We start from the raw sequence: 144,179 nt of genomic DNA, 5'->3' as shown, positions 1-144,179 counted from the left end.
CTTTCCTATGCATTTCACAGTCCCAAAGTTATGTATTATCAATATTGTACGTAAGCACAAATGTCTTCCACAAGTAACCAATTCCTCAAGTAACAAATTCCTCAATATTGTACTTAATTCCTCAATATTGTACGTAAGCACAAATGTCTTCCACAAGTAACAAATTCCTCAAGTAACAAATTCCTCAATATTGTACTTAATTCCTCAATATTGTACGTAAGCACAAATGTCTTCCACAAGTAACAAATTCCTCAATATTGTACTTAATTCCTCAATATTGTACTTAAGCACAAATGTCTTCCTCCACAAATTAAATTTGTGGAGTGAGTTGTCCAAATTTGTGGAAATTTGTGGAGTGAGTTGTCCTCTGCTGTCAATATTGTACGTAAGCACAAATGTCTTCCACAAGTAACAAATTCCTCAATATTGTACTTAATTCCTCAATATTGTACTTAAACACAAATGTCTTCCTCTACAAATTAAATTTGTGGAGTGAGTTGTCCAAATTTGTGGAAATTTGTGGAGTGAGTTGTCCTGGTATCAAGAAGACTCACCTCAAAACCAACTCACCCCAGAGGTAGGAATACTCACCCCGGAAGACTCACCCCAGAGGTAGGAAAACTCACCCCCAAGATTTTCGGGGGTAGGAACACTCACCCCATGACCTGAGAAAACTCACCTCGGAAGACTCACCCCAACTTTGTGGAAAACTCACCCCAATGTTTAAAAAAAGGTAGATCTACTGGCTTGTGAGCTTTCCATTTTCACAGAATGCTTTCATAATGTGAGCTTTCCATTTTCACAGAATGCTTTAAATACAAGGTAGATTTCATCAGAAAAGTGAACAAGGAATGCAAATAGCATGGTCATTTGCTATGTGTCAACTTGTAGCTTATGTGTAAACCTGATATTTAGAGCAGTGTTTCTACAAGTTTTGGGCTTTTCTGCTGAAATCAATATAATCTTGCCTCCTGTCTACATGGACAATGATGACAATATTTTAAACACAAAAATATCATTGAACAACATAATTTGGTAATTCTATACCTTCAAAGACAGAATTTAATCCAGTATGGATTAAACGTGTCTCATTATGAAAGCATTCTGTGAAAAAGGAAAGCTCACAAGCCGGTAGATGTGCCTTTTTTAAACATACAGACTTGGTGTAGAGGGGAAAGGTTAAACCCACCCACAAAACAAAAACTCACTGTACTTTACACCATTGAGTTTTTCTGGGGTGAGTTTTCCTACCCCTGGGGTGAGTTTTCCTACCCCCGGGGTGAGTGTTCCGGGGTGAGTTTTCTCAGGTCCTGGGGTGAGTTTACCCACCCCCCGGGGTGAGTGTTCCTACCCCCGGGGTGAGTATTCCTTTTTCAGTTGAGGTGAGTTTGTCTTGGGGTGAGTCTTCTTGTATTCAGTTGTCCTCTGCTGTGGAGGGAGTTGGCCAAGTGTGTGGAGTGAGTTGGGCTCTGCTGTGGAGGGAGATGTCTGGAGTGAGTTGGGCTCGATTTGGAGTGAGTTGGTTTTGGAGTGAGTTGGGCTGTTACCCTCACATCTATTCCGGTACTTCCAAATTAGACAAAATTTGTTAAAGCCCAAAGCCCAACCTTTCCTAATTTAGATCCAGACCTGAAATTTGATATTTTGTTACAGACCCCTGCTCAACTTCAAGGTCTCATATCAAACATCTACAGCTCTATATCCTCTTTTAATGACGCCTCACTTTACAAGATTAAGGGGGACTGGGAGGGGGAACTTGGTGTAGTGATACCGGAAGACACATGGGACCGGGCTATGAGCGCAGTGAATGGGATTACTTCCTGTGCCCGTCTTAATCTGATACAGTTTAAAGTTCTCCACTGTGCCCATTTTAGCAAAGCCAGACTAAGCAGAATATATCCCGACCTGGATGGGAGCTGTGAGAGATGTCAACATGACCCAGCCACAACTTGACTCACATGTTCTGGTCCTGCCCCAGTTTATTAGTTTTTTGGACAGATGTATTTAAAATTCTCTCAGATGCCTTTGAGGTGAATATTCAACCTAGCTTTGAAGTTGCTATTTTTGGGGTGGCCGGCGTCCAATTTCCACCTTGGAAAAAAATTAAGAATGCTATTTCCTTTGCGTCCTTGTTAGCCCATAGGAGAATTTTACTAGAATGGAAATCAGCCATCCCACCTAAAATATCACTTTGGTTACAGGACCTCATGTTCTTTTTAAAATTGGAAAAAATAAAGTACTCGATCAGAGGTTCAGCTCAAATGTTTTACTCCATCTGGGGCCCCTTCCTCTTATAGGCCTACTTTCAAAACCAAAACGCTGTCCCTCCAGACTAAAAGTGAGGTTGAGGGTAAAATTGATCAGTGTTTTAAGAAAATTGAAAATCCTTTTGGTGTCTTAAATTCTGAAACTAAGAGAAGGAAATATTTTAAAGAGAAGTGGGGAAGGGTAGACCCAGTTGAATATGTTCTTGGTACAAGATTTGATACCCTGCACAATCGGACTACTGGAACCTATGATCCGGCTGTTGTTACTGATAAATTTGTTTATATCCCAATTTTGAAAACATTAGATTGTATTTACAAACACCCTAATATAAAAGAGATGCTGCAGAGTGATTCCTGTTCAAGAGAAGATCTTAATGACTTTTGTGATGGTGAGCTTTTCAAAAGTCATCCTCTATTTATTTTCCGTGCAAGATTTTTTTTCCCCGTGCACTCCTAAATTGGCTGAATTTACTTAAAATTTAGAATATCATTTTGGATAATAACAGTAATAATAGTAATAATAATTATTATAACATCAATAATATATCTGTCAATAATAAACTGTTTACAGGCATTGTAATAGTTACCATAATATATAATTGTATAATTATCACTAATAACTATAATTAACCTATATATAGAATCATAAAATATAACCATACTATTATTACATATATAATCACAATAACAACAACTATAATAACAATAATTGATAGGACATTATACCAAATATATTGATGGTGTTGCTTACAGTAAAGGTACCAATAATACAATTGTGTTAATAAATACTTTAAACTATATCTGCTCTGCTTTGTCTCTACTTATTATTCTTTTTACCCTGTGTTTGAAAAGTGAATCTATATGTTTGGTAATGTATTTAGTCACATGTATTTAACATTTACAATGAATACAGATGTGTGTTTTTTTTGGGAATTACTATTCACGATCAGAAGGGTTCTTCACTACTAAAGCTGAACAAAAAGTGAAACTTTGGAATGTAACCTCTCATTAATGCCTAAGCCCATACACATATGAACATAATACACAAAAGTTGTTTGTTTAACTGACAATCATTTTTGCCTTCTACAATCTGGTGTTTTAATTTACTTGACCAACTCATACACTTAACGGTTTGATCCATGCAAGAGTCAAAGCTTGTAATTGAAATTGCTGTCAGACTATAATCTCTGCCTGCTGGACAAAATGGACTTCAATCCCTCTACTGTGTGTAAAATTGTGAAGCAGTTTCACCAGACTGGACCTGGCCATGTTTACTCTTCCACCGAGTGTAGCATCATCCATCACATACAACAAGCTGACTTTGCTTCATCAAATTCCACCAGGTGAGATCTTCGACTGTATGTACCTGAGTTAAAAGTGATGTATCACTATGCTGTTATGTTCACATGTTATTAGCAGTGGTTATGTTTTTCCCATTGCATTTCTAAAATCAACAAAACTTTTTCTGTGTATACTTAGGCTGCATTATCTACAGTGGAGAGGTAGGTACCTGAAATGATATTCACATTTTAAAGTCTAATTGACTAAATGTCACCAAATTAAAAACATTTCACTCTTTCTTTCTTTCCCAAGTGCAATGTTACTTCAGCAAATGGTAAGTGTATAGTAGTTTTGATTCATTGTTATGAATTTTAATGTGATTTATTTTCATAATGAATGAATGAATTAATGTTTTCACAGAAACAGACATTTGAGTTGGAATTAACAGGTGAGTGTTCGGAGGAAATGCTTACAATATCTCAAATATATTTAATGAACAAACTTTTCGTTTTGCAACTCAAGAAACATTTGATATGTTTTCCTTTTCGGCTACCAAAGCACTGCACTACAGCTCCTCCTCAACAACGGACAGATGAATGGACGTTTTTGTGACTTTGGCATTGAAGAATACACGTGTGCTTCAGTAAGCCACTTAAGTCTCTCACATTGAACGCAACAGTTATCATTTTCCAATTTTTACTTCATTAAAGGTTTCCTGTTTTTTCTGTTCTGCTTTGTCCATTATCTCCACCCAGGTGTCCATGTTGACAGCACAGGATCTGGCAGCAGTGATGAAGTGTAACCAGTCCCCCAGCTCCACTGGTTCCAGACCGGTCTGGAAGCTGTTCCTCTCTAAGACCTCTGGGGTGTTGGATGCAGCTCTGGATCTTCTTGCCAACACGGTACAAAAAGTAGCTCTAACCAGACACTGAAAACAACTTTTATGGTGAAGACAGAATGAACAATCTCTAAAACGAATTAAAAGTAACACATCTGAATTCTGAAATTATTTAAATTTAAAGCTCATGTTTTTAATAATCTTAAAAAGATTTGCTAATGAAAAAACATGCTAATAAAAATTCCCTATTCACTGTCAGGCAAACAGTCTATCAAGATTTGAAAGAATATCTCTATTATAGAGCCAGAATCTTTATCTACTATTCCATACATTAAATATCCTCACGTAATATTAATGCAAATTTAATAATATTAAATATTGACCCATGTAATCCTTCCCCTAGTCCATGACCATGACTGGTCCATCAGCGTCTGTGGTTCTGGATGTGATTGGAGAGATGAGAGTGGCAATTCTGACTGCTGGATTTCCATAGACTTTTCTGTGCACCTTCATTCTTCCTGGGGGATGATTTTGATTTTGATGACTCCGTTGCCTTTTCTCTAGCTTCACCAATAAGCTAAGAAATAAGTATTTCTCATTCTGTGTTTGATTCGCCAGTTTGAAGGAGTTTAGCCATCAGTTTGACAACATGACCTCACAGCAGCAGCATTTGGGCCTGAAGGAACTAATCCTCCCTTTCCTCTCCCGACCACAGCCAGGTACTGACTAACTGCAATATCTCAATAACAGTTTGGCTCTCATTTTCAAATGTATTTGCTAAATAAATATATTCTATTCTCAATTAGAATGGGATATCTTTACTGGAAAATGTTTTGACTGGTATTTGCAGCCATTTTTCTGTTTGAATGCCTTAATACTTTGTTCTGATCTGTCCCCTACAACAGCAGTGCTTACTGGCTGCAGAACAACTTTGGGCCATTCTCAGCCCTTGTGTCTGTCAGAGAATTCCTGAATCTCAACCCAGGCTTCTCCCCTGTAAGACTTCATCGCTGCCACATAAAAAAACTCTAAAGAATGATTTATCAAATAGTTACCTTATTATTATCAAATAAAATCCAGTGGTGGTGATAATCTTTTCTTGACTGTCTTTCTGTCCAGCTGGAGGCTGTAAGGCTCCTGTCTCCAAAGCAGAGTGCAGAACTTGTGGTGTTGCCTCTTCCTGCTGAGAAAGACGTTGTCATCAACGCAGTGTTTGACTCCCTGACTGCATCTCCAACTGGATTGGCTGAGTTTGTGTCCCACCTTGTTATGTTCTCTGGAACGGTAAAAAACATAAAGTAAAGATAATAGAAAATGTAACCATGCACATTAAGGTTTGAAATGACAACATATTTTTGCCACTTTTCAGGGAAACATTTCCTGCTCATCATACCAAATAATGTAAGTAGATCCATCAATATATAGTATTATGGTTTTTGAAGACAGGTAGATGTGATTTCATTTGTTATTATTGGCTGATGTTAACCCCTGACTTGTTGGGTCTCAGTTTCACCAGACTGGACCAGGCCATGCCTACTCTTCCTCAGAGTGTGGCATCATCCATCGCATACGTGAAGCTAACTTTAGCTCATCACGTTCCACCAGGTGAGATCTTCTATCTACATGACGTAAACATTGCCGTTACATTTACATTTTATTTGTATTGGTTATTTTGCTTTTCCATGGTGTTTTAGAAATGAACAAAATCCTAATATCTGCACTTTTCTTTTCTTAGGCTGCATCATATACAGTGGAGAGGTAGTTTTCAAATAATTGTAGTGGAGTAACAGTACAATATTTGCCTCTGAGATGTAAGTAAAAGTATAGACAATTGGAAATACTCCAGTAAAGTAAAAGTACCTTCTAATTGTACTTAAGTACAGTACTTTAGTAAATGTACTTAGTTACTTTACACCACTGGATATTTCATACCAGTGTATTGAAGGATATTTCTTTCTCTTCCACAGGGAAGTCATGTGGCTCTGCTGGGGAAATCTCCAACGGTCAGTTTGTGTACACCGGATCAAAGTTTGGAGACTCTGCTACAGGTGTCTGTGATGAAGGGTAAGAACATTATAAATATATATAATAAGAACTAGGGCTGGGACTCGATTAAAAACATTTATCAAATTAATTAGAGGCTTTGTAATGAATTAATCACAATTAATCACATTTTAATCGCATATCAATATTTTACTTGAGAACAGGGAAAGGCAATTTTTTCATACGTCTTTTAAGTACATGTAAAAAAATAAAAGGCTTAAAAATACTAAAAAAAAGGAAAAACGTTGCGACGCTGAGGAGCGTGTACAGAAGCAGCCTTCCCCCTCCATTGGCGCTCCCATATGATGGGAATTCAATACCCATATAACAATGAATTCAATACCCATATAACAATGAATTCAATACCCATATAACAATGAATTCAATACCCATATAACAGTGAATTCAATACCCATACTTCTAGCTTCACATGTGTACTTTTTATAGAATGTCATATCAGAAGACCGAGCATCGCAGTGTAAAGAATAGTTCTACCCTTCCATTCAGAGCTCTGTCTTGAAGGAGCAATGTCTGTCCCGGATAGCGCAAGCTCTGAAGCTCATATCCACCTCTGACTGAAAGGAGCCTTGCCTTTAGGGACAGTGTGTCAATAGGATTAATCTGTTGATTGGTTCTATCTTTAATCGAGTGTTGATTCCAAGTTCCTTGGAATCTATAAGCGAATAATACTTCCCCTCCCTACCGGCGTCTATAAGGTTTATGTGGCATCACTGACTGTACTCTTGCCTTGAAGACGGTCCGTGTCCGCCGGGATATGGCTCTTGTCTGGAAGGGTATAACTATTCTCTATTCTCTACGCTGCAAGGGTCTGTCTTCTGATGTGACAATTCTATAAAAAGCGCAAATGTGACGCTAGACTTCTGGTCATTAAATTTGTGCAATTATAATGCTCGGAGGAGGTTGGCCCCCAGACGTGCGGCACGCAAGCCTACCGAACTACTGGTGCCCACGAACCAGCCCCCAACTATGGGACAAATAGTACCACTGCCTAGTCTCGGAGGAGGTTGGCCCCCGGACGTGCGGCACGCAAGCCTACCGAACTACTGGTGCCCACGAACCAGCCCCCAACTATGGGTTAAATAGTACCACTGCCTAGTCTCGGAGGAGGTTGGCCCCCAGACGTGCGGCACGCAAGCCTACCGAACTACTGGTGCCCACGAACCAGCCCCCAACTATGGGTTAAATAGTACCACTGCCTAGTCTCGGAGGAGGTTGGCCCCCGGACGTGCGGCACGCAAGCCTACCGAACTACTGGTGCCCACGAACCAGCCCCCAACTATGGGACAAATAGTACCACTGCCTAGTCTCGGAGGAGGTTGGCCCCCGGACGTGCGGCACGCAAGCCTACCGAACTACTGGTGCCCACGAACCAGCCCCCAACTATGGGTTAAATAGTACCACTGCCTAGTCTCGGAGGATGTTGGCCCCCGGACGTGCGGCACGCAAGCCTACCGAACTACTGGTGCCCCAGCTGCACTGGTTCCAGACCAGTCTGGAAGCTGTTCCTCTCCAAGGCCTCTGGGGTGTTGGATGCAGCTCTTGATCTTCTAGCCAACACGGTACAAAAACTAGATCTAACCAGACACTGAAATAAACTGAAACTAAACTGCTAAGTGTTATGGCAAAGATAGAATGACCAATCACTGAAACTAATTAAAATGAACAATGATGACTGAGTTAGTACATCTCAGACCTACACATAATTACAGTCTATGTTTATAATTAGTAATTATAAAATGCACCAATGCAAAATAAAAATAAAGAATCAATTATTTCTGCCCAGAAGCTGTTATTTGTCCACATAAAGTCCACCCAGGTTTGGAATGAAAGTTCTCTATTGTAGAGCAATAAAAAAAGCCCTGTCCACTATTCTTTACACCAAATGAGCTCACACGTAATGCACATTTAAATGAAATATTGACCCATGTAATCCTTCCCCTAGTCCATGACGATGACTGGTCCATCGGCGTCTGCGGTTCTGGATGTGATTGGAGAGCTGAGAGTGTTGATTCTGACTGATGAACAGTTGAGGGACAGTGATGTCATTGGGAAGTGGTTCTCTGGACGTTTGAGAGGGTTCCTGTCATCTGCATCAGGAGAGTTTCTATACTGCCTCAGCAGCAGGAACCTCAGCTGTAACACATACCAGCAAGTGTAAGTATTGAGCTGGAGACTTCGGTCATCTGTATACCCTTTGACTGAATTTTCCCACCTGGGGCTATCATCTTTATGTGGATGTATTTCACATTTCATCTCCCATAATGGGGTGTTTGGGTGAAAAGCATAGTTAAGTCACAATGTTTTGAATTTCTTTTCTTTTTTCTCGTGAGTAAAAAGTCATATAGTGAAGTTGAATTGAGTCCAAAGTAATGGGTAGTGTGGAAGAGAGCTGAAGAAGCGATAGGTAGGGTGGAACTGATGGAGTCAGGGGTGATTTGTGAGAGAAGGGTTCCAGCTAGAGTGAGAGGGAAGATGTGTACGGCTTGGAAATGGTGGCACTGATGAAAAGACAGGAGGCGGAACTAGAGGTGGCAAAATTGAGGATGCCAATGATTACATTGGAGGATTAGCCCAGGTTAGAAGGTTTTGGGATAAAGCAAGAGAGGCGAGGTTTGGATGTTTGTTTGGATATATACGGAGGAGGGATGAGAGGTATATTGGGAGAAGGATGCTGAAGATGGAGCTGCCAGGCAAGAGGAGAAGAGGTAGACCAAAGATGAAGTTTATGAATGAGGAGGGAGACGACATGCAGGTGGCTAGAGTGACCAAGGAAGATGCCGAAAACAGAAGCAGATGGAAACAGATGATGTGGCGCACCCTGATGGGAATTGGCCGAAAAAAAAGAAAGAAGTGAAAACAAGTATTTACGGGGCCAGAGCTCAGCTCTGGACCTGTTTTGTTATTGGCAGTATTCTGTCACTTCTTCTTCTTCTGCCACTTTTCGCAGTTCTGGCTGAACCGTGCAGTCGCTTTTTACGAAACTCGGCCATATGGTAGATGGTCATGAAAAACTATCAAGAAATAATTCTCACAATCTTTCGTCCAAAGGTGGCGCTATAGCACTCAATTGAAAATGGCAACTTTGAACAGGTACAACTCATGCCCTGTTTGACCTACAGCCATGAAACTTGGATACACATATGCGTCTCCTCATGCTGAACAACTTTCACCCTCTGACTTTTGACCTCTGACCTTTAGATCTCCCACCATTTTGAATTATATGAAAAACAGTCATTGGCTCCTAACTTCTGCATGTTTTCACTTATGGAAAATCCGTTGGAAATTTTTGTATGCAGAGGTCCAAAGTTGAAGTGTTAAACGTTTCGTGCAGATTGCTCAAAAATCCCAGGAGTAGATAGATTTTAACTATTACAGTTTTATGAAAATTATTCATCTGCACCTAAAACATACATGCAGACTCACATTTCTTTGAAACTTTGCAGAAATGTACAGGGTCATTCCAAATATCACTGAAACCAATCTTACTCCAATTGGCCAAAGGGGGGCGCTATAGCAATTCTTTGAAAATGCAAACTTTAAACAGGCATAAGCAGTGTTGGGATAGTTACTAAAACATAGTAATATATTACTTATTACATATTACTTGTTTAAAAAGTAATGTAGTTACTTTACTTATTACTCCCTGCCAAAAGTACTTAGTTACTTATTACTTTAGTTACTTTTTTTCCTCGCCCCCAGTAATTGCATCCTTTCTCCCCAAAAGTCAGACTTTGTATTTTCAACATTAGTAGTTTTTTTTCTTTTCTGCAGCCTACATTGTAAAATCCTCATTGTACACTCATTTGAATTATATTAACACTAAGACTTTTACTGTGTATGAATTCATACCTTACAGACTAAATTAAAACCATTTGACGACTATGAATTGAATACTAAGGACCTCAATGGAAACAAGTATTTTAAATGTATTTAAAGGGCAAGACCATTTTAGTAGAGGTTTGGGTTGTGTATTTACCTTGCCATGGTGTAACTCCAAAGGTGGACAACAAATCAAAAATAATTGCTCCATCGATTAGAAATTGATAATTCAAAATATGCTCCTCATTGACTTACATTGTACGGTGAAACAGCTCTCAAAGTCACTCTTTTAGCACATAAACAAACACAAACAAAGCTGATTCAGACAATATAGAACATCACCAAACCCACTACTGATTTTTTTTTTTATATAAAAATGTCAACTTCCTGTTGATTTTACTATTTGAAGAACTGGATCCGGATCCACAGATCCAGTCCGTGTTTTCTTCTAAATAAAAATAGCAAAATCAACAGGAAGTTAACATTTTTTATTAAAAAAAAACAGTACTGGGTTTGGTGATGTTCTATATTGTCTGAATCAACTTTGTTTGCGTCCGTTTACATGCTAAAAGAGTGACTTTGAGAGCTGTTTCAGCGTACAATGTGAGTCAATGAGGAGCATATTTTGAATGTTCAATTTCTAATCAATGGAGCAATTATTTTTGATTTCTTGTCCACCTTTGGAGTTACATCATGGCAAGGCACAACCCACACCTCTAACAAAGTGGTCTTGCCCTTTAATGTATTTTAAAAACACCTGGGCTCAAACAGATAATGACTCATCATGAGACACAGGCCAACGTGACCTATATATATATATATATATATATATATATATATATATATATATATATATATATATATATATATATATATATATATATATATATATATATATATATTGTGTGTGTGTGTGTGTGTGTGTGTGTGTGTGTGTGTGTGTGTGTGTGTGTGTGTGTGTGTGTGTGTGTGTGTGTGTGTGTGTGTGTGTGTGTGTGTGTGTGTATATTTACATGCCACAGTCAGTGACCCATATTATATATATATATATAGAAAATAGCCGACCTACAAGCTTACGGCGCGTCTTCATCGGTTAACAAGTCGCTTATAATAAGCAGACATGGCAACACTGTTTGATCCGGTTTAAGGGCGGCCCGCCCTTCCGCAGCTGATAACTCACACAGACAAGTGCGCAACGTTTCCGTATCCGCTCTAGACCGGATCAGCAAGCAGCCTGCATAGCAACTCGATCCCAACCAGTCTACCATGATATCAATGGACCAAAAACAACACAGGATCAAATAAACACATTCAAACCCAGAGTACCACCGAGGCTCGTGAAAAAAAGTAATAAGTTACTTTTTGAAAAAAAGTAAAGGTAATATTATTACTCAAAATGTGAAAGTAATTAGTTACGTTACTAGTTACTGGGAAAAGGTAATAATATTACTTTAAGTTACATATTACTTTAGTTACTTCCCAACACTGGGCATAAGTCATGCCTCGTTTGGCCGAAAGTCGTGAAACTTGCTTACACTTGTGCCTTGACTCATGAGGAACACATGTATCGCTTTGACCAGTAAGCTCCGCCCTTAGATTGTTCGCAATTTTGAGCAGTTTGAAAAACACTTAAACCCAGGATTTTTCAGCTATTTGCGTGAAACTGTATCATCTGTGTGGTCTCCTTTTTCACAGTTCTTTGTCTGTTGGTCCAATGGCGTCTCCCTTAAATGAGTGCCTCACAATCTCAAGGTTGCCAGTTCAAGCCTCACTTGATGCAGACTTCATTTAAGTTGAATTGCAAACAACATGACTGTATCAATGAATACATGTGCAAATGGTAAAGATAACCTGAAATGCTTATTTGAGAGTACGCTTTTTCAATGTATGACATACTTCATTCTGAAAATAGCCGATCTACAATCTCAAAACTTTTCAGATAGCAACGTGTTTCTGAGCTTGTAGATCAGCTGCTTTCACTGTTTTCGGTTGCGAGGAGACATACAATTTCTCTATTGGTAAATGGTTTGTGAACGAGTGATCTTAGTGTTGGCTTGGTTCATGACAGAAGGCAAGAGTTTATGATCTTCAACAGACAACATCAGCCTGGACAAAGCTATAGCACTATAGGTAATGTTGAACCCTATTAGTCCGAAGGTTGAGAATTCGATTCCTGTCAATGGCAATAGGTTGAGATGTCCAATCAATCCATTCTGTTTCCATCTCTCTCTCTCTCTCATCAATCTATTCCGTTTCCATGTCTCTTTTCAATCTATTCCGTTTCCATGTCTCTCTCTCTCTCTCTCTCTCTCTCTCTCTCTCTCTCTCTCTCTCTCTCTCTCTCTCTCTCTCTCTCTCTCTCTCTCTCTCCAGTTTCCCTCTCTCTCTCTCTCTCTCTCTCTCTCTCTCTCTCTCTCTCTCTCCAGTTTCCCTCCCCCTCTCTCTCTCTCTCTCTCTCTCTCTCTCTCTCTCTCTCTCTCTCTCTCTCTCTCTCTCTCTCTCTCTCTCTCTCTCTTTCCCTCCCTCTCTCTCCAGTTTCCATCTCTCTCTCTCTCTCTCTCTCTCTTCTCTCTCTCTCTCTCTCTCTCTCTCTCTCTCTCTCTCTCTTTCCCTCCCTCTCTCTCCAGTTTCCATGTCTCTCTCTCTCTCTCTCTCTCTCTCTCTCTCTCTCTCTCTCTTCTCTCTCTCTCTCTCTCTCTCAGTTTCCATTACTCTCTCTCTCTCCAGTTTCCATGTCTGTCTGTCTCTCTCTCACTGGCCCTTCAGAGGATTGTCTGTTGGTCCAATAGCGTCCCGCTTAAGTGTATGTCTCACAACCTCAAGGTCACAGGTTCAAGCCTCACTTGGTGCAGACTTCATCTAAGTTGCATTTCACACAACATGACTATCAATGAATACATTTGCAATTGTTAAAGATAACATGAAATACTTAATTGAGTGTTTTTTACATACTTCATTGTGAAAATAGCTGATCTACAATCACACAACTTTTCAGATAGCAATGAGAGTATGTTTTTTCAATGTATAACATACTTCATTGTGAAAATAGCCGATGTACAATCTGACAACTTTTAATGGTTTGTGAGCTTGTAGATCGGCTACTTTCACTAGTTTTGGTTCTGAGGAGATGTACAACTTCTTCATTGGTAAATGGTTTGTGAACGAGTGATCTTTGTGTTAGTGAAACAGGGGCTTGGGTCATGACAGAAGGCAAGAGTTTGTGATCCTCAACAGACAATAACAGTCTGGACAAAGCTATAGCACTATAGGTAGTGTTGCAGCTACCTAAGAGTGCCTCACGATCGCAAGGTTGCCGGTTCAAGCCTCACTTGATGCAGACTCATTTAAGTTGAATTGCAAAAAACATGACTCAATCTATTCCGTTTCCATGGCTCTCTCTCTCTCTTCAATCTATTCCGTTTCTATCTTCAATCTATTCCGTTTCCATGTCTGTCTCTCTCTCTGTCTCTTCAATCTATTCCGTTTCTATCTTCAATCTATTCCGTTTCCATGTCTCTCTCTCTTCAATTCTCTCTCTCTCTCTCTCTCTTCAATTCTCTCTCTCTCTCTCTCTCTCTCTCTCTCTCTCTCTCTCTCTCTCTCTCTCTCTCTCTCTCTCTCTCTCTCTCTCTCTCTCTCTCTCTCTCTCTCTCTCTCTCTCTCTCTCTCTCTCTCTCTCTCTCTTTCTCTGGGTCGGCCATAGCTGAGTGGTTAGTGAGCCCGCCTAGGGAGCCAGAGGCTCTGGTTGACCCAGGTACGATGCCAGGCCAGGTCAGCAAATGTGTCCATGAAATGAAATTTGTCCCTGAGCAAGACTCTTAACCCCTAATTGCTCACAGGCCCTCATTGGAAACAAGACCGCAAGGACTTTCATGAACTGACCTGTTAAAGGAATCATCATTTCTCTTTCTCTCTCCTGGCCCCGTATTATCGCTGCTTGCAGCTATATTCATACTTTATTTTACAAATCACAATAATTTACAGATAGTGCATCAAAATGTATGTATTTGTCCCATTTCACAAGTGTTCAAAATCTTTTGAAAATAACAGATCTACAAGCTCACAACGCATAGCGTTGTTTGTTCATGTTTATTCATGTTTTGTAATAATAATAAAAATCTACAAAGTGTAACTAAAGTTTTAAAATAACTGCAGTGGAGTAAAAAGTACAATATTTGCCTCTGAGATGTAGTGGAGTAGAAGTACAAGTATTGGAAATTCTAAATAATCCAGTAAAGTAAAATAAATCCTCAAATTTATACTTAAGTACAGTACTGGAGTACATCTACTTACTTACTTTCCACCACTGGGATTCATTAATATGATGAATTGTTGTAGTCAGACAGTGCATTTTAAGAGAGTACGAAATGTAGAGTACGAAATGATCACGCGGAACCATAGCCCTGAAACATGACTGTCATACCATGACAGTCATGGTGCCGAGTCCCCCTGGTTTATAGCGGTGTTCGATGTTTTTAGTTTTACATTGCCAACTCTCACATGTACATAAACGTTCAGGTTTCAAATATAAAGTGCTTACCCCTGAGCCACGGATGTTACAAGGCGACCCGGACCGCGATAAGTACCCGTATCTCCCGTATTGTTCAATAAAAAGCATTTTAATCCGATCGCAAGCCATTTTCACCAAATGTTCTTCGATACTTTCAACCATGCGACACTAAAGGTTGGAAGGTGTATTGCACTCTGATACATTACAACTAGGAAAAAAAAGGGAAAAAATGGCTGGCGATGGGATTAAATGCTTTTTATTGAACAATACGAGAGATACGGGTACTTATCGCGGTCCGGATCGCCTTGTAACATCCGTGGCTCGGGGGTGAGCACTTTATATTTGAAATCTGAACGTTTATGTACATGTGAGAGTTGGCAATGTAAAGAAAATCGAACACCGCTATAAACCAGGGGGACTCGGCACCGTGACCCATGGCTAGCGGAACCTTAGTTGTGAGCACGAGTTTCCACAAGCGGCGGGGTCACATTTAAAAGTGATACCTCAAAGCGTCAGCGTTTCCGGCCAGCTCAGCGCGTCAGGACTGTGGTGTTGTCATCATCCTTAACACACAGCCTGTCAAACATTACATTACATTACACTGCTGCCTAGTGTAGCTGCTGCTGTTCAAGACACACAGACACAACAACAATAATAATATTGTTTTAAAATGGTGTTGCTGACTATGATCGCCAGGTTGGCCGACGGCCTCCCCCTGGCCGCCTCCATGCAAGAAGACGAGCAGGTTATTTGACAGTCTTTATTGTGGCTTTTTTATTATTTTTGGTACACTGTGTTGTAGTTTGGATGTTTGACCTGAAGACCACTGACGTTACGGGTTACTACGTGGCTTTATTATGTGTTATCTGATCGTTAAGACAATGGATGTGTGCCTTTGTGTTGTTCTGCGACATCCTCTTGGAGATGTCATACTTGCGAGTTATTGGCTAAAAATGATTGATCAAACTCAATTTCCCCAAAAATGAGTTCTCTCCTTTATAGCCTCGTTGTCTCTTTGATATAAACCAAACACACCTTAGGTGTGTTTGGTTTATATCAAAGAGACAATGAGGACCCTGGCCATCCATTAATGACACTTGAGTTGATCTGACATTCATTATGGAGAAGGTTAATTTGGGTGACAACATGCATACATACAGAGACAAGGGTGGCTTTAAATCTAAGTACAGCAAGCAAGTGACTCTTGATTCTTATTTGCTCTTTAAGTTATTTGTTGCTTCTAATAAGCAAAGGGGTTTATTTTTGGGGAGTTTGTGTTGAGCTGCAGTATCATCATGTATGAGGCTGACTTGCTGACAGGACTCTAACATGTTTCCCTTGCTCTCTTGTTTGCTGTCGCAAAGGGAAGCGAAAAGGTTTGTTCTGCTCTGTGTTACTGTGTGTGTGTGTGTGTGTGTGTGTGTGTGTGTGTGTGTGTGTGTGTGTGTGTGTGTGCGTGTGCGTGTGCGTGCTTCAACATCATACATGTGTCTCTGTGATGTACCGGTGATGATACAGTGATGCTTTCACGCAAGACTCAGTCATGTGCCTGTACAAAGTTTAGTGTGTTGTGTAGCCCCCCTTTAACTCAAAGAGGGGTGGGTGCAAGTCGGAACACCCACCGAATAGTCATAAACATTCCTTGGATAGCTATTACAACTGTGATGATGGCAGAACACTAACCAGGAAGAAATATCTAGTCTTTTTGTTGCATTTCAACAAAATCCGACACCCACATCATAATAGTTGTTCACAGATCCATGTATGTTATTTAGAAAGATAACTTGTCCTAAAGTGCAGATGTTATTTTGGGAGTAGTTTACTCCTAGTTACTTTGTTGCACTTGTTGTCTTTACCTGACTACTTACCTGGGTTCATGCAGCTTATTCTGGATAAGGGCGTCTGCAAAATGGCTAAATTGTGAAGAAGGGTGCTGTACCAAAATATAACCTAATAAGTTAGAACTGTATAAGCTCTAAAAAGAAAGAAAAATTGCCGCAAACAAATAGCTCCTGTTGGAAGAACTTATTATAGCACCAGTAGTGACATTTCAAGCAAAAGCTTGTCAACGCATGGCTGAATCTGTCTTCATTTTGTCATAATCACTGTCAAGTTAACCTTTATTGCCTACAATACAGTGCAGGGCAAGAAATTGGCACCACCCAACTACCGTACCAAGTACTGGTCAATACTGTGTATTTTGTACTGTAACTGACCATGATTTATGTAGGTCAGTAATCATTCATTGGAAACAGACAAAACCCCAGGCTGATGATGCATAACCGTTAGACTTTTCATGCCCTAACTAACACTGCTGTGTGTTTTCTCTCTGCGGTTTGAATAAACTTTCTAACCTGTTTTTGTGTTGTGTGTTTAGTTAGGGCGGGACCTCCAGCAGTACCAGAGTCAAGCTAAACAACTATTCAGGAAACTCAATGAGCAGAGTCCCACACGCTGCACTTTAGAAGCTGGTGCCATGGCCTTTCAGTGAGTACAGTACAATTCACCATGCCAAAAGTGAACAGGTTAACATGTACAGTACATGGATGATGCATCTGACCAACTAAGAGGCTGCAAAACTAGTATGATTGGTAACACCCTTATAAACCATCTCATGCATGCAGAGGATCTGGCTATTCTGTCTCCTAGCAGTTCTGGGATTAAGCCAGCGGTTGCATTATGCTCTAATTATGGGGTCAAACAGGGTGTGCAATACATTGCTAAATAAGAGTGTTGTCATATGTAGAACAAAAGGGGTTAAAGGCCTTAACTTTCCAGATTTCTATCTGCCAGGGAAAGTGCTGGTTTTGTGATGAAACAAAATATCTGGCCACTTCATTACAGATCAAATGTCTGATGATGACATGTGCCGCGGAATTCTGGATCAATCAGTAATTGATGAGGCAATATGAGTCGAGACAACATTCTAGGTGGTGATGGTTATGCTTTAATTTACATGATGTCATGGGGAGAAGTATGTTAGACACAGATCGTGGTAAGGTAGTTCTGCCAACGAGCACAGGGCTCAGACCATAGTTATACTAGCTGCTACAAGGAGACGCTGAACCATAACAGACAGGCTGTAACAAAAACAATAGCTACAGTATCAGGCCTAGCGGAGACTTCTTGGCTCCTACAGGCTACCAAATATCATGGCATATCATAATGTATTATGTAAGTGTACTATAAGTGAAGGTCAAATATAAAGGTTAGATATAAACAACCATAATAACAATATAGTATAACGTGAAATTGTTCAATTGTTGTTGAGTTTGAGGCCCATGATTAAAATTAGGAAAAAAAGTGTCGCACACTCAGTGTCGCTCTATATGAAGTTTTATTAATTGACGTTTTGGCCTGCTGGCCTTACTAAGAATGAACCAAATCTTGTTTTTAATTCTGAGGAAGGCCAGCAGGCTGAAACTTCTTTCCTCTTTTTAAGTTAGTCTCCAGTAGTCATCACCTCACCAGTGTTGATTTCGTCGACTAAAACTATGACGAAAAATGTTCGTCGACTACCTTTTTTCACTGACGAAAACTAAATAATAACTAAATAAAAACTAGTATAGGCTATGATGACTAAAACTATGACTAAATATATTGACAATTTGTGCTTGGGTGTTGAGCTCTGAAAATAGCGAGCTTGTAGATCGGCTATTTTCAGCATGCAACCAAGTGTAAAATCAGCCATTATGACGCCATCACGGCCATTTTAGTCGACTAAATCAACTGTAGATTTAGTCGACTAATCCTATCATATTTAGTTGACTAAAACTAGACAAAATTAAAACATTTCAAGTGACCAAAATATGACTAAAACGAAATGGAATTTTATTCAAAAGACTATGACTAAAACGAAATCAAAATTTGCTGTCAAAATCAACACTGCACCTCACCACAGCCCTTGGTGTGTGCGTTACCTTTCCTGCTACATGAAGGAAGCCATGATGATGACACAGACTTTGTAACCCTGTTTATGCCACAGTGATTCTTAATCATCACACATTCTCTTTCCAGCTACGTTATAGAGAAAGGAGTGGTCTACCTTGTCCTGTGTGAAGCAGGCTTTCCCAAAAAACTGGCCTTTGCTTACCTTGAAGACCTACAAGCTGAGTTTCATGAGCAGCATGGAAAGAAAGTCCCCACAGTGTCCCGGCCCTATTCCTTCATTGAATTTGGTAAGAGTCAAGAGAGCATCTGGGTTGTTGGTTTGGGTCATGGTTAAGGAGCAGTGAAATAGTCAGTGTTTTTTTTTTTTGTACGCCTAATCAGAGTTAAATCAAAACTGAGGATTTTTGGGGAAGTGGTTAAGTCCCTGCCCACCACCACGGAGGTTGTGGGTTTGAATCCACCGTGGTGCATCCGGCTTTGGCGGGCGTCTATGCGTACACAATTGGGGAAGCCAGGCAGGGAGGGTGATATTGGTCATTGCACGTACTCCTACGGGCTGGGGCGGCGCCTGTCATCAGGGAGTGTTGGGCAGGAAGAGTAGGACGAAAGTCCTACGTCCTCCCGGTGGGGGCTCCTCACTGGTAGCCTGGCGTTGGCCAGACCGATAACGTAGATTCACTCTCACGTTCCTCCCCGGTATCAGTCTGGACTTCGGCCCATAGGGAGCGAGTATGAGAAATCAGAAAAGGATTTCACTGTTGTACGGACAGCAGTAAAAACCCAGTCACTGATTGGCCCAATAACATTTTTTTTAACTCATTCAGTGCCAGACTTATTTCTGGCTGTGTTTGCCCAGTGCCAGAGATTTTTTCGATTTTCTTACCTTTTCAAGTAGTCACAGAATATTTATCTCCAGTATGATCGATCCCCTGATGGTTGCTAATCACGGAGGGTTTCACTGTGCTTCCGTGAAGAAAATGTCATCACGACCTCCCGTTCGCGTGTTATACACTGTTGAAAATAACATGTCTCGCCGAAAATACATAGTAAAACACAGGAGACGAGATACAGAATAATTCCCAAATACTTTAACCAGGAAGTCAATGGAGCAGTAAATCTTCGGATCACGTTATCTCCTGTTTCTGTGTAAAAAAAACTAAAAGAAAAACGTCAATGGCACTGAATGAGTTGATGTCTAAATAAGAAAAAGAAAACAGAGGATTTTACTATGGTAGTAGCCGTGGCGGGGACACTTGTGATTTGTCACACATAATTATTAGGTACATTCCCACTCCACCATCGGTTAACTTTTCATTGTCTGCTCTGCTGTCCATGTCTCTTCCTTATCAGACACATACATCCAGAAGACCAAGAAGTCGTACATTGACAGTCGAGCACGAAGGAATCTGGGCAGCATCAACACAGAACTCCAGGATGTGCAGAGGATCATGGTGGCTAACATCGAGGAAGTGCTGCAGAGAGGCGAGGCCTTGTCTGGTAAGATAATCATATCAGGTTTCCTGTTAAAGCTGCAATCGATACGTTTTATGTCCTCCCCTGGCGGGAGAGAGTTACGTGAAACTGTTACACCTGAGATTCCAACCCGGGCCTCCCACGCGGGAGACCAAACATTAGCGCCCCGGCAAGAGAGAATTCACGTGTGAGTTCCAGGCAGGACTACTTGTCCACCAGTAGGCGTCCTAACCAACGGCAGGGTCTAAAGTTCTCAGTGGAAGAGTATAGGGAGACCACCTGCAACCACTGGAGATGTACTAGTTATTTTGTATCATTGTAACATTCCCTGGGTCAAAAAAAGTCCTTTTACACACCTTCTTGATGGGATCGGTGTGTAAGAGTAGACGGGAGCGCATGAAAAGACAAAAAGGGATATCTGATGAAGGTCAGTGCGACCGAAACATATTTTCTGAAGACGGTGTGCAGGATTCCTTTTTGTCTTTTCATGTATTCATATTCCCTAGCATACAGATTGGTTGGTTAAAATAATGTTTTATTCATTAAGAAAAGTTCCGGATTGCAGCCTTAAAGCAGCTTGAAGCGCTTGACATCGAGGTCAAGCACAGTGCATCTGCGTGCATGTCTCTTCACTGACTAATGAACGGCAGAGGGCTCATCTCCGTTTCAGATTGTCAGTCTTTCTCTCGGTGACAAGACAAGACAGAAGAGGATGCGCTGTGCCCGTTTCACTTTGTAGTCTTTGTACCCCATCGTCTCATTCACCCCCCTACTCTGTCTTATCTTTCAGCGCTGGACTCCAAGGCCAGCAACTTGTCCAGCCTGTCTAAGAAGTACAGGAGTGATGCCAAGTACCTGAACACCCGCTCCACCTATGCCAAGCTGGCAGCGGGTGGTGTCTTCTTCATAATGCTCATTGTCTATGTGCGCTTCTGGTGGCTCTGAGAGAGGAATTACAGGAAGAGGAAGAGGAAAAAATATAGAAGTACACAAAGTCTGCAGGCTCCTTTAAGAAATAGTTCCTCTCTCACCTTCGGCTAAAAGCAGCTCTTAACAAAAGACTTGAGTTCAGACACATACAGTACTACCGCCCATTTTGTTTGCGTCTGTAGTTTTGTCATCTAATGATGATCAAGGATGTTCAGTGGAATCCAGTTTAATTATTAATAATTACACAGTAGTTCTGTAGTATTTACCGCAGAGTTGGGGCGAGAGGAAACGCGCGTGTGTGTGCGTGTGTATGCGTGAGGGAGAGAGAAAGATAGAGTGAATGAGTGCGTGAGAGTGTGTGTGTGGGTGGTTTGCTTTGTTTGAATGGGAGCACATGTGAATAAGAGAAAGAAAGTGCATGTTTTCTGTGTGTGTGTGTGTGTGTGTGTGTGTGTGTGTGTGTGTGTGTGTGTGTGTGTGTGTGTGTGTGTGTGTGTGTGTGTGTGTGTGTGTGTGTGTGTGTGTGTGTGTGTGTGTGTGTGTGTGTGTGTGTGTGTGTGTGTGTGTGTGTTACCAAATTTTTAAGTAACAGCTTTACTTCTGCTGATTTAATCATATACTGTATAGCAATACAGAGAAGTTAGAACATAATTTTATTTACCCTACGGACATCAAAAGAGCTTTGACGTTTATTAACACTACATTCATAACGTCATGCCAGCTTGTCAGGCTTGGAGAAAAAAAAGGATGTGGTCACAATTTAAATATTTGGAAAGAAATCAGGAAAGTGTGTGACGTCAAACTGAATCATGTAGTGTCCCCAGTATAAGCAAATTGATTTGTGCAGAACACGACTGAACACGATTTTTCAAATATCTCGGCAGAAACGTGGTATTTATCCCTGATATGAATTTTTGTATTATTATTTCTGGGATGGTCTAGGCCTATTACATGACCTCAATAGAATATGGCTGTTTACTCCCTTTATTTCCTACTCCCTGACTGAGTGGACCAGAATACATGTTAACGAATGCACACCAGTTGATGCTGAATGGGCTCCTTTCCTTTTATTTTGTAAAAAGTTGATTTAAGTGGAGACTCGAATCGATGTCATAACTGGTTAAGGCTGAGAATGAGATTCATAGATATTGCTATAGATAACCTGACCTTGGTTATCTGTGGAAGGCAAGCTGCAATTTATCTGTACTCTCTGCTATCTATGAATAAAATGATTTGCACAATGAAGTTTTGGTTTCTGTCAGATGGCCTTGATTCTAACTGAATGCTAGTGATGCTTAACCCATTAAGACCTGGAACGCATCTGTGTCACTTTAGATTTCTTTGTGCCGCGCTACGAGCTTGCATATCTGCTATTTTTGAAAAATCGTATTTTTTTATTTTATTTTTTAACTGTTAGTATTTAGAAAACATTTTTAAGAATCGCCTCAGGTCTATGTTCTCTTCCCGCTTGGGCCAGTGGTTCCCAGGGAGGTCCCCAAATTATTTTTGGCGGGTCAGATGATTACCTTAATGTGTAACATTGTTTTCTCACTCAACAGTAAACAAACCAACATACAGTATAAGTGTATACAGGGTATCTGCTCATGTCTAAAGTTGCAATTTAATAACCTTTAAGACCTTTTTAATATGTAATTGGCCAAATTGTCAAATATTATGTAAGAAAGAGGCAAACATTGTGAAAATAGCCGATCTACAGGCTCACTGCGAAGCATGGTGAGCTTGTAGTTTGGCTATTTTCACAATATTTATCTGTGTCAAACTAAATGTAATGCCTACAATTGTGCTTGTCAGGGTGGGGGGTCCCCAGTTCAAAAATGATTATTTTGGGGGGTCGTGGCCTGAAAAGTTTGGGAACCCTTGGCTTAAGCCATCTTTGCAGTATGCCCCACACAGTTCTGTGTCTGCTTTGGATAAAGGTTCTTGATCCTTACTTCAAGTGCTTAGCTACTGTACACAAACACGTACATTACACATGGTCATAATCCTACTACTGTTGGACTTTAGACAAACAGACATACCAGTGTTTATTCTGGGCACATATTCAGGGTCTGGCTTGAGTACATTTGGCTTATTTGAAAAGATAGACTGTGAGGAAAAAAAAGAAACGTTCTCCAACTTCAACACCTTATTAGCACATTAGTTTCCTCTAGTCTACTGTGTTGCTAAATACTTTTATGGCATAACGTGAGGAGGGCTGCCTAATTAAATAAATTAAAAATCATTGTCAAGAATAGACCTGTAACTATCGATTAATTTCTTAGCAATTATTCTATTGATTACTTTTTCAATTAAGTAAATTGTCTTGAAGCGTATTTGTTGACATCCTATGATGATTCCCTTCACACGAAAGAACCTCTTTGTTGAGTATTGGACAGATACCAGTGCACAATAAACAATAATAGCCCCTGGGGGGATGGTTTCCACAAAATATCCTGTTAAAAATAAAGAAATACAATTATGCTGACTCAAAAGTCAGGTCTACATTAGATGCCAGGTGGTTGACGTCCGAATTTATTTCCAGATCAAAACTTCAAGGGAAATAACGGCCCTCTGGGACGCAAGACTCTTAAGTTTAACTTCTGATGCTTTTTCTTTATCTCTAATTACTTATACAGTGTATCTTTCTCATTCAATACAATACTGCCATGTGCTATTCATCTGATCTAAATGTACCACTTTTATCCAGCAGGTGGGGCTCTTTGAATATGTTTAACAATGCAGTTGAAAAGTGACACTTGCCAGCCCCCCTTCAGTCAGTCAACTTCAGCCAGTGTTGCTGACTGTGCCCTCCAAATCATAGGTTCGGTTTGGGGTTTTTTAAAGAGAAAAATATAGGTTATAGCTTCAATGGGGGGGATACGGGGGAAAAAATAAGATGAAAAAAACATTCTTATGTAGGATTCTGGCACACACCCATGAATGCAGGAAGTTCGAACTTTAATACTACCCTACAGTTTAGTTTCAATAAGGCATGACACAAATGGACCAAGACAAATACAGTCAGCCATTTTTTATTTCCAACTAAACTAAAATGTTTAAACAAAGTCAAGACAGACGTGCCCAAAACACACAACAAACAACAAGCAGAGAGAGAGTGAGAAAGAGCAAGCCCATGAGTCTCTTTATAGGCCTGTCCACAGGTATTTCCTTTTAGCAATCACCTCCCTTCTCTGGCAGTGGTGGAAAGTAACTAAGTACATTTACTCAAGTACCGCACTTTTTTTTTACTGTACTGGAACATTTCCAATTTTCAATACTTTTACCTTTACTCCACTACATCTCAGAGGCGAATATTGTACTTTTACTGCACTACTAATTATTTGAAAACCCTAGTGACTAGTTACTTAGTAGATTTAGATTATTATTACAGAACATGAACAACTTCAGCCTTATATATACTTCAGCATGTGATGCAAGATTGTAGATCTGCTATTTTCGAAAGATTTCTATACATTTTATGCATTTGAAAAAATGGGAATTGGGACATTCTGCGCAATAAGTACTTTAACTTGTGGTACTTTAAGGATGCCAATACTTTTGTACTGTAACTCAATTACATTTTGAAAGCATTACATATACTTTTTGAGCACTTCCATTACTGTTCTCTGGGCCCATCTGCAAAATAGAATCAGAACACATAGATAGAGGGCAGCAGGGAGAGAGAGAGATAGGACTGAGAATAGGCAAGATAACACAAAAGTAGAGTATGATTTTGCTAGTTAAGTAGAACAGGAAATGGAAGAACAGATATGAGATACAGCAGAGGGAACTGGCAGTGGCATGCCAACAACCAACCACAGGGCACAGACTAACCTTTTCACCTCTCAAGGGAAGTACGTTTATACTACAGTATGTGTTTCTTAAGCCGTTATGAAGACATTCTTTGCAGATTCTCTTTTTAACTATAGCAACTCTATGTCCTAGCCTTTCATTAGCTGAAGGATCTTTTATTTCTCTGAAACGTCGGTCATCGTCACATTGTGCATCGTCACATTGCCACATCATCAGGAGCACGCAGAGTCCCTGCACCCTTTTTGTGTGGTTTCTGGTGTCTAGACAAGTGTTCTCTATCATCATTCGTCTCCAAAGACAGTACGGATATTTCTCCATTTTGATTAGCTTGTATTTCGTCTTTTGGAATAGCTACTTTTGTTTCCATTTAAAATGTTTCTGCAGGCCTATATGTTCCCATTAGTAAGAATGGAGAAAGACAACCTGTAAAAAAGAAATCAAGGATTCTGTAATACAATGACTAGGCTACTTATGTGCTGTGCCTCTTGAAGGTATGAGGGAGACTGTCACTAAAGTAGGAGCTCTTACGTTTCCTGTTTTGGGTAATTCAATGTTGGTTGTAACTAATGATTTTTATCAGGTCACTCTCTCAGTCTTCTCCTCCAATCTTCAGTTGTCATCACTTTCTTCCTTTACAGGCCTCACGCTGTTGTCATTTCGTAAAAATACGGAGGTCTGTCAAGATAGTGGCCCCATCCTTAACATTGACATATCTTTGTAAATTCTACGACAGACAGGAATTACAAAGTATAGCTATTCCACTCAGCTGAGCAGGAGAAGGGAGAAAAGAACAGTTCCCACACCACATGGTAATGGATACTGTACATACACTGCACTGCTGTGTGTGTGTGTGTGTGTGTGTGTGTGTGTGTGTGTGTGTGTGTGTGTGTGTGTGTGTGTGTGTGTGTGTGTGTGTGTGTGTGTGTGTGTGTGTGTGTGTGTGTGTGTGTGTGTGTGTGTGTTGTGTGTGTGTGTGTGTGTGTGTGTGTGTGTGTGTGTGTGTTTGCGTATGTGCGTGCGTGCGTTTGCGTGCGTGTGCGTGTGTTTGCGTGCGTGTGCGTGTGTGTGTGTGTGTGTGTGTAAATGTCAGAGTGATAAAAGAAAGCGGCAGCACAGAAAGAACTATGTACCACTCTATTCCTCCTGTCCTCTCTCCCTCCTCTGCATGTTACCATGGCAGCAGAGAGTGCGTGACAGTCATGTGAAAAGCTGATTGGATTAAAATACTTTGTGTGATCAGGGGTCAGGAATACTGCACACGCACTAAACACACTATAAACTATAAATGTATTATTACACACACAAAACAAACAGTCTGGAAAAGGATGCCATACCATAACACGATGATGTATACAACGGTCACTTTGCATACTAGCTTCCGCTTATCTTGATTCAATTCACTGTAAACGACTGAAACATAGATAGACAGGCACAGTTTAACTTCACCCTACACCCCTAACTTGTGCAACAAGACATCTAGACAGTTTGAACTTGAACTGGCCTCTCTGAGCCACACTGATTGCAAAGCCACCACAATGTCTTAGACAAGAGATTCGATGCCCTTTACAATACAGCCTCAGCAGATCAGTGGTTCCCCTTTTCTGGATCAGGGCCTACTTGAAAATCCTGAAAGTGTTCGCGGCCCACCCATCTGACCACCATCACGTTGATATGTTCCACAAGGAAAAAAGTCACTTTGAAATAGAAATACCATGACAATTATTATTATGTTTGTACTTTTCTTTATATTAAGGCGGCACAATGTAACTTTTTTTAATCAATAAAAATCTAATTTTGTCCAATCTGTATGGTAGAGTATGTTAATACAACATAGTAGCTTATACAATTGGGATGGTTCTATTTAGTCTCCCTGCTCTTCTATTGAGACATTTAGATCGTCTCAAAGGTCATGTCTCACCTAGACACAGGATCTGACACAAACCTTGACCAGATATTTCAGCACTTGCGCAGGAAACCGGGTTCAAATCCGTGGTAGAAGAGGAAAGTTACATAGTGCAGCTTTAACGTTATATTATCAATACAATCTTCGTGTTTTGTCAATTATTTGGGGGCCCACTTGCAACATCCCCACGGCCCACCAGTGGTCCCCAGGCCCACAGATAGGCTCTATTTACAGCAGCCATATTATGAAGACATTCACAGGTGTTACCAATGATACTAATGAAGGCTCTGTTCCATTCTGGTCAAACAGAGTCAGGGTGCTGATATTGTGCATATCTACAGTTGGGGTCCAGGGACCCTCATGGGCTTCTAAATGGCCCCTTACAGGTGTGTAACTCTGAGAGTGTACAAATGGAACCAAATGGACCCGTTCCATTTGTACACTCTCAGAGTTATGGGGGTCGTGGAAACCACTGTGCTAGACTAAATGGAACAGAGCCTTCATTAGTATCATTGGTAACACCTGTGAAGGAAGTGATAATATGGCTGCTGTGCATAGAGCCTATTAAAGAAGCATTCTTTCTAGTGGTCAGAGGGAGATCTTTGGAATATTGGCATCATCAAGAGAGCATATTCTCAAATAATCTCTGATAAGTGCAGATATAGAAATTGCGTTCCGAACCGATCGTTTCCTCCCTTGAGCTCTTGCCCGCTATTTTTAAACAGATTTCATTACATTTACACAAGGGCACATTGTCTGTGTGTGTGTGTGTGTGTGTGTGTGTGTGTGTGTGTGTGTGTGTGTGTGTGTGTGTGTGTGTGTGTGTGTGTGTGTGTGTGTGTGTGTGTGTGTGTGTGTGTGTTAAGAACCCTTTTGTCTGTGTGTGTGTTAAGAACCCCACACAGTGTCACCACCATCTTTGTGAATTGTTCAGTACAAAAACCTCTCTCTCTAGACAGGATGTGGTGCGTAAAGCCTTGAAACCATTTTTTAACCAACGCTTTGAACCTTTTGTATTTACTACAACACTAAATCTATAAGCTAGGCAGCTGAATGTTGGATTCACATGCAGTTTCATATTTAAATCATTTACTCCGTAGCTGCTTGTCCACTGTATAGTGATTGTTGCAGTAGGTCACTGCAAAGATGTCAATCTTGGCGTTGTCAGTCAGTCTCTATCTCCAGGTCCCCAGCGAGGTTAAGACTTGGACAGGGGCCATTTTCGAATTGCAGCCTCCTGAAGGTGTATCTTTAGGGCAGTTTTGAAAGTGAGTAGGGTTTTACACACCTTTACTCCTTTTGGTAGGGCATTCCACATTTTTGATGAATAGTTCATTCCCTTTGTTGAGCCAAATCTGGGTTGAACATGATTCGTGCAACTGCCTCTGGTGTTATGATCGTGGACTTCATTAACGTTTTGGAAGTATTTTGACAAATACAGGGGGATCCCAATGTTGTGGTGTATCTTGAAGACCGGGCCTATAGCAAGTTGCTGTACTCTGTCCTCAACCCTAAGCCATCCAATCCTAGCTAAATGAGCAGGGGTTAGATGTTTTGTGATTGAGGGCCAAGAAGTAGCCTTACTAGTTTGTTTTGGGATGTTTGGAGCCTTGTTTTTAACGCCTTGGAGGTGTTGTGATACCATGACGTGCATGCATAATCGTAATAACCTTGTATGAGGGCCCCTGCAAGAATATTCAGAGTATTCTTACTGACTAGACGTCCAATCCTATACGAAAAGCGTATTCTTTGGTTGACCTTTTTGATCACTCTTTTGGCGTTTTTGTTACTGGAGAGGTTTGCCTCCAAGATGGAACCCAGGTAGGTAATTTCCTCCTTTCTACACTGAGCTACCGTGAGCAGCCTATCAGCCACAGCTTCCCACCTCATCCTGGCTGCCCTGCCCAGGCTCTCCCCTGTCTCTTCCCGTTCACACTGCTCCAATCGAATTGAGCGAGAGGCTGCGGAGACAGCAGCTGTATGGCAGAGGAGAAGAGGATCATAAAAGGCAGCAGAGGGCCGAAAGAGGAAGTCATGGGGACTCGGTGAGTTATTGCCCCCCAACGTACACACACACTGGGTCCTGGGAACCGGGAGCTTCTCACAGGGGGGGTCGCTCTGCCGTGGAGCAGGGCTGTTCTGTGTGCGCCCAGGCCGGCTGTACAAGCTGCGTGTGTTTTTATCACTTCCAGCAAATAGCTAATTACACAATGATCACCGAAAACCCTCCCCCCGATACCTAGCCTTCATAATGATACATACGAGACAAAAGATGTGTCTCTGTAATAAAAGCAAAGTAATAAAACATCTCTTTCCCAGCGCCACATATTTACCCACATCACATGCTATACGTGATAGAATTGCCTCGCCTCAAGGTGTGTGCGGCGCCTGATGTGAAAGAGAGAACCAGGAGATATTCACACATAGGCACACATGCAAGGAAAAAAAAGCTTGACATGAGGTCACTGGTCTAAGATGTGACCGAAATAGAACTTTGGTACATTAGGATCTGGTGGAGAATATTTGACACTATAGCCCCCCCTGTGTGAGAGTGAACTGTGAACTGCGGACTGAAACCATATATATAGGCGGCATCTTGAATGTTCGTCGCTTTGTTTATTGTAGGCCATAGCTATTCCATAGACCAGGGGTCTTCAACAGGGGGTCCTCAGGGTTACTACAGGGGGTCCGCCAAATCTTTGTGCGATATGTTTTTTTTTTTACCTTAACCACTTGAACCCTAGCATCCCTTTTCTGAGGATAACTTTAGCCAAAAATAGCAGATTTACAAGCTCACAACGCCTCGCGCTGCGAGGCGTTGTGAGCTTGTAGATCGGCTATTTTTGGCAAAGAGGTTTAGGTGTAGAGGGAAAAAATAGCAGACCACGTAAACACAAGTTGAATCTGAAACACAATTTTATACAATATAGAGGGGGTCCCTGCTTCATCTCTCTCTCAGCTAGGGGGTCCTTGGGCTGAAAACTTTGAAGACCCCTCATATAGGCGGCATCTTGAATGTTCGTCGCTTTGTTTATTGTGGGCCATAGCTATTCCATAGACAACACTCATTTCTGCACATTAGGAAAAGCCTTCCACATTTTTTTCTACCACCAAGAAATAGTAGTTGCTGGTTTATTAATAGTGTCCTGTCTGACACATGAGAGTAGCCTATACACAACACACACAATGCTGCACTGTGCCCGCTGTGAGAGAGGGGTGAGGTGTGAATACCAGTCATGCCCGTCAACCGGCAGCTCGTGAATTTATGATACAATTAACCCTAGAGATATGCCAGGCACACTCACTTTACACGCTCTCTGACTCTCAGCATCTAACAGTCAGACACACACATGATGCACTCACAGAGGATTATGAATGGACAGTTACTGTATATGCCATCGGTTCCCAAACTTTCTCAAGTCAAGGACCCCCAAAATAATCAACATTATTCAAAATGTTTGATGAAAGGTAGCAGATGTACAAGCTCAATTATTGTACAATCATTGTGGCGCTATATTAACTAATTTAGCTGGGGACCCCCAGGTACCCCCCAAGGATCCCAAGGGGTCCCCAGACCCCACTTTGAGAACCACTGCTGTATGCGTCAACAGGCTCAAGGGGAAACCTTAGACACACGCATCTCGCATTCCAGAAATAATGTGATAAACACTAAATTCAGCGATGCTGTACCAAATCACACCTTTCATACAGTATGTGTGCACTAGCCAATGTGATTTGATAACGTGAGTCCATTTTGATCATGCTTAATTTTTCCAGCCTCTTACATTTGTTTTCTCACTCAGTTGTAATGTTCTAAAGCTTGGACTATATCGCAAATATGTTTGACCCTGCCCACCCACAGGCCACTGAGACTGGGAAAAGGGGATCTGTGTGTGTGTGTGTGTGTGTGTGTGTGTGTGTGTGTGTGTGTGTGTGTGTGTGTGTGTGTGTGTGTGTGTGTGTGTGTGTGTGTGTGTGTGTGTGTGTGTGTGTGTGTGTGTGTGTGTGTGTGTGTGTGTGTGTGTGTGTGCTCGTGCTCATGTGTGCATATACTTGTCAGCACATATATCCGTGTTAATGTATGAGAGGGAAATTCGCATGACCCAGGGTGGGACTGGGGACAGCTGAACCTGCCCTCGCCGAGACCTTCCACAAATCCAAATAACCTCACAGCGACACTCACATGCATTTGTTATGGTGTATTACTTGCAGGGGTCATGGTCGTGACCTTAGACCTTCTACTATTACTCCCTTTTCCTGATACAGCCCGGTTCCAGCAGCGCTCACACTCCAAACAGACCTTGACCCTTGTGGTATTTAACCAGAAACACCATCATGACTGGCTGGTCTAAGTGGTCTCTCTGAACTATAAAGAACGTTTTCAACATCAATAGGCAAATAGGCAGGTCTCAGTTAAATTAAATGTATTGTTTTGTCTTCTTGGCGGTCTATATCTCACATAACATGAACTGTGAGTCCTTGTCAGTCCATCAGTTTTGCAACACATGGACCCTGGGCTCCAAAGCTCATAGTCCATGACCATGTGTTGCAAAATTATTCCTCTGGAAAAAATCATGTATACAGTATGTGTCTGATTCCAGTTTGCTGTTTCTCACAACATACAGTATAGATAGAGACATATGTTTCTGGCTGTATCTTATCATTGACATGCACTAGTGAGTGAGGGAATACAAAGCAGAAAACACAGCTACAGAATGTCAGTCAGCTACACAGGGGCATCTGGGGGGGCATAAAGTAGACCCTCCAGAAAATCGCGGGCAAAAATCCTTGATTATGCAGGCTATAATCCTTGATTTTGCGATGAAATATGTGTTTTTTTTTTGCAATTTTATGTTGTGAAATATGCGGCAATATGCAAATTATGCGGAATATGTGAAAAGTTGCGAAATATGTATGCGATGCGTAGCGCGTATTATGCAATGCGATGCGCATATTATGCGATGCAATGCACATATTATGCGATGCGATGCACATATTATGCGATGCGATGCACATATTATGCGATGCGGCCATTTTGAAAATACGTTACCCCTGCATAATTATGCACCATTTTGCTGATTATGCGGTAAATTCTGCGATCGCATAATCGCATTTTTCTGGAGGGTCTAATAAAGGGAAAAAACGTGCCCACCACTATGGAGATGCCAGCGGTGCCACCGGCTTGGCTAGATGCGCCAACAAACACAATTGGTAGTGATAGACCATATTCACACGGCGGCCATGTTGCCATTAAGTCAATGAAGTGCCACCCCGGTTGCCACGGCAACGGGGTGGCACTTTCAATGTTGAATTCCAAAATGGCCGCCGTGTGAATATGGTCTATTGCAGGTGGGAAGGGGATTGTGTCCTTGTTGCTGCACTAAAGAGTCCTACTGCTTGGTCTGGGTGCCGGTTTAGTAAGGAGAGAACTGGGCATGAACCTCCGCCTCCCAGGAGGCCAGGAGGTGGAGATTATGTTTTCGCACCTGTGTGTGTGCGTGTGTGTGTGTGTATGTATGTGTTGTTGTTGTTGATGTTTTTGTTAGTTTTTTGGGGGGCGAGGGGGGTGTATAAACCCTACATAACCTGGATCACACACTGCTCAAGCCGTTCTTTTCCCACAGTGCAATATAAATAGACTGGCAGTGTGGGGTGACGCCGGGCAGTGAGGGGTGCTCAGGGGAGGATCCTGTCCACATACAACAGCACATTCCTGCCTACCTGGCCCTGCCAGACCCCTAGGTCCCCTTACAGGATGTATGCACTGTATGCACGCATATGGTGTGCAATCGCACAAAACCTGCCCGCACGTAACACACACACACACACACACACACACACACACACACACACACACACACACACACACACACACACACACACACACACACACACACACACACACACACACACACACACTACAATCCTGCATGCCCACATACTCACTTGTAAACACACACAAACCAACACATACACATCCTCCTCAGCTCCAGCAACCTCTCACCTTCTCCTCATCCCCAGCCCCTCACGCCTCGTGCCAACCAACCCCCTTCTTTCTCGAAACATCTCTACCTCTATACAGGGACGTCTTGGGCGAAGGCATCTAACCCACCTCGTGCTCGTGGTGGTCGCATCGGGCCCTCGCACGTCACCCCTGACCGATACGGAACGCCGTGACGCACGTTCACATCAGAGTCCTGAGTGTTCATTTAACTCAGAGAGAGTGGAGGTGGAGCCTTATGGATCCATTTTATACCCGGGCAGTTAAATGAACACACAGGATTTAGCTGTGTAGAGACACATACAGTACATGCATACTCTCACGCACAGATAACACGTGCACACACACACACTCACACACACACAGATAACACGTGTACACACACACACGCGTGGACACACACACACACACACACACACACACGTGTGCGCACAGGCACACCACACACCACGCACACACACACACACACACACACACACACACGCGCGCACGCGCGCACACACGGTACGGTGTCATAAGTGTATTTGCCGATCACAGTAAACATACTGTACTGAATGCAGCGTACAGCATACATTTCAGTACAGTGTGTCGAGTGTGAACCTGCAGTACTGTATATAATGACGTCTAGGCCAGACAGTATCCTATTACATGACTACTGCTGCTTTGCAACATTGCAAGTGCTCTACTATACCTACATATTGCACATGAGATACAGTCACAGTATATTATGAGTATTTGGCTGCTGCTAATGACATGTATACAAGTCCTGTATTGACACTAACAGACCTGTTAACTGTTTAATGTTGAGTTGTTATAATTCAAATGTTCTTATCCTTTGTATCTTCATGTGGAAGTGGAAAGGGAAGGTCGAGAAAAGCTGTTTTGGTTATATTCATTAATATCCGAACTTGTCCTACTGTATGTCTGGCAAAATCATTGTTTAATTATACCGCGCTGTCATGTGCTGGGCTGTCTCTCTTAGCGATCTACGTGTAATTATTCTCTTTCCTAATGTTGACATTTGGCTCATGTGATCTGACGTTCACAGTCACACAGGAATAATGATTTACTGTGAAGGTAATTGAAAACCATTCTATCAGCTAATGCAGCCCCTTGTGAGATATCCTGTGGCTCCTCCACTTGACGGCCGCATGCACATGCAGTTAACCACTTAAACCCTACAGTATATAGTTCACCGGAGTCCCCCAGGGCTCTATACTAGGCCCCCTCCTGTTTTCGCACTAAATATCTTCGCTGAAAAATAGCCGCTCTGCAAGCTTGCAATGTGTTGTGCCTTGTGGGCTTCCTTCCACGTGATTGCTTGCATCAAGAAGACAGCGGATCAAGCCAATCAGGAATGACCTTTTAGCCTGGTTATGTATGATTCATAATCGCACCATTAAAGGCTGAGGCCAACCTCCCACCACCCACGATCTCATGCCTGTAGCAGCTTTTCACAACATCTCAGCAACACGCCCAGATATGTCTATACCCACCCTAGTGCAAAAGGTGCTATACATAATCATACATGTAACACTGGCTGTGGTTATGTTTCTTACGGAAGTTAAGTCAGTGTTAAAGAAGGAGGAAATAATCCACCCTAAATATACTACACACTTCCTGTCCCCCTGATCTCCTTACACAGTAAAGAGGGCATTAGATAGGTGATGATTCCAGACTGGTATGTGTGTGGAGGGCGGCACAGTACAGGGGGCCCCGATGTTCCAGGTTCATGCAGAAATACACCAGAGAGAGAGAGCCTATACGTGCAGATCCCATTGGTTACTGTACGTTGATTATGAATAGCTTGAAGAACTCAACGTCTGCGTACAAGTAATGGTGCTTTTTGTGGTCTGCGACACTGAAATGTATACTGAAGCACGCTATATTAAGTGTCCTGCTGAAGTACACAGAGGCATGCATAAACTAATGTTGGCCCAGTGCCTTGATGCACGGTTACAAGTTTCTGTGGCCACAAATCAGCTGCCACAGCAGAGTAATGAAGAGTGATTCAGTCCCGGCCATCGCTAATTATAGACGGGCATCACATAAACTTGCTTCCCTCTCCTGCTACTTGCCATCTAAGAACCTAAAGCCTGAGTGATGTCCTTATTGAATGGGAGACGCTGATTCGGTTTCCCATGGCTAATAGTGGAGGTAGGGGAGGGTTGTGCATGTGAGAGGTCAACAGAGACGCACGACATTTACTGTAGAGGCCCCAAATATATGTCCCCCCCCCCCCAGCACGCACGCACGCACGCACGCACGCACGCACGCACGCACGCACGCACGCACGCACGCACGCACGCACGCACGCACGCACGCACGCACGCACGCACACACACACACACACACACACACACACACACACACACACACACACACACACACACACACACACACACACACACACACACACACACACACACACACACACACTAACCTCCCACCACACACATACGGCCACATACTCCCAGCAACAAGCTGGGACACATTCACAGCAACAAGCGTAAACTGACCACACACACACGCGCGCACACACACACACACACACACACACACACACACACACACACACACACACACACACACACACACACACACACACACACACACACACACACACACACACACACACACACACACACACAAAGGTAATCAGTCTTTACTATCTGCCTGCCCCCCCTGACAGCTGTGTTCAGTGGTATAAATCTGCAGGCTGGCAGACTGAAGTCAGACTGATTGATGAGCTCCACATCAGATAGAGAGGAGCACCAACAACACAGATGAAAGCAGAAGTTCTCTCACTGCAGTCACTGATACAGGTTTATTACTACTCTGTAGTACATTAAAGATCACAGGGGTCCTCAAACTTTTTCATGTCAAGGACCCCCCAAACTGAATTTGGCCACGGACCCCCATCTGAAAAGATGTTGTGCCATGCGTTCCTGCAAGAAAAGAAAAGAAGATTTATGCAAAAAGAACAAAAATAGCAGATGCTTGTAGATCTGCTATTTTTGAATAGCCAACATATAAATGGATAAAGTGGTTCATCATTGTTTGGCAGATTTTCTTTTCTTTTAATATTTCGATTTGTATTAACGTGAGAACAATGGCTTCCATTACAGCATGATAACTTTCCAGGAATTCTGAACTGTCTACAGCACTCCTCTGAGACACAGACCGAGTAGCCTAGACAAAAATGTTACCATATAAATGAGCATAAGAGGACCAATTATAGTCAATTATAGTTGTTCTTGAAGGACAACATCGCATTTGGCCAGTTCCAGTGGCAGTGGCGTATACTTGTGAGCAAGCATATGGAATCCTGTATTCTTATTATTCAAACTTCGCGGCCCTCACATCTAGGCCCGATCCGAGGTTGGTCCAGACAGAGTCCAAGACTCATCAAACATTTCCTCCTTCTAAATAGTCAAATTCCTCCTCATGCTTTAGCGGTGTGTGTAACAGATTCACATCCTCATCGTTCCTAAACATTTCGACTGTTATCCCTTCTAAATAGTCAATTTCCTCTGTAAGAGATATTTCTGAACCATGGCGGCGACCTGGCCTAATTATAGCTCTGCACACACGTCATGCGAAGGCCGGCCTCTCGGGCCTCTCCTCTCCTCCCCGCTTTGCATTGCGGCCCTAACCTCTAGTCCCATCCTCCCAACCTCGGTCATGTGATAATCATGAAAGTATCTGGTTGCTATGGCAACCTGCCAGATCAGGCTGAGGGTCTGATAGGCAAATCAGAGAATCAATCAAACCGAGAGTCCGATCACTGATCGAGGTGGGGTAAGATGCCTAAAACATAGCCATAGCTCTGATCAACAGTCTGTGGCAAGTTTCGGGGCAAATGGAGTGATCCTGTGCTTGCTTACCCCGTAAGAACTTTCGGAGCTTTTGTCAATTATATAGTAGTAAGTTAGTAAGATAGTAAGATAAGATAAGATAGTAAGATAGTAAGATAAGATAGTCAGATAGTAAGATAAGATAAGATAGTAAGATGTTTGCATTGATTTGTATTTGGTGTAATACCAACAATACATACATAACACAGAATCATGTTTTCTTGACAGGAGTTTTAAGACTGAGGTGGTCAAAGGATTTAATATATATATATATACATGTTGTTTGGGTAATATAACTGCAGTCGTTCCCTAGCATATTGCTTTATCTATATAGTATATTTAGTAATCTGTGCTTTACTATTTTGTAACATCATCACTTCTCTGTGTGTTGTCTTTCTGTCTACGGCCCCATGCACCCACATGAGCTGTAACCACATTTATACCACCTGTGAATGTGGTTACTATGTTTGCCGTGATTAAGGCCTGCATTGGCAAAAACATGTTGGTTTTCACTATTACACAATGAACTAGCCAAGTAATAAAGGCCTTTTTTTTGTGTGGGTGTGTTTCTCCTTATTTGTATTATGTTTAGATTATCAGCACTTGACTTTGTTATTGTTTTAAACTATTAGTTTTCTTTAACTGTGTCTGGCTTCTGAGGAAGAACCCTTTCATCTGGGGAACAGCACAGAGGAACTGGGTCTGTTCTGCTCATGAGGCTATAGGCCCACACCCTGTCTTACCCATTGAGAAGAAGTCCACATCTGGAGTGACATCATTAGGAAAACAGCGCTGCAGACAGAGTGAACGTCTCAACTAAATTCATTTTGGATTATTGATCACATGACTAGTGACCAGTGGTGGAAAAAGTACTCAAATGTTTTACTTAAGTAAAAGTATCAATACTGCAATGTAGAAATACTCTGTTACAAGTGAAAGTCCGGAATTCTAAATTTACTTGAGTAAAAGTACAAAAGTATTGGTATCAAAATGTACTTTAAAGGTAAAAGTACTAGAAGGTTTGAAAATAGCAGATCTACAAGCTCACAACGCGTCGCATTGTGAGCTTGTAGATCGGCTATTTTCAAATAGCCTATGTATAAAATAGGGCTAAAGTGGTTAATGTATGTTTTATAGTGCAATAATGTATATCTGCAAAGTAACTATAAACTAAAGTTTTCAAATAATTGTAGTGGAGTAAAAGTGCAATATTTGCCTCTGAGATGTAGTGGAGTAGAAGGAAAAGTATAGACAATTGGAAATACTCCAGAAAAGTAAAAGTATCTCAACATTGTACTTAAGTACAGTATTGAGTACATGTACTTAGTTACTTTACACCACTGCTAATGACTCCCCAATCACATAACTGCATGTAAGTGTTGTATCAATGTAAAGTAGACTATGTACAGTATGCATCTTAGAGGCAGTTTGCTACTTTGCTGATGTTGAACCCTATTGTGTTTGATGAATAAGTTGTTGTTATAAGTTGTTGTGTTAACTTGCAGGCACCTTGATGCTGAATCATGTCAGATAACAATAGGTCAATAGTTTTTTGCATGGATAAAAGTGGTGTAATATAATCATGCCATGTCGTTCTCTGGGCCCGTTGCTTAACCCACGTGTTTGATCAGTCACAAAAGCTCTCAGGACCACAATAGAGGTTTAATTAATTCTCAATTTGAAGTGTGCATACCTTCATTCCTTTGATTCATGCTAACATAGTAGGGCCAAGTAGCACAACAAAACAACATTAACTGTTCATCACACTTGTTCAGCAGAAACTAAATCCCAGAGGTCTATTCTTTAACAGACAGAGAGATGCTGTTTATCAACAAAGGAAAGCATCTGACCTTAATGCCTGTGCTGTGCTTGTTGTTCTCCCGTCACCTGACATCCAACCTGCATGGAGGAGAGCCAGAGTTGACATTGACCTCAGCAACAAAAGCATTGTGAGCGTGGACCCCCTGAGGAGATCATTTTGCTCCCCCTGGTTCCAGGCCTTTTCATCAGGGTTGAATGGAGGACAGAGGGCCAGTCCCAGCGGCAGGAGGCACGGCAATGTTTTTCTAAGTGGGTGTGAAGACAAACAAATCACTGGGATGAGATGTGGCCCCTATGTTGTGATGAGCCAGCGAATTACACCTGGATCACTCTGACTGATAAGGATTCACTGGTGTTATACTGATGGCCTAATCACTTTATGAAGCTTGACTTAAATATGTGTGTGTGTGTGTGTGTGTGTGTGTGTGTGTGTGTGTGTGTGTGTGTGTGTGTGTGTGTGTGTGTGTGTGTGTGTGCGCGCGTGTGCGTGCGTGCGTGCGTGCGTGTGTGTGTAGGCGTATTAGTTAGTGGTGTATACATGATTTAACTGCGGGGAAGTCTGATTAATGTGTAACCCTAAACCATTTTTTTGACAAATGACTAATACTAAATCAGAGGTCTAGCGTCATCTATTGCACAATTAATTAAATGGGGCATAGAGTAAAAACAGCAGACAGACATTGTCCTAATGTGTTGCATAATAGGCTAAATATTAATTTCCAAACAAAAATCTACCAAATGTGCACATCAATCATTAGCAGTTTGACATGCAAACAACAAAACGTGGCGTTAGAGGCTATAATTGTAATTTATTCGTTACTGTCTACTTATTTATTTTATGATTTTCTTTTTGGATAATCATGTATTTTTCTATTTGCTTCTGCAAAAACAAGGTCGTCTATTATTTCCAAACTAGGACTTCATTTACCTGAGAAGTTAAATTTTTTAGCTTTTATTTGTTTAACCTGAACTGTCATTTCTGTGGCTATATGCATAATTAGCGTTTATTTGTTACACCTGTGCAACTGCAGGCAACTGTGTCTCACAAGAATCTGTGATGAAAATAAGTAGAGTTAAAGTAAAGCGTGGGTGTAAAAAAAAGCATAACGGAAAACATGCACGAGGGAGACAGAAAAAAAAAATCATTGAACGGGTTAATTTTGAGTCATACGAGCTTTGAGAAGTTAGAAAATGAGTGAAAATTCCTCCGCCGTGGCGACGGGGAGAGAGAGGACGAAAATGTTCATTTCTTACTTCTTTCAACAACAACAAAATCTTTAAACAAAAAACGTATTCATGTATATAAACAAATAATAACACGCCAACATTATAAGGATTTTATATTTACAAAGTGGCGTCTTTATTTATCTTCATAACCCCAAGATAGATCCATGCTGACTATTGACTAAACCCTGGTTATACTTCGTCGTACGACGGCACTGCGGGCAAAAAATACCTGCTCTACAAGCTCACGATGTATCACTTCGGAACGCGTGGTGTGCTTGTAGATCCGGTATTTTCGGAAGGATTATGCGGAAGGATATCCGTGTGTGCCTGTGTGTTTTTTTTCCTCTCTTGACTTCAGTGAACTGCTGAGCGGAGAGTGGCGAAGAAACTTTAAAGTGCCGTCTTTCTTTCCGAGGGAAAAAAGACTCATGTTTTTTTCAGTACGATTTTTTTAAAAGCCAAACGGCACATGGCTTCGTATCCAAACGGAATTGAAATGTTCTAATTTTCTAAATCAACGTAGGTGGGATTTTTTTCTCTCCCTTCATTATATGTGAGCCACCCCATTAAGCGCAGGGTTTTTTTGGAGAACCAACTTGAACCGGAGGAGGAGAGACAGCAGCTCAGCCCGGCGCTCAGTGTCGCGACCCTATGTGGATTTTACTGAAAAAATGGGCCAAATACCCGGTTTCTCTTCGGGCAAACTAATAGTATTCGTCCTCTGCTGCGTCGAACTGTCATTTGGTAAGTTTGTAGACGTTTAAAATACACATTTCTGCCATTTGTAAAAAAGTTTCGTGGCATCTGTGCATCTGCGGGTTAGTAGTGCTGCACCGTCCGCATCGCTGCACACGCTCTCTGGTGCAGTAAGAATGTCTAAGGTGATTTTGTACACTTTCTGCTGTGTTTACAATCAAAACACAGTCTTAAAGCTTTACGTTAGAATGCTTTACATTGATTTAAACTTGTCTGGTCGTGTTTGGTTTCGTCGGTCAGTGTGTGTTTTGGAAGAAAGGTGAAGGTGAAGTGTGTCAGGCGACTGATAAACCACTGCATTTCTTTGGTTTTGATTTGAACAGTCATGTTGTTAACACATGAATCGAATGACGCCTTGATCTACAGTGAAATTCAGTGCGTGGTTTAGGTTTCAGTTGATAGTAAAAAGTCCTTCTCCACGCTGTTTGGTGTGAGTATGAGTCGCTAAAAGGGGGCTGCACCTCTGCCCAGATGTTGAGCAGCAGTTCGCCCATTACAAGAGAGAATTCAAAATGGACACTTAGCTGCCTAATGTTTTTTTTAGTGTTGAAAGGTTGTTATAATTAAGAGAGGAGCTGTGTGTGGTTGAAAGACACCTGCCATGTCAAGTTATGTTCCACTTAAATTTGGGCAGTTTTTAGCCCAGAGTTGCTTTTTTTGTCCTCTTTCCTATTCTCAGATATGGACACCAAAATGAATCTTCATTTTCTTCTTTGAATCTTATAAAAGCACCCTTGAGGCCTAACTTAATCTTTGAGTGTGCCACTATGTCTGTATGTGTTTAGGTTTGACTTTAGTTTCTCTGAGTTAAAGGATAACTAGTAGCACTGTTGCAATTAAGAATCTGAGATTTTATATAACCTGCACATTTTCATAAATAGGTTATTGGGTTACTGGCCTTGGTATTACTACTTAACTAAATCATCACGTTTACAGGCTCCTGAAAAGGCTTGAATGGCCATATATTGGAAAAGCATGGTCAATAACAAAGTCTGTAGGCCTAGTGAGCCTCGCTGGGCTTGGGGCTAAGGGTGCCAAGGTAACAAAGATGATTTCATCTGACATCCTTTATTTGCCCAGAGATACATGTGGCAAGCCTACCCTTTCTCACGTTTTTTTATATGGACTGGCTGACTTCTGAACAGAGGAGTCCTACAAAAGAATAGAAGACAATGTAAAAGTGCTGCAGGCAGTGCAAGGAGAAGCGGATGGAATGTAGCTGTTGGTGTTTCACATTCCTCCCTTCCTTTCTCTTCATGATCTCTCTCTCTCTCTCTCTCTCTCTCTCTCTCTCTCTCTCTCTGCCTTCTTTTTTTCTGCCCCTCTCATGCACTCTCTCACACCCTCTCTCTTTCTACCTGTTCTTTATGTGACAGACACACTGTGCTGCTACACTCAGCACAAGTTTTTCTGCTGTCTCTTATTGTGCTTTTGCTTTATTGAATGTTGCTGCTATAAAGCACTGTTAACTTTTTACCTCACATTGTTGTGCATTCCAAAAGTACAAAAACTATATACAGAGTACAAACAGGGCACCACATAATTTATTATCTGTATATCTGTGCATATATGCAATTAAAGTCCAAGGCACTGTAGCCCAGCAAATTGAATTGATGTCACTGTTAATTAAAGTGCTACTAATCAACATTTCACTCTTTAGTTAAAACAACATACTGAGGCCTATACTTAGGCCCATGCAGAGTAAGTAATTGTTATGTATAAACAAATAAAAACATAGCTAAGATCTTATATTACTGTGGTTTTTGGAATGGTTCGTTATTTGCCCCCTGAGTAACTTGAACTGTCATTTCTGTGGCACACGACATTGTGTTGCCCCGCAGTAGCGTGGGCATGTGGATAGATGCATAATATTTCCCGACAGACAGCAGGCAGCTGGTGTGCGTGTGTGTATCTATTTGCGTGTGTACATATTTCGTTCGTGGATGCACATTGCCGATGGCCAGCGATTGTATACCGCCCATGGCTTTCCTTGTCCTCTGCCCCAAACTGGAGCCTGGTGTGAAATGTGATTTATCTGTTCCATGCTTCATGGCCCTCAGCTCTGAACACAAAGCTGTTTATTGAGCTACCCACAACACTGCGTTATTTACTGAGTGCCGGTCCGACCCACTGGCTTGTGCTGGAGTTATTAATGTGGCCCAGAGTGTCCTCCTCCCTGTGACTTCTCTATTCTCCCCTCCCGTTCCTCTCTTGTTTCATACAGAAAATTCCAAGATAAGTCATGCGTCATCAGGTTATATTCAGTGCAGTTGTAGAAGAACACTAGTTTTAAAAAAAAACACGTAGCAAGGAATCTGCATGTTCCGCCATTCTTATATTGTGCACCTTTCCCCCATTTCTCCCTAATTTAGTTGTTATGCTAATTGATTCCTCCCCACACACTTCATCATTTTAATAAATACATATATATTTTACTTAAGGAACTTCCTGCCTGGTATTATATTTAGGATTAGTAATGGTACTAGTAAATCTGTCCACCACGTGTGTTTCGATGCTCTGTTTGTTGGTTGTAGTGAGAGAGAGAGAGAGAGAGAGAGAGAGAGAGAGCAGTAAATAATGACACATCAAGCTACAGCAGCAGAGTGTAGAACTGTATGAGGTCAAACCATGTGGTCCTGTGGGATTGGGGTCCAGATGTGTGTGCTTCGCAGGTGTTTACACATGCTGTGTGTGTGTGTGTGTGTGTGTGTGTGTGTGTGTGTGTGTGTGTGTGTGTGTGTGTGTGTGTGTGTGTGTGTGTGTGTGTGTGTGTGTGTGTGTGTGTGTTTAATGGACAGAGGGCTTTGTGTGGACTGGAGCATACGATAGGTCTAACAGACCAGTGATTCTCAAAGTGGGGTCCAGGGACCCTCAAAGTTCCTTGAAGGGGGGTTCCAAATGGATCCTTACAGGTCTGTAACTCCGAGAGTGTACACTACACATGGAACCAAATGGACCCGGGGGTCTTTGAAATGAAAAGGTTTGAAAAACACTTTAATAGACGACCACGATACATTAGGTCTATAAGTTAGGCCTGATGTGAGGGTCTTCATATTACTTAGCTTGGAACACACAGTGGACATGGCCCCACATTAATCTAATGCTGGGGCAGAGCCAAAACCCACGTCCACTCGACCATTCCATTCTTTGAGCCTTTTACCCTTGAGACATAAAAAAAAAATACCATTCAAGATGTGTATGAAGCTGGGTTAGGGTACGTGCACTACTTGTACATTTACCACCAGGGGGTTTGTGTGGCGGTGAAGGTAGACGGATTACAGAGCGTTGTGTCTGCACTGTTGAACAGGTTAGCAAATTAACAGGGAATTACTATGGCCTGCATTCCTTGTCCAGCACAGCCCAGTAATCCTGGAGACAGGGCAGGCAGGCAGGGCTAGATGCCGGTGGTAGTGTGTGAGCCAGGAAGCGTATATCAGCAGGCAAGGTGGAGGAGAAAGACGGAGAGTTTCTCCTAAGAATTTTTATTGGAGCGGGTTGGCAGTGGTGAATTGGTTCTGTTCCCAGTTCCAGTTCTAGTGCTTGTTATGGTTCAACATGTCTCTTGTTTAGGTAGCAGTTATATAATGAATCAGACCGACTCTGCTGTAAATGCCTGCCATGTTAAGTTATAGTGGAATTTTAGAAGTGATGTAGTCTTAACTCTGGTGAATGAATTGCGGGGAAACGATGCACTGGTTAAGGTAGAGTAGAGGAATGTTAGAAGGGCAACAGGTAGACAGATGTGGAGATACAGACAGAGACAAGATGCACTTCGGGATGGTTTTAATGACTGTGTATGTGTATTGGCTGTTTCCAAAGAGAACTAGAAAAAGTGCTCCTCAGAGCACAAGTCTCCGCCAGCAGACTTGTGTTGGGAATGTTGGGAATGTTCTAATTCTTATGTTCTAATTCTTACAAAAAATAGAACATGTTACTGTGTCATAGTAACATGACACAAGTGTCCTATCCGTCTGTATAACTGTCCTATCCGTCCTGTCTGTATAAGTGTCCTATCCGTCCTGTCTGTATAAGTGTCCTATCCGTCCTGTCTGTATAAGTGTCCTATCCGTCCTGTCTATGTAAGTGTCCTATCCGTCCTGTCTGTGTAAGTGTCCTATCTGTCCTGTCTGTGTAAGTGTCCTATCTGTCCTGTCTGTGTAAGTGTCCTATCCAATTGTTACAGTATCCGCCATTACTCAGCCATTTCGTGATTATTCCTGTCTTACCTCACTTTGAAAGAGGCTAAGACTTTTTCAAAGTGACACATGTATTTATAGGCCGCTATACATCACTAGCCAATCAGATCACACTATTTCACCGTATTGTCACGTGTCACGTGAGGCTTGACCAATGTTAGCTTGGCCGAGGGGGGGGGGGACGGAAAGTGAAAACAATGTCTCCTGGCGGAGACAATCAGTAGAACACTAAACACTATTTCAGGAGTTGCATTGATCATTGTCGTGTGTGGGGGGGTCTTGTGCCTCGTTCCATAATGAATTCCTTTTTTGCAGAACATGAATGCAAAAAATGTTCAGGCTTACAAACTAAAATAATCAACATAGTGTAATATCAATATCAAACATGTTTTGTAAAGCACTAAACATGTTTATAAAAATCACACCCTGTGTGAAGGTAGCGGCGCCTTTGAATACATTATGTCATCGATATGTGTTTATAATGTGTTTATAGCCATGTGTCATGTGAAGCTTGACCAATCACTTTGTTGACGGGTCTGACCAATCAGAGCGTCGACGACAGATAAAGTTAAATTGAGGATCTAACTTTAAATAACTTACCTAGAAGGAGACTTTAGCCAAATAAAAATATATACAAAAAAAAACATGAGGAAATAAAAAATAAACCTTGACATCATAGTGATGTCATGAATAGTCCCCTTGCCTGACAAATCACAACCTTGACGGGCCTGACCAATCAGAACCTTGACGGGCCTGACCAATCAGAACCTTGACGGGCCTGACCAATCAGAACCTTAACGGACTCTTGGATTCTCGATCGTCTCTATCAAACCATTCTGTCATAACGGATGACTGGGTCCCGAACTCAGACTTTCTATACATTCACCCTTCATCTGTTCTTGTATCTTTCTCTTTCTATTCGTCATATTAACTTTAAATAACTTACCTAGACGGAGACTTTAGCCAAATGAATAATAAGATGAAGTCATTGTCATCGTTTATATAGACATCGAATTCTATATTCATGACATCATAGTGATGTCATGAATAGTGACCAATCACAACTTTGGCGCACCTGACCAATCAGAACGTTGACGCACCTGACCAATCAGAACGTTGACGCACCTGACCAATCAGAACGTTGGCGCACCTGACCAATCAGAACGTTGACGCAAAAGCCAGGCATAGAGGGCTAATATCCGCTCTATACCTAAAGGTATAGAGCGGCTAGCGCCGCTAAAAAACAGGATATAATAAACCGGTGAGAATAAGGGTCCTTATGTGGTCTCATATCAACCCTTGTGTGGACTGAAGTTTGGCTTAAAAAATAGAAAGCTGCAAGGTATTAATGTGATTATTTAATCAGTAACTCATTGCGATACTGTATGAGAGACCCTGACATACAAGTATGAGTCAGAGTTGGCCTACTTCATCATTAGCATTCATTGATATATATATGGCCATAAAAATAGTATGTGTTCCTCTTGATTGCTTTCCACTGAATTACTCTAACTACCAGCATGCCTTACGCACATCCCTTCCAAAGCAGCTCCTAGCCGGGTGTGAGAACATACCCCTCACTAAGGTGAAAACAGACACATAATATGCATTTAGTGAATAGTTTGACCAAACAGGGCTAATGTTTTGTTTCGGTGAATCCTACTCATCACTCTCTCTTTGAGATCTACTTCTGGGAGGCGTGTACATGGCACACACAAGAATGCAGACACACTGCCCCCTTAGCTCATGTCAATCACCTTGTTAAGACTGTCAATTACCTTGTTACGCACGGTACCCACCCAAAAAAGCATCCGCAGTCCGCACACGCTTTCACATTCTGTGGGTTTCATGCGTTAGGCTGTACCAAGTGGTCAGGGAAGAGAGAGGGGTGTTGTTGGAGGGTTCTTTGTGTATTATTTGGCTTTTGTTTGGTATTTCGTTAGTTCATTATCCATTTGTTTCAAACCTGTATTAGGTAAATAGTTATTTTGAATTGTGTCTGCAAATATATTAGTGTTGTTAAATGGTGTTTACATATCTTCTAAAGTCATTGTGGGAGTGTCGTGGGGCCCTTCACTGTGGAGGTGCTGGTAGAGGCTGAACTAAATCTTGTGTAGTCCGTCTTAGAAACACCCTCAGGGCCGGGCATGGGGCCGGTTCGACTGGAACTACAGGAAGCATGGACTTAAGTCCACTGTAGTTCAGGAAGAACTTAGATTTTCACTGTGATGACGTCACATAGGAAGCATTCCAAGCTAAAAATAAAAAACACAGAACCCCCCACAAAAGCCATTGCCACATCATGCTTATTACAGTATGTCCTCAACTTAAAAACATCAGGATTTGGCTTCAAATTCGGCGAAGTGGTCCTTTAAATGACAAGCAATGCCAGTACAACGAGAGGACAAAGCATGCCATACATACAATACATTCATATAGCCCACTGAATGGCATACGGGCATACGTTGTCTGTGTAGGCAGTCAGAGGGGCAGACAGCTACTGTAGGGCGCAAAAAGAAGGCAGAACAAACTAGCCTAAATGAAGGAAGTAGACAAGAAGCAAAGGAGTTTGACTAAGTCTGCTCTCGAATTTTGCAGCCATGTTATATTAATACAAATTTGGACTTTCTCAGCCACCATGTCATGAGGCAAAGACTGCCGGTTGGTCTTCCCCAAGTGCCTGGAGGGTTTGGGTTTAGCTGTATACAGCCATGTCAATTGAATTTACTGATGTCTAATCTGATAAAAGCTGCTTCGTTCTGTTAGTGTTTGTGCTGCTAGGCTGTACATTTTCATAAAAAAAATAGACTTAACATCCTTTGACATTAAATCTGTACAATGGCCTAAAGTCACAAGAGACAAACTAGCCTAAATGGAGGAAGTAGACAATCTGTAACAATAATTTATAACATGGCTGCAGAATTCAAGAGCTTTTACTGGAACCCCTTGTTTTACACAATAAAACCGATGTTAATTCACGAATTAATCCGAGAATTTTAACTAAATGGAATGGCCCTTTAAGGGTCCATTTGGTTCCATTTGTATACTCAGATTTAATTCAGCTCAGGATTTTACAGTGTAGTAAAGAGAAAAGAAAAGTCCTCGAATCAGCCTGCTTTTTTTTGCCTGCTTCTCCCTCTTACTCAGTCTGTACACCTCAACACGCACGCTCGCATTATACGTATATATATATATAAAACAGCCAGCCAGGCTGACAGTGCAGTGTGAATCCTGCTGTACCAACACAGCACAGCCCTCCTCTCTGTGTACTCAGCTTTAGATGAGGCCCGCAAACTCCTCCACGTAATTACAAGAGCCGGGCCAGCTTCTCAGTTGCTTCAGGCAGTCAGTCAGCTAGGTTAGCTTAGGCGTATTCGCCCTGTCTCACTGTTGCCATTGGCATCGGTCAGCTTGGTTCAGCGCGTCTCCTCCCTCGCTCTCAACTTGACCCGCAGAGAGCCAGGGCCCCGTGAACCCCGGCTTGATGCTTCTGCCGCTCATCTGTGTGGGCCCAGTAAAGTTTAAGCTCTACCCTCTGGGCAATGTTGTTTGGTTTTAACACCCCCCACTCCACACACACACACGCTGAGCTAAGGGTATTTTATTGCAAGTTACCACGGCAACCCTCTGCCCCGCTAGGATAGAGAGGGCTTGTACAGCAATTCCAGGAAATGGGGTTACTTCCACACTCGGTGCGAACAACTTCCTGCCCTCTCCCTGTATGGACGTGCGCCAGGCCTCGGTGGACGCCCATTCGTGTGCTGTGTCTTTGTCAGTAGTTTCATAATTACTTCCCCATCTCAATCCTCAGCCATTAGCTCAAAGCTTGCTCGCTCATGCCCCCCCCCTCCACCCCCCTTCTCTGTCCCTCTCTCTCTGACACAATTTGTCTCTCTGTCTCTCTCTCTCTGTCGCTTTCTCTCTCTCCCCCTGTAAGTCATTCTTTTTTATGCTCATGACATAGCCAGGTCTCCCGAGGGGCTGGCTGTGGTTTCAGTGACAAAGCACTGGCGAGCGCTGAGGGAGGAACCAGCCTCATGCCGGCGCTGTGCACAAAACACCCAGCGGTCCTCCCAGTCTCCTCTGACTAGACAGAAAACAAGCCTCTGATTGTCATCTGCTTCTCTGCTCCAGGCCCTAATGGAGCCAGGATGGTTCCGCTTGGAGGCCCATATATATGGATGCTTTCAATTCAACGTGAATAACTGTTACTCTCCTCCGTTTGGAACTTGATTTGAGGAAAGCGGCACGTCGCATGACACTTTGTCGCAGAAGCTGAACCCATTAAGACCTTAATGCGTTCAGCAGTTTTTGGAAAAAAATCAAAACATTTTTTTTTCAAGATCTTTCAAAAATAGCAGATCTACAAGCTCATAGCGCGACACTCGGTGCCGCGCTATGAGCTTGTATATCTGCTATTTTTGAATAGCCAAAGAAATCTAAAGTGACACAGATGCGTTCCAGGTCTTAATGGGATAAATTAGGCTTTAGTGGCAGTCACCTATTCCTATCCCTGTATTGTGTGTGTGTGTGTGTGTGTGTGTGTGTGTGTGTGTGTGTGTGTGTGTGTGTGTGTGTGTGGGGGGGGGGGGGGGGTGAGAAATCTGTGGTCGTGAACCAATTTCATGAACATAATGAGAATTTCTCTTATCTTTGGGACAGTATTTTCCATCCATCATCCTGTCTACTGACTGACTTCATTCATGCTAGGATCAGCATTTATTTCTGTATCAATTGGCAGTGTAATTAATGCTTCACAGATTTATCAGTAGCTAATCATTTATCATATCTGTCTATATACTGTATCTGTGTATAGGACTCAATGCACGTAGTGTGGGCAGAAAGAAAGAAACATTCTTGTCCAGTTGTCCCATTGTAAGACAGGGGGGGGGGAGGGGATGGTCTTGTTGGGTCTGTATCTCTGCTCTCAAACGGTCATGTTGTTCTGATCTTGTGTTGCCATAAAACACATGGCATCCAGCATCAACAGTTACGAGTATTGTAGCCTCCCTCCTGCCTCCCGGGTTGCCAGATCATGTGCGCATATCCCCCCACGGATGCGTCGACCGGGTTGGACTAGTAAGGAATAATTCTCGATTATTCGATGAACCTACATGAGCAAGATTAAGTCGGTTACTGGTTCTTTGATATCGGTTTCGATATATGTTGGGCTAATTGCCCCGGCCATACCTGGAATGACCGTCTGGCGTCTGGTACCACGCACTCACTATTCACCATGCATGGTGATCTCTAGCGTTCTGCACGCCTCTTTCATCTGAGAAAAGAGCATGAGCTAAATGCGCTAAACGTAAGCCTCGGTGAAAATAACACTGAATGTTTATGCACAGTGAGTGTATTGGAATGGCCTCTTGGTCGGTCAATCATTTGCCCCTAATGGAATTTTTGCTGAAAGGAAGGGTCAGGCGTACTAAAATAACCTGCCTGAATGCATTTCACAGATTGGTGCACAACAGGCTATGTAAACCTGAACCAAGTTGCACACAGTCCCACAGTTGATGACCAATGGATCGGAAACTTTACAGAATTGTAAATCGTTCCGTTATCATGCTAACATACTTAACCCCTTAAAAAGAAGACAGCGGATAAAGCAGGTCTAATCATATTGACAGTCTAAATGTCTTTGTATGCATAAACCTACACTTGGACATAAACCACGTTCAATGACATGCCCAAAATAGTGACGTAAGACTGACGCCCCTAATTTGTAAAATAGTAAAAAATAGCCGATTTACAAGTTCACAACATGCCGCACCGCAACACTTTGTGAGCTTGCAGATCAGCTATTTACGCTTGTTGCTACAACAAAGTATATAGAAGTGGTTAACCACTTAAACCCCAGCATCCGTATTGTTGTGGGGAAAGCTTTCGCAGAAAAAATAGCTGATCGACAAGCTCACACAACGGCGCACCTCGTTGCGACGGGTTGTGAGCTTGTCGATCGGCTATTTTCAGCGAAAAATAACAGCAATAACAGAAAACTGAAAAGACACTAACTGGTATAGTGTCAGTGCATTCGTGTGCATTCGTGTGTCCTTGGGGGGGGGGGGGGGGGTTCCAGACAGGGGGTCCCCAGCAGACACAGATGAAAGTAGACATACCAGTGAAGGGTCTTTCACTTTCACTTCGGGGTCCATCTCAAACGGAAACGTATTTATGAAAGATGTTTAACAGGATTATGTTATGTTATGTTACTTATTTAATTGGTTCTCAAAGTGTGCAGCCCCCTCAAGGACCCCCAGGAGTCCTTGAGGGGGTTGCAGGGGGTCCCCAGCAAAAGCAATTTTATACAGCATCACAATCATTTGAACCACTTTATCCATTTATACGTTGGCTATTCAAAAAGTGCCACGAAGTGCCACGCTGCGAGCTTGTACATCTGCTATCTTAGATTTTGTATTGAAAAACCTCGAAAATTATTATTTCGGATTTTTTCACAAAAAAATCTTCTCTTCTGGGTGTCGTCGTCCATGGTGGCCAAATATATATCAATTTGGGAGTCACTGCCATGAAGAAGTTTGAGAACCCTATGCAGTCTCTGTCTGCTTCACATTAAGCGTCTCCTCATAGCTTCACGCTCCCATCAGCGGGGATCACAGGCCGCTCTCCTCCCAGTCCCACCACACCACAGACACCGTAAATCTCCTCCTCTCTCCTCCTGCCTTTCTTCTCATCATGCACTCCTCCCCTCTTTCGCTCTTTTTCATTTGCCTCCTTTTTTTTTCTTCTTTTTTTATTTTCTTCACCATCTCTCCAATGCCTCATCCAGAGAGCTCATATGAAAACAGATGGAAGGAAGATGAGATGAGGGAGAAAAAAAGAAGTGGAACGTGGATTTTTTTTGGCGCGGTGGTGGAGGTTATAATACCTCTCTAAGCATTAGATCAATTACCTGCTGTGTTTTTCTTTCTCTCTTGCCTTCAGCCCTGGGTCGGCTCATTGTTGACTCTGTCGATAGAGTCTTATCATGGCTCTGATCCCTGGGAATTCCACACGACCGCAGCTCATTGATAGGAGGTGTGAGAACCGCCATTAGATAGAGCCGATGGAATGTTGGTATATCGATAGGACGCCCGCATTTACAATGCAACCAGTCTGGAGTGTTTTTGTTTTTATACCAGGAGAGATTGTGTGTGTGTGTGTGTGTGTGTGTGTGTGTGTGTGTGTGTGTGTGTGTGTGTGTGTGTGTGTGTGTGTGTGTGAGTGTGAGTGTGAGTGAGTGAGTGAGTGAGTGAGTGAGTGCGTGCGTGCTTGCGTGCGTGCGTGTTAATGTGTCAATCTTCATCTGTTGTAACTTGTTTGTTTACTTGCTTGTATGTTAGCTGTTACACTGCAAGAGCAGTTATTTGTCTCCCTGCCCTCTTAAAATCTAGCTGGCTTGCAGTGCCTGGGAAGTGTTTGTGTGTGTGTGACGTGTGTGTGTGTGTGTGTGTGTGTGTCTCTCTCCATTCGTTCCCCCCTTAGGCTTGTTTCTCATTTAAACTCTCTTCTTTTGTCTTCCCCTTCAACATTGTTTCTTTTTGTTGCTTTTGGTCACCTGTGTGTGTCCTATACATTGACTAAAGCTTTCACACCAACACCTGTCCATCCATGCCCACGTATACATTTACAACATTTTAGATATTTTTCAAACATTTTCAAAAACAGCAGATGTACAAGCTTGCAGCTGTGACGCGCCGTGAGCTTGTAGATCTGCTATTTTTGAATAGCCCAACATATAAATGGATAAAGTGGTTAGGAGTGATTGTGATGCTGCTATATTAAATTACTTTTGCTGGGGACCCCCTGCAACCCCCTCAAGGACCCCTGGGGGTCCCCGGACCCCACTTTGAGAACCATTGAAATAATTAACATAGCATAACCCCCGTTAACATCCTTCACAACTACGTTTCCACTTGAGATGGACCCCGAAGTGAAAGGGAAAGACCCTTCACTGATATGTCTAGGATGGACATCCTTTTTGTGTGTTTCGGTCAGTAGGGGAATGGTACAAAAATAGACTTATTGGTTTTCGCGGTCAGACATAATTGTGACGTCGTGAAACTGTGTGTGACATCAGTTTAAGCTTAAAAGCTGTGTGTGTCTGTGTGTATGTATGGGCATGTGTGCGTGGGTGTGTGTTGGGATTACGGATTTCACGCTGGTTTATGTACTTGTATCTCCATGTCTAATGGCTTATGCCGGTCGGCCCGACTCCAGGACAGTCTTCCTTCTGTCTCTGTCCAGCAGAACTCGTACTCCGGGCCCTGAGTGTTTTAAGACTTGAAACCGACCCAAGGCCTGCTGTGTCGTGACTCGTGGGGCCTTGATCCTACAGGACAACTGGGGTTTACTGGGTCTATAGAGAGCACTGGTTCGCAAACATTTTGGCTCAAGACCCTAAAGAGAAATTGGACGTCTCCCCGGCCACTCAAACTAGTGAAAATAGCTGATCTACAAGCTCACAACGTGAACTTGCGATGCAACGCGTTGTGAGCTCGTAGATCTGCTATTTTCAATACTTTTTTTAAGCATATAAAATGTTTGGAATTTCTTAGATTCTTTGGGGAAAATGTTGACTTTTTTTTTCTTCTGAAGCATTTAGATTTAGATGTTTTTGTTTTGTTTGGGGAAGTCTTTTAAAATAATAACTTACAAAAATGTTGGAAACGAAAAAGGATATTTACCCATGACCCATAAAAATGGGCCTGTGACCCACAATTGGGAAACAGTGGTGTAGAGGTTAAGATCCCAAACCCACGCAGACCGACTCAGAAGGTTCTCCTCCTATCTCACTTATTCTTACACATTATTTAACCACTTTAAACCCTACAATATATACTTACTGTAGTCGTCCGGAATCCCCCCAGAGGTCTATACTAGGGCCCCTTCCCCGTCTAGACTAAGTATCTTCACTGGAAAAAATGGCTGTTCTGCACGCTCACAACGTGGTTCGATGCGAAGCGTTGTGAGCTTGTACTATTTTCGCAGAGCGTTCGTTCGCCCCAGAATGGGGACACTTAGGGTTATTGTGGTTAAGAGGTTCATGCATCATAAAAGCCTGCATGGAAAGTGTTGCTGGCAAAATGTGTAAGCAGCTATCAGGCGTATGATCACTTAAGTACAAATTTGACCGACCCACCCCCCCAATCATAAAAGCATGATTGTCATCCGATCGTACAGCTGGCCCTGTCCTCATATCGATGAGGACCCCGTGACGTGACCTTAGATGACACAGTAGCATCTAGCACAGGAAGCACACTTCTTCCTGTGGTGTGATGACTGTCTTGTGAACCCTGGGCTGGCTTTGCTTTGAAATCAGCTGACCTGACACTGACAGTACTCTTTACAGGAAGGAGCCCTGTGTGCACTCTCTATCTCTTTTAGAGATATGATCCTAAAAGCCTTTAACCACTTAAGCCATTAAGACCTGAGGCTGATTCTACAAATGCCTTCTAAATCAGTAGTTGTTCTCACACTTTCACGAGTTTTAAAAAATGTTCAAAAATTGCAGATGTACAAGTGACGCGCTGTGAGCCAGCGCAAAAATCTAAAATGACACACATGCTTTCCCGGTTTCATGGTAAGCACTGTACTTCACTGATTGACTAACAGTGAAAATAGACGATCAACAAGCCCACATCACAACGAGTCGCAATGTGACGCATTGTGAGTTTGTAGATGTGATATTTTCTTAATTTGTAAAAAAAAGTGACACTTTTGAACCCACGGCATAAATGACTGGGACATGGCCTATAATTGTGAGGCCAGCTTTAAGGTGCGGTGTGTGTGTGTGTGTGTGTGTGTGTGTGTGTGTGTGTGTGTGTGTGTGTGTGTGTGTGTGTGTGTGTGTGTGTGTGTGATGTAATGTGGTTAAAAAGCTGTGAAACTAAATGGCCTGACTGGATCATTCACAACAAAAGGTTTCCTCTGCCTTACTCCTCTGACAAATGGAACCCGGGAGCAACACCCTTCTGTTTGGTATGTTGTGCCAGCGATGGTGTGCGTGAAGACCACTTGAGCCCCATGTCTCTGGTGGCCTCGGAACCGCACAATGGAGGATGTGTCTGGCCTCGAGTGTCTCACTGGCGTGGAGATAGTCGGGCTTTGTTGTCTCTATCAAGGCTCACTTCTGTCTGCCTGCCTGCCTTCCTGCCTGCCTGCCTGCCTGCCTGCCTGCCTGCCTGTCCGGCTGCCCCCATGGCCACTGGCTGACTTCGGCCTGGCTTTGCACGGCTAGTTAGGTAGGTGGTTTAGCCCATACAGATGTTGGCAGGGTCGGAGATGGAGAGGCGAAAGGAGAAGAAGGTTTGCAGGCCGTGCTCGTCGAGAGCCAAGTCGTCGGTTCTGCTTTTTGTCATAGTACATTTCAGAACAGAGCCAAAACCATTGCACTGCTGCAGAGGTTTGGAACAGCGGCAGCGCCAACACACAGCAGAACAATCAGTTATAGGCCTAATGGTGTGGGTAAGCTTGGAATTCAGTGGAATGACAAAAAAACATTGTGAATGCATCCTTCAGCCATTCTGTGGGGGGACATTTATATATTAAGTCGATTATAATTTAAGCGTAGCTCTATTTACTGTAGCTCTAAAAACCTTTATGTTGGCTATCAGCTTAACCACTCAAAAACCCTCTACAAGCGCACGGCATGCCGCGGGGCCGCTTCGCGCCGCTTTGCGGCTTGTAGATCGGCTATTTCTGTCGGAACGTTCACCCCAGAATAGGGACACTTTAGGTTTCATGTGGTTAATTTGGTCTCCCGCGCTTTGTCCATGTATCCTCCTAACTCATTTCCTTGTCTTGCAGGGCTGCAGTGTGTCGATGGTGTGAAGCCGTGTGTTAACAATGCTACGTGTCAGACCTTCAGCAACGGCACTGGATACTGCAGGTGAGGCAAACTTTTCTATGTCCGAGATCAGGATAGCAGATATTAAAGTCCAGAGAACACACTAGGCCGAATTGATTGAACCAATACGCACAGCAGTTCTACTGATCAACATCACAATAAGAAAATGGCGTCGGTTGATACTTCAAAGGCCACAAGAGTCCCTTTTTTTTTTATCAGTCCCAGCCTGTCTGTGAGACATGAGGTTTTGCTCAGGCACAGAAGAGGGAATAAAGGACTCCTCTGTCTGACAAAGTACACCAGTACTGGGAACAGTCCCAATAAACACACTTCCACCTCCAACATAGCTTTTTGTGGGACATTTCGGGAATTTCCTTACTTTGGCTCTCGTTGCCATAGAACCAACGGCTCTCTAAGGTACTATCAGTACTGCTGTGTCCTGTGTGTGTGTGTGTGTGTGTGTGTGTGTGTGTGTGTGTGTGTGTGTGTGTGTGTGTGTGTGTGTGTGTGTGTGTGTGTGTGTGTGTGTGTGTGTGTGTGTGTGTGCGTGCGTGCGTGCGTGCGTGCGTGCGTGCGTGCGTGCGTGCGTGCGTGTGTGTGGGCCTATGGTGACAATGAGGGGTGCTTGGTATTCATCAGCTGATAACTTATTCAATATGCAACAAATGAACAAACTCAATCTGCTCATTCTGCTGACATGCATACAGCTTGATTGAATCAAACGTTTTGAATCAGGTAACCCATCCATTGTTACCGCAGATAGACATTTCAACGGCCAACTGAAGTATGTGGTGACATGTCAAAGCTATATAATCCAGTGACAAGTACATACAGGTAAAAGGAAATAATGTATGTATATTCAGTGAAAAAAAAGAGTGCTTTACTGTACACAGTAAAAATCCTCAGTGGTAATTTCCCTCTGAGAGTCAAGTGGAACCAAATAGACCCTTACGGCTATGTAAATGGTTCGATTTCTAACACTTTAGGAGTTAAATCAACACTCGGGATTTGACAGTGTTAGGTTGACGCAGTGACTTCATAATCTACGTCTGCCACTTTTTGACAGCTTGCCCTACTTTGTAATTATGTTCCAGCTATCTGTATAATTGTGTTGCCCCTCCCAAGCCGTGATCACCAATGCGAACACACCATCATCCGCGCGGTTCATGAACCTATCATATTTCATTTAATGTGATGTGAAACACACTGTGTGTCTGTTCCCAGAGTTTGTGTTTTTTTGGGTGGGAATTTCAACATTCTGATACTCCCGTTATAAGAGAAAGGGAAAGGCACATTCCTTAATCTGTGTTTCACATTCCTGCGTCTCGCTAATTGAAGGTCAGACAGAATGTTGTCTCGCAGGTGTAAGGAGGCTTTGTGTGTGTGTGTGTGTGTGTGTGTGTGTGTGTGTGTGTGTTTGTGTGTGTGTGTGTGTGTGTGTGTGTGTGTGTGGGGGTCTGTGGGTGTGTGGGTGTGTGTGTTGTATTTGTTAGAAACATCTACACACCATGACGTGGAGTTAGAATAGTAATCCAAACCCAAGTGGCTGATGTTCATGCATTGTCATCTGTTTTCATAAATGAGGTCCTAGATGTGGGAGTGAACTCCATCCAAAACAACAGTGAGATACACACTCGCACGCACGTGCAAACGCATGCACACACACACACACACACACACACACACACACACACACACACACACACACACACACACACACACACACACACACACACACACACACACACACACACACACACACACACACACACACACACACACACTGTAGTACGGTGCATGCACATGTGCAGTGCACATGCAGGCGTGTGCTGGATGCTTCAAATGGGATGCTGTTGTCAGCATGCCTTTTGAAGTATTTGCCATGTGCCATGTATATATTACATCATTGCTGTCGACTCAGGTGGAAAGTAACCTCTTATCTCCATATTTGAACTTTTGGTGTTTTCTTGTAAATGAATGCCCTACTTGATCATACTACAGTGTCACACAAAAGCATCAAGTAGGCTGATTACCATAGTTGTATTTAAGAGTCATCTGTGATAGTCCTTTTTACTCTCCTCGAATTGTGGCCCCACACTAGAGGATAACCGGGATGATTTTGCGTGACAATTGCGGGGGCGATCCCACCGATTTGAGTCTGATCTCAGCTCAGATTATCTGCCCAAATATAGCGTGAGGGGTTCACAGACATACTGTAAATATTAATGTCACCGAGTCCGACTGGATCGGAGTCTCCCAAGATATTTCCTGTCTATTATTGTTGTTGTTTAAACAGCGGCGTTGTTTATTTTATCATCGTCTGCTAAAGTGACTCCATTTGATTCAATTGTTTTTAATTAAATGTGTTTCACATGTGTTTTGAATGCATACAAAAGAAACATTTCAAGAGCTACTATTAAATACGGTAGTAAGAGATCATAATAGGCCTGTCTAGAATGAAAGGCAGACAGTGGAATCAGATGCCCTTTTTTAGGGTACAGAGATTACTATATTAACCCATTAAGACCTGGAACGCATTTGTCACTTTTTGATTTGAGCTAAAAAGCATTATTTTACACTTTGGCTATTCAAAAATAGCAGATCTACAAGCTCATAGCGCGGCACCGAGTGCCGCGCTATGAGCTTGTAGATCTGCTATTTTTGAGGGAAAAAAAACGAGAACATTTGTGAAAATCTTTGAATATATATATTTTTAAAGCGAACATTTGTAACTTAAATCTTCGCTTCTGGGGGTCCCTGGAACTAAATATTTTGAGATGGGGGGTCCGTGGCCAAATAAATATAATTTTGGGGGTCCTTGAAATGAAAAAGTTTGGGTTAATGGGTTCATTATGGCTTATGATAATCTTTGAGAGAGGAAAAGATATGGGTCGATGGATATCGGCCTATCGGTCTTCCTGTTCTCGGAAATATCGGTATTGCTGTCGGCCTTAAAAACACCATATCAGATGACCTTTAAAACGAACGATGATATCATTGATAAGGACAACAGCAGAGAGAGAGAGGGGGAGAGGGGGGGGGGGCTAGCCCTGAAGAAACACAGAGAGAGAGAGAGGAGTCATTCATTGGGTCTTTTCATTTTAGACCAGTCAGCTGACAGAGCGCAGGCCTACTGTTAGACTGATTAACTGGCCCATTTGAATACCGTCTGCATACACTCTCTCTCACACATGCACACACACACACACTCTCACACACACACGCACGCACGCACGCACGCACGCACGCACGCACGCACGCACGCACGCACGCACGCACGCACGCACGCACACACACACATGCCCTTATTCGGGGGGCTGTGCCACTGGTGAAAAGGGCCATTGTGTGAAAATCCCATTATGTGTTTATTAGGCTTCCCAGCATATTAAAGGCGGCTGGTTGTAAGTAAACAGTCAGTGGCCTCTTGGCTGAGATCAGTCTAATTATGTCCCATGCAGCTGGCTGAGGGGGTCAGGCTGGAAATACTGTCATAATTATGATGGTTTTTAAGAGATAGCTGACTGCCAGTCTTGCTTATCCAGCTAATCGGCAATATCTGTTGCACTGCGTGTCGTCACCCATATGTCCATGTATTGTGTCTTGTGTGTGTGTGTCACCCCTTGTTAATTTAATTTAACTGTTTACTGTTTTATGCCAAGTGTCTCTGCTAAAACAAATTCCTTTTTGTTTTTGACCTTGTTTCTGAGTTCTGAATATATTGTGCCTGTCGGGTGGAAACCTCGGAAACCTTTTTACTTTTCAGGATTCAAATTCACAAGTAGCAGATCTACAAGCTCGAAACGCGGCACTTCGTGCCGCGTTTCGAGCTTGTGGATCTGTTACTTTTGATCAAGTAAGGCATTAACCCATTGAGACCTGTGTCATTTTTTGATTTGAGCTAAAAAGCATTATTTTACACTTTGGCTATTCAAAAATAGCAGATCTACAAGTTCATAGCGCGGCACCGAGTGCCGCGCTATGAACTTGTAGATCTGCTATTTTTGAAAAATCTAGAAAATGTGTGCAAATTAATATATTTATATTCTTTTCAAGCAAACATTTGTAACTCAATTCTTTGCTTCTGGGGGTCCCTGGAACAAAATATTTTGAGATGGGGGTCAGCGGCCAAATACATATCATTTTGGGGGTCCTTGATATGAAAAAGTTTGAAAACCACTGACATAGAAACACAACTTTTTTCAAAAAACTGTTATGATTTAGAAGACATTTTGTAGAATCGGCTTCAGGTCTTAATGGGTTAATTTATGAAAAAACACAAAAAGTTAGAATATGGAGAAGGTTTCTGCCTGACAGCGACGATATGCAGTAATGACTCATTTCTATTCTTTATTTTAATCAAATCTAATAATGATCATAATAATCATAATAATCATAATATAGTGCCTCTGTCCTACTCCTCCCATTCAACCTCCCCCCCTCACTGCCAGGCGCTGTGCCAGCCTGTAGTGTAGGAGCTGCTAGCGTAGCGCAGGTGGCTCTCCCTGTCCGGCTTCTCTTCTCCCTGAACACAGCCGGTTGTGTTTGTAATGCACTGCAGTGAGAGCCGTGACGTCTGCGGTGGTGGACAGGTGCTTTACCCCTGCGCCACCTCCAGCGTCTCAATTATTATGTTATTTTGTGAATGACTTGTTGCACAATAGACAGCATGTGCTCCTGTGTCACACAATGCAGCCATGTAATCAGAGCGGTGCAGTGCGTTTCTCACTGGAATGTGAAAGGAATTAGCTCGTCCTCCTAAAAGCTGAACTTGACGTTCCTCGTCAATGTCACTGTGCTGCTGCTGCTGCTAGAGAGCCTTATTTGGCCCAGAAAGCCACGTTGTCTCATCTGGAAGGGAGTGATGAGAGAGAGATAGAAGAAGGAGTGTGGGAGAGGTTTTGGATGGCAGGGAAGGGCAGGGCAGGGCACCGCAAAGCTGTCTAACCGGTGAGACTGCAAGCCATCAGCCGGGGGGTGTGTGAGAGAGAGAGAGAGAGAGAGAGAGGGAGGTGTGTGTGTCACCTGTGAGTGTGCAACCATGTGTTAGTGACTGTCACTGTCTGTTGTGCTCCTTATTTGTGTGAATACCAGCACCTTTACCATTACAGTGTAACAAACAGATATGTACCAATACCATTTTTTCCTTCCTGACACCGATTCCAATAACTTGCGTATCCGTCGATACCGAGTACTGTGTACCGATACCAGTGTGTTATAAAAAATAAAATACAAATCTAGGACAGTGGTTCTCAAAGTCCCGCTGCAGAAGCATCCAAAATATTACTGTAAATGAAATATCATCACGTGAAAAATGACGTGGTATCGGAATTGCATAGACTGACATCCTTGCCGATACCGATACCAGCATTTTAGGCAGTATCAGCAGCTTTTACGACACTGGTATTGGAACAACTCTAGGAACAAACAGCAGCACACTCACGGCTGATGGTGAATCATTCGTGATGAGGTTGTATTTAGTTTTTCCCACACACCAGTCCAAGAGGGTTTCTGACACTAAGATGGAGTCTGATAGAGTGACTAGAGTACTACCTGCTACGCTGAGGCCAGATTCACTCACTGTCATTTAAAACCCTCTTTCTCTAGAACAAAATCCCTTTGTCTCATGCCTTGCTGGGTTATGGTGTTAACTGCTTAACTCTCTCTCTGTCTGTCTGTCTGTCTGTCTGTCTGTGTGTCTGTGTGTCTGTGTGTGTGTGTGTGTCTCTCTCTCTCTCTCTCTCTCTCTCTCTCTCTCTCTCTCTCTCTCTCTCTCTCTCTCTCTCTCTCTCTCTCTCTCTCTCTCTCTCTCTCTCTCTCTCTCTCTCTCTCTTTCTCTCTTTCTTTACTTTCCAGGGTAGTGGGGGTAGATTAGTTAAGAGTGTATTGTAGGCCCAGTGCCTGTTTGATCTGACAGGTAGAATTTGCCCGCAGGGCAAAGACAGAGGAAGGAGAGCGAGAGAGAGAGAGAGAGAGAGAGCTAAAAGAAAAGAGGATGTCTCTTTTCAGGTAACCGGAGAGGGAGTATCTCACTGCACAACTCCTTAATGATGAGAGAGGAGTGAAGGGGGTGGGGTGGTGCGGTGCGGGGGGGTCGGGGGCGTTAGAGCAAGTAGAGGAGTGGAGAAAGGAGAGAAATTACCCCCGTCTCTCTCTATCCGTCCTTCACCAATCTGTCACTCATCTGTCCCGTCCCTCTGTTGTCCCTCCCACTGCTCCAGGGGTTAGATTAGATGCCTCTGGAATCCTCTGGACACACCTCACCTGGCTCCTTAATCCTCCCCCCCCTCTCAATTTATCCCTCTGTTGTCTGTTATCTTTGTCTTTCCTGTTTAACCCATTAAGACCTGGAACTGTGTCATTTTTAGATTTGAGCTAAAAAGCATTATTTTACACTTGGCTATTCAAAAATAGCAGATATACAAGCTCATAGCGCGGCACCGAGTGCCGCGCTATGAGCTTGTAGATCTGCTATTTTTGAAAATTCGTGAAAATGTGTGCAAATCTTTGAATATATATATTTTCAAAGCGAACATTTTTAACTCAAATCTTTGCTTCTGGGGGTCCCTGGAACAAAATATTTTGATGTAATTTTTTGATATACTTTTGGGGGTCCTTCACATGAAAAAGATTGTCCACCACTGATATAGAAACATGCGTTTTTCAGAAAACTGTTGGGATTTAGGAGACATGTAGAATCGGCTTCAGGTCTCAATGGGTTAACCCCTGACCTTCTTGCCTGTGGCCGTACTACTAGCTCTACTGCTAGGCCGGTTTTCATTGGCCTATTGTCATCGTCGTTGGTTGGCCTAGTAGTTTCTATGCCTGTGGTGTCTTGTCTGTTTCCACATGCGTGCATATCTGTCTGATTGTGTCTAGATGTGTTTGTCTGTTTGTCTCACATTTGATCCATATCTATTTGCTCTTAGCTAGCTTACCTGCTTGATCCCTTCCTTTACCTGTTCTTCTGCCAACCTGACTACCTGTCTGCCTCGGCTGGCTTCCTGCCTTTTTATGTATGAGCATGTCTATGCCTTTTTTTTCTTCTCCATGGGTCTTTTTTCCCCCCCTCTCCCCGTCAGTCTGGCCGTCTGCCTGCCTGACTGCCTGACTGACGTTCTTTCTACCTGTTAACCCATTAAGACCTGGAACTGTGTCATTTTTAGATTTGAGCTAAAAAGCATTATTTTACACTTTAGGCTATTCAAAAATAGCAGATATACAAGCTCGTAGCGCGGCACCGAGTGCCGCGCTACGAGCTTGTAGATCTGCTATTTTTGAAAAATCGTGAAAATGTGTGCAAATCTTTGAAATATATATATTTTTAAAGCAAACTGTTTTTAACTCAAATCTTTGTTTCTGGGGGTCCCTGGAACAAAATATTTTGATGGGGGTCCGCGGCCAAATACATATCATTTTGGGGGTCCTTGACATGAAAAAGATGGAGCACCACTGATATAGAAACATACGTTTTTCAGAATACTGTTGAGATTTAGGAGACATGCAGAATCGGCTTCAGGTCTCAATGGGTTAATCTCTCTCTGTTTTGTGTGTCTCTCTCTCTCTCCGTCGGCGTCTGTCTGTCATTCAGCCCTGAGTCATCTTTCATCTCCTCGTTTACCCCTAGCAGAAACAAACCCATGATGTGATTTCCTCTCCACATCTCCTGTCCAAGTCTCATGTCCTCGGGTCAGAACGGGGAGAAGCAAGAACATAGCAGCCAGGCTGTGGAGGAAGGGAGGGAGGGAGGGAGGGAGGGAGGAAAGGGGAGGGAGATAAAGAATTAGAACAGAGCCCAGAGTAGAGCTGATGTGCTTCAGGCCCCATCACTCTGTTCCACCACACCCCTACACCCAGGGTTGCCAGATCTGCTTATTATAATTTCCCCGCAAGATTTTATTTGAAAATAGCAGATCTACAAGCTCACAACGTGTCACGATGCGACGCGTTGTGAGCTTGTAGATCGGCTATTTTCAAATAGCTGATGTATGTGTTAAAGTGCTCATGTGGCCCATAGTCGCTTCTTTTGCACTGGTTTTCCTAGACCTGGTTGCTTGTTTCTCTCACAGAATCTGGCAACACTGCCTACACCTTCACCTCCGATCATGTGCACACGTGTGCACGCACGCACGCACGCACTCGCGCACACACACACACACGCACGCGCACGCGCACACGCACACGCACACGCACACGCACACACACACACACTCAGATAATGACTCGACTAAGTACATAAATTCAAACCAAAGTCAACAGACCCTAAAGTATGAGATTTGGAAACCAAGGCAGTGATTTCTCTCTCTCCTGTGGTCTCCAAAGTACTTAACATCATCTCTCCTATCTGCCCCAGCCCAGCAGGATGTGATGAGAGAGTGTGTGTGTGTGTGTGTGTGTGTGTGTGTGTGTGTGTGTGTGTGTGTGTGTGTGTGTGTGTGTGTGTGTGTGTGTGTGCGTGCGTGTGTGTGCGCGTGCGCGCCGTGTGCCTGAGCCATAGTGATATGATTGTTTGTTTGTGTGTGATTGTGTGCAGAGCCTGAATTTTCGGCGGGATTGCGCGTATAGCCCTCCCCCTCTCTCTACGATGAGCCCCAAGGCTGTAGCCTTAGCTGTAGCGCGCTCTGCTCTCACTGCGTGATAACTTTCACACAGTTTGGTGCAGCAGGCCGCCAGGTTTCAATGTGAACTTTTAAAGTGTTGAAAACATGGCTGGCTGAAAAGTAAATGGACATAATCTAAAGGGGAAACCTCTCCGATAAAACCACGGGACCCCGAAAAGCGTTGGTAAACGACAGCACCAGTTATGTCAATAATAACTTTGTTAAAACCCCCCTTCCTGATTCCCGTTGCTACTGAGCATCAGTATTGGAAAAAGTACTCAAATGTTTTATTTAAGTAAAAGTATCAATACTGCTATGTAGAAGTTACAAGTAAAAGTCTGGAATTCAAAATTGACTTGAGTAAAAGTACAAAAGTATTGGTATCAAAATGTACTTAAAGTATCACAAGTAAAAGTACTAAAATGTTTGAAAATAGGCTATGTATAAGATAGGGCTAAAGTGGTTAATGTATGTTTTATAATGTAATCATTTATATCTGCAAAGTAACTAGTTACTAAAGTTTTCAAATAATTGTAGTGGAGTAAAAGTACAATATTTACCTCTGAGATGTAGTGGAGTAGAAGTAAAAGTACTGATAATTGGAAATACTCCAGCAAAGTAAAAGTTCCTCAGAATTGTACTTAAGGTACAGTACTTGCGTAAATGTACTTAGTTACTTTACACCACTGCTGAGCATAAATGAGGCTTTAGACAAAATGACAGTAAGAGTGCTAATCGTCTGCATCCTAAGCATATGACAGTAACGTTACTGAGGTGAAGCAGCAGCCAGGAGCCTAACTGGGTCAGAATTATATCCATGGAAGCACGCAAAGAGTGATGTCATGTGAGCAGTTAATTTATTTTATTTTATTTCATTTTATATATAACATTAAGTGGGAGGACATGAAGCGGAGTGGAGGAGACAGTGGGTACAAGAATAGCACGGAGAGCCACCACAAGAAAGGCTAAAAACACTGATGTATTGTACTGTAAGTTCAAAAGAAATTATAGAAATTAAAATACCAAGTGAACAAAGAGTAAAGACTGATGTCATGTGAGTAGTTTGATTATCCCTATTTTCTATAATAAATGTTGATGGGAGCATTATCCAATGTGCAATGGACTAGTTTTATGCTTTTTCTGTTAACAAAGTTGTTAATCGGATAGACATGACGCAGAGGAGACAGAGTACAAGAATAGAACAGAACAAGATTTTCACATTTTTTTCCCACAATTTTTCAAAAATAGCAGATCTACAAGCTCATAGCGCGGCACTCGGTGCCGCGCTATGAGCTTGTATATCTGCTATTTTTGAATAGCCAAAGTAATCGTAAAATGACACACAGATGCGCTCCCGGCGTATTGGTTAAGAAAGACTTAAGGACAGAGTAGAAGGAAAAAGAGACAGAAAAGTACAGAATAGTCGGAGAAGAGCAACAGAATGCAATCTGAGGCAAGAATAAGACCATAAGCTCACAACTAGTATCTCTCTCACTCCCTCCAAAGGGTATAAATATGCTTATGTGAAGTACGCTTTATGAGGGGGAATTCCCCCCACCCATTTTTGAAAAATAAGCGTCAGACCTTGCTCTGTGTGTATGTGTGGAATGCTGTGTGACTGAACTTTGTGATATGGTTGTGTGTGTGTGTGTGTGTGTGTGTGTGTGTGTGTGTGTGTGTGTGTGTGTGTGTGTTTGTGTGTGTGTGTGTGTGTGTGTGTGTGTGTGTGTGTGTGTGTGTGTGTGTGTGAGTGAGAGAATTCCAGGGGCACCTTGAGTCCAGGGTGTGTTCCCAGACTGGCATACAAAGAACTGAATTGCAGCTGGCATAAGATAGAGGGCAAGATTTGCCATTGGGGGGGTGCATGTGTGTGTGTGTGTGTGTGTGTGTGTGTGTGTGTGTGTGTGTGTGTGTGTGTGTGTGTGTGTGTGTGTGTGTGTGTGTGTGTGTGTGTGTGTGTGTGTGTGTGTGTGTGTGTGTGTGTGTGATGAGACAACTACTACACTGCTCATCATTGCCAACTCACCTGATAGGCGCTTGTCAACATGGGCTGCTGTTGGTGGCCAACAGGAACTGCTGCTCTCTGTCTCACACACACACACACACGCATGCACACAGACACACACACACACACACACACACACACACACACACACACACACACACACACACACACACTCCATCCAATAAAGCAAATAAACACACACACACACACACACACACACACACACACACACACACACACACACACACACACACACACACACACACACACACACACACACACACACATGCGCGCGTGTGTGTGCGTTGTGCACCTGCAGATTGAACAGGCCTGACAGATTAGTGGGGAATGTAGTGACCAGACCTTAAACCCACAGGACAGTGAAGTGACAAGTGGCTCCCTGTCACACAGCCAGCTCCTGGCATAGTGACATCTGTTGGCCCCAATGTGACACTCTGTCACCACAGGTCAGAGGTTACCTCTCTAACAGGTCAAACGCCTTATTCTTTTAATGACTTAATCGCTTAACCCATTAAGGCCTGAAAACCCTATTTCATACTTTGTCATACGATGGTGTTGCACGAAAATAGCTAAAAATAGCCGATTCAATGTTTTTCCGCTAGAATGACATGCCCAAAATAGGGCCGCCAGGTTGAAAGTGGTTAAACTTTAATACACAGATCTGAACACAACACAAATGTCAAAACACACCATAATAACAGACCAGTGAGACCACAGCACATTTTTATAATGATATTTTCATGGCAGTGACTAGCCCAGTCAGTCACAACCTTTTCGGGCACATGATCACTTAATCGTTTTACAGGAGGGCGTGATCACCCAGTGCCAGGCAATTTTACAACAAAGAACGAGTCAATCATTTTTAAAGCCTTTTTTTGTTTTTGCCATTTTCAAGCTTTGCTCAGATAGAGAGACAGGATACAAGGAGTGAGAGATACAGCATAGTGCCTCCTCAGGTCAGATTTGAAACCTGGGCGGCCTAAGCAAGGACTGAGGCTTAATGGTATGCACTCCACCAGGTGAGCCACTAGGGCACCCTGTGAGTCAATTATTTAATATGAATAATAGAGGTAAGTAATAAATTATGACTATTTGGGTAGAAAGGTGTTATGCACATTAAACAGTAATGTTTTTTAATGATGGTTGTTTTTGATCAGCTCAATTGATCACCTCAATATCCCAATCTGATCTCTGGTGTAGGTAGATCAAAAAATAACCATTTTTGGTTCAGTTTAGAGGTTTATAGCGTTTTACCTAGCGCTATGTAACAAATATAGCACATAACATAGCACATAAGTGACAAATACATACAGGACAGGTATTACGGAATATGTAGACAAGAATATCAGTTGCTTTTTTATGATTATTCAGTAAGTTCTGAAAGGTGATTATACAGTTAGCAGAATGGATGAACTGCGGGGTAATGACATCACAAGTGGAGGAAGATCCGATTGATTGACATTTTTATCGAACCGGGGACAATGCAATTATGTGGTCCACACACTCCACGGTCAACTAACAGGACACGCCCAGAATGAAGGGCGCCTCGGAGCCTCCTCTACTGGTGTATAACTGCAGCCTCTACAGTTAACACACTAGACACCAAATGAACCCAAAGTCCAGGATATACCGTACTACCCTGCGGTTCATCAACGTCCTTAAAGACTAGGACGAGCCCCCATTTGTTAGTTTTTTTCCCTGTAGAGTCTAGCCCTTTGTCCATTTGTTGTGAATTAATAAGCAATTCCTCCATGCGTATGGTTGAACTTTTTTACAGGCCCATAAGCCTATTGTCGACGACTCCACTTTGCGCCGCGGCCACAGGAACAGCATAATGACAGAACAAGCTAGGCAGGCAGGCAGGCGGAGGGAAGGTTCAGAGACAAAATGGGCTCTGTGCTCTCACGTACCGCAGTCTGTCAGATCAGCCTTTTTGAACGTGTTCCTAAATACAGTCTGAGATTTCACCACATGGCCTTCCTCTTGGACTCCACCCTCCTTCATACTTCTTTATACTCTCTCTCTGCTGTGCTCCTTCCTCTCACTCTCTTTCTCTCTCTCTCCGCTAAAGGTCTGCTTTCTCTTTCTGTGCTGCTCTGTCGTTCTTCTCTCTCTATTCAGCCCTCTCTGTATTTCCCCCCTCTCTCTCTCTGTCCATCTCCTGTCTCTCCCTCTCTCTCTCTCTCTCTCTCTCCTACCTCACCCTCGTTCACTCTTCCACTCGAACCACAAATCCTCCCTTGTCTTCTTCTCTCTATTAATTTCTCGTCACTCGCACTCCTCCTCCTGTCCCCACCCCCACTTCTCATGTTATTTTTGCTGCCTCGTTTCCCATATGAAAGGGAGAAGGAAAGACTGCGGAGAGAGAGGGAGTGTGCTGAGGAGAGAGAGAGAAAGAGAGAGAGAGAGTGGTGTTTCCAAAAATACGGCTCTGGCACTTGAAAGGAATCAAAATATGGTTGTCCTCAAAAGAGGCATTACAGTAAGTTTGTGTCCCGCCGTAGTTTATTGCTGTTATAGTACACACATACAGGGCAGTAGCTCCAAAGAAAAGAGTCTACTTAACTAGTCAAACGTCGACAAGACTTTGTAGACCTGCTCTGGACTTTGTTTTGCGGGCACAACACAACAGGGAATTACAAAGAAAATGTCTGTTTGAATTGAAACTAGCTTGAGGAGAAAAGTGTAAAGTGCGAAAGTCATTTTGCTCTTATATAATGCAAAATCAGCACAGGCAGTGGTGGAAAGTAACTAAGTACATTTACTTAAGCACTGTACTTCAGTACAATTTTGAGGTATTTGTACTTTACTTGAGTGTTTCCAATTTCCAATACTTTTACTTCTACTCCACTACATCTCAGAGGCAAATATTGTACTTTTACTCCACTACAATTATTTGAAAACTTTAGTTACTAGTTACTTTGCAGATATAGACTATGATATAATGAAACATACATTAACCACTTTAGCCCTATTTTATACATAGGCTATTTGAAAGCAGATCTACAAGCTCATTTGAAAGCTCATTTGAAAGCTCACAACACGTCGCGATGCGACGCGTTGTGAGCTTGTAGATCTGCTATTTTCAAATATTTAGTACTTTTACTTTTGGTACTTTAAGTACATTTTGATGCCAATACTTTTGTACTTTTACTCGAGTACATTTTTAATTCTGGACTTTTACTTGTAACAGAGTATTTTTTATATTGCAGTATTGGTACTTTGACTTAAGTAAAGAATTTCAGTACTTTTTCCACCACTACACACCACTACAGGTAAAAAAAAAAGAACACCTACAAAATGTACACGTAGGTGTGTTTTCACACTCTCAGAGTTAAATGATCCAAAATGGACCCTTTTAGGGATGGCCAAATGGAGACATTTTATTAACCGTTTACCGTTAGGCCTTACCGATTAATTAATCGATAACCGTTGTGTGTATTTTGGACCTTTTTTAAGGTCCAAAATACATTTTATTTTGAAGGGCCAAGTCTACACAGTTTGTTTTGTGTCTCCAGCAGAGTTTCTTGTGTCTCTATCTCTCTCTGGAAGAGGTTGCACATGAACTCTGCAGCCGCACTGAGGCGCTCCAACACAAACAATACCAATACAAAGACGAGGAAGAAGAAGAATAAAGTGGAAGTCACGCGTGGTTGCAGGTGTAGACATGGCTTTGAAAAACATTTTGGCCCTTAAAAAAAAAAAAAAAACGATTTCTTAACGGTTAACGGTTATCGGTTATCGGTTGGCCATCCCTAGACCCTTTGCAGGTGATATTTACACCCTCTGGGCTAAACTCACTCTGGGGATTTTTACTGGGGAATGGTAGAGACCGCATTGACTTGTGCACTTGATGTGCATGATGATCCATGCATGCATATACAGGACCACAGCACAGCGAGCAGACCACCTACATACCAGCCCAAACCACAGAGGGATCCAGAGGGCTTGAAATGTGAGCAGGAGGGGCCTGTTTATACAGCTCTCTCTCTCTCTCTCTGTGTCTCCCTTTCTGTGTGTCTCTCTCTCTCTCTCTCTCTCTCTCTCTCTCTCTCTCTCTCTCTCTCTCTCTCTCTCGCTCTATCTCTCTACCACTCTCTCTCTTTTTCTCTGATGGCCTCAGGGTAGAGAGAGAGAGAGAGCATGATGGAGTTATTAAGCATCACATGGGGGAGAGGTGACTGGGTGGGGGCGGGGGGGGGGGGGGGGGTGGAAAGGTAGAAGGAGGAGAGGAGTAACGAGGAAAGAGGAAGGGAGGGAACGCACGAGGAAGGAGAGAGAGAGAGAGAGAGAGAGAGAGAGAGAGCAGACATAACGAAGTGGGAGTGCGAGGGAGGGCGAGATATTATACAAGTGAGTGAGAAAGACGCCCTCCCTCCTCCTCCTCCTCATCTTCCCACTCTGCTGCCCACTCCACACACACACTCCCCACGGCCCACAGCCAGGACAGAGAGAGGTCAGCACGCCTTCCTACGGAGGGAGGGGGGGGGGGGGGGGGGGGGGAGGAGGAAAAAGGAGTGCAGAGCGGAGAGAAGGAGAGAGGCAGATTGAAAGAGAGAGAGGGGTGCAGGAGACGAGGGCGCTAATGTGAACCAGCTGTAGAAATCTGACACCCCGAGAGTGAGAGAGAGAGAGAGAGAGAGAGAGAGAGAGGGGGAGAGAGAGAGGGAGAGAGAGAGGAGGAGGGGAGGTAGAAAAGCGAGACAGGGAGGGAGAAAAAAAAGGTAGAAGAGGGAGAGAGAGACAGGCTACAGAAAACTACACACAGAGAGAGAGAGAGAGAGAGAGAGAGAGAGAGAGAGAGAGAGAGAGAGAGAGAGAGAGAGAGAGAGAGAGAGAGAGAGAGAGAGAGAGAGAGAGAGAGAGTCCCGCATGGAGCGTAACAAAGAATCCTATAGATAAGTTTGGCAGCAGAAACCTCTTTCTGCTGACTTCTTCCTGAAAGTAGAGCTGACTTTAGTCTGCTCATTTGTGTGTATGTGTGTGTGTGTGTATGTGTGTGTGTGTGTGTGTGTGTGTGTGTGTGTGTGTGTGTGTGCGCGTGTGCGTGTGTGCGTGCGTGTGCACGTGGGTGTGTGTGTGTGTGTGTGTGTGCGTGTGTGTGCGTGCCCGTGCATGCGTGCGTGCCCGTGCATATGTGTGTGAGTGCCTTACTTTGTGTGCATAGTACATAGCTGTACATATATGTTCACGTACCGTATCATGCATGCCCGTGTGTACGTGTGAGTGCATTTCTTAGTGCGTATACAGTACATAGCAGTACATGTACTGTATGCATGCATTGCATACTAATGTCCTGAGTTAGTTCATATAAAAGAAGTCTAGACTAGTCTAAAAATGACTATAGCAGAACATTCCCCCTGCGCTGTGTTTCACCATTGTTTTAGTGTTTGTCGCCGAGGGGTGAGTCACATGCAGCTCGGTGTCTCGGCGTTTTCTCACACACACACACACACACACACACACACACACACACACACACACACACACACACACACACACACACACACACACACACACATAAAGTACTCATCGAATGCCTAAAGTGAATCATGCACAGCCTTGTCTGTTTGCTGCAGGCCACTGTGATGTAGCCACAGGCCAGTAATGAATAACCTAACTTACACACACACACACACACACACACACACACACACACACACACACACGGTGGAACCTGAAGGACGGGGGTGTTATCCACCAGCCGCCTGACGCCATGACATTTGGCTTTGTCAACAGCAGCCCTGATAACACTGATTGAATTTAATTGACTTTTATCTGGCATCTTCTCTCCATCGGCACATTTGAATTTTCGCCTTTGATTTTTTCCTTTTTTTTCCCTAAGCAGAGGGTGTGTGTGTGTCAAAATAAAGTCAAGTTGCACGTTCACTTTGTTTTATTTGCTCTATACTTTTACTTACTTTATTTGCTCTACTATATTTGAGTATGTTTATAATAGTCTGCTTACTACATACACGGTTTTCTGAAAAAACATATGTTTCTATATCACTGGTTTTCAAACTTTTTCATGTCAAGGACCCCCAAAATATGAATTTGGCCGCGGACCCCCATCTCAAAATATTTTGTTCCAGGAACCCCCAGAAGCAAAGATTTGAGTTAAAATGTTCTAAAAGGTCTTAATGGGTTAGTATGTCGTCTCTGTCGGGTGGAAACCTCATATTATGTCCAAAAGGATTCAAATTCAAAATTAGCATAAGTAGCAGCAGATCTACAAGGTTTCGAGCCGTGTTTCGAGCTTGTAGATCTGCTACTTTTGATACTTTCGTGTGACGCTTGTAGTATGATCTTGTAGGGCGTTAATTTACGAAAAAAACACTTATACAACAATTATGGAATTATATTATATATATCTTGAAATATATTTGGCCTTAACCGGGCCAGCAGTGGCTGCTTGGGAATCTGAAGTTTCCCGGTTCGATCCCCGGCTCCCCCTTGGTTAATTTGGAAATGTCCCCCCGACACTAAAACCCTCACTGCTCCCGATGAGCAAGTTGTTTGGTGCCTAGCGTGGCAATGTTGCATGGCTGGTGGTGAATTCAATCCAGGAAAGCATCTGTGTCATTTTAGATTCTTTTGGCTATTCAAAAATAGCAGATATACAAGCTCATAGCACAGCACCGAGTGCTAATCTAAAATGACACAGTTGCGTTCCCGGACTGAACGGGTTAACTAACCTAAGCCCTATTTTATACTTTGTTTTAGGACGGTGGCGTGCAAAAACAGCTAACTGCAAGCTCACAACTTAATGCACTGAGACTCAAAGCATTTCAATATTTGCACCTTATAATGACTTGCCCAAAACAGGGACGCCGTGTTGAAAGTGGTTTAGCAGTAAGCATGTCATTGGCCGCAGTGGAAGCTCCGCCCTGCTGTGTTGTTGCTGTGCATTTGATCAGTGATGCATGTTGATGTGATGTGACGTCCGTCCACTTGAGAAGCAGGAGGTAGCAAACTGTGAGGACATAATCGCCTTCCATCAGGCAGAGCTGCCGTGTTGTGTCTCAACAAGACATAAAACTAGTAGTTCTTAAACTTTTTTCATGTCAAGGACCCCCAAATTGATATGTGTATGGCCACGGACCCCCCAAAATGTATTGTGCCAAGGATCCCCAGAAGAGAAGATTTATGTTAACTCATTTCCTGCCAATCGCGCATAAAGTCGTTCTATTAAATAGCGCACTTGTCCGCCAAATCGCATAAAGTCGTTCTATTAAAAAAATTAGGCAAGCTGTTTTAGGCACCGTAACACAGCTCTGGGATTATCCATCGTCAATGATAGAAGAAGTATGTGGATGTGAGATCATTCCAAAAAACGTCACTTCCGCCCGCCCTGACTATGGGATTTTCAGAAAAACGGCTGTAACTCAGTTGCTGTTTTTTGCATTGAAAACCACTGTTTTCAGCGAGCCCCAGCCCCAAAATGGCGGATTGCGGTTGGAACGTTGTGGTCCGTCTGAATACACAGATCCCTCCTCTTACCCCTTTTTTGGAATACAATGTCGCCTCCACGGCGTTTGAAATGTCATCGGATGAAGGTAATTACGCTGGCAAGGGGATAACAAACGATGTTTAATACCTTGGCGGGTGATGTGATGAAGAAAATTCAAAATTATTCAAAAGTTTCCTTGATCTAAGTTTTTGATATAGTAGCAGATGTAGAAGATGAAAGTGGTTAATATGATTGTGATGCTGTATTAACTGCTTTTTCTGGGGACCCCCTGGAACCCCCCAAGGACCCCTGGGGGTCCCCGGACCATAGCATAAAACTACAACATCTTACGAAGGCCTTCAGTGTCCAATCTTACACACACACACACACACACACACACACACACACACACACACACACACACACACACACACACACACACACACACACACGCACACGCACGCACACACACGTACGTCATATTTAATGTGAAGTGGCTCATAGTGGGGCTTACGTTTGCAACAAAGCTCTGGCGTCCAGTTCCCTCCCTTCCATTCACGGTGTAAAAGAGCTCTACCTTTACTTTGAACATGTGTCTCATGTTTCTCAAAGATTTTAAACAGTGAAAATGTGCAAACCATACCAGCCCATCCCCCCCCTGCCCGCCCTCCCCGTGAAATGTAAACCTGGTATTAACCTGGACATGCTGGTCTTTGTGTGACAGCGTGCTAATGTGATGTATGTGTCACAGGGCATAGGGCCATGTTGTTACTCTGAGAGAGAGAGACAGAGAGAGAGAGAGAGAGAGAGAGAGAGGGGCTGAGAGCTTGTCAGGGGGAGAGGAGAGCAGTCCTAATTCCCAGGGTGACTGCCTTGTTGTGATACCCTGACCAAGCTGTGTTTGTGTTTAGAGTAGGGAGGCTGAGTAGTCTGATGAGGGGAGGGACATCGCTGACACAGTGCACGCTCGCGCATGTGTGTGTGTGTGTGTGTGTGTGTGTGTGTGTGTTTGTGCGTGCGCATGTGTGTGTGGTGGGATCACTGTGTCTGGTTGTGTGTGCGACTGTGCGTGCACATGTGTGTGAGGTGGGAACGCTCTTTGAGTAAAATGTCCGTGTGTGTGTGTGTGTGTGTGTGTGTGTGTGTGTGTGTGTGTGTGTGTGTGTGTGTGTGTGTGTGTGTGTGTGTGTGTGTGTGTGTGTGTGTGTGTGTGTGTGTGTGTGTGTGTGTGTGTGTGTGTGTGTGTGGTAGTGGGTCGGGGTTGGGGGGTTGCAGCCTCAGACATGCTGATAGAGGAATGGAGACAGGCCAGAGGTGTCTATTGTAGCATGTCTAATCTGAGAGGGTCCTGCAGTCACCTTTACTTTGAAGATCTGGTGTCTCTCTGTCCGCCCCCCTCTCCCCTCTCATCTCTGTTTATCTGTTTACCAACTCCCCGGGTATGACAGTTAATATATACGTATATAAATTATAAATCCTGTCCCTATTTTGGGGCATGTCATAGGTGAACATTCAACGAAAATAGCAGATCTACAAGCTCACAACAGCACATCTCGTGGCGACGCCTTGTGAGCTCGTACATCGGCTAATTTCGTGAAAGAGATTTGGTGTAGAGGGGGGAAAAGTAGCAGGCCAAGGAAGGATATAGACCCCTGGGGGACCCCGGTTAATGAAGTATGTATGGTTAAAGTGATTAAAAGAGCATTGATATGAGGGAGGTGTGTTTTATCGCTTAAAAGTGAGGCTGGAAATTTTGGCACCAATGTTGCCTGGCGGCTCGTCGCGGGTTCGAGTCCCGATCCTGACGGCCTTTGCTGCGCGTCACTCCCCATCTCTCTCTCCCCGTTTCATGTCTAACTTCACTTCACTATCTACTATCTAACTAAAATAGAATCCAAAAAAGAAAAAATGGAGGCTGGAAGTTCTATCCTTTCTTGTGTTGAGTTTTGGGTAATAAGCATGTACATTTCATATGCAAGCTTGCATTTAGTCAAGCGTGTTGTGCGGGAGTGTTTGTTTACTTTGAAGATACGCCACTTTTTAGTTCTTTGGGTGGCGACGACGCATGCACACTCGCACACACACATGCACACTGTATCTGATTGATCTCGGAGAAGACGTCTCCCTGGCATGATTCACGGCCGTTCGTGTTCCCATGTGCAGACAACCTAATATCTTCAAGCTGCTTTCGGGTGGAGTGCATGATTAGCCAGTAACAAATATAGCTTCAGTACGTGTGAGAGCTGGATTTCAAATGATTCCCATCTCCGTTTCACTCGGCCTCCCAAGTCCCAACATCGATCTCAGCTCTGTTTGGGGGTTTATGCTTATTCTGTGTTTCGCTGCAGTTCATTTGTGAATACAAATGTAGCGATTCCAAATAGTTATCGACAAGGATACTGTACGTGTGTGTCTGTGTGTGCGTGTGTGTGCGTGTGTGCGCGCACAAAGTTTTGATATGTGTGCGCATGAGCACACCAATGAGTGAGTGTGTGTTACTGTGTTTTTTTTGTGTCTCTGCTTGTCTATTAGGTTACCTGAGCCCCTCTAGGGAGCTAGGTGTGGAGGCCTGCATCTGAGAGGCGGCAACCTTCTACCAAAGCCCATAGTCCCCAGACAGCATGTCCGCCATGTGCCGTACACACACACACGCACACGCACACGCACACACACACACACACGGACACACGGACACACGGACACGGACACACGGACACACGGACAAACACACCGGTAGACCGTGCGGCTGAATGAATGCTGACTTACTGTAGAGATGTACAGTAAAAGTGTAAAACTACCTGACTTAAAGGGACTACACCATGAATTTTAGCTTTTCCTTCTTTTTGGTGTGTTTTTAGTCTCCCCTACCTCTCTTCTATCCCAAAAAAGACCCCAGTTTGAACACTCAGGCTTTCACAGCATATCTGGGGTTTTCTGTAAATTGGTCTAAAACAGACCAAACTGATTTTCACCCGAACGTGACGTCACGTTCGGTACAATCCCTCCTGTTTTTTCAGTTCCAACTTCTGTTTTTTAGTTAGTTGGAATGAGTATATCTGAGGCTTGATTTAGGCTCAAACCTTTTGAAAAACCTATTTTTTATTCATGGTGTAGATCCTTTAATGCTCACATTTCTGTTAGGGAACAAGAGCGATACCGAAGGCATGAAGGTCTCTGTTGTCTCACTTTAGGGAGTTTAGAGAGAGAAGTGGCAAGTGAAAGTAGGAGGTAAAGTCAGAGGTAGATAGAGGAATAGAAAGCATTAAGCAAGTTAAGAGGTAGTGCATGAACCCTATTCGTGCTGTTGTGTAATGTACAGATGTGCCATTTCAAAACTTCAAATGTCCTGCCATCGGCAAGACAGTACATTTTCAGGGGATTCCCAGGGCAATAAGAGGGACAAAGAAGGGCATTTAAAATGCTGAATTATTTTGATGATCACTGCTTTTATGATGCTAATTAATTTGAGCAACTGGTCAAGGACCTCTTCAAATCACCTTTCGCCTCATAATGAGTCTGACACCTTCTTCAACACACATTCTTTTGTTCTCATGTATATGGATGTCTGTTGAAGGGAAAAACGGGGGTGTGTAGTGACAACTTCTTTTCAGGGGTGCATTTTTAAGGTCAGAACAGGGAGGAAAAAATGCATTTTCAGGGCACTTTCAGGGAAAGAACAGTAACGTGTGAAGTTTTGAAGTGGCACATCTGTAATAATTGCCTCCTCTTACGCTTCTTGTCATGTTGTAGAATCACTTTACAAAACAAGAACAAGATAAGATAGAGAGAGGAGGAGAAGGAAAGGACAACATAAAACAAATTAACCCATAAGGGTCCATTTTTACACAACGTGAGGATCCGGTGTGACTGTTTGTCTTCTTAACACTGAAAAACCCAAAGACCTTGTCGTTCAGTAAGGTTAGGAAACACACATTTTGTTAATGCATTTTAGTATATTGTGTACACCCATCCTCCATGACTGTTTCAGAATGTAATACTATTAACCCATTAAGACCTGGAACGCATCTGTGTCACATTTTGATTTGAGCTAAAAAAGCATTATTTTACACCTTGGCTATTCAAAAATAGCAGATCTACAAGCTCATAGCGCGGCACCGAGTGCCGCGCTATGAGCTTGTAGATTGGCTATTTTTGAAAAATCGTGAAAATGTGTGCACATCTTTGAATATATATTGTTTAAATCGAACATTTTTAACTCTATTCTTTGCTTCTGGGCGTCCCTGGGAAAAAATATTTTGAGATGGGGGTCCGCGGCCAAAATATATATAATGTTGGGGGTCCTTGACATGAAAAAGTTTGAGAACCACTGATATAGAAACATATGTTTTTTTCAGAAAACTGTTGGGATTTAGAAGGCGCTTTTAGAATCGGCTTCAGGTCTAAAAGGGTAAAACTACTAATATTTAGTGACTAGCAGTTGTGAAAGGGCGAGTACATAACATTTTACAATGCTGCCGAGACTCGAGACTCCCATTTCTTATTAACCCCAGCTCTACGGAACACACTGTGGCCTGAGGCAGCGATACAGCTTTCTGGTCAACGCTGATGATGGGTAACAGTGCCTGAGACGTGGCCTCAGTATTGTTGCTTTAATCACAAAGAAACATCTCGTTACCGGGAGGGAACATTTGATATAGATAAATCGCTTTCGACCCAGTTTCTGCTGGACTGGCCTGTTGGCTGTGGTTATGAGTAGCCCTGCTACATTAACCAGGGGAAAAAACCTTAAAAAAAAACAGTATCTATCAAGATCAAGTGTTTGTCACTGCTAATGTTTCTGCCAAGTTTCAGTCAGCTACTTCCAGATACGTAGATAGCTATCTACTAACGTCACGCTCTTCTGCTTTTAGACTTCTTGTTTTGTCGCCTGTGCCCTCTGTTTAACCCAGTGGTTTCAGATGTTTGTGGCCAAGAGGCACACCGAACAAATATTTAACCACTTAAGGCCTCATTTCATACTTTATTATTTTACACTTTGGCTATTCAAAAATAGCAGATATACAAGCTCGTAGCGCGGCACCGAGTGCCGCGCTACGAGCTTGTAGATCTGCTATTTTAAATTGTGAAAATGTGTGCAAATCTTTGAATATATATATTCTTTTAAAGCGAACATTTTTAACTCAAATCTTTGCTTCTGGGGGGTCCCTGGAACAAAATATTTTGAGATGGGGGTCGGCGGCCAAATACATATATTTTTGGGGGTCCTTGACATGAAAAAGATTGAGCTGATGTAGAAACATACGTTTTTCAGAATACTGTTGGGATTTAGAAGACTCGGGATTTGTAGATTCGGCTTCAGGTCTTAATGGGTTAAGAGACGAGAAAGACAAACCTCTCTAGTAATTTGGTCATGCAATAGACTCCTGTTTGCCTGCTTTGATGTGCTGTGTGAATACTGTGTGTGTGTGTGTGTACTGTACACCCAAGCACTCTTGTGATGCTGATGCTGCCCTAAGAGGCTCTCTCTGATGTGGTTACAAGTTCCTGGCTGAAATGTACTCTTTTGTTTTGCTCTGTTTGCCTCTCTGTCAGGCGCGCATGTGTGGTCATTTATCACTGTATTCTTCCTTGTTTGTAGAGGATATCTGTCCTAAATCCCTGTGTGTGTGTGTGTGTGTGTGTGTGTCTCCAGGTGCGCCACAGGTTACCTGGGCGAGTACTGCCATCACAAGGACCCCTGCCACCCCACGTACTGCGTCAACGGAGGAAACTGCTCGGTGACCCTGTCGGCCGGCGTGCCCGTACCGGGCAGCACGGCGTGCGCCTGCCCCCTCGGCTACACCGGGCAACACTGCCAGACCCCGCAGAACTCCACCTGCTACCCCAACAACCCCTGCGCCAACCGGGGCAACTGCACCCTCCTCTCCCTCGACAAGTACAAATGCCAGTGTGCCAGAGGATGGACAGGTGAGATATTAATACATACTGTATGCCGGTCTATTGAATGTAGGCCTGTCACAATTATTTCATAATAATTTAATCGCAATTATTTGAGGTAATCGCAGTTGTTTCGCATAATCGTCATAATCGTTTCCAGGTTGAAAAAATGTTCATATATTTTCCAAGAATAGCGGAAATACCCCACCCCACCTTATCTTCAAGCTTATAGTGTGTCACGAAGTGGCGCGTTATAAGCTTGTAGATCTGTAGATAAGCTATTTCCGCTACGCTAAATGTGTCAGTAAATTCTTTGTACATTTAATTTCTTTGTCATATATCTGACCCGTAAAATATTTGATTATGATGCCTAAAAGACAAACAGAAATGAAATTTTTATTCATATGTTCCACTGTTCAACGCCAAAAACACAATGAAATCATGAATCGCCCTAATTAAATGCACTGTGAGCGCGTAGGGCTAATTGTCTAGTCTGTTGGATGTGGGAGGGATTTCATCCCCCGTTTGATCTTTAGAAACTCCATACATGTTTTTGGTAAACAGGTGCCGCGGTACGAATGGAACTGGAGAGAACAATACTGTAATTTAAAACACAATGCAGCCTGACCATTTTCCTCCATACCGCTGTTATAATCCAGGGTTTGAACCGCAGCCAGTCAGCCAGCAGGGCCAGCCAGAGTTCAGACCGGTTGAAAGATTGGGTATTGTTGGATGGGATGTTAGAAACAGAGACAGATTCATCAGTCGCTGTGTTATTAAATGTAATCCCACCTCATTTGTAATCCTCCCTGCCTCCCTCCCTCCCTCCCTCCATCCTCCTCCTCCTCCTCATCGTCCTTCTTCTTCTCCTCTCTACCTCCCCCTCCCCCTCCCTCCAGGTGTGAGGTGTGAGCTGTCAGACAGCTGTCTGTCCGGTCCCTGTGCTAACGGAGGTTCCTGCAGCTCTCTCGCCGGCGGTCGCTACGCGTGCTCCTGCCCGTCCGGCTACCACGGCCCGCGTTGCCTCAACGACACGGACGAGTGCGTGGTCAGCCCCGCCGTGTGCCAGAATGAAGGCGTGTGCGTCAACACCCCCGGATCCTACAGGTCAGAGCAGGGGTCTTCAATAAGGGGGTCCGCCCAAATCTTTGTGTGACACGATTTTATTTTCTACTATTAACCACTTGAACCCTAGCGTCCCTTTTCTGAGGAGAACTTTAGCCAAAAATAGATCGGCTGTTTTTGGCAAAGAGGTATAGGTGTAGAGGGAAAAAAAGAGCAGACCAAGTAAACAAAAAAAGTATAATCTGAAACACAATTTTATACAATGTAGAGGGGGTCCCTGATTCATCTCTCTCTCAGCTGGGGGGTTCCCTGGGTTAGAGGGAACAGACAAATGACTATGTTGTTTGCTTAGAGAGTTTTTTCTTTTATAGTATTCTCAATTACATTCGTGAGTCGGACGCAACGTCATTCTGTTCTGCTGTGCACTTGGGTACAGTTTGAATGACAAAGTTAACCTTGAACCTTGGTCCTTGACGGAAAGACATTACAGTAGATACTAGAGTGCCTCAGTTAATTTATCCATTTGGAACTCTGAAAGTGTACAAATGCAACCACATGGACCGGATCCCTCTGGATTTTACAGTGTGGACATATAATTTAATGTATTTTCATTGATTTATTTTATTGTCTAATTTGATGCACTTTGCAAGCAATGTTTTTAAAGTCATGTAACAATAAAGTTGTTATTTTGTTATTATTATTATTGTCTCCGCCAGGAGACATTGTTTTCACTTTCCGTGAAACAAGCTAACATTGGTCAAGCCTCACGTGACACGTGACAATACGGTGAAATAGTGTGATCTGATTGGCTAGTGACGTATAGCGGCCTATAAATACATGTGTCACTTTGAAAGAGTCTGTGCCTCTTTCAAAGTGAGGTAAGACAGGAATAATCACGAAATGGCTGAGAAATGGCGGATACTGTAACAATTGGATAGGACACTTACACAGACAGGACACTTACACAGACAGGACAGATAGGACACTTAAACAGACAGGACGGATAGGACACTTACATAGACAGGACGGATAGGACACTTATACAGACAGGACGGATAGGACACTTATACAGACAGGACGGATAGGACACTTATACAGACAGGACGGATAGGACACTTATACAGACAGGACGGATAGGACACTTATACAGACAGGACGGATAGGACAGTTATACAGACGGATAGGACACTTGTGTCATGTTACTATGACACAGTAACATGTTCTATTTTTTGTAAGAATTAGAACATAAGAATTAGAACATTCCCAACATTCCCAACACAAGTCTGCTGGCGGAGACTTGTGCTCCGAGGAGCACTTTTTCTAGTTATTATTATTATTACTAGTAGTAGTAGTAGTAGTTGTAGAAATAGTTGTACAAATTATTATTACATTCCTTGCTGTGGTAGAATGTCTTGGATTCAAATTGACACGGTCCTGTCTCTTGTGGCTTCAGGTGTAACTGTGCCCCTGGGTATACGGGTCGCCACTGTGAGACCCCGTATGTCCCCTGCTTGCCCTCACCGTGCCAGAACGGAGGCACCTGCCGCCAGACCTCTGAGACAAGCTACCACTGCCACTGCCTTCCGGGTAAGACATTCCGAAATGCCTTGAATCACATAACCTGCTAACAAATGTAACAATGTAAACAATGAAAAAAAACACCTGTAAGCCTAATTCATATGACATCCATATGATAAACTTAGGACAGACTTAAATATTGACTCCCCAGACCCATTCACCATCAATCAAGCGTTATTTATAAAGCTAGTTTTGTACATTAAAATCAGTACGATGCACTTCTTTACATTAAGTTAAAGTGCAGAGATGAAAATAGGCAATGATAAAGACAAAACCAACACATACTGTAGGAAATGAAATATGGAGAATAAAAAGGAAATCAATGTTTAGCCACTTTATTCCATAATATAGTACTGTGTGGTGTGGTTAGTGGCTGATTTAAGCAATCACACCTGGTCTGAGTCTAAATAACTAATTTGACTCGGAGCTAGGTGGGATGACACACGTGATGCACGCAGGATCAATCAGCTATCCCTATACTCACACTGAGGGAGAGCGTCTGTCCGGGCAGTACATTACATCTGCTCTCCCTTGTTTTGTGTAGTGATACAGTTTCTATTGTTGTCAGTTCATACCAAGGTATGGCAAGCAGCAGGACTGTATGATTCATTGTCACAAGTACAGTACATGAGATTGATCCATTACCGTAATATTTCATCCGACGCCTCCCGCTCTCTCACACACGTACGCACGCACGCACGCCCGCCCGCACACACACACACACACACACACACACACACACACACAGGAGTAATTGAGCTTTGTGTGCGGGCACCTGTGTGAGAGATGGAACCTGGAAGTGAGATGAGGGGGAGAAATGTGAATTGAAAGACAGACAGAGAGACAGAGAGCAGAGGAGAAGTCGTAAATATAGTTGTAGGCTTCTGCATTGTTACAGTCATGTATTTGAGATACAAACAGAAGGATCCTGCTGGTTGGGTTACATCACCAGACATAATCTTCCCTCAACGCTGTCAGTCTGCTTCAGCTACAAGGGCTTTATGCATAGTAGTGTATATCTGTCTGTTTTTTAGTGTCACCATGATTTGTGTGCGTGGGAATCTCATTTGAAACAAGCCATTGGCTTTTATGGGCGATCCATTTGAGTTGACCTTGTAATATTGTAAACTGTACTTCCATGTGCTTTTTTACTTGTCTTCTAAATAAAGTATTCAATCAATCAATCAATCAATCAAAACACAGGCACAGCACGTGCCTGCCCATATACGACCTGCACATACCAATCTACATGGTTATAGTACTACAAGAATCCTACAGTTCACTGACAGTGCAACAACAATTTAATAGAAAAAGCATATAAGAAAACAAAATGATAATTAATCAATCAATAAAAAAGCAATCATAGTTATAGTAATGAATACCATAATGTAATGGCCCTAAAGATAAAAGATTGACTTCCCATATCAGTTTTTATTTTTGGTAACACAGTAATCTTTGATCTTAATGTTGACCTGGTGTTTATCAACAAACATACATAGCCACTGTTGCGGTTTCCATGAAGGTCATGGTGTTTGTTTACAATAAGGTCTGTGGTTCTAATACTTACAGTATTTCATTATGGGTTGTACAGGCATAAAGTAGAAAACAAACCTGCTTAAAGGAAAAAGTAATGCAATTAAACAACTGAATGATTTTCTGTTGTACACAGTGACATTCTCAGTGTCAAAATGTACACAAATTGACCCTTCCATTGGGGTCAGTATACAATTCTCTGTGTTAAAATAACACAGAGGACTTGACCGGCTATATTGGATTCTTCATGGTCGGGTGACTTGATTTGTGGGAAAGCTCGTATTTAATATTCATGTCACGGTGCCTGACTGTGTTTCAGGATTCAACGGGACCAACTGTGAGAACAACATTGATGACTGTCCTGGACACCAGTGTGCCAACGGAGGGACCTGCATGGATGGAGTCAACACCTACAACTGTCAGTGCCCACCGGAATGGACTGGTAAGGCAATGGCCTCTTCTCTCTGTGTGTGTGTGTGTGTGTGTGTGTGTGTGTGTGTGTGTGTGTGTGTGTGTGTGTGTGTGTGTGTGTGTGTGTGTGTGTGTGTGTGTGTGTGTGTGCTTTGGGTACAGATGTAGACTCTGCATACTCATATTATGAAGCCTGGGCCATGAAAATGGCCTGAAAATCTGGCCTGAAAATCGCTGGCAAGACAAAGAGCAAAGCCCAACAACTAGCTAAATATTGCTCTGCTTCAGCTGTTATATATAGGCAGTTTGTCTTGAGTGGAGGAGAAGGTGCTATATCACATGAACTGTCTAACCATGTTACATTTGTTTCCCCGTAAATGAATAATAATGTGTAGATTCAAATAAAGAATTGAAATTATCAAATGTTTTTGAAAATGTTTGGATATACATGTTTTTGTCTAACATTACGTGAAATATGTAACATGTTAGAAGGTAGTGCTGCGCTGCACGAGCTGACCTAATGTATACAGGACATCACGTGACAAAAACACTAGCTAACAACACATTGCACTGTGATACGTGGTTAGCTTATTTTTTCACCTGACACCTTCGCTCGAGTCTGTCTTGGTGCATTGATAGCACTGGTGTAAGAGCCTCATTATTGCACTGTATGATTGCTGTGCGCCAGGATATGGGATAAAAAAGTGATGGAAACGTTTTGAAAATTCATTGTTAAAAATGTGTGGGAACCCTGAGCTGGTTATAATACAATATATGCACTAACTTTCTCCGTTCCTCTATTGCTTAACTTATCAAAACAGTCGATCTTCAAGCTCATAGATATTTTACCGTACGACGAAACATGAATTGGGCTCAATACGACTCCTCCGACTCCCTGACCCACAGGTCAGCACTGCACGGAGGACGTGGACGAGTGCACGCTGCAGCCCAACACGTGCCAGAACGGCGGCACCTGCAGCAACCTCATCGGCAGCTACGTCTGCGTGTGCGTCAACGGCTGGAGCGGCCCCGACTGCTCGGAGAACATCGACGACTGCGCCACCGCCGCCTGCAGCCCGGGCTCCACCTGCATCGACCGCGTGGCCTCCTTTGTCTGCTTCTGCCCCTACGGGAAAACAGGTGGGCCATCAGCCAGGGATCAAACATCACTGTTTGTATTCTCTTGTAGAAACGTATGGTTAAATCCATGACCCCAGTTCTTACTGATAATATGGGTTACCGAAACAAGTATTTTAAGAGAATATAAGTTTTATCTGCATTCCCAATGCAGTTTACATTAGCCTGAGTCCAGACCAGTGGTTCTCAAACACAGAGTCACTGAGAAGACCGTTTCTCTGGTCTGGCATTGTTTTTTTTTATCCAATGAGCGCTAGGGGGGCTGGGGGGTGGGTCTAACGATAAGCCAATCAGCAGCGCCACAGACCGCTGACAGCTGAGTTGACTGGTAAGGAGTAATAATAACATAGTTGTGCGAATTATCGTTCTTTTTTTCAATGCACCGAATCATTCAGTTGTACGGTTCACTAAAAGGTTTCGTTCAAATCAATGATTCGTTCAGTGCTTGGCTGGAGCTCCGCCTCCGTTCGGTTGCCACTCACTGAACTGAAACACAGGCAGACAAGTCGTTCACTGATCAACACAGACGTATGTTCCCACAGGCAATGGGATCATCTAAACTGAAGGCACTCACGTTGTGTCGATGTGTCGCGTACCCGACATATGCCTCATGTTTCAATAAAGTAAACATGTTTCTTTAATTGACAAACAAAGTTTCACTGCGAGTAAATTTCATGCATGTGTCTCGTCTCTGTCGGGTGGAAACTGTTACTTTTCAGGATTAAAATTCAAAAGTAGCAAATCTACAAGCTCAAAACGCATCGCTTCGTGCCGCGTTACGATCTTGTGGATCTGCTACTTTTGTGTGACGCTGTAGTATGATCAAGTAGGGTATTAATTTACTAAAAAACTGAGGTTTCTGCCCGACAGCGACAATGTATTTTCTTATTGTCCTATTATTTTAACTGCACCGGTAGAGGGTTCATAGTTTACGGGGGGGGATTGCACAAGTTCTCCATATTGAAGGGATTAGCGTTCATAACACAAGAACAAATAAAGAGGTTTTTCACATGCTTCAGAGGGGGTATTGACTAGGCCTGTAGACTTCGGAACAACACGTCTATCCAGAATCGATGTTTCCCTGGGGAACGGATGACTTCACCGTACGCATGAAAGCTCTCGTTGCCTCGCCTCCAGTCCCTGGAGGGGAGACATGTTGAAATGAATCTGATCCAGATAATTAAAGGAGGTTAAGATATACTTAGTGCTCCCTCCGTTCCCTGCAGGTTGGCACAGGTCGTAAATCACTTAAAATACTAATGGGATCCTAATGAAGCTTTGCATAAAACAAAATGTCTCATGCAGTAGCAATTCTCCATTGAGTTTTGAGTTTGACGGCTTAATCCATGTCTCGAAAACTGTAAAACAATTTTACAACATTAAATAAGTGGCCCCTTGTTTGCTCCTCTGTAGTTTAACACACATTAACATTTACTAAGGAATGTGAAAATGGAGGCTATCTTTGCAGAGTGTTTCTGCATTTGAACTCGGGCAATGTGGCAGCATCTTCTCTTCGTCTTCATCATGATATTGTTGTCATGGGACTGGTCTTCAAAATTGTAAATGCAGATTTGCCCGAAATGCCCCCTATACCCGCATATCTGTATAAATACCTCGAAAAAGTTAGTGACACCCACAGTCACGAAACTAGAGGGAGCGTAAACAACAATCTGGTACCACCCACCCATAAAACAAACATGGGCAAATTCTCCTTCTACAGCACAGCCACCAAGGTATGGAATAGTCTAACCCCATCCCTCAAAAAAATGCAGTTCGCTGGACTCATTCAAAACAGCCCTAAAAACCTTCTGGAGATCTACAAGCTTGTAGTGCGGCACTCGGTTCCGCGCTATGAGCTTGTAGATCTTCTATTTTTGAATAGCCAAAGTGTAAAATAATGCTTTTTTAGCTCAAATCAAAAAATGACACAGATGCTTTTTTTTTACATTTTAATCTCTTGAAATATATATATATATATATATATATTTTAATTTCATTTGAAAAAAAGGGGATATTACTCATGACCCATAAACATTTTGGTAAACAGTGCTTTACCTGACTCTTCTCCATGTCCCCCCCTCCCCAACAGGTCTGCTGTGCCACATAGACGACGCGTGCATCAGCAACCCCTGCAGAGAGGGCTCCCAGTGTGACACCAACCCCATCAACGGCATGTTCAACTGTAACTGTCCGGCCGGCTACGTAGGCAGCACCTGCAACATCGACAGAGACGAATGTAGCATCGGTGAGAAAAGATGATGAAATACTTAGCTGTAGTTTTAAACCTTTCAAGTACCTTTTTATTCCATACGCTGTTCCTCTGCCTGGCCTCTGTTCTGACTTGTTACCAGTAACCTCGCGTCACCAGTCTTTCCACCTCGGAGGAAAGCCTGGTATGCGTTATTAAAGACCCATATGATCCGGTCTAGGCCACGCCTACTGAAAAACAAAAATAATAATAATTCTCTTTCCGGATTTTGCCCATCCGGTTTTGCGGTGCCGCTTTGTTTTGGTTCCCCAATCCCTATTTAAATGGAATAGAATTTCCCCGTGGGATAATACAGACGCTAAATAGTCTCCGGAAAGTGCACTCACATTTATATTTAAAACATAAGCTAAACTACGCCGCCTCAAGGATTTTATTAGGACGGACCTATTTTGGGGTTACAGTACGTCTTTCCGGATCTGCCCATCCGGCCACCTGATGACGCGGATGACGCGCCTGGTGACGTAGAGTTGCTTCCGCTCCCGACCGGATCATACACCCGAAAAGATATGCTGCCCAGGCTAGTTATAAAATGTCATCAACAAATACAAACACTATGTACAAAGGAGATTACATTACATTTACCTCCCCTTGTGGTCTCCTGATAGATGTATTTTGTTAATTTTACACATCGTTTAATGGATGGCGCCATTTTGGTGGTAACGTTACGTTACGATATGTTACGTTACTGTACGCTCTCAAGCTGTGGAATAAACTCCCCATTGCAGACAGAACTGCAGACTCACCTCTTCAGACTCCACCTCGCCCTCTAGCACTTCACTATCCCATAGTTTGCAATGTGCAGAATGTGATGTACATGTTGTTTAGACAGTTGCTACAGTAGGTTCTTTGTTTACCTGGTGTCCTAGTTTCCTGAGGCACAGCACTGTTCTCGTTGTAGTCTATGTACAGTATTATGATTGATTTATTTACCTTGTTTATTGTTAAGCGTAAATTGTTACGTTATGGTACGCTTACCATCACATAAAGTAGCAGTTATATTTCATTCCATTATGTTTTACATAATGTTATGACAGTCACCTTCATGAGTTTAGAAGAAATCAGTCATCAATCATTTCTGTCATTTTCATTCCATAGAGGCCAGCATGTCTTCTAGCACCCCGCGCACCGAAAATAGCAGATCTACAAGCTCACAACACGTTGCGCTGCGACATGCTGTGAGCTTGTAAATCGGTTATTTTGGGTTAATAGTTATAAAAAAATGTAAGAGTATTCAAAGTGGTCAAACTAGCAATAACTACATGTTCAGAAGCATTTGTCATAAACATGAAGGGTCTCAGAAATTTCATAAAAGCAAAGGTTAGAGCCTCAATCTATGATTTCCTCAACTGGTTGGTTGGCTGTATGTAGCACAGCAGCAACATAGGTTTAACGATAATAATAACCTAAACATCATCATTACATTTTCAGTCACAAGATTTTATTTCGCTTCATTCCATGCACCCTCTATGCCAGTGGTTCTCAAACTTTTTCATGTCAAGGGCCCCCAAATTGACACTTATTAGCCCGCGGACCCCCATTTGAAAAAATATGCCAGGGACCCCCATAAGAGAAGATTTTTTTACGGCTCTAGCAGTGATTCTCAACCATTTTAATTTCAAGGACCCCCAGTTTAACATGCATTAGGCTACGGACCCCCATTTAATGGCATTTATACCTCTGGGACCCCAATTCATATCGTAAAATCAATGTTAATTTAACTCTGAGAGTGTACAAATGGAACCAAATGGACCCGTCAGGGTCCATTTGGTTCCATTTGTACACTCTCAGAGTTACAGACCCATAAGGGTCCATTTGGTTCCTGTCCATCATTTTGCTGGGGACCCCCTGGAACCCCCTCAAGTACCCCTGGGGGTCCCCGGACCCCACTTTGAGAACCAATGCTCTATGCCTCCGTCATGTAGGTACCAATCCATGTGAACACGGAGGCCAGTGTGTGAACACAGACGGCTCGTTCACCTGTAACTGTGTGAGGGGCTACGCCGGGCCGCGCTGCGAACAAGACGTCAACGAGTGTGCCTCCAGCCCCTGTCAGAACGACGGCACCTGTCTGGACCGCATCGGAGACTACACCTGCATCTGCATGCCAGGTACAGTACACAGGACAAGGTGGAGGGATTTGGCAATTGCAAGAAAATAATCCATAATCTGCAAATTTTGATACAGTTTTAGTCATAGTCTTTTGAATCAAATTCCATTTAGTTTTAGTCATATTTTAGTCATCTGAAATGTTTTACTGTTTAGTCTAGTTTTAGTTGACTAAATATCATAAGATTATAGTCGACTAAATCTACAGTTGATTTAGTCGACTGAAATGTATGTTGGCGGTGCCTTGATGGCGTCGTAATGGCTGATTTTACACTCGGTTGCATGCTGAAAATAGCCGATCTACAAGCTCACAATGTGTTTGTAGATCTGCTATTTTCAGAGCGCACCAAGCGTAAAATGACTTGTCTTTTAGTTCTACTGGATCTCTTCTCCACTAGTTCCTCCACTAACATTTTAGTCTAGTTTTTATTTGTTGACGAAATTGTCATTATATATTTAATCTTAGTTTTAGTCATTTAGTTTTTATTTAGTTTTCGTCAGTGAAAAAAGGCAGTCGAGGAACATTTTTCGTCATAGTTTTAGTCGACTAAATCAACACTGGGTGGAGGTATTTGGCATTTGCAAAAAAAAAACATAATCGGAATTAAGCGTCCTCGTAAATGAAGAAGTGCGATGTAATGACATGATAATAAAATGCTCATATCTTCTCTCTTCTGCCGTCACGTCCAGGATTTGAGGGGACCCACTGTGAGATCGAGGTAGATGAGTGTCTGAGCTCCCCCTGCCTGAACCAGGGAACATGTCTGGACCAGGTCAGCCGCTTTGTCTGCGAATGCCCAGCAGGTTGGTACATACATTTTATTAACACATTGTGTGCCAGAGGTTTATTGAAATAGGGTACATCTAGAGCCAGCATATCTTCCATCCACTTACGTTGATATGTTTCGTGCTGTAGAAGCCCCGACGCGGAAGTGCATGTAAACAAAGCCTGCGTGCGAGACGGCGGAGGGTCCCGACTAACGACTGGAACAATAATATTTCTAACGCAATCCTCCATTGCAGAGTGATCGCCGATCGAAAACGGCTCACTTCCACCACGTTAAAAAGAGATGGAGATATTAAGCTTTTAGCTCAAGGAGTTAACATTGGAGCGGCCGACCAGAAGCATTTTTGACATGGATCCACATCCGGCCTCTCCTTCTTAGAGACTCCAAAGTTTCGTTAGAGCGCCCCACGTGGGAAAAATATATTTAAAAAAAAATGGGTCAAAAACTGTCCGGACCGTTTATGGCACATAACGCACAGCTTCTCAAAAACGGTCCGGACCGTTTATGGCACTCAATGTGTTAAAGACGTTTTGGTTTACCGTGGATTTTACAACAGCTAAGGGGCGTCGTTAACCCTGATGCTCTGTGGAGGTCCTAAAACCCTGTAGCTGTTCTAAAATCACTGTAAATCAAGGCCTCACATGGCTTATTGCTTTTCTAAAACAGCAGCTTTGCACAGCGTACTTGAGTTGGACAAATTGATGAATCGATAATGATTGAACCCAGTGCTTACACATGCATGCCTGTGGTGCTTGTTCATTGTTTCAGGCTTCAGTGGAGAGATGTGCCAGATTGACATTGACGAATGCTCCAGCACACCTTGTCTAAACGGGGCCAAATGCATCGATCGACCCAATGGATATGAGTGTGAATGTGCAGAAGGTATGAAAACCTTAAACGTTTTTATTGCTGGGTAAACATATCAAGCAATTTCAAGATGTCTGTCTTCATTACCTTGTTTTACCATCTTTATGGTCTAAATTAATTGCATTGATTTTAATTAATACAATAATCCCCAAAAAAGTCAACACATCAATCGCTCCTATTCTCCACAAGTTGGCTTAAATTGGTGTTTTATCTATAATAATATGACACAATTTCTATCTCCGTAAAGCTTTGCATTCATGGAGAAGTTTTGTCCCCATTACCTGCATTTACTCTGAAACCATTTGAAACACTTAAAACAGTCTCATGCACAATGGACACACATGCCTGGGTGAACACGTACGTGTGAACTCAGCTGTGTTGACCCAGGCCCAGGTGTGTTCCTCATTATCCCACAAGACAGATTACACTGGAACTTGTGAAAAAAAAAAACGTTTCAGCGTAAATGCAGTATTTATGAGGAGGAGACGGACTGGATACAACACACTTGGATTATCATTATAGCTGTGTTGGGAGTTTATAAACAGAGTTTTTATTATAGTTTGGCTGTTGTTGCCATTTAGACCTGAGGCCGATTCTAAAAAGGCCTTCTAAATCCTGACCTAAGTTTTTTGAAAAAATTCAAATATTTATTCAAAAATTACCAAAAAATGATGTTGCTATATACTGTACATAGCAACAGGAACCCCAAAAGCGGTTCCCGTCCTGAAAAGTATAGTTACAAATAAAGGTTCCTGCCCAAAATGGGTTAATCCTGGACCCCTATTTTCTTCAACAAAACCAACATTCTCTGTTAATTCAAGGCTTCACACAGTGAGTAATAAATTAAGTAAGTCATTTAGGGAGAGGAGTATTCCTTTAATGGTTATTGATCCTGAGAGAAATACAGTTGTCATAGCAGCATATACGCTCTGTGCATGACTGTAGTTCCCTTTTCCAGAAGGTGGCATTCCCATCTCCTGTTCCAGTCAGTCTCTTATAACTTCATTTGATTGGCTCAGCAGAAGATTTGAACTGGAAACATACAACACCCTCATATGGGTTGCCGGTTCAAATCTGCTGCTGAGCCAATCAAATGAAGCTATGAGAAACATACCAGGAACAGAACAGGAAAGGGGAATGCCTCCCTCTGGAAATGGGAACTACAGTCATGCACAGAGGCTATTGCTGTGAGCAATGAAACACAGGTACACAGATAGGAGTAGAATGATACAGAAATAGTAAGGTAACACTAATTCAAAATTAGAAACTTAATAAAAGAAAGACTTAAAGTCTGGTCTGGCCATCTGCACTTGGACTGGATGTATGAACCACATTAATAATTAGTCATAATTAATTAGCTTTTTAGATTTTCAGAATCAGACACAATAAAGTTCATTCTGATTCTTATTCTGAGAAATCAGAATTAGTTATAATTCAATTAGTTATAATTAACCCATTAAGACCTGGAACGCATCTGTGTCACTTTAGATTTCTTTGGCTTTTCAAAAATAGCAGATATACAAGCTCATAGCGCGGCACCGAGTGCCGTGCTATGAGCTTGTAGATCTGCTATTTTTCTTTAACAATTTTTTGGGGGGATTTTTTTTAGAAAACATTTTTAAGAATCACCTCAGGTCTAAATGGGTTAATTAGCTTTTTAGATTCTCCTTCCTTTAAGAGTGCCTGGACTGCCTTGTCGCTTAGCACTGTATCTTATTTGACCCTGATGATGTGAGGAATCCATCTGAGATACATTGAGAAACACAAGACAGTCTTCATCTTTCATCCTTTCTGTAAGGGCGGATTCACACTGCGGCCTTGAACCAGCCTTGAGGCTGGTTGGAAGGAATACCTGGGAAGGAATTGGTAAAGCTAGCATCTATTATAAGTGTACTTTGTGAGAAGTTTTAGATTTTTGGAATGGTATTAGGTAAGGGTATAGCTTTTTAAAAAACATTGCAAACAAGTTAGGCTCGCCCCCTATTGAAAACCTTATAAAACTTCTCACAAAGTGCACACGCTTTACCAATTCCTTCCCAGGTATTCCTTCCTACCAGCCTCAAGGCTGGTTCCAAGGCTGCAGTGTGAATCCGCCCTAAATCTCATTCATCATGTGTCATTCATTTACGATCCCCAAACTCCGCCCTCCAGGTTTCAGTGGCCCGCTGTGCGAGGAGAACGTGAACGACTGCGTCCCGGAGCCCTGCCACCACGGAGTGTGTAAAGACGGCATCGCCACCTTCTCCTGCATGTGCCACCCCGGGTACACGGGCTCCATCTGCCACATCCAGATCCAGGAATGCCACAGCAACCCGTGTCAGAACCGAGGCCGCTGCATCGACCTGGTCAATGCCTACCAGTGCAACTGTCTGCAGGGAACTACTGGTGAGTCAGCATTACTATGACATACCATCTCCGCTTTTCAGGTTGGAGTCTATTTTTTCTAATGGAAGAGTGAACGTGAACACGGCTTCTGAACGATTCTGTAGCCCCATGGTCACTGAACTAAATATTGGACCCGATCATCACAAGCCACACAATCTTCCCAAGATTTTCATACCAAAAAGGCTTTTTTTTCAGAGAGACAAATCAGGAGAAAATCTACTTTAGTGTCGACCTTTCTCTGTCCCAACAACACACTCTCGCGGAATCCAGCATCAGTAAACAGACGATAGTGAGATCATACGGAACGGAACGCACTTAGGAGACTTTTGTAGGAATTGTGCACCATTTTGCCTCTAGTGGCTCCAATTGGGATGGCGTATCTTTAATATTTTTATAGCTTTGGTAGTAGTAGTAGTAGTAGTAGTAGTAGAATATACCACACAAACATCCACTCAGCATGACGGGTAACACATTATACCTTAATGTGTTGAGAGCTGTGAGTCATTCTAGCCTGTCTCTCTCTCTTCCTTGCCAGGCACCGGCTGGTTAATGGCCAAAACCTTGTTTTCATGTGCTCTCTGGGTTTTTTCTGTGATTCATTCTCAGGGTCCCTGAAGGTATTGCGTTGGAGGGAACAGCTTTAATGGAAAGCGCGACTCAGGCTTCCTGCATAGTTGTCAGCTTAAAATTTGAGGAGCTGTGTGTGCGTGTGTGTGTGTGTGTGTGTGTGTGTGCGCGTGTGCGTGTCTGCGGCAGTCATAAGGCTGGACCAGCACGTTGTTCTGGGGATTAGTCGCTCCTGTGCCTCAAGTGCTGCAGTCTGTAATGTACTGTACCCAGTACACGCTCACTGAAGTCAGCTAAGGTCACTCTGTCAGGCCTCCCACATTCACTGACTCCTATTCACTACACTTTGTGGTCTCTTTGAGTCGTACCTTTCTTTTTCTCGTTTTGCGTCTGCATGTGTGTGTGCGTGTGTGCGTGTGTGACTGTGTGTGTGTGTGTGTGTGTGTGTGTGTGTGTGTGTGTGTGTGACTGTGTGTGTGTGTGTGTGTGTGTGTGTGTGTGTGTGTGTGTGTGTGTGTGTGTGTGTGTGTGTCTCGCTCTGTGTCTCACTTTAACACTTACCCTAATTATAGTGACTCAGCTGTTGACTGCAATATCTCTGTTTTCGTCTTCCAGCTCTGTGTCGTCCCTCCCCTTCGTTTCTAATCGTATTCTGAGCAGAGCACTACCGTATTTAGTTTCTGTCTCTGCTGCTTTTCTCTTCACAGGTTGTCACTCCTAGGGCCCCTTGTTTTATTAAAGTTGGTGTGCCACTCCCTCTAGTGGACAGGATTGTAACTGATTGGATGAATTACCCATAAGTTATAAAGGTGTGGGGTGGGGATTTTGGAAGGTCACATTTTTGTCTCTCTTTCGTTAAATATAATAAGTTATTAGTTAGCCCTATTTCATACATAGGCTATTTGAAAATAGCCGATCTACTTATTATATTTAACGAACATTTTAATAGTTTTATATATTTTTTTAAACCAGGAATTGACGCAGAAAGTATAGCTTAATTATGGCAAGATATTAACATGGATGGACTGGTAAAACATTGCCCCCTACACTACACTGTATTGTGATAATCATAAAAATAATCACGTTATTATGATTCAACATTTGTACAGTATATTCTGATATTCCATATTTCCAGTTTAGTGAAACCACAATGGAGATATGCTCTTGGCTTTTTTTGTGTCATCCATTTGGCATGTTTTTAAACTTGTACTGCCTGTACCTTTAAAAAAGCATCACTAAAGCATTCAATCAATCATTCAGCACATTTCAGCAAACCAACCAACCAACCAGGGTGCGATGACTTGAGACGTCTTATTTTTAAACCTCATTAAGAGTTTAATGATCATCGATCACATAAAGGGTAAATGTACAAAGGGATAATCGTCCCCTGCCCAGTAATTACGTTGTCTGAGTTGGTATTTTCATGTCTCTCTCTCTCCAGGGACCAACTGTGAGATCAATGAGGATGACTGTGGCAGTAACCCCTGTGAGTACGGGGAATGTCAGGATGGCATCAACGAGTACAAGTGTGTGTGTGCTCCGGGATACACAGGTAGGCTGAAGCCATGATTTATATACTTTCTCGTACGACGCTATTACAATGCCAAAAATAACAGATCTACAAGCTCACAACCAGCGCCGCATGGCAAGCTTGTAGATCTGCTATTTTCGGTGAGCAACAGCATAACCTGGAGCAAAGCATTCACAGGTAGAGACTAAATGTTCAGAAAGCGATCTTTGATGTCATATCAAATCAGAGAAAGACACTGTCCGAAACGTTGACTTAAAGGTAGGGTAAGTGATTTACTTTGGTTAAAATAAGTGTTAAATAGCTCTATTTTCTGATAGTACTTATTGCTATAGAGTGTTTGTTCAGTAAAAGGAGTCTCCCATGTCTCTCCAGCTCTTTATTAAACAGAAAATGCATTTTCAGTGCTCTCTCCTGATTGGCTTACATTTTGTCACCTACTGTACCTGAAAATGTACTATATTCTGCTTACTAAAGAGCTGGAGAGACCCCTGTGACCGAACAAACGCTCTGTAGCAATGATTACTATCAGAATATAGTACTTTAACCTTTTTAACAAAAAAACTAAAGAATACCAAAAAATATCACTTACCCTACCTTTAATAAAGAGAATCTTTTTTGCAAGTTCCAGACAGAATGCGGGACCTTTCTTTGATTTGATCAAAGATCAAAGATCAAAGATCGCTTTCTGAAAATGTGGACCTACACACCTGTCACTTACTGTACCTTTGAGGTGTGCATCGGCCTTCTTTTAACAGTTAGAGACTAGAAGTCAGTATATAGCTTATAGCTTATAAAGTCACATAATTCATAGCGGAGTAATGTGATAGTAAGGGTCATGACGTCAGAACATTTGTGTCTCAGTTGGAAAAACACACTGAACGAGGACTAATAGCCACATATGATTTTGAACATACTGTAGATTTGAAAACGTGCGTGAACAAAAGTCAACCAGGTTCCTCTCTCTGAATCAATTCCCTTTCAGGAATCAAATGCAACGTGGAGATAAACGAATGCGACTCCAACCCGTGTATGAGTGGGGGCACCTGCATGGACAAGGTGAACAGTTTCAGCTGCTTGTGCCCCCCGGGCACACATGGTCTTCTCTGCCACTCTGGTACGGACCACTGCGCCTCCCAGCCATGTGTGCATGGAGACTGTGTTGAACAGCAAAATGGGTAAGCTTTCCTTTTTATTATGTATTTGTGTAGAATATTCCCTGAATGCCTTTTTTTGCAGACATCTATGTGTTGATCTATATCCCTAACCATTTCAGGTAAATCGTCATTTATAGAGCAATGTTTTTGTCTTGTTTTTGTCACCTTTATTTATACAGATGAAGTTCTATTGGGATACAAGATCTCTTTTACGGCCATGTAGGTTCATAGTATTTGTGGGAAGTATTATATAGCAGATGTAAAAGATGAAACAGGTCGATATATTTCAATAGACCAGGAAGATAAGGTGGATGGTGTTGGCGGTGGTCTTGTCAAATTGCGATCTTGTACGATTACTGAAAAGTAATATTTAACCCATTAAGACCTGGAACGCATCTGTGTCAGTTTTAGATTTGAGCTACAAAGCATTATTTTACACTTTGGCTATTAAAAAATTGCAGATCTACAAGCTCATAGCTTGTAGATCTGCTATTATTGAAAAATCGTGAAAATGTGTGCAAATCTTTGAATATATACATTATTTTTAAGCGAACATTTCTTTGCTTCTGGGGGTCCCTGGAACAAAATATTTTGAGATGGGGGTCGGCGGCCAATTGCATATCATTTTGGGGGTCCTTGACATGAAAAAGTTTGAGCACCACTGATATAGAAACATATTTTTCAGAAAACTGTTGGGATTTCGAAGACATTTCTAGAATCGGCTTCAGGTCTTAATGGGTTAACCAGCAATAGTGACGTCACCCGTTACTAGGGAACCCGGAAACGGGGTTATTTGGGGACATGGAAACTTGAGGAGTCAGACATGAGATTATGGTTGTGGTCTGGTTCAAACCTTAATCTTCTTCCTAACGCTGTTTGGCCAGCGTGGGGTTGTGTAGTTCCTGATGCCGGAATCCACTCATAGGTCATTTTGCCCACAACACTGACTCAACACCAACAATAAGCAGATTTACAGATACCGTGGGGCCGTCCTGGTGGCTCAACCAGCTAACCACATAAATACATAATTGCAGCCTGAGTTGGATGTCATCCATCCTGTGTAGTGTAGTGTAGTGTACCCTCTCTCTCTCTCCTCGCTCTCTCTGTCCACTGTATTATCAAGTGAAGCAGACCTGGCCTTAGAGCTGTAATGCACAGTAAAATCTGTGTTAATTCATCCATTTGTAACTCTGAGAGTGCGTTCAATATGCACACTTGCAGAGTTAAATTACGGCGTAGTCAGGGTCAAATGTAGAGGGCAAATTCCCCCACAAGGATCAATAAAGTATAACTTATGTTTTTGTGCCTTGATCATCTTTAAAACAACAACTATCCCTCAAATGGTCGGGGAATGCCCTCCCCGACCATTTGAGAGCCCCGCAGTCTACCGATGCTTTTAGGAATGGACTAAAAACTTTACCTTTTTAACAAAGCGTTTGCTTAGACTATTTTTTTCCTTAGGTCTTTTACTCTATGCCTTAATTTGTTTTTAATCAACTTTTCACCCCAGCCGATGTTTTTTGTTTTGCCTTTTTTTATGCCATTGTTTTTAAACCCTGTAGCTCTTTTGAGTTTTGCAAAAAATGTAAAGTGCGTTATAAATAAAATGTATTATCGTTATTCTCTCTCTTTCTCCAGGTATTACTGTCACTGTGTCTCAGGCTGGGTCGGGCAGCACTGTGAACTGGAGCAGGACGAGTGCCAGTCCAGTCCATGTCAGAACAGCGGCCTCTGCTTGGACCGTCACAACGGCTACACCTGCCAGTGTCGGGCCGGATTCACAGGTAATAATACAGCTATAATATACCTCCACACTATTTTCAAACATTACCACTTTTTAACACATTCGGTGCCAGAGTTTTATTAAAGAAGTGACGTTGAGTGCCAGAGATCTCACCGTTTGTAACGCTACGCTGTTTACAGCTGTAGACTCCACGACGAGCACCCGATTGTAAACAATATATGCGTGCACTATGGTGGAAATGAAACGAAAGTGGGGAAAATGACTAGTTTTCCCCACTGTAAAAAGTTAAGGAAATATGGAGTTTTTTTGCAAGGAGATGGAATGGGAGCGGACGGGAGCCAGGTTTTTTGGCACGGTGATCCATCTGTCCCTTCCTTCTCAGAGTCACCGTGGGTGATTCCAGAGCTGCGCTAGCCCCCCCCCCCCCCCCCCCTTGTGGGAAAAAAAAACAAAAAACTAAAAGATTGACTTCACGGAGATTCCCGGTTTTGGCACTCAACGTCACTTTTTGCAAAACCTGGAATTCCCGGTTTTGGCACCCAATGTGTTAACTATTATTTCAAGGTAATATACAAACAAATAATAAATAAATAGGAAAAAAAGGGTGAACTGGATGAAGAGAAGAGGTAAAATACATGATATGGATTTTCCCAACAGGTGGGAATTGTGAGAGGAATGTAGATGAATGTGCCTCAGGACCCTGTCAGAACCAAGCCACCTGTATAGATGAAGTCAACAGTTACACATGTCAGTGCAGTCCACCCTTCACAGGTCAGTACTTAGTGTACACGTCATGCTGTCGGACAGAAACCTTTCCATGTTTGATCTTTTTTTATCGTTGCTGTCGTGCAGAAACCTCTGATCTCCGTATTCTAACTTTTGGTGTTTTTTTCTAAAATGAACGCCCTACTTAAAGCGTCAAATGTAGCAGATCTGCAAGCTCGAAACGACGCGCTTTGAGCTTTTCGATCAGCAAAATAGCCGATCTACAAACATTATCCTAGGCATGTGAACATCCTTATGCCGCATTTTTTGTCTGTTGTATTGCTTGGTGGGTTGAGTAGGTATTGATTGTTGTTGTGTGTAATGCAGGTAAGCACTGTGAGGAGGAGTTGGTTCCCTGTGCGTCGCAGCCATGTGAGAGGAGAGGGGTCTGTCATCCTACTCCTGACTACACGTCATACACCTGTACATGTCCCAGTGGCTGGCAAGGTGTGTGTGCGTGTGTGTGTACATTTATATGTAACTTTATGCGTGACTGTGTGGGCAACACGCCAATTGTGCATTGGTTAGGGTGTATTTGTTAAAGGGACACTATCAAGATTTTCGATATACTGTATTTCTTGTATTTACAGACTGAAACACAGTAGTAGTGTTGTAGTCATTTTTCTCCAGTGACGTCACTGGAGTAATCCGTGAATGTGAAAACTAGAGCTGGGCCATTAATCGAATTTCGACCACAGCGTTACAATCTGTATAATACGATAAATGGAAAATTAGATTTTCAAGCGCTTCCCGTTTATAAGTGTTGCTTTCGTTTAGCATCTTGGGAATTGTAGCCCTGTGGGTTTCAAGCATCAGATGACAATCAGCAATTCATTGAAATTGCACATAAAAAGTGTAATACACAGTACAATCCCTCTGCACTTCTTCACTCAGAGTTAATGAACACTCATGAGTATCAGTGAAGGAGGAAAACGATATTTATATTGATAACGGTATATTTGTGACTCACATGCAGGCCTTCGCTGTAATGAGGATGTGGATGAATGCAAGAAGAGCCCCTGTCTGAACAGAGCCCACTGCATCAACAGTCAAGGCAGCTACAAGTGCAAATGTGAGCCTGGATACAGCGGATACAACTGTCAGACCAACATTGATGACTGCTTGCCCAGTGAGTTAACGTATTACACATCAGTGTTGATTTTGACAACAAATTTTGATTTAGTCTAGTCATACTCTTTTGAATAAAATTCCATTTAGTTTTAGTCATATTTTAGTCACCTGAAATGTTATATTTTCGTCTAGTTTTAGTCGACTAAATATCATAAGATTATAGTCGACTAAATCTACAGTTGATTTAGTTGACTAAAATGTATTTTGGCGGGGCCTTGATGGCGTTGTAATGGCTGATTTTACACTTGGTTGCATGCTGAAAATAGCCGATCTATTTAGCCGAACACCTGAGCGCAACCAGACATAAAATTACTTGTCTTTTAGTTCTACTGGATCTTTTCTCCACTCGTCCCTCACTAACATTTTAGTCTAGTTTTTATTTGTTGACGAAATTGTCAATATATTTAGTTTTAGTCATGATAGCTTAGTTTTCACTAACATTTTTCGTCATAGTTTTAGTCGACGAAATCAGTCAAAATGCTAATCTTAAGAAACACATGTTGATACACACAGAGGAAAGCCTTTAGCGGTACACTTTGTGGCAAAAGCTTTAGTCAAAATGCTAAAGATTACTTTTTGTTGCTCTCCCCTCATGGAGCTACTTGCGGATTATACCAGGGTCAGTCCACCCTTAGGTGAACACGCACTGACCCTCTGCACCTTAATGTATAACGCACAAACCTTTTTTTTTATTTATTTTTTATCATTATTGCGCTATTTTTTCTCTCTAAGCACCTTAGCGTCTATACTGTAAGTATATCATGCACAGTATACATACATTTCTGCTATGCTCAGGCACCTTAGTTTGTCTCTTATCTCAGGTACTTTGTAAATATGTAGATAACTTGTTTTTTTGGCCTTCTATTGTTCTCTTGTTGATCTCCTTGCCACTTGCCCCCTACCCCTCTTCTTCTTCTCTCTCCCCACTCTTCTTTCTACGGAATCTAACGTTGCGATGGGAGTGATGTACAAAAACAAATTTCACCCACTTTTTTACCTTGTAAACCTGTGATGTGACAATAAAACTGATTCTGATTCTGATTCTGATCAACAATGTTACACATCTTATTTTATTTGTTCATTTAGATGGGACAATGGACAGTTCAATAACTGTCCCAACATTAGCTACAGAGCTCAATTTAATCGGTATTCCCGGGACAGGAGCTAGTGTACGTACTACTGTACAGTACAGCAGTCAACCAAGTTTACAGCCATTTTATGAAGTACATTTCCAATACAATACAAAACATTCATCTAAAATGATAAACCTGACCCTAAACAAAATTTGAAAAATATATATTTAAAATAGAATAAAACTGAGTCTGACACACCATTTATTGATCACATGACTGGTTTGATTTTAGCCATGATTTAAAGCTGGTAAAAGTAGAACATTGTCTTATACTGCTGGATGTTATGGTCATCCAACCGAATCACAATCAACCGATTTGCTGATAAATAAAAACAAGAATCTGTTGGACATTCTTCTTGTACTCTCTCTCTACCCCAGACCCGTGTCTGAACGGGGGTTCTTGTTTGGACGACGTGGGCCGTTTCTCCTGTGACTGCCGTCCCGGGTTCGCCGGGGACCGCTGTGAGAGCGAGGTGGACGAGTGCACGAGCCAGCCCTGTTTGAATGGAGCCATGTGCCGGGACTACGTCAACAGCTTCGTGTGCGAGTGTCGACCGGGCTTCGACGGGATCTTGTGTGAACACAACATCCCCGAATGCACTGAGAGGTATAGGCTGCTCGTTCAAGGCCACTTTGACTTAACCCTTTAAGACCTGAAGCCGATTCTACATGTCTCCTAAATCTCAACAGTATTCTGAAAAACCTATGTTTCTATATCAGTGGTGCTCAATCTTTTTCATGTCAAGGACCCCCAAAATTATACGTATTTGGCCGCCGACCCCCATCAAAATGTTTTGTTCCAGGGACCCCCAGAAGCAAAGATTTGAGTTAAAAATGTTCGCTTTAAAAATATATATATTCAAAGGTTTGCACACATTTTCACACATTTTCAAAAATAGCAGATCTACAAGCTCGTAGCGCGGCACTCGGTGCCGCGCTATGAGCTTGTATATCTGCTATTTTTGAATAGCCCAAAGTGTAAAATAATGCTTTTTAGCTCAAATCAAAAAATGACACAGTTCCAGGTCTTAATGGGTTAAGCCCATTGGCTTGACCTGTAATACCGAATAAATGATCACCAGCCGCGTGTGAGGACTCGGTTGGCCCCGGTTGCTGAAATCATTTGCGTGTGCATGCATACCGCACAATTGCGACGTGCTTAGCTTTAGTTCAGTTATGATTTTAAAACAGAGTACATAACTAAATTGTTGCTGTCCGGCAGAAACCTCTTATTTCCATATTTTAACTTTTTGTGTTTTTCCGTAAATTAAAGCCCTACTTCAGGGGTTCCCAAAGTTGGGGTGGCAAAATTATTTTGGGTCTAAAAAATAAAATAATAATAAATTCAACGGAGTGAATGAAATACAATCTAAAAATGATTCAAATAGTACATTTTACCATTTTAATACATTACAAATGCGCACCGAACGTGCACGTTTATGTGCATAAATTACCTCCAGGGTTAGGTGGGGGCTGCAAGTCAATGGCCGCTTTATTTTGGGGTCGTGGGGCTGAAACGTTTGGGAACCCATGCCCTACTTGATCATACGACAGCGTCACTCAAAAAAAGATCCACAAGTGATGCGTTTCGAGCTTGCAGATCTGCTACTTTTGATGCTTTTGAATTTGAATCCTGAAAAGTAACAGTTTTGAACATACGAGGTTTCCACCCGATATTTTTCCTGTAGTCCTGCTTCTTTGCATTGCTTATCAATAGGCTCTATTCACAGCAGCCATATTATCACTTCCTTCACAGATGCTCCCAATGATACTAATGAAGGCTCTGTTCCATTCTGGTCAAACAGAGTCAGGGTGCTGATATTGTGCATTTTGGCCCACTGGAAACACCAGTGGGTCTACAGTTGGGGTCCAGGGACCCTCATGGGCTTCCAAATGGCCCCTTACAGGTGTGTAACTCTGAGAGTGTACGAATGGAACCAAATGGACCCGTAAGGGTCCATTTGGTTCCATTTGTACACTCTCAGAGTTATGGGGGTCGTGGAAACCACTGTGCTACACTAAATGGAACAGAGCCTTCATTAGTATCATTGGTAACACCTGTGAATGTCTTCATAATATGGCCGCTGTGAATAGAGCCAATTGAAACGGAACCACTGCTCTCTCTGTGTCTCTCTCTATTCCTGACCCCTCTATCTCTCTCTTCCTCTCTCTCCAGCTCCTGTCTCAATAATGGAACGTGTATCGATGACATCAACTCATTCTCCTGCCGCTGTCGTCCCGGTTTCTACGGCACCTTCTGTCAGTACGAGCACAACGAGTGTGACTCCCAGCCCTGTAAGAACGGAGGCACCTGTACAGACGGACTGGGAACCTACCGCTGCACCTGTCCCGTGGGATATAATGGACACAATTGCCAGGTACCACTGTGTGCATTTTTTTAACCCATTCAGACCTGGAACGCATTTTTTTTATTGGAGCTAAAAAGCATTATTTTACACTTTGGCTATTCAAAAATAGCAGATATACAAGCTCGTATCGCGGCACCGAGTGCCGCGATACGAGCTTGTAGATCTGCTATTTTTTTTTAATCGAGAAAATTTGTACAAATTCATATTTTTATGTTCTTTTAAAGCAAACATTTTTAACTCAAATATTTGCTTCTGGGGGGTCCCTGGAACAAAATATTTTGAGATGGGGGTCGACGGCCAAATACATATAATTTTGGGGGTCCTTGACATGAAAAGGTTTGAGAACCACTGATATACAAACATAACATTGTACTCGAAGCTTTATCCATGTTATACGTTGGTTATTAAAAAAGAGTTTGAGAAGCACTGTGCTAAGACATGCACGTTTCAACCTTAACCCTCCTCCTCTTCTGCTGTCTCTGTGCAGAACTATGTGAACCTGTGCAGCCAGGTGCGTTGTCGGAACGGAGGCTCCTGCTCTCAGACCGAGACCTCCTGGACCTGCCACTGTCATGTAGGATGGACCGGCCTCTACTGTGACGTCCCCAACATGTCTTGCGAGGACTATGCTGCCAGGAATGGTGAGGATTGATTGATTGATTGTTAACAGTACAGATAGTACAGTCAAACGTTGTGCTAAAACTAAAACAATATTCCCTGTTCAACACAAGGAAATGCATTTACTTTAGGGATTACTCGAAACAATCATTTTTTATTTATGCAAAGTGCATTTGAGTACCCTGAAAAGTGCTCTATAATAAAGATTAGACATACGATTAACATAGTCAAGCACAGTGTTGATTTCTTCGACTAAAACTATGACGAAAATTGTTTGTCAACTATCTTTTTTCACTGACGAAAACTAAATGAAAACTACCGTAAATTTCATTTTTCGACCCTGCGGCTTATATAACGGTGCGGCTTATCTATGGATTTTTATAGCTAACGGCCACTAGGGGACCTCCTAAATCTAGGGATTTTACACCCGCGGCTTATAGTCCAGTGCGGCTTATATATGTACAAATCATTCAATTTAGCTGCTGCGGCTTATATTCAGGTGCGGCTTATAGTGCGAAAATTACGGTAAATAAAAACTAAGCCACGATGACTAAAACTAAGACTAAATATTGCGCTCTGAAAATAGCAGATCTACAAGCTCACAACGCGTCGCGCTGCGACGCGTTGTGAGCTTGTAGATCTACTATTTTCAGCATGCAACCATGTGTAAAATCAGCCATTACGACGCCATCAAGGCACCGGCAGAATACATTTTAGTCGACTAAATCAACTGTATATTCAGTCAACTATTTAGTCGACTAAAACTAAAACATTTCAGATGACTAAAAAAAGTACTAAAACTAAATCAAAATTTGCTGACAAAATCAACACTGGTCAAGCAACTGAATGGAATGAAATAGCATCTGCTCTGTTGTTTTGTGGCACATGGCGCATACAGTCTCTGAAATCTGTTGCAAAAGTTCTGTTATTTTCTTTTTTTTTCAATGTACTCGAGGCAAATTCCATACGGAGAAAAAAAAAACCGAAGGAGGAGTTTCACAAACACATCAGAGATCATGGAGTTCCCCCTAAGACTGAATGAATGGACTTGTGGTTGACTCGCTTACATTCACAGAGCTATGTGGAAATGAGGCGTTAAATGTTACTTACTGATTCCATGCTTGCAGTAGAAGTCTTGGATTGTTGGAACGGATCCCCTTTTCAACATTTGTTTTGACACAACTCCAGCCCTGGTCCCTGGTTTCTATGCAATCTGGTGTGAAATGTGCTGTGCAGGGCATAGTATACCCAACCATGTGGACTTAGGAAAGGATAAATAAAATGACCAAAAAGAGATTCCATCCAATTATCATAGTCTTCTCTTTTGAGAGGCTGAGTTGGCGGTCTGGCAGTCAGACAATATAAAACACAGAAAAGAAAAGAACAAAAGTGTGAACCTTTTAACCCATTTAGGCCTTAGGTTCCGATTCTACATAATGTCTTCTAAATCATAACAGTTTTTTGAAAAAAACGTATCTTACTATGTCAGTGGTTTTCAAACTTTTTAATGTCAAGGACCCCCAAAATGATATGTATTTGGCCGCGGACCCCCATCTCAAAATATTTTGTTCCAGGGACCCCCAGAAGCAAAGATTTGAGTTACAAATGTTCGCTTTAAAAATATATATATTTAAAGATTTGCACAAATTCTCTCTTTTTTTTAAATAGCAGAGCGCTACGAGCTTGTAGATCTGCTATTTTTGAATAGCCAAAAGTGTAAAATAATGCTTTTTACTAGCTCAAATCAAAAAGTGACACAGATGCGTCCCAGGTCTTAATGGGTCTTGGAAAAAGTTTACAAGAACATTCTTGTGTGCGTATTCATTTTACTCCTTTTGATCGTCTGTTCCGCATCAGGTTTGGAGCTGGAGAAGGTGTGTAAGCACGCGGGGCGCTGTGTGAACGTGGACAACTCCCACCAGTGTCAGTGCCAGCCGGGATACACAGGCAGCTACTGCGACGAGAGCGTCGACGAGTGCCAGTCGTACCCCTGCCGGAATGGAGCCACATGCATGGACTACCAGGGAACCTACGAGTGCATAGTAAGGAAGGGAATTCAGTGTGTGTGTTGTTGGGGGGTGGGGGGGAGGGGGGGGGTCTGGTTTGTGTTTCGTTGGCCATGTGAATGTGTTACATTGCTTTCAGTCTCTTCAAGGTTCGGCGCGCTCAACTACAAAGGAACTGCAGTCTTTGAACTTTTGTCAGGAGCTGCAGGTTCCAAGCAACACTTACATCCAGAAACACAACCGCACTCACATTGTCTTCGTCTATTCGCTTTCAGACATTTTGAGTTTGAATGAAGAGGTTTTTTGTGCCACAGTCTATCAGGAGTCTTCAACAGGGGGTCCGGGACCCCTAGGGGGTCCTCAGAGTCACTACAGGGGGTCTGCCAAATCTTTGCGTGATATGGTTTTTCTTTTTACCTTAACCTCTTGAACCCTAGCATCCCGTTTTCTGAGGAGAACTTTAGCCAAAAAATAGCAGATCTACAAGCTCACAACGCCTCGCGCTGCGAGGCGTTGTAAATCGGCAATTTTTGGCAAAGAGGTGTTTGGTGTAGAGGGGCCAAAAGAGCAGACCAAGTGAACAAAAAAAGTTGAATCTTTGAAACACAATTTTATACAATGTAGAGGGGATCCCTGCCTCATCTCTCTCTCAGCTAGGGGGTCCCTGGCCTGAAAACGTTGAAGACCCCTGGTCTACATAGTGAGAACTAATCCCTGACTATCCAGAGACCACATCACCCCAGTCCTCCACTGGCTCCCAGTTAAACAGAGAATAGATTTCAAAATACTGATCACCACCTACAAGGCCCTCAACAACCAAGGCTCCTCACTACTGTACCTATTTGACCTCCTCAAATGCCACGCCCCTTCCCTTTCCCTCAGATCTGGTTGATGCCAACCTCCTGGACATCCCCAAAACAAAGAAAAAACGCACCTGGGGTGACAGACAGGGCTTTCTCAGTTGCAGCCCCTTCCCTTTAGAACTCACTCCCACCTCACATCAAAGCCGCCCCCACCCCTCGCCCTGTTCAAAGCCTCCTTCAAAAACCCACCTTTTCAGACTCGCTTTCCCCAAATCCCCCTTTCTGCCTTTTAATTTAAATGTTTTTTATTTGCTTAGTTTTTAGCCTCTAGTTATTCTCTTAATAAAGTTGTTTATTTTATTTGTTCTGTTGTGTAAAGCGACTTTGAGTACCAAGAAAAGCACTATATAAATTGGATGCATTATTATTATTATTATTAACCCTCCTCATTGTGTCCCTGCAGTGTAAGCCAGGCTTCCAGGGGGTGAACTGTGAGTACGATGTGGATGAATGCCACTCCAACCCCTGCCACCATGGAGGAACCTGCATCAACCTCATCAATCGTTTCACCTGCCTCTGCCCGCCTGGAACACGGGGTAACATCACATAAACCTATGAATACACACACGCGTACACACACACACACACACACACACACACACACACACAGACTAACCTGTGCGCTTCGAGGAGCGAAAACTGCCTAATTTAAACTTAAAAGTTTAATTGTTGGCCAACACTAAAGTAGCGCTTGGTAGAAATGTTGACCAAACTAACAAAATACCTTGGAAGGATTTTCCTCTTCTCCTTAACCTCATGAGGACATTTAGGTAGAAGCACAAGAACACACATACTGAATACATACAAACCCACACACACACACACACACACACACACACACACACACACACACACACACACACACACACACACACACACACACACACACACACACACACACACACACACACACACACACACACACACACACGTGTATCACCCACACGCTGATATTCCTCCTCTCTCCTCTGTGTGCTCAGGGCACCAGTGTGAGGTGAACGTGGACGACTGTGCCCCCAAACCTGGCTCCTGGGGCCCTCGCTGTATGAACGGGGGCCACTGTCTGGACGGGGTGGGCCGTTACACCTGCTCCTGCCCCCCGGGCTTCGCCGGGGAACACTGCGAGGGGGACGTCAACGAGTGCCTGTCCAGGCCGTGCCACTCCCCCGGCAGTCTGGACTGCGTGCAGCTGGCCAACGACTACCAGTGCCGCTGTCGCCTGGGATACACAGGTACAGTACAGTACAGTACAGTACACACTGCACAGTACAGTGGCATTCCAGCACCCTGAACGATGACACAGCTCCCCATCTGGTCGCTCCACATGGTGGAAAACTGCAGACGCAAGACATTTTCCCCCTCTATATTGTGTACAGGGGTTTGGTGTTAATTACATTATTGGTACTCAAACTTTTTCTTGTCAAGGACACCCTAGCCTCGATCTCCAGGCTTTTATTTTCATTCGCGTTTTGCTCAAAAATCAGAGCCTGGACCAGCCTGTTGACGTTCCTGGCATAGGAAGTGCTTCATTTCCCCAACCAACCAGAGTGCAGTGGGCGTCGCTCCAAATGTTGCGACGTCAGGGCTCTCAATGCTGCACATTGGGGGAGGAGATGGGGCGGGGTGGGGGCGGAGAGTAGGTGAACCAATGGGATCTCGCAGAATTTTTCTCCAGAGATTTTAAACCCGCCCCTCTAGACCAGATATTAGACGCGCTAGGGCAGCCTAAGGACACCCCGAAATGATATGTATTTGGCCGCGGACCCCCATCTGAAAATGTTTTGTGCCAAGGACCCCCAGAATAGAAGATTTGTGTTTTCCAAACACGAACAAAAATAGCTGAAGTACAAGCTTCGTGCCGCGCTGCAAGCTTGTAGATCTGCTATATTTGAATAGCCAACCTATAAATGGATGAAGTGGTTAAAATGATTGTGATGCTGTATTAACTACTCTTGCTGGGGACCCCCTGGTACCCTCCCCCCCCCAACCCCAATTTGAGAACCAATTAACTACATGAACCCTAGCGTCCCTATTGTTGTATTAACTGCTTGTCTTTGTCACGCCCCGTGACAGGCCGTCACTGTGAGTCCATGGTGGACCTCTGCCTGTCCAAGCCGTGCCATAATGGCGGCACCTGCTCCATGAACATGAGCTCAATACACGGCTACACCTGCACCTGTCTTCCTGTAAGTTACCTTCTTCATCTGCTATTTAGTCCTCCCTGTCCTCTTTTTTCATTCAACTTTTAACCACTTTAAACCTGCCGTGCCTACTTGGTAATTATGTCATTACAGGCGGAACAAACATTTTCAAAAGTAGCAAAAAGTAGCAGTTCTACTTCATTCCTTCTGACCACCAGAGGGTGGTGTTTTCAATACCTGGATATCATTGGCGCGCATGATGATATCCATGTGTTGAAAACACCGCCCTCTGGCGGTCATCCAGAATTCATAGAACCATGGTTACTTTCGTAACTCTCGTTCCATAAGCTCACAACTTGTCGCAGTACAATGCATTGTGAGCTTGTAGATCTGCTATTTTCACTATTCATTGTATGACAAAATATATATGGCTTAAGGGGTTTACCTTGTTCTGTGAATTTGTCTGTGTAAAACAACACCATACTGACTGAAGCAGGTCATAATGTGTTGAGGAAGTGAAGTGACTCACTGCCTCTTATGTTCTTCTCTGCTCCTTTTGCTGTATAAATATACCCTCCTGTGTATTACATCTTTGTCTCTAAATGCCTGTTTTCACACCACTAACTGAACTACCTTTCTTATTATCACGCTTGCTTCAGAGGGCCACACACCATAGCCCAGGTATGGTAGATATTAATAAGCCATGTTGTGTGTTGGACATAGCTTGATATAGACTAGACTAGCTACAGTAGCTGGTTTTATGATGTGTTGTGTTGTGCCGTGTGAAACTTCACAGACATTTGCAGCAAACTATTTTTCTAAAGCATTAACCCATTAAGACCGGGAACGCAGCTGTGTCATTTTAAGATTTATTTGGCTATTCAAAAATAGCAGATTATACAAGCTCATAGCGTGGCACCGAGTGCCGCGCTATGAGCTTGTATATCTGCTATTTTTGAAAAATCGTGAACTTTTGTGAAAATCTTTGAATATATATATTTTTATATAACATTTGTAAATCAAATCTTTGCATCTGGGGATCTCTGGAACAACATATTTTGAGATATTTTTGTTTTTTTATATTTTTTATATTTTTTATATTTTTTATATTTTTAATATTTTTATATTTTTATATTTTTAATATTTTTTAAATAAGAAAAACTACATTTTAAATAAGAAAAAGGATTTAGAAAACATTTTTAGAATCGGCCTCAGGTCTTAATGGGTTAATGAATAAAAAACAAATTGCTAAACTAAAATTTTCAGCAACACAAATACGTTTCACATTAACAACGATGGCACATATATGTCCACAGGGCTACACCGGCTTCAACTGCGGCGAAATGGAAGGCTACAACTGTGCCAAGCTGCGCTGTCAGAACGGCGGCCACTGCGTGGAGTCGCCCGCCGGCCACCTCCACTGCCAGTGCCAGCCGGGCTTCAGCGGGCCGCACTGCGAGAACGTGCAGAGCTGCCAGGGACGGCCGTGTCAGAACGGAGGGACCTGCTTCATGTCCTCCTCCAGCCCTCAGCTCCAGTACAGCTGCCGCTGCCCCACGCACTTCTCGGGGCGACACTGCGAGCACATGGCGCTGGACCCGACCAGGACGCGCGCCCCGGCCTGCCCCTACCTGGAGTGCGAGCAGAGGTCGGGGGACAAGGTGTGCGACCCGCAGTGCAACAACCACCAGTGCCAGTGGGACGGTGGGGACTGCTCGCTCCACTGGGAACGGCCCTGGGTCAACTGCACGGCCCACGTGCCCTGCTGGGAGCTGTTCAGGAACGGACGCTGCGACAAGGAGTGCGACAACTCCGGCTGCCTCTTTGACAGCTTCGAGTGCCAGGACAGTCAGCAGACCTGCAAGTAAGTGTTGGTTTGACAATTGTACTGAACCGTTTACGATAGGATTGTACTGTAAATCAAGCACAGTGCAGTTGACAGACTATTTACATAAGGGACATAAGCTGCAAAAACACAGAACTTCGAAATGGTGTACTTAGTTTTGATGCTGGACAAAAATAATACATTTTAATCAAAGTCAAAGAGATGCAAGATTCTCTGGCATTAACACTTAGCCTGCCCTAATTATTTCAGATTTTTTGCTGTTTTCTGCCTGAGATTTTTCATTGAAATTAAAAAGTACTCAGGAGCCGAGATACAGAATTTTTAAGTTTTGAGTTAACAAGGAAGTGGATAGGAGTCTAGATCTTCGAAAAATCATATCTCCTTGGTCTTTGGGTCAAATTGAAAAAATTAAAATAAAATGTTTTTTTTTTTTTTTCCCAATTTTTTCAATAGAACGCATTTATGCGATCTTGGCGGCCAAGTGCGCTATTTAATAGATCGCATTTATGCGTAATTGGCAGAAATTGAGTTAAGAAAGAAACACGCCTCATATCCTCCACTCTCTTCTTCTCCTGTGTTCGCAGATATGACAAGTACTGCGCGGACCACTACGGCAACGGCATCTGCGACCAGAGCTGCAACACGGAGGCCTGTGGCTGGGACGGCCTGGACTGCTCGGGGGACACCCCGCCCAGGCTGGTGGACGGCACGCTGGTGATCGTGGTGCTGCTGCAGCCCGAGGAGCTGCTCGGGGACATGAGGAACTTCCTGCGCTCCCTGGGCACCCTGCTCCACACCAACCTGAGGGTGAAGCTGGACAAGGACAAGAGGCCCATGGTGTACCCGTACTACGCCCTGGACGACGACATGACGGGCACGCAGGCGCAGAGAGGCAGGGGCAAACGGGAGCTGGAGAAGGAGGTCATCGGGTAAGCGAGAGAAGGAGATAAGACAAGTCTTAGATTGGGATCCCTGCTTGCTTTCCATTGTAATAATAATAATAATAATAATAAGGTTTATTTATATAGCACCTTTCATGACATAAATGCAGCTCAAAGTGCTTTACAGGGTGAAAGACAGAAAAAAAATGCTTTACAGAAAAACAACACAATTCAATAACAATTCAGAAAGAACAACATTGAAACACTTTAAAACAATGGCATAAAAATAAAGGCAGGGAGATAATAATAATAATAGTAATGGCATTACAATAATGGCCAAAACAAAAGGGCAAACAGTGAAGAAATAAATAACACAGTGATATAGAAAAATATCAGATTGTAGTGTTTTTCCTCTCACTTTGATTACCAAAGACTAATTGATAAAAGCGTGTTCATCACTAAGGAGAAATGTATCCATCATTTACGCCAGTGGTTCCCAAATTGGGGGTCCCCAAAAATTGTGCAACATTGTTTTCTCACCTAACAGTAAACAAACCAACACACAGTATAAGCATGTACAGGGCATCTGCACATTTCTAAAGTGACAATGTTATAACTTTGAAGACCCTTTTAATACCAAATTGGCCAAATTGTCAAATATTACGTTAGAAAGAGGCAAACATTGTGAAAATAGCCGATCTTCAAGCTTACAACGCCTCGCACTGCGCACAAGCTCGTAGTTCGGCTATCTTCACAATATTTATCTGTGGAACCGAGACAAACTAAATGTAATGCCTACAATTCCAAGTGCTTGTCAGGGTGGGGGAGTGGGGGGGCCCAGTTCAAATATGATTATTTTGGGGGGTCGAGGCCTGGAAAAGTTCGGGGACCCTTAATTCACGCCATTTAATTTATTACTGCATGTTATCAGACGACTGAGATTGACGTGTCCTCTCCTTGTGTCTTTGCTCGGTGCAGATCTAAGGTGTATCTGGAGATCGATAACCGTGAATGTGCTCAGAGTTCAGAGTGTCTGTCCAGCGCCGAGCAGGCTGCGTCCTTCATCGCTGCCGAGCACCTCAGGGCCGAGCTGCCCTACCCTGTGGTGTCTGTCAACAGTACGTCCACACCGTCATTCATATCTCTCTATGAAAATAACGAAAAAAATCATATTCAAATGGAAAGGATCCTCTGTGATCGATCATGCTGTATTTAAAACCAGTGGTGTAAAGTAACTAAGTACATATATACTCAAGTAATGTACTTACGTACAATGTTGAGGAACTCTTACTTTACTGGAGTATTTCCAATTTTCTGTACTTTTACTTCTACTCCACTACATCTCAGAGGCAAATATTGTACTTTTACTCCACTACAATTATTTGAAAACTTTAGTTACTAGTTACTCTGGCAGATATAAATTATCACGTTATAAAACATTAACCACTTCAGCCCTATTTTATACGTAGGCTATTTGAAAATAGCAGATCTACAAGCTCACAACGCGTCGCATCGCGACGCGTTGTGAGCTTGTAGATCTGCTGTTTTCAAACATTTTAGTACTTTTACTTTTAGTTACTAGTTAGTAGTTACCGTACTTTGCAGATATAAATGATTACATTATAACACATAAATTAACCACTTTAGCCCTATTCTATACTTAGGCTATTTGAAAATAGCAGATCTACAAGCTCACAACGCGTCGCATCGACGCGTTGTGAGCTTGTAGATCGGCTATTTTCAAACATTTTAGTACTTTTGGTACTTTAAGTGCATTTTGATACCAATACTTTTGTACTTTTACTCAAGTCAATGTTGTATTCCGCACTTTTACTTGTATCGGAGTACTTCTACATTGTAGTATTGATACTTTTACTTAAGTAAAACATTTGAGTGCTTTTTTCCACCACTGTTTAAAACTATCCTCTGCATCCCCCCCCCCCTCTACAGGTGAACCCTCGTCCATGGTGGACAACAACTACTTGCTGTACCTCATTGGCGTGGCGGTGGTGATCATCCTTCTCATCCTGGTGCTGGGCATGCTGGCGGCCAAGAGGAAGCGCAAACTGGGCAAGCTCTGGTTCCCCGACGGCTTCCTGGCCAAGACCGACGACAAGAGGAGAGAGCCCGTGGGACAGGACGACTTTGGAATGAAGTGAGTTAGATGGATGGATGGATGGATGAGGAGTTTCTTTTGCTGTTCATACATAATACATTTATTGTTTAACCCATTGAGACCTGAAGCCGATTCTACATGTCTCCTAAATCTCAACAGTTTTCTGAAAAACGTGCGTTTCTATATCAGTGGTGTTCAATCTTTTTCATGTCAAGGACCCCCAAAATGATATGTATTTGGCCGCGGACCCCCATCAAAATATTTTGTTCCAGGGACCCCCCAGAAGCAAAGATTTGAGTTAAAAATGTTCGCTTTAAAAATATATCTATTCAAAGATTTGCACACATTTTCACGATTTTTCAAAAATAGCAGATCTACAAGCTCGTAGCGCGGCACTCGGTGCCGCGCTATGAGCTTGTATATCTGCTATTTTTGAATAGCCCAAAGTGTAAAATAATGCTTTTTAGCTCAAATCTAAAAATGACACAGTTCCAGGTCTTAATGGGTTAAAATGTAGGGGTCCTTTGATAAAACAATCACGTTGATGTCTATATCTCTATAGGCCTGTCACAATTATTACATAATCGTCTAATCGCAATTATTTTTGCATAATAATCGTCATAATCGTTTCCATGTTGAAAAATGTTCACACATTTTCAAATATTTCTGCTATTTTTACATAATAAAATTATTAAATGTCAATCATTTATTTCTATATATTTAAGTGATTTGTCATATATGCCCTGTGCAATTTTTTATTACGAAGCATAAAAGGCAAACACAAATTATTTGTATTCATGTGTTTCAATGTTCAATGGCCAAACACACAATTAAATCGTTAATCGCTATTATTTGAGTGACAATTAATCGTCAACTTAAATTTGTAATCGTGACAGCCCTATATATATATACAGTATATGCTATAACTTGAAAATTAAGCGCTGACTTTCTTCGCTTAGGAACTTCAAGACCCAGGATGGGGCCATTATTGATGGAGGCCAGAGTCAGAGATGGATGGAGGAGGAGGTTCCACCGAAGAAACCGCGGGTGAGAAGAACAGAACACAATCTTTATTGTCCATCCATGAACGCTTGGCTTTGGGTTGGCTATCTTACATAGGTAGAATAATAAAGGAAGTTTAATAAAAATACACAATACCATACGACCAAGGACAAGAGCATTACTAACCATCCACTTTATATTCTAGGCCATAAATACTGTACAGAAAGTAAAAAGAGTGCAGTTTCTCCTGGAAAATTTGGCAACCTAAAATCTATAAATTCATAAAGTGGACTGGATATTGTAGGTGTTCAATAGTCATGTGTACTAAAGATTATTTAAAACCAATGCCAGATGGAAGACAAGCCTCTGCTACCCATGGATGGAGGAGTAGACCGGAGAGAGTGGACGCTACAACATCACAAGGCCGCCGACATGACCCTCACCCCACCTCAGGCCGACCTGGACTCAGACTGTCTGGATGTCAATGCCAAAGGACCGGGTATGTATGGCTTATTGTTTTTGCTGCTTGGTGAAAAGAAACGATTGGTGACTAGGGATGGAGCTCGAAAACCGGGTCCATTATATACCCGGGCATGAATTTATCGAGACCCGGTTTTCGATAAGCTTTAGCCTTGTCGAGCCTGTTATCGAGTGTAGCGGCCCATGACGTCATGTCTAAACTATCAAAACAAGAGGCAATCAAGAAATAAATCTAATCACCCACGCTGGCACAAACATGTTGGTCTAAAAGTGTATTGATAGCTGCAACTTGTGCCAAACAGCGCTGTCCGTCCCTCAGTCTATCGTTGCCGAAAATGGCAGATCTACAAGCTCACAACGTGGTGCGAACATACGCAGTGTGAGCTTGGAGATCGGCCATGTTTGGTGCGTGACACCGTCGTACGATGAAGTATACATTGCGCTTTTAAAGTGACAGTACACACATTAACCGTTTCTTCAATATTATTTTCCAAAAGTAAAAAGGTCACTTGCCTTCTGTCTGTTAGAAAAGTACTGTATTTGAAGGCCCTGGCAAAATGTAGTGCAAGTGATATATTTTGGTTAAAACAAAGAAAAAAGAATAGAAAAAATACTATGCATTTTTTGTTTATAAAAAGTTGAAGAGACATGGAGATTTTATAGTAATTATTACAGTACTATTCATAATATAAAGCCATTTAACACTTGTTGTTTTAATGATAGGCAAAAATATTTTTTACTTTTGTCATCTTCATTTAATTTTAGATAGTGGTCAGCCACAAACTCACTGTCACAACTGGCCAATAAAAAAAGATACCGGTTCTGTTCAGAATTTTTCGCCTCACGTCTTTTTTCTTAATAATAGAAAAAGATCGATAGTGGGCTCGATAAAAGCTCGGTTCGATAAGCAGGCTCGATAAGGTGCTCATTATCAATAATAATATAATTATCAATTAAATATAACGAGCTCCATCCCTATTGGTGACACCCTGTGTATCGGAGGAGGCGTGTAGTCGTATACGCGCACCGCACAACCAACAGTAGGGGTTAGCAGCAACAGGGACTGTGTAGTGCATTGTTCAAAAGGGAACTGGGAGAATGACTCAATTTGGGAGAACAGATTTATTATTTATTTAGGTATGACGGTTGGAAATAAATGAAAACATCTTGTTTTCCAACAACTTTCCTTCAACTCCTCCGATCAACTCCAGCTTGAACTATGTATCTCTCTCTCCACTCCCCCAGACGGCTACACCCCGCTGATGCTGGCGTCTCTGCGTACCGGAGGAGGAGGCTCCGAGTGCGGCCTGCACGGCGACGAGGAGGAGGAGAGCGGCGGCGACGAGCCGGGCCCCAACGCCATCTCGGACCTGATCGGCCAGGGCGCCACGCTGGCGGCCCAGACCGACCGCACGGGAGAGACGGCGCTCCACCTGGCGGCCCGCTACGCCCGCGCCGACGCCGCCAAGAGGCTGCTGGACGCCAGCGCCAACGCCAACGCCCAGGACCACATGGGCAGGACCCCGCTGCACGCGGCCGTGTCCGCCGACGCCCAGGGCGTCTTCCAGGTGAGAGAATGCAATAAGAATTCAAAGTTGAACAACTAAGGGGGTGACGACATCGTGAACTTTTTCACAGCAGTCATATTGGCATGAAAATGTAGGGCAAACACTGGTGTTGCCTTCATGGATTAAAGTTCTCAGTCGCCAAGACTGATTTTAGTCATTTAGATTCCATGGAAGCCAGCATGTCTTCTATGAAAGCATGTTGCGCAGCAAAAATAGCCGATCTACAAGCTCTCAATGCGTCTGCGACGCATTGAGAGCTTGTAGAAAGGCTATTTTCAGTTATTTTAAGATTCGAGCATTTGAAGTGGTCAAACTAGCAATATGTTCAGAAGCATCTTCCATAATATCTTAATCGTCTCGGATATTTCATATAAAAGCAAAGGTTAAAAGCCTGAATCTGTGATTTCTTCACATGGTTGGCAGTATGTAACAGCATGAACAATATTACTAAAGCATCCTAATTTTACATATTGTATTCATTGTTTAGGAATCGGCGCTAGTGTGTGTGGGGGATCCTTTCACACGGTTTCACAAATCGCACATTAGGACATTTTCAGTCGTAAGATTTAAACTAGCTTTAATCCATGTACCTTACCAATAATTACTACTTGTGGTTGCGTCTCATTCATGACAAACAGAGTCAAGGTGTTGCGTTTGTTTCATGTTGGCTCACTGGAAAGACTCACTAAAGGGAACAGAACCTTAATTAGTATCATATCATTGGCAACACGTGTTTACCCTACTATTTCATGTCAGTATGGTTGGCTGCCGTGAAATAGGTCTATTAATTCACACCAGGTCTTTGTCTATGTTCTTTACTGTATACAGACAGTATAGTTCCTAATCTTTCCTCTCGCTGTTCCTTCTTTCAGATCCTGATACGTAACCGGGCGACAGAGCTGGACGCCCGCATGAACGACGGCACCACGCCTCTGATCCTGGCGGCCAGGCTGGCAGTGGAGGGTATAGTGGAGGAGCTGGTTCACTGCCACGCCGACATCAACGCTGTGGATGATCATGGTCAGGGAGCTATTATTTACATCATTCTCATTTTGTCCTCTTCCTCCATCTTCCTTTATCTCCCTTGTTGGTAACTGTTCTCACTGGATGTTGGATGCATTGTTTAAAGAGGTGGTGCCATGGTTTTGCACTTTTTCTGTCTTTCATGTGTCTATGAGGTTGATAGAACTTCATTAAGCCCCCTGGTGGTGTTTTTATGGTGTTTTATGTCTTCTCTGACTATTTTGAGTTTCTTCCTGGAGGCTGAAACCTTGAGGGTCAAACGTACCAATAGAAAAACAGCGCTTTAATGACGCAGTAGCAATATACCCTCCCCCTCATTATCATAACACAACAGGTGTGGGCATGAGGAGGAGGAGGGACTAGGACAGGAGGCGGAGGGACTGGTTCATGTGGGAGGTGCTAAGGTGAGAACCAGGTATACTTAATGAACTGGAGGCGTGTCCACATAAAAACATAATTTTAACACTTTCTGTACACTTTTTTGAAAAAAATCTTCCTCCTAGTATAACCATAATACCTGATGATCATGTTTTGGGGGGGGGGGGGGGATCACTGAAAATCACGGCACCCCGTCTTTAAGTGTCTACGTGTCTTACATGGTCTACAGTGGGAGCAGTGGCCACTCTAGAAACTCTAATGATGGTGTTATGAGGCTTAGTAGAGACTAATGTGTGGCTCCTTTCTGGACTTGCCTTCCAGGCCTATAGACATATAAATAAATAGATGCTGCATTGGCCCCTGGGGCTGTATTTCAATGCCGCCACCAAATTAGCTGGGTCAGCTTGCCTTAAACTGCACTGGAAGAAATATGCCTGAGTCATATATATATATATAAGTACCTGAGACTGTCGGGCCGAAACCTCTTATCTCCATATTTTAACTTTTTGTGTTTTTTCGTAAATGAATGCCCTACTTGATCTATACTACAGCGTCACACAAAAGCATCAAAAGTAGAAGATGTACAAGCTCGTAGATCTGCTACTTTTGCTATTTATATGTCAGTATGACAGTAAGGTGATTTGGTAGGAAAACCCACATTTTTCATTTAATCAAAGTATGCTGTATCATAACATGCTGCGTCGCTTCAGTGAACAACAGTGGTATATATCTGTCCAGGCCAGCATTCCATAAAATGTTTGTCTTATTCATTATTATCTTATTATTTAGCAACCACAATGAAGGCAAACTTGGAGCAGCAAAATTGTAGACTGTGGATCAGTGTTGCCAGATTCCGCGAGAGAAACAAGCAACCAGGTCTAGGAAAACCAGCCCAAAAGAAGCGACTATGGGCCACATGAGCACTTTAACGTATACATCAGCTATTTGAAAATAGCAGATCTACAAGCTCACAACGCGTCGCAAAAATCTTGCGGGGAAATTATAATAAGCAGATCTGGCAACCCTGCTGTGGATTGCAACTAGAGAATTTGTCGCTGATAAAATTTGCTGCCAATCTAGCTAACATGGATGGATTTCTCCCCCCGCCCCCCCCCACCTCCCCCTCTCCTTCCTTTGTCCATTCTTCAATTTCCACCTGTCAGGCAAGTCAGCTCTACACTGGGCAGCAGCGGTCAATAATGTGGAGGCTACTCTGGTGCTGCTGAAAAACGGAGCCAATCGTGACATGCAAGACAACAAGGTGTGTGGTTGTTGTTGTAATGATGTTTTTTTTTTAAAAATAATATCTTGGACACATAATAAATGTCTTCTTCTGTCGCCATTTTATCTGCAAGTCAAACTTGCAGATTGTTAACGTAACTAACCAACTACTAGCCCGACCCCATGGAGAAGTAGTTCATCAGCATTTCTCTATGTAATTTACGCAAGGGTGGGCAACTTTGATGGTGTAGAGGGCCACTGTATTTCCACACTCACTCCAGAGGGCCACATTGCATATACTGTCGGGCAAAAACCTCTTATCTTCGTATTTTAACTTTTTTCGTAAATTAATCCTGTACTTTGCCATTCTATGTCACACAAAAGTAGCAAAAATAGCCGATCTACAAGCTTGTAGATCGGCTATTTTTGAATTGGAATCCAGATTTTTCTTTTGCTATTTTTGAATTGGAATTCTGAAAAGTTACATTTTTTTTAAATTTCAAATGCATTTAGTTATACTTATGTTAACTTTATGAACTTGAATAGAAATACATTGGACATAAAAAAGACAATAGAATTGTAATACTAGTCATTAAGCTGCTAATATGTTTGGAATTGTAACAGCTGAAACCAATAATATATCAGTATTCCCATATTAACCTGCGAGCCGCATTAAGTGAAGGTGGGGGCTGCATGTGGCCCCCCGGGCCGCCAGTTGCCCATGTATGAACTAACGTGTCCATCTTTGCATCATGTGCTCCCTCCAGGAGGAGACGCCGTTGTTTTTGGCCGCCAGAGAGGGCAGTTTCGAGGCAGCTCAAGTTCTCCTGGACCATTACTCCAACCGAGACATCACCGACCACCTGGACCGGTTGCCCCGCGACACGGCCCAGGAGCGCATGCACCACGACATCGTTCGCCTGCTGGACCAGTACAACCTGGTCCACAGCCCCCACAACGGCCCCAACCACATGGGCGGACCCGGAGGACACTCCTCCATGGTCTGCGGAGCCAACGGAGCGGGCTTCATCGGCATGCGCGCGGGGCCGCAGGGCAAGAAGAGCCGGAGGAGCGGACCCAAGGTGGGAGGAGGCGTCGGCGGAGGTCCTAAGGAGCTGAAGGACATGAAGGCAAAGAGGAGGAAGAAGCCCGCCGGCGGAGAAGGTCCGGCTGTGGCCGCGGGGGCGGGAGGAGGAGGAGGGAGCGCAGGAGGCACTGGAGGGGGAGCCGTCGCTAACGGTACGAAGGCAGCGGGGGGGCTGTCGGAGAGCTCCGTCACCATGTCGCCCGTCGACTCCCTGGAATCGCCACACTCGTACACGGGCGACACCGTGGGCGGCGTCTCTAACGCGGCCAAATCCCCTCCCCTCCTCGCCAGCCCCACCTCCAGACCTCTGCTGCCCCCCGTCAGCCACATGCTGGGTCAGCAGCAGGGCTGGGTGGGCATGAACAAGCACGGATACGGCAGCCACATGTTTAGCCTCATGTCACACCAGATGGGGGGATCCCACGGCATGAGCCAGCACCACGGCCAGGGCCCCATGCTCACCCCCATGAATGTCACCATGAGCCGGGAGCAGCTGCCCCCCATCGTCACCTTCCAGATGATGCCCACGGGCCCGGGCGGGGGGCAGACCATGATGAAGCAGCCCCAGCAGCAAGGCCAGGTCCAGGTACAACAACAGTCCCAGGCACAGAGCCAGAGCCAGAGTCACTCCCAGCAGGGGCCGCCGGGTCACCTCCACTGCACCCAGGGCATGATGTACCAGCTCCCGGAGCAGATGCAGGGCATGGGGGGGCACGGGCTCCCTCACTCTCTCCAGCAGCAGCACCCCCACCCCCACGCCCTCGGCCACGGCGGTCACGGGATAGCGGACGGCCAGTCTCGGCAGCAGCAGCTGCCCCCCTATCAGCCCATGCAGAGCCCCGTGGATAAGTACCCGACTCCCCCCTCCCAGCACAGCTACGCCACGGCCGGTTCGGAGGGCACCACCCCGGGGCACCCGGCCCATCCGCCCAGCGAGCACCCGTACCTCACCCCGTCGCCCGAGTCGCCCGACCCCTGGTCCTCCTCCTCCCCCCACTCCAACTCGGACTGGTCTGACGTTACCACCAGCCCCACGCCTCTGGGGAACAACGCCCACCACGCACTGCCCTCATCGCGCCGCACACACATTCCAGAGCAGGTGCAGCTGCAGCCTCAGTCGCAGCAGACGCAGCAGGCCTCCCAGCAGGCTCAGCGTCCAAACATGCAGCAGGTGTTTGCGTAGGCCCCCCCCCCTCCCCCCAGGACAACACACAAGGACAGACTGTTGTTCTTTGTAGTTAAAATAGTTAAAACTACAACACTTATCTTGTCTATTTCTTCTCTGTCTTATTGTCAATAATGTTACCTCTTCCTTGATATGGTAATCAATCACCTCCCCCCTTACATGTTTTCCTTCTCTTCTTTGCACTTATAAATAGTGTGTGTATAGTCTCTGAATCGTCGTAGGGTATTGACAGCTATACGGTAAATCAAAAGGTCTGAATACCAAAAAAAAACGTGTGGTTAGTCGGCGTTCACCAAGTCCACATGAAAGCATTTTTTCCTCTTATACTGTCCCTCTGATCATGAGCAGGAGTCCTCTGTTCTGCATCAGGACTTGGCCGTTTGGGGTCATCTTCTTCGGCACCCAGGACTGTTTTATGGAGGGATCACCAGGAAAAAGCTTATCAGACATTTAGTCTGCGTCTTGTGAGGAGGACAAGACTGTTGCTTCGGACGTTATTATTACGACAGGAACAGAACTTGGATTTCTGTCTCTGCTCAGTGGTACGGGGCTGAGCCTTATTTGTGGATGTCATTTTCTCTGAAGGACAATGTAATTGTGTAATGTGCTATATGCTCTCCCCCCCCAGTATCCCAGTATCGTTTAAATGTAATAGGCCTGCCAATACTAACGTCTTCCCTGTTGGAATTACCGTAACTCTACTTTTTTTTATACGATGGGTAAGGTTCTGCTAATGTTATATCCTCTCCAAAAACTGCCTTGTTGTTGCCTTCATGTTTATACTCATACTCTTGTTTTTTTTTTACATGGCTAAAGGTGGGGCAGCGTATTAATATCCACTGTATGGTTAGAACTACAAACACACAATGCATTCTCTTTCACTATGTGGTTCTCAGCGTGTGGTGTAAATGGTTCTTTTTACACATTTATGTATTTCTAATCAGCATCAGTTATAATAGATACGGTACATACCGTTTACTCTCTCTCTGTCTGACCATGTCTAGAGAGTGGGTCGTGCGTCTGCATGTGTACACACATCAATTAAGAATCCACAGCGTGTGCTCGTTATGTACTCGCGTGTTCATGTATTAAAAAGAAGCAGTTACTGATACTGGAGTCAATACATAAAGAGGAGTTAGAGATCATTGGAAAACTATAAACCAAGGGTCTGTACGGATGCACTCTTCTCAAGTCTGTCTTTGGGTCTCACAGTAGGGTGCTTAATGTATTACGGTACAGTAAGTGGAAGTCGTTGTTGTCGGGCAGAAACCTCTTATCTCCATATTTCTTTCCGTAAATTAACCGTAAATTAACGCCCTTGATCATGCTACAGTGTCACACAAAAGCATCAAAAGTAGCAGATCCACAAGCTCGAAAACGCGGCGCGAAGCCACGCGTTTCGAGCTTGTAGATCTGCTACTTTTGCTATTTTTGAATTTGAATCCTCAAAAGTAACGGTTCTGGAAATATGAGGTTTCCACCCGACAAAGATTAAGTGAGATATCCAACGAGAGGCTTGAGAAACTTTATGCAAAAGCACGCGTTAGTATTGTATTAGTATTGTTATTGCATCGTGGCACACAGAAATCGTGTACATACAGTAGAATGACAGGAAGTTCTTTACCAAGGTAGGTTTGGCTGTGATGCCTGTATCCTCTAAAATGGCTGTTAGTTACTCTTCTGTTTTTACACCGCCTCTCTGCTGTTTAAAATGGTCCTGAATTCGTACTTGTTTTGTTTGCTTTGAAATGGCCGTTTTTCTCTCCCAAATTCATGTAATCACTTTTGCTTAACTACAATCAGTTTTATCTGTGCACCTTTTGTAATTGTCGTGTGATTCATAAACCAAGTCTGGAGATATGTGTATGCCGGTATTCGTACTGTTGTAATGAGAGTTCCTTTTATCTTTGTCACGTTTCATGATGCTGAGCATAGCCTCGTGTGACTGCTCTGTAACCACTGACAATCATCCATTGTTTCATTTTTGTTTTGATAAAAAAAAAGGAACAATAGTGTCTCCCAGACCAAATTTACCCAACAGCCAAAAAATGCAAATAATTTCCAAATTTCTGCAGGTTGGTATCTGAAGAACCAATTGGAAAGCCTTATTTTGGATTACTGTTACAATGTAGACGTGTTATCAAGGAGTTGAGCACACACAAACGTGTCTTTTCTAAATGATAATATTCTGGTTACATTACGTCTGCAAGTGCCTGTGCAAATATACCAAATTCCTTATTTTACTTCTGTATTCCCTTTCTGGCACTTAAGAGCCTTAACCTAAAATAAATGTTTGATATACAGTTACATGCAGTTGTAAAAGAAAAAGAAAAAAGAAAAAAAAAAGTTCATTGGGTCATCAAACTGTTTTGTTTTGTTTTCCTTTTTTTAAGAGCCTTTAGAGCATGTAATTTCCACTTTAGTGCATATGCAAGGCGATGTTTAATGTGCTGTATATAAACAATTTTTGTATGTTTATTGTACTTTCTCTCTCTGTTAACCATAAATATCCTATATTATACATGTTATATGAAGTAGTTGGCCTCGTGTTTGTATAAGGTAGCAGATAACGTTTAATAATACAGAACAAAAGCTGTCTGATAGAAATAAACCAAATGATCAAGTGCTTCCTGAAATAAATTCAGATCTTCTCAGATCGATTGAGGTCCTTTGTCTCTCTTTCTTTACATTCCTTTTCCCCCCCCTAGGAGAGTAAACATTACTGTATGTAAAATACTCAACAAGTACTCTGTGGCTCTACAAACTGATTTAGGCCACCATATTCTATGCCAACATGCCTTATCTATTGTCAATTCATTTCATATCAACCAAAGAATGTTCTAAATTAATTAAACTTCAATGTACCTGCGTAGAATCATTTAGAACGGTAGCGGGAAGAGTGGGCACTAAGGAAGAGAGTGGGCACCTCGTACAATTGGCTATTTGGTCCAAAATGTGATTTGATGATTAGAACATTATTGAACATTTGACAATTAAGGTCTAATATTTCTTCAATTGCAACAATTGTAGCACTTCCATATACATAATCATTTTGGGGCATAAACAAGAAGTTGAAGGTTAAATTTAAGTCTGACAATGATGTACCGTGCATGTTCAAATCATGTATACTTTACATTATTAAGACCATTTTTCAAACATTTTATTTTCTAACCTTTTGTACAAAATAGCACGTCTCACATCGAGGTGCCCACACTTTTTGTTACCTTTAGAACAGTGGTTCTCAGAGTGGATTCTATGGACTCTCTGGGTTCCTTTAGGGCAGGGGTTTTCAACCAGTGGTCCTTGAGGGGATTCCAGGGGGTCCCCAGCCAAATTAATAGTTAGCAACCAAACTGACCCTTATATGTCTGTAACTGAGAGTGTACCAAAATGGTGTACCATTTCAGAGTTCAATTTCAGAGTTAAATGAACACTGATGATGGTGATACAGTGTAGATTGGGACCCCAAGAAATCTAAATGGTTGAGTCCCTGGCATATCTTTTCAAATGGGGGTCCCTGGGCTAACATTTGTCAATTTTGGGGGTCCTTGATGCGAAAAAGGTTGAAAACCACTGCTTTAGGGGGTTCAAAATGACCCTTACTAGTCTGTAACTCTGACAGTGTACAAATGGAACCAAATGGACCCTAACGGGTCCATTTGGTTCCATTTTGTACACTGTCAGAGTTAAGGGGAGACCTTGAAACTCATCTGTGGACATAAATACGCCACATTACTGAAACAGTGCATGTGCAGTACCGCGCCAAACCAGCAGGTGTCGTCGTAGTAGTAGGGTCACTGAGGAAAGGAAACAAACAAGAGAGAAAGAAAACTGTACACGGAAGTCGTTCCCCGGATTCGTCTTCTCGCCTCGCCTCCAACAACCAACCATCACCAGCCTCACTCTGCTCTCTCTCTGCTAGTATTACTATTATTCTCCTACCTCCTATTCGCCTGGAACAGAGACATAACTAGTAATGGCGGCTCAACCGAGCGAAATGACGCAAGGAGAGACATATTCCATGTCCATAGATAGCTTCTAGTTAGTTAGTTGCTAAAAAACGTTGCTAAAGCTTCCCGCTGCGGGTCAATGGACGCGAGGAGGACTTAGAGAAGAAGAAGTGCTGCTGTTTTGACAGCTGTAGCACCTGGTTCAATGATTAACCCTTAATAACCTCACCGATAGCCCCGCTATAAGAGGATATTATACACTGAATATCATAACTCACACTGGGATCTATTCATATCTGATGCAAAGTCAACTTCCTCCACGTCTCTGAAGTTGGTTGTTTTGAAAGCACCCAAGCCCCCCCAAAAAGAAGGTAAGATCTGACTGCATTCTGTTTGATTGATTGATGTACTTTATTTAGTAAGACATGAGAACAGTACATGACAGTACATAACAGTACATGGAAGTACAAATTCACAATACAAGGTCTACTAAACTGGAAAACTCATTAAGCACTAAGCTTGTTTAAGATGAGATCCCCATGCACACAAATCATGATGACATATAAGAGACAGACAGATATACACACTACTATACAGAGCGTCATACAATCAGTTTACAGGTTACTGGTATGAAGAGTGAAAAATATGTACAAGGGAAGAAAGAGAGAGGGGGGGTAAGGGGGTAGGTTAGGACTTGGGACAGGGGCCATTTTTTAATTGCAGCCTCCTGAAGGTGTGTCTTTAGGGCAGTTTTGAAAGTGAGTAGGGTTTTACACTCCTTTACTCCTTTTGGTAGGGCATTCCACATTTTTGATGAATAGCATGAGAACGAGTTCATTCCCTTTGTTGAGCCAAATCTGGGTTGAACATGATTTGCGGAGCTGCCTCTGGTGTTACAGTATGATCATGGACTTCATTAACATTTTGGAAGTATTTTGACAAATACAGGGGGATCCCAATGTTGTGGGGTATCTTGAAGACCAGGCCCAAGTTTACAGCAGGGGTCTTCAACAGGGGGTCCTCAGCGTTACTACAGGGGGTCCGCCAAATCTTTGTGTGATATGATTTTTTTTTTTTACCTTATCCACTTGAACCCTAGCTAGCATCCTTTTTCCAAGGAGATCTTTAGCAAAAAAATAGCCGATCTACAAGCTCACAACGCCTCGCAGCGCCTTGTAGATCTGCTATTTTTTTGGCAAAGAGGTGTTTGGTGTAGAGGGAAAAAGAGCAGCCCAAGTAAACAAAACAAATGAATCTGAAACACAATTTTATACAATATAGAAGGGGTCCCTGCTTCATCTCTCTCTCAGCTAGGGGGTCCTTGGCCTGAAAACGTTGAAGACCCCTGGTTTACAGTCTTCTCTCTTTTGGTTGACTTTCTCTTTAAATGATCGAATTGGCTGTCATGTTATTGTGAGATTCATTCTGCCACTGTAATAAATATGTATAGATTCATATCTGAGCGTGTGTGCAGCTCCAGCATGAATGGCATAAACAGTGAAAAGCCACACAAATGGAACCATAGGGGTCCATTTGGTTCAAACTGTACACTCTCTGAGTTATAAATGGATAAATTAACAGTTTAATGCTACACTCACTATGAATTGAGTACAAAGGACCCCAATGGAAACAAGACAAGACAAGGCTGACCTTGTATTGAACTGTACTTGCATGTGCTTTTTTCCTCAAACTTCTAATAAAGTATTCAATCAATCAATCAATCACTTAACCACTTGAACCCTAGCGCCCCCTATAGTGGGGGTAACTCACCGCACTGATGGTATACGCTGTGAGCGTGTAGATCGGCTATTTCTGGCGTAGAAGGAAACAAGAACAGGCCAAGTACAGAGCCAATGCAAGCCTGTTAAACCAAGTGGTTCAGGTGATTTAAAATGTCTTTAACATCATAATAATAATAATTTCATTTTGATCATTTCCCCAGTGCTCCTGTCCCCCGCCATGGCATCGTCCAGGCTGAAGTACCTGTCTCTGGGCGTGCTGGTCTTCCAGACCACCACCCTGGTGCTGACCATGCGCTACTCGCGCACGCTGCAGGCCGAGGGGCCGCGCTACCTGGCCTCCTCGGCCGTGGTGGTGGCGGAGGTCATGAAGATCGTGGCCTGTGTGCTGCTGGTCTTCAAGGAACACAGTGAGTGACCAACGATGGACTTCACACAGCAGAGGCATCACTGTGGTTCTCAAACGTTTTAGTTCCAAGGAACCCCGTGATATGTATTTGGCCGCGGACCCGCCCATCTGAAAGTGTTTAGTGCCAGGGACCCCCAGAAGAGAAGATTTATGTAAATATTTTTCAAAAGTTTTCAAAAATAGCGGATGTACAAGCTCGCACTGTGACACGAAGTGACGCACTGTGAGCTTGTAGTACATTAACTACTTTTGCTGGGGACCCCCTGGAACCCCTCCAAAGACCCCTAGGGGTCTCCGGACCCCACTTTGAGAACCAATGGTGTAAAGATCATTTCAGGAGCAACACTCTACCATAACTCAGCTAAGATAAGCCACCAGCTTGATACAGATGTACTCTGTAACGGTCATGTCCTACTGTGGGGATTCAAACCCAGGTCTCGCCAGATTTCTACCTCTCCGCAAGCAACTTATAGATGCTATGCTTGACGCATATAAGTTACACCCTCCATTGGCAGACCCATTCATGAAACAGAGAAGTCCTGATCGTATTAACTCATTGAGTGCCAGAATTTTTTATTTTATTTAAACGTTTGGCAATTCTGGCACTCAATTTTACTACCTATGAGTATGTAAAAGAACAGAAACGAATAAACAAAAAATATTTAAAAATGATGTTGTCCCAGTGCCAGAGTTTTTTTCACAGAAAACAAAAAGTGCTTAGGAAGCGAGATACAGCCTTTTTCAGTTCTAAGTTAAACAAGGAGTGGATGGAGCTGCACACCTTCAGATGATGATATCTTGGGTTCTGAACATGTTTTTCAAAAAAAAATAATTTTTGTTTACTTATGCTAATTTTTCAAAAACACGTGAAACACGTTAATGGCACGTTGAGCCATAGCGCTAAAAACACGTGAAACACGTTAATGGCACTCAGTGAGTTAACCTACGATAAACTCACCCATATTGCACCTGAAGGGACAGTTGGGGGTTCTCCTCTTTGTCTCTGTGAAGCAGTGGCGTAGCTTACATAGGGTTGATGGCTTATGAGAACCCATACGCGGGATTTCACAGCAAGGGGCCCCCCCTGCTGGCGAGGATTTTTATTATTTTTTTGTTCCTCTTAGCACCAAACAGCGTGGAGAAAGTGAAAGAAGCCAGAACTATCGCCGAAAAGCGCTGAAATTTAGAAGCAGCAGCTGCTGAAGGAGCGCTAAAACAGTGAACGCCCCCCCCCACCCCCCACCCCCCTTGACAAACCGGTCCCGGGGGGCCCTTTTGATCTGAAAACCCATGCGGAAAAAGGTCTGTCTATGCCACTGCTGTCAAGTCTTTGTCTCCAAAAAATCCAACATTGACATGTCATGAGCAACTTTTTCTGTTGCCGAGCAAGTGAGTACTCACTCAACGTCCTGTGTAACACCTGTTTCCAAATTGCAGGACGTTGAGTGATTTACAACGAGTGCTTTACAACATGTCAGTGGTGGATTTTTTAGACAAAGAGGATAATAACCCAAGATGTCTGTACAGGTGCAATATTGGTGAGTTTGTCGCCGTTTAATAGAATCAGACAGGACCTGTGTGTGTGTGTGTGTGTGTGTGTGTGTGTGTGTGTGTGTGTGTGTGTGTGTGTGTGTGTGTGTGTGTGTGTGTGTGTGTGTGTGTGTGTGTGTGTGTGTGTGTGTGTGTGTGTAGCAGGGCGTTCCTGAAAAATAACTTGTTCTCAGCGAACCTCCCCTGGGTAAATAAAGATAGGGGGAAAAAGAAAGAAAAGAATGTAGGGTGTTGCAACTTAGCCTCTAACTTGCTTGCAGCCTTTTTCTACCACTCTGGCAAGACCCAATCCCTTGCGCTCATGAGCTTCGGGTAGTTCTACTTTTTGACCAGTAGGTGACTAGGTGTCCTACCCGACACCAGGGTCCACATGTCTCAGTGGAAGAGTATAGGAAGACCAGACCACCTGTCTCAAACCACTGCAGACGTGCTAGTTACGTTGCATTAACACTAAAGTCTAAAGCGGCCCGAAAGTCTAAATTTAAATTTAGGCTATCATACATTGGTTAAAATAATGTTTTATTCATTAAAATAAGTTGCAGTCATAAAGACAGTAGCTCTAATCTCTGGTCCTATTTACTGACTGGACTAGAGCAATGGTTCTCAAACTGGGCTTCAGTTAAATGATTGATTGTTGGAGTTAAATTAGCACTGAGGATTTTCATTTACAGTGTAGATTGAGGTACCAGAGATGTAAAAAAAATATATATATATATCCGTGGTCTAATGCATATCAAACTAGGGGTCCTTAAAAAAAAAAAAAGAGAGAAACACTGCTATAGATATTAAGGCTAATACTTATTTTCATTCTAGCTGTAGTATTAGAACTATATCGTCTCTGTCGGGTGGAAACCTCATTATGTCCAAAACGGTTACTTTTCAGGATTCAAATTCAAAAACAGCAAAAGTAGCAGATCTACAAGCTTGCGCTGCATTTCGAGCTTGCAGATCTGCTACTTTTGATGCTGTTGTGTGACGCTGTAGTATATGATAAAGTAGGGCGCTAATTTACGGAAAAAAAACACCAAGTTAAAATATGGAGATACGAGGTTTTTGCCTGACAGAGAGGATATATGTAGTTTGGGGGGGGGGGGGGGTCCCCAAGGACCACTGATATACAAGTTGTCTTAACTTCCCCCCTCCTGTGTTTATTACCCAGGTTACAGCCTGCGCGCTCTGAACAGTGTCCTTCGTCAGGAAATAGCCCACAAACCCATAGAGACTCTGAAGCTGGCGATCCCCTCCGGGATATACACTCTGCAGAACAACCTGCTCTACGTGGCTCTGTCCAATCTGGATGCTGCCACCTACCAGGTACTAGAGAACAGGACGGGCTGCAGCACTGGGGCTGGACTGCAAGAGAGAGAGTGTGAGAGAGAGAGAGAGAGAGAGAGAGAGATTGCGTGAGTCTGCAAGACAGCAGGACTGTGTGAGAAGAATGTTTTAAAATGAACTCATTCAATCCGGGAACGCATCTACAAATGTCTTCTAAATCAGTGCTTCTCAAACCTTTTCATGCCAGGGACCCCCAAATTGATATATATGTGGCCGCGGACCCTCATCTGAAAATATGTTGTGCCAGGGACTCCCAGAAGCAAAAGATTTGTGTTAAAATGTTCGCTTTAAAAGAAATATATTCAAAGATTTGCGCGAATCTTAAAGATTTTTCAAAAATAGCAGATCTACAAGCTCATAGCGCGGCACTCGGTGCCGCGCTATGAGCTTGTATATCTGCTATTTTTGAATAGCCAAAGTATAAAAGGTTACAATTATTGTGATATTGCTATATTGCTATATTCACACATTTTGCTGGGGAGTGGGGACCCCCTGGAACCCCCTCAAGGACCCATGGGGTCCCCGGACCCCACTTTGAGAACCAATGTTCTAAATCCAAAAAACAGTTTTTTGAAAAAAAAAAACTACAGTATGTTACTATATCAGTAATCTCTCAAGAACAGATTCTGCTCTGCGTTTGAATCTGTCGGTAGCCATGTTGACAACCCGTGCGCATTGGTTACTGGTGGGCGTGCTATCAGATCAGGAAGCAGGCCGCGCTTTACCCAATCAAATGTAGTGGGCGGGATTTACGTGTGTGCCGTTCCTTCCCCACTGGAAACAAACCGAAACTCATTTAACAATAGCGTCCTCGAAGCCGACAAGACCACGGAAAGTTAGTAACATTTTAAATTGCTCTTTCATCATAGAAACAAGTGGGCTTATAACCAAAACGATCCATGTTCTTTGGGAGAATTGGTGTTAAGTGTTCCTTGGAGAAATATTGTTAGTGGGAATGAAAACATAGTCGCACCACCGGAAGTGAAAGGCTGAACGCAGACCAAAAACCCCGGCACGGGTGCTTCGTCGATCTCCTCCCAGAGCCAAGTGAATAAGTAAAAAACAGCAGAGGGCGCTGTTTTTCCTTATTATTTGGCGATGGGTTCCCAGATTGCTATATCAGTGGTTCTCAAACCTTTTCATGTCAAGGAACCCCAAAATGTATATGTATTTGGCCGCGGACCCCCATCTCAAAATATGTTGTTCCAGGCACCTCCAGAAGCAAAGATTTGAGTTAAAATGTTCGCTTCAAAAATATATATATATTCAAAGATTTACACACATTTTCACGATTTTTTCCAAAATAGCAGATCTGCTATTTTTGGATAGCCAAAGAAATCTTACAATGACACAGATGCGTTCCCGGTCTTAAGGGGTTAAGGCCAGTTCATGGTGCTCCTTCCAACGTCGGAAACAATGTCCGCTTCAGACAAAGCTTTCCAAACTAGTTTGGCGAGTCAGGACATGAATTCTGAGAAAAAAACTCTGAGACCTTGCCATCAGAAGTTCGGAACGATTACGTCAAGCTCAGACGTTGGAAGAAGCGTTTATTGACCTTTTTTTACACAGGTGTTGTTGGTTTATTGTTTATTACGGATCCCCCATTAGCCCTCACCACCGCAGTGAAGGCTGCTCTTCCTGGGGTCCAAATATGCTTTTTCTCAGAATTCATGTCCTGACTCGCCAAACTAGTTTGGAAAGCTTTGTCTGAAGCGGACATTGTTTCCGACGTTGGAAGGAGCAGCATGTACTGGCCTTAAAATCAAGTCCAACTGTTGAGCCAGTCAACAAAATGTGCTGCTCTTCTTATCATTGAAATGTTGCTTCTCATAGTGTTCCCTTCCAGGGACGTTAAGGACGTTGGGTGGGGGACAGTCCTGCAGTGTTCACCGGTGTCTCTTCTTCCACCCTGTCTCCATTAGGTAACATACCAGCTGAAGATACTGACCACAGCGCTGTTCTCAGTGTCCATGCTGGGCCGCAAGCTGGGAGTCTACCAGTGGCTTTCCCTGCTTATCCTTATGGCTGGAGTAGCTCTTGTACAGGTATCATTCACTCAGTGTCTCTTGTTTCTCTTTTTTTTTTCATGTCAAGGACCCCCAAATTGATATATGTTTGGCCACGGACCCCCATCTGAAAAGGTTTTGCCAGGGACCCCCAGGAGAGAAGATTTATGATTAAAAATGTTATCAAAATTATTTAAAAAAATATATTTATGAAAAAAAATTGCAGATGTACAAGGTTGCAGCGCGGCACAAAGTGGCATGCTGTGAGCTTGTAGATAGATGGAGACCTCCTGGAACCTCCACAAGGACACTTGGGGGTCCCCGGACCTCACTTTGAGAACCACTGTCTTACACAGTAGACATTGCACTGGTGTGGGTACTGTTATTCTTGTAAGTTTGAGCCTCACTAGCCTGTATTTGGCATTAATTGGCCATGTTGCTCCTTCATCATACGCAGCAAAATGGCCACCATGTGAATATGGTCACAATGAAATAATAGCTGCCAAGTAACTCTGTTCTCTCACCCACTTATTAATTAAATTAATGCCATCCAAATTAGTTTTCTAGAGGAATAACTAATTGTTCTATTTCTCTAACTTCTGCTCAAAGAAACAATGCAAAATATGCTGTATTGGCATTTTTCAAACTTCCTAAAAACCCTCTTAAAGTTATTTAAGATGTTCACCCCGTATCCTTTTTCTGCTGCATTATTCCATCCATAGTCTAGTGTAATGCAACATGTAAACAACAAGATGCTTTGGAACATTTTTGTGGCTTGGCAACGTTTGCATTTACCCCTCTGCTGAATGTCAGCTCTCTGGATCCTAAGGGAGGATCCAGTTGCTTGTCAGAGGAATATGTAGACCATAAGCACTAAATGAGTTTTTAGTTCCATAGCTTAGTAAAATAACAGCATGTAGTGTACTTCAGGACACACTTTTTAAATGCCATTTTTTCTGCATGGGTTGGCAAAGTTAAAAACGTTTGCTGACCAACGCGCTCGCCGCTTCAAACGAGCCGTCATCGGGGTAAACAGGTTATGACAGTAAACACGTCGTGACAATATATATAGATAGACCAATCAACAAAAACAAAAACACACCTGCTCAGCATGCTTTAGTATTCACAACAGTTGTGCTTTGTGACCCTTGTGCTTTAGGGACACTGTGGTCAGATGAGACAATCTTTCTCTGCTTCTAGAGCAAGAGGCATAATGTATCATTGAATATGATACCCTTTATATACCCTAACCCTTTAAACAGACATATGGATATATTTCCTTTTTATGCTGAGCCTATATTCTCATACTGTCATTAAGTGTGATAGGTGGATGCTGCTGTTTTAACCCATTTAGACATGTTACACCTTTTACCTTTCAAGCCAGGAAAACAATAACTAAATTGAAGTTTTTCAGACAACTTAGGTTAGGATTTAGGAGGCGTTTTTTTAGAATCTAAATGAAAGGCATGCCGACCAGGAGATGCTCATCATCGACACTATTCTATATCGTCTCTGTCGGGTGGAAACGTCCAAAACTGTTACTTTTCAAGATTCAAATAAAAAATAGCCGATCGACAAGCTCAAAACACGTCGCCTTGCACCGCGTTTTGAGCTTGTAGATCTGCTATTTTTGATGCTTTTGTGTGACGCTGTAGTATGATTAAGTAGTAGGGCGTTCATTTACGGAAAAAGACGCACAAAGTTAAAGTATGAACAATACCGTAAGAGGTTTCTGCCCGACAGCAACGATATCCTCTGCACCTGTGTGTGTTTCTCTTGTATATCCAGTGGCCCTCCGAGTCTAGCGGAGCCAGCGAAACGGACGCCGTGTCTACGGGCTCCCAGTTTGCCGGAGTGACCGCAGTCCTGGTGGCCTGCTGTTCCAGCGGCTTTGCCGGCGTCTACTTTGAGAAGATCCTCAAGGAGAGCAAGCAGAGTGTCTGGGTCCGCAACATCCAGCTAGGTCTGTCTGATCTATACCTTCACAGCACTGATACTCAACCTTTTGTGATTTGAAGGACCCCCAGTTTGATATGCATTAGGCCAGTGGATCTCAGCCTTTTCAGGCCTCGACCCCCCCCCCCCCCTCCCAAAATAATCATATTTGAAGAACGGGGGACCCCTCACCCTGATAAGCACTTGGAATGTAGGAGTTGAGGCATTCCATTTGGTTTGACTCGGTTCCACAGATAGATATTGTGAAAATAGCCGATTGGCGTTGTTAGCTTGTATCTGCTATTTTCAAAATGTTTGCCTCTTTCTTAATATTATTTGACAATTTGGCCAGTGAATGACCAGTTTTTATAGTATAATTAGGCCACAGACTCCTATTTGATCCTTGGCGTTAAAGGGGCATGGAATCCCAGGTTGATTTTGTAGTTTTGTTCCTAACTCTCAATTATTTAACTGGGGACCCCCCCCCCCAGAAAGGACACTTGGTGGTCCCCAAACCCCAGTTTGAGAACCAGTGACCTACAATATCGAGTGTTAACCCATTAAGACCTCGAACGCATCTGTGTCACTTTAGATTTCTTTGGCTATTCAAAAATAGCAGATATACAAGTTATGAGCTTGTAGATCTGCTATTTTAGAAAAATCTTGAACTTTTTTTTTGTGTGTTTGTGTTTAGAAAACATTTTTAAGAATCGCCTCAGGTCTTAATGGGATAAGTCAGTTAAAACATGTTCTCTTTTTAAGCAACGCATAACACTTGATGCTTAGAGAAAAAAAAAATCACTGAAGAATAGATAAAGTGATGAAAGATATATATCGTCTCTGTCAAGTGGAAACCTCATATGTCCAAAAATGTTAACTTTTCAGGATTCAAATTCAAAAGTAGCAGATCTACAAGCTTGCACCGTGTTTCCAGCGTGCGGATCTGCTACTTCTGATGCTTTCGTGTGAACGCTGTAGTATGATCAAAGTAGGGCGTTAATTTACAAAAATCCACAAAAAGGTAAAACATGGAGAGATAAGAGGTTTCTGCCCGACGACAGCAACGATGGATTACAAAATACGGCAACAAGCCTTTGACGACAGGATCACGGACGCCTTCCTCCAACAAAGTAATAACGTGAGACGGGGCTGTTTTTTGTTGTTGTTATAGAACAGATTAGGCTGAGTAAGCCCCTGCAGCCACAGACACACATTTGCTGCAAGGCATTGCTGTGCATTCGTTGTCCCTTTTCTCCTGCCAAGCGAGGCTTTTTTACCTTTAGCTGCGTTTCTGCTGTGATGAATGTTCCTGTCTGGTTTATTTTTACCTCGGAACATGTGAGGCATGTGTTAATTCTCCCTGCGCTTCATTTCCTGGTGTGAACTAGAAGCTTTGCTTGCCGGTGCCTTTCTTTCTTTACTGGGCAGATGGAGAGATGTTGTCTTAGTTGTATTTAACCCATTGAGACCTGAAGCCGATTCTACATGTCTCCTAAATCCCAACAGTATTCTGAAAAGTTTCTATATCAGTGGTGCTCAAACTTTTTCATGTCAAGGATCCCCAAACTTATATGTATTTGGCCGCGGACCCCCATCAAAATATGTTGTTCCAGGGACCCCCAGAAGCAAAGATTTGAGTTAAAAATGTTCGCTTTAAAAATATATATATTCAAAGATTTGCACACATTTTCACGATTTTTCAAAAATAGCAGATCTACAAGCTCATAGCGCGGCACTCGGTGCCGCGCTATGAGCTTGTAGATCTGCTATTTTTGAATAGCCTAAAGTGTAAAATAATGCTTTTTTAGCTCAAATCTAAAAATGAGACAGTTCCAGGTCTCAATGGGTTAAAAATAGATAGAAATGTGAAATTGAGTTGAAATCTGGACACATGATAATGTTATGCAGTGAATGCATTGTTACTGCTCATGTAGCATCTGCTAGCAGTTTAATCTAAGTCAGATTGTTTGATCAACCTTTAGAGTGACAAACTTTGGTCAGATCTGACCAGATACCTTTTTGATTAATTCACAAAAATGCATGTACCCGGTACATGAACATATATATGTACATAATCAGTCAAAAGGAACCAACACAAAACAATTATTGTGAGCTTATTTCCACTGTGGTCATTGGAGTAAAGATGTGTGTGTAACATGCGTACTTTATTTGGAAGCTGCTACAGGACTAGAAGCTAACAATAGAGCTAATTGACTTAACCCCTTAAGGCCTGAGGTTCCGATTTTTACAAATGTCTGTCTAAATCCTAACAGTTTTTTGAAAATGCTATGTCAGTGGTTTTCAAACTTTTTAATGTCAAGGACCCCCAAAATTATATGTATTTGGCCGCGTACCCCCATCTCAAAATATTTAGTTCCAGGGACCCCCAGAAGCAAAGATTTGAGTTACAAATGTTCGCTTTAAAAATACATATATTCAAAGATTTGCACACATTTTCTCGATTTTTCTACAATAGCAGATCTACTAGCAGTGCCGCGCTATGAGCTTGTAGATCTGCTATTTTTGAATAGCCAAAGTGTAAAATAATGCTTTTTAGCTCGAATCAAAAAGTGACACAGATGCGTTCCAGGTCTTAATGACTTAAGGCCTGCTGGTAACTCTTTCCACATAACTTCTGCTGCAGAATATAAAAACTAATCCTTTCCCGTACAGCTTTTGAATCAGCTCGTTACAAAGTCTGTGGAGCTCCCTTTAGTGGAATAACTGTGTACATCACTACCCCTAATAAAAAAAAAAGTAATTGACTAGACATTTGGGTACCGCCTTGTTTACAATCCTGCGGACGATAAACATTTTAATATGTGGTACTCTGTCCTCCACTCTGAGCCACTTTGAGACGAATGATATGAGCCATGGTGAACGATGTGTTCTGGGAGTTTATTTTGCGAGGCCTGTAGCCTCTTTGAAAGGATCGTAGGGATGCTAGTGTACAAGGTATACAGGCCTAATCAAAATGACATTGAACAAGTGAAGTGCCCCTGTCAACATTTCAAGAGCACTTCTAATATAAATGTGGATATTCTAGCTAGATAGCCTACTCTCATCATTCTCTATAATTATTTTTATCCCTCGATTTTGTAACCCTTTTTCACCCGGTGCCAATTATCTAAGTGATCCTGGGCGCTACACTCCCCCCGCCAGCCTAGGGAGCCCAGAGCCGAGCTCATGCCTCCTTCAATGCATGAGAGCCAGTCTACTCTCATCTTATACTCTGTGTGTGTGTGTGTGTGTGTGTGTGTGTGTGTGTGTGTGTACAGGGATGTTTGGTCTGGTATTCGGCCTCATTGGCATGCTGGCATATGATGGGGAGAGGGTGAGCGAGTCGGGGATGTTCCAGGGATATAACACCGTCACCTGGACTGTCGTTGCGCTACAGGTACCCGTATCTCTACTCTACTTTTAAGGTTTACCGTCTGCTCCGCTTGTGCAATGCAGTGGTTTTCAAACTTTTTCATGCCAAAGCAAGGACCCCCAAATTGATATTTGTCCGTGGACCCCCATCTGAAAATGTTTTGCGCCTGGGACAAAAAAAGGTTGAAAAATGATTCAACATTTTAAAAAAAATGCAGATGTACAAGCTCGCAACACGTTGTGAGCTTGTATATCTGCTATTTTTGAATAACCAACGTATAAAATATAGATATAGGGGTTAAAATGTATTAATGCTTTTTGCTGGGGACCCCCTGGAACCCCCTCAAGTACCCCACTTTTAGAACCACTGGTGTAATGAACTAAACGTTTAGGTTACCCGCGGTGTGACCCAGGTTCTCTGAGAACCTCACTCGGTATCCCATTATGAGAAGCGCCGCGCTCTGCTTTGATTGGTCCCTTTAAAACGCACATCTCGTAGCGAGATACCGAATGAGGTTCAAAAAAGGACCGTCTGTCTAGCTGTTCAACATTCAGGCGTTCTAGGCTGTTTCTTAACCCATTAAGACCTTAGGTTCCGATTCTACAAAATGTCTTCTAAATTATGTTGCTATGTCAGTGGTTCTCAAACCTTTTCATGTCAAGGACCCCAAAATTATATGCATTTGGCCGCGGACCCCCACCTCAAAATATTTTGTTCCAGGGACCCCCAGAAGCAAAGATTTGAGTTACGTATGTTCGCTCTAAAAATATATATATTTCAAGATTTGCAATTTTTTTTTTTACAAAAATAGCAGATGTACAAGCTCATAGCGCGGCACTCGGTGCCGCACTATGAGCTTGTAGATCTGCTATTTTTGAATAGCCAAAGTGCAAAATAATGATTTTCAGCTCAAATAAAAAGATGACACAGATGCGTTCCATGTCTTAATGGCTTAACCGGGTCGGTTTCCATACAGGGCCCAGTAGAGTACAGGTCACGCCTCTGTCCATCTGTGTTGAAGTTGTTTGTTGTTTTTCTAGGCTCTGGGCGGTCTGGTCATTGCAGCGGTCATCAAGTACGCTGACAACATCCTCAAGGGCTTCGCTACGTCGCTCTCTATCATCCTCTCAACCCTCATATCCTACTTCTGGCTCCAGGACTTTGAACCTACTGGGTAGGGGCTCTCTCTCTCCCCCCCCCCCCCTCTCTCTCTCTCTCATATACACACACACACACAAAATCACACGCACATTAAAGGAGAATTTTGGACTAAGATTTCAATCTCGTCTAGTCTTTTTTTTTCTGTTTTTTTTTTGTTCTGTCACTGAACGTCAGATCTCAAAAAAAAAAAAAAAAAAAGCTATTAAAATACGCGATCTAACACAAGGCCTATCCGCGCACGTTTTAAGCTGTGGCGGACCCGGGATGGAGTTATGAAAATTTTCTACTGTACCATTCATCCTAAGATATATATCATCAACATCATAGAAAAGGTAAGAAACCCTTAGTCCAAAATTCTCCTTTAACACGGAAAAAGTTGTATTTTCCACTTATACGCTATTTATGCCCTTTAAAGGGATATTTCATTTTCAAATAAAATAAACATTAAAAAAAGAAATGAAAAAAGTAGTGGAAAGTCACGACCCCCTCACACATTAAAATAAAGTGAGGGGCCGTGATTTTTCCATTACTTTTTTAATTTATTTTTTATATATATTTTTTTGTGTTTATTTTATACTGTATGAAAGTGAAATGTCCCTCTAACCCATTAAGACCTGGAACGCATCTGTGTCACTTTAGATTTCTTTGGCTATTCAAAAGTAGCAAATCTACAAGCTCATAGCCGTGCTATGAGCTTGTAGATCTGCTATTTTTGAAAAATCTTGCAAAACATTTTTTTTTATTTTTTTCAAAAAACTGTTATGATTTAGAAAACATTGTTAAGAATCGCCTCAGGTCTTAACATAATACTCTGACGCATTCTCTCTCGCTCGTCTCTCTCTTTCTCTTTTTTTGTTGCCCTGAGTTGTACCCTGGTTGACTCCATGTTGTCTTGCTGTCCGTTTGCAGCGTGTTCTTCATGGGGGCCCTTCTGGTCATCGGAGCTACCTTCCTGTACGGGTTTGAAGGCAAGCCCTCCCCCAACCCCAGCAGGGCGTAGGACAAACACACACACACACACACACACGCACACCAGTACTAGAAGAGCAGCCGGCGGTCCGGGGCGACAAGACACTAAAGAAGAACTGCGAGGGCTGGGAGAAAAAGAAGAGGAGGAGGAGGAGGAGGAGGAGGAGAAGAGGACAGTACTGAGTGAGCGTGAAAAGGAGGAGTGGCTGCAAAGCAGAGGACAAGAGGTGACGAGCAGGAGAGAGAGAGGAGGACCGGGTAGAGAGGGTAAAAAGGAATGCTTAGCTTTGTGCTGAGTCGTCTCAGACACCAATAAGTGCCTCAAACTGGGAACCACTGAGCACAGGGACACGCTGTGCCCAAAATGGATCGTTACATAATAATAACATCGTCACCACTAAGACAGATACACCTGGCTACCACACACACACCCCCTGCCGGGTGGTGGGGGGTGGTGGGGTCCTAGTTACAACTGAATTTTGTGACTGATTGTATCGACACAGAGCTTGTTTGACTGCCAGTTTGCCATACTGCCACATCAATCATGACTGATACAACTTAGCGATGCGGCCGCAGACACACACAGACAAAAAGAGTACATTGATAGGTAATGTGTGACTATGGTCCGGCCCTGATGGCTTTTTGCCAATCAGTCATTATATGTAAAAAAAAAAAGAAAAAAGTCTCTTATACACAGTAAAATCCTCCGTTAATTTAACCCATTAAGACCGGGAACGCATCTGTGTGTCATTCTTAGATGTCTTTGGCTATTCAAAAATAGCAGATATACAAGCTCATTGTGCAAAATCAAAATCTTGGGATTATATATATTTTTGAAGCAAACATTTGTAAAATATTTTAGTTCCAGGAACCCCCCAGACTACTAAATCTAAAAATGATGTTCCCGGTAACTTAAAGGGTTAACTCTTGAGTGTAAGAATGGACCTGTGAGGAGTTAACTGTGTATTTGTTTTTTTGATCTGTACTTGTAGACTCTGGAAGCCTGTAATCATGTTGTAATTAGTCGAGCCGTGAAGTGATACAAAACTATTTGTACTGTCTGTCTGTCTGTTTGTGTGTCTGTCAATGTATAATTGTGTTTCTCTGTCTGCACATGTTGTCCTCCAGAGGAGAAAACACCAAAAACAAACTTGGGGCTGAAAAACTAAAGGCGATGAGCCAGGCAGCTCAGCTATGCACACCTCTAGGTTGCCTAGTTTGCTTTTGTCTCACGCCAAAATATGGAACTCTTTGAGTCTACAGCAGTGGTTCTCAAAGTGGGGTCTGGGGACCAGGGGTACTTGAGGGGGTTCCAGAGGGTCCCCAGCTAAATGATGGATAGGAACCAAATGGACCCTTATGGCTCTGTAACTCTGAGAGTGTACAAATGGAGCCAAATGGACCCTAACGGGTCCATTTGGTTCCATTTGTACACTCAGAGTTAAATGAACATTGATTTTACAATATAACTTGGGGTCCCAGAGATACAAATGCCATTAAATGGGGGTCCGTAGCCCTAATGCATGTCAAACTGGGGGTCCTTGAAATTAAAATGGTTGAGAATCACTGCTAGAGCCGTAAAAAAATAATCTTCTCTTATGGGGGTCCCTGGCATATCTTTTCAAATGGGGGTCCATGGGCTAATAAGTGTCAATTTTGGGGTCCTTGACATGAAAAGGTTTGAGAACCACTGGTCTACAGTACACATATTTCAGTGACAGAATTATTGAAATTATAATATATGCTAATGTAAAGGGTGATTTATACTGGTTTTGTGCACCAGCCAAATATACAAGCTCACCATGCGTCGCAGCGCCACACATAATGAGCTTGTAGATCAGCTATTTGTGGCTGCATGAAATGGCACATGTCCAAGTATAAATCAGGCATTTTATGACACTTTAATAATAATAATTATGGCTGTGGTGAACCAATGACTGCGTTAGTGCTGTAAGCAGAGTTTATGGAAGAACGCGAACGGTGTTACAGCAGTGTGACTTTAAATGTTAAAGTTACAGGATTTACAGAAATCCTTCTGTAAAAAATAACATGATTTCTTTTTTTATCAAGTGGGTTACTTTTGAAGGAAAATGGGCATTTTGATTATGATGCAAAAGGTGCTTATTAAAACTTGAAATAGTTGATAATTGTGAATGTAAGTTTGTAAATCGGAACAAATGACTTAATAATCTGTAGACGGGGAGGTCAAGTGACCACAGCGTAACCAAAAGCAATCAAGCTGAGTTACTGAGTTGAATTATCTCAGTCAAGATTATTACTGATTAATTAGCCATGCATAAAATGCATACTTTTTAAAGTAACATTCCCAACCCTGATTGTATGAATCTACTTGTGTTTGTCTTCTAAAAACCACTCATTATGTCACTGGAGCAAAGCGGCTATAATTGATTTCTTTGTTACTATGTTTACCAATCATATAAAGGATTTCTTTTTTCTAAAGCACTTGTTTTATTTTGGAATCTTAGCTCATCTCTTGGTCTGCCCTCTGTTTCTTCCTCAGACACAGCACGTTCACATTTACACTGTTCTTTCCTTCAATCTCTCATTTTGTTTTTTACATTTTCAAATAGGTCAGTCAGTGTTGTAGAGCATTGGTTCTCAAAGTGGCGTCCGGGGACCCCCAGGGGTCCTCGAGGGGGTTCCAGAGGGTCCCCAGCTAAATGTTGGAACCAAATGGACCTTTATGAGTGTGTAACTCTGAGAGTGTACAAATGGAACCATTTGGTTCCATTTGTACACTCTCATAGTTAAATTAACATTGATTTCACAATATAAATTGGGGTCCCAGAGATAGAAATGCCATTAAATGAGGGTCCGTAGCCTAATGCATGTCAAACTGGTTGAGAATCACTGCTAGAGCCGTAAAAAAATCTTCTCTTATGGGGGTCCCTGGCATATCTTTTCAAATGGGGGTCCGCGGGCTAATAAGTGTCAATTTGGGCGTCCTTGACATGAAAAAGTTTGAGAACCACTGTTGTAGAGCGACAAAACCAAGGGGAAGAGAGAGAAGAGATGTGACATATTAGATTGGAACCCGGGTCCTTGCGCTCACTTGGAGCATACTATGATATACTGGTTGAGAAACCGGGCATATACATTCCTTACTTTTTTCTTTTTTTACTATCGTCTCGGTCGGGTGGAAACCTCATATGTCCAAAACGTACTTTTCAACATTCAAATTCAAAAGTATCAAAAGTAGCAGATCTACAAGCTCAAAACGAGTCGCTTTGCGCCACGTTTAGAGCTTGCAGATCCGCTACTTTTGTGGGACACTGTTGTGTGATCAATAGTAGGGGCTGCTAACCACAAAAAATGGCC

The 144,179-nt window shown here is 42.9% G+C and overlaps 3 protein-coding genes across 3 annotated transcripts; all 3 read left to right on the top strand.

Moving 5' to 3' along the window:
- Nucleotides 1-15,299: 15,299 nt before the first annotated feature.
- sec22bb (SEC22 homolog B, vesicle trafficking protein b) lies at nucleotides 15,300-22,318 on the top strand. The gene is made up of 5 exons (XM_084067472.1): nucleotides 15,300-15,524; nucleotides 17,157-17,266; nucleotides 18,797-18,957; nucleotides 20,021-20,167; nucleotides 20,934-22,318. The coding sequence occupies exons 1-5, from the start codon at nucleotides 15,450-15,452 to the stop codon at nucleotides 21,086-21,088; spliced, it is 648 nt and encodes a 215-aa protein (XP_083923598.1). The 5' UTR covers nucleotides 15,300-15,449; the 3' UTR covers nucleotides 21,089-22,318.
- Nucleotides 22,319-40,058: 17,740 nt separating this feature from the next.
- On the top strand, nucleotides 40,059-125,077 carry notch2 (notch receptor 2). The gene is made up of 36 exons (XM_084067460.1): nucleotides 40,059-40,439; nucleotides 55,454-55,535; nucleotides 79,220-79,494; nucleotides 80,364-80,571; nucleotides 81,983-82,116; nucleotides 83,960-84,082; nucleotides 84,958-85,191; nucleotides 87,278-87,433; nucleotides 89,380-89,565; nucleotides 90,254-90,367; nucleotides 91,120-91,233; nucleotides 93,370-93,603; nucleotides 95,612-95,722; nucleotides 96,684-96,876; nucleotides 98,494-98,639; nucleotides 99,257-99,370; nucleotides 99,692-99,811; nucleotides 100,341-100,493; nucleotides 102,006-102,234; nucleotides 103,804-104,005; nucleotides 104,484-104,637; nucleotides 106,472-106,656; nucleotides 107,887-108,019; nucleotides 108,464-108,715; nucleotides 109,557-109,669; nucleotides 110,941-111,488; nucleotides 112,055-112,399; nucleotides 113,330-113,469; nucleotides 114,302-114,506; nucleotides 115,427-115,514; nucleotides 115,821-115,968; nucleotides 117,195-117,517; nucleotides 118,390-118,537; nucleotides 120,082-120,179; nucleotides 120,907-123,628; nucleotides 123,817-125,077. Exons 1-35 carry the CDS (start codon nucleotides 40,367-40,369, stop codon nucleotides 122,407-122,409), a joined length of 7,584 nt encoding a protein of 2,527 aa, XP_083923586.1. The 5' UTR covers nucleotides 40,059-40,366; the 3' UTR covers nucleotides 122,410-123,628; nucleotides 123,817-125,077.
- Nucleotides 125,078-126,300: 1,223 nt separating this feature from the next.
- slc35a3a (solute carrier family 35 member A3a) lies at nucleotides 126,301-140,969 on the top strand. Its single transcript, XM_084067470.1, has 8 exons — nucleotides 126,301-126,733; nucleotides 128,305-128,511; nucleotides 131,221-131,375; nucleotides 133,319-133,441; nucleotides 135,191-135,365; nucleotides 138,616-138,734; nucleotides 139,751-139,884; nucleotides 140,781-140,969. Exons 2-8 carry the CDS (start codon nucleotides 128,322-128,324, stop codon nucleotides 140,869-140,871), a joined length of 987 nt encoding a protein of 328 aa, XP_083923596.1. The 5' UTR covers nucleotides 126,301-126,733; nucleotides 128,305-128,321; the 3' UTR covers nucleotides 140,872-140,969.
- Nucleotides 140,970-144,179: the final 3,210 nt, after the last annotated feature.

Source organism: Gymnoscopelus microlampas (genome assembly GCF_963454915.1).
Source record: "Gymnoscopelus microlampas genome assembly, chromosome: 9".
Classification (NCBI taxonomy): Eukaryota; Metazoa; Chordata; class Actinopteri; order Myctophiformes; family Myctophidae; genus Gymnoscopelus; species Gymnoscopelus microlampas.
The sequence above is the reverse complement of the archived record's forward strand: the minus strand, read 5'-3'. Positions and strand labels throughout refer to the sequence as shown.

Bases quoted from the DNA above. Each gene is read 5' to 3' on its own strand.
- sec22bb (XM_084067472.1), top strand. From the start codon at position 15,450: ATGGTGTTGCTGACTATGATCGCCAGGTTGGCCGACGGCCTCCCCCTG. The intron at 15,525-17,156 runs GTTATTTGACAG...TTGTGTGTTTAG, and splicing joins CCATGCAAGAAGACGAGCAG to TTAGGGCGGGACCTCCAGCA. The intron at 20,168-20,933 runs GTAAGATAATCA...CTTATCTTTCAG, and splicing joins GAGAGGCGAGGCCTTGTCTG to CGCTGGACTCCAAGGCCAGC.
- notch2 (XM_084067460.1), top strand. From the start codon at position 40,367: ATGGGCCAAATACCCGGTTTCTCTTCGGGCAAACTAATAGTATTCGTC. The intron at 112,400-113,329 runs GTAAGCGAGAGA...TGCTCGGTGCAG, and splicing joins CTGGAGAAGGAGGTCATCGG to ATCTAAGGTGTATCTGGAGA. The intron at 120,180-120,906 runs GTGTGTGGTTGT...TGCTCCCTCCAG, and splicing joins GTGACATGCAAGACAACAAG to GAGGAGACGCCGTTGTTTTT.
- slc35a3a (XM_084067470.1), top strand. From the start codon at position 128,322: ATGGCATCGTCCAGGCTGAAGTACCTGTCTCTGGGCGTGCTGGTCTTC. The intron at 128,512-131,220 runs GTGAGTGACCAA...TTTATTACCCAG, and splicing joins GCTGGTCTTCAAGGAACACA to GTTACAGCCTGCGCGCTCTG. The intron at 135,366-138,615 runs GTCTGTCTGATC...GTGTGTGTACAG, and splicing joins GGTCCGCAACATCCAGCTAG to GGATGTTTGGTCTGGTATTC.